The 115,876-nt window shown below is 36.2% G+C and overlaps 3 protein-coding genes and 1 long non-coding RNA gene across 7 annotated transcripts; 2 read left to right on the plus strand and 2 right to left on the minus strand.

The window, feature by feature from the left end:
* Positions 1 to 3,134: 3,134 nt before the first annotated feature.
* LOC128856960 (moesin/ezrin/radixin homolog 1) lies at positions 3,135 to 100,209 on the minus strand. 4 transcript variants are annotated; one of them, XM_054092439.1, is made up of 9 exons: positions 99,792 to 100,209; positions 34,193 to 34,274; positions 11,855 to 12,034; positions 7,046 to 7,174; positions 6,622 to 6,648; positions 5,753 to 6,519; positions 5,298 to 5,685; positions 3,847 to 4,059; positions 3,135 to 3,770 (listed from the first exon to the last, which is right to left on the minus strand). In XM_054092439.1, exons 2-9 carry the CDS (start codon positions 34,205 to 34,207, stop codon positions 3,606 to 3,608), a joined length of 1,884 nt encoding a protein of 627 aa, XP_053948414.1. In that variant the 5' UTR covers positions 34,208 to 34,274; positions 99,792 to 100,209; the 3' UTR covers positions 3,135 to 3,605. The 4 variants fall into 4 exon arrangements, with proteins under 4 accessions (XP_053948414.1, XP_053948411.1, XP_053948412.1 ...); XM_054092436.1 differs by lacking the exons at positions 6,622 to 6,648; positions 7,046 to 7,174 and having other exon boundaries at positions 99,792 to 100,200; XM_054092437.1 differs by lacking the exons at positions 6,622 to 6,648; positions 7,046 to 7,174; positions 99,792 to 100,209 and adding an exon at positions 90,083 to 90,376.
* A 34-nt stretch (positions 100,210 to 100,243) lies between these two features.
* Positions 100,244 to 101,417, plus strand: LOC128856962 (uncharacterized). Its single transcript, XR_008453881.1, has 4 exons — positions 100,244 to 100,359; positions 100,455 to 100,528; positions 100,633 to 100,712; positions 100,774 to 101,417. It is a non-coding gene; the product is annotated as an uncharacterized LOC128856962 (long non-coding RNA).
* Positions 101,418 to 105,386: 3,969 nt separating this feature from the next.
* Positions 105,387 to 107,773, minus strand: LOC128856963 (SWI/SNF-related matrix-associated actin-dependent regulator of chromatin subfamily E member 1). Its single transcript, XM_054092440.1, has 2 exons — positions 106,562 to 107,773; positions 105,387 to 106,506 (listed from the first exon to the last, which is right to left on the minus strand). Exons 1-2 carry the CDS (start codon positions 107,670 to 107,672, stop codon positions 105,509 to 105,511), a joined length of 2,109 nt encoding a protein of 702 aa, XP_053948415.1. The 5' UTR covers positions 107,673 to 107,773; the 3' UTR covers positions 105,387 to 105,508.
* A 53-nt stretch (positions 107,774 to 107,826) lies between these two features.
* LOC128856964 (frataxin homolog, mitochondrial) lies at positions 107,827 to 108,636 on the plus strand. The gene is made up of 2 exons (XM_054092441.1): positions 107,827 to 108,189; positions 108,253 to 108,636. The coding sequence occupies exons 1-2, from the start codon at positions 107,869 to 107,871 to the stop codon at positions 108,508 to 108,510; spliced, it is 579 nt and encodes a 192-aa protein (XP_053948416.1). The 5' UTR covers positions 107,827 to 107,868; the 3' UTR covers positions 108,511 to 108,636.
* Positions 108,637 to 115,876: the final 7,240 nt, after the last annotated feature.

The following is a 115,876-nucleotide window of genomic DNA, read 5'->3' on the forward strand; positions in this document are numbered from 1 at the left end:
AGCCATGCGAATGAAAATGGTGAAAGTAATTTTGGCTGCTACGTCTTAGGAGACTTGAACATCAGAATTGTTTCCGCTCATTTTACACGTCGATGTTCTGACGGCAACAAAGTAATATGGGCAGCGGCTGCGTTGATTTTTTCGTATATCACTAACATCACCTTGCAGAAAATATTGTCGTTTTTTATATGAAACGAAGCGAATGCGAAAAATGATAAGCGTCACAATTTAACGCAACGCAAGCTTTGACAACCGTACTATTAAATATAGGTAACTAATAATGCATATAAATTAAATATTACCTAGGATTTTCATATCAAAATAACTTTTCTGTTTTATTTCTAAGTCGAACTTTTCTATTTCTGTTTTTGTTTTTATTTCATTTAAAACCATCAATAATTTTTACATACAAGCATTTTCCGCCATTCTTCACACGTGCATATAAGATCCCGCTCTACATCGCATGCGTAACCAAACCAATGGTATTTTCAATCATTTCATTTCATTATAGGTTTAATGAAGTACTCATAAAAAAATTGTGGAAGTGGGAAATATTGTAAAGGGTTTCCCAAAAAATTTGCGCTATCGATAGATGATTAATGATTTTTTATGGCGGGAATTGGATGGTATTGACCTGGGCAACGTTTATTTTCAACAAGACGACGCCACGTGCCACACAAGCAACGAAACCATTGATCTTTTACGGGAAAAGTTTCCAGACCGTGTTATCTCTCGAAGAGGTGATCACAATTGGCCACCAAGATCTTGTGATTTAACACCTTGTGACTTTTTTCTTTGAGGCCACGTGAAAGAGAAGGTCTACGCCAACAGCCCAGGGTCGATTCAAGATCTCAAAGATGGAGTTCGTCAGACTATCGAGGACATAGGGCAGCCACTTTGCAATTCGGTTATGGAAAATTTCATGAAAAGGAAATTGTCCTGTAAGGGGGTCGTGGTGGTCATTTGCCTGATGTTATTTTCCACTATTAACGGCATACTTTCCTCTTTATAATGAAATAAACATCCGATCATTTATATTAAAAAATATCATTTTTCTTTGAATATCAATATAACACCTCTTATTGGAAAACCCTTTACATATCGTTTACTTTACAACAGAAGGATAAATGAGAAAATTTTCAAATTTCGGGATAGTGAATTGTCTTGATTAACTTTCAGATGTTCTATGATACAAAACCCAGTCCTGCGTACAAATAAGTAATAAATATTTTTTTAATATGAGAAACCAAACCATCTCATTTTTGTAAAGCAATAAACTTTCAAACTTGATTTCTCAACATTTTCATTTTTTCACATTCATGTTTCTGGTATAATAGTCCGCGAGCCAGGGGCCATTTTGACCTCATCATTTCATGCCGATTGATTTTAATACTACAGGCAGACGCCATCCAATGGATGACGAAACCAACCGTCAGCTGGTCCAGTAGCGGTGGATACGTGCGTGGGATGCTACGAAACGTGTCAAAAAATTTTTTTAAGAACTCATTTAATATCGGCTGAAATTTTTATTTTGTGTATTGTTGACATTTAGTAGAATAAAAAAATAGTCAGCTGCGCCGTAGAGGGGGGAAAATACGTCAGCTGAACAGTCGAACTTGTAAAATAAATTAAAAAGTCAGCCGACTCAAGAATGTATCATTGCGTTCATACATCTCGGCGGCGCGCGGAATTTTCAATGCTTCGGCTGACGGTCTTCCCACCGCTATAAACGCCGCTGACCATCATTATCATATTTTCATATGTGTCCAAAACTATGTAAAAAAATTTCAATCGGCATAAAGTAGTTTTACTTTTCAATTTTTTTTTTAAAAGTTCGCCTGTTCAGCTGACGTATTGTCCCCCCTCTACCGCGCAGCTGACTATTTTTTTTTTATTCTACTAAATGTCCACAATACATGAAAAAAATTTCAGCCGGTATAAAATGAGTTGGTATACATTTTTTTTCGACACGTTTCGTACCCTCCCACAATCACACCCACCGCGGGTGTGCCAGCTGACGTTCGCTTTCGTTATTCATGAAAGCGAAATCACAAGTATAGTCAAGAATTTAACGGTATAAAAAACGCAGTCCAAAATCTACTCCTGGCTCCCGGACTATAAAGGGGACGCTATGGCTCCTTGATGCTGCAACGCGCACCTGCATTCTCTTCGCCGGCATAAGCCAATTATAAACTATGTTTTTGTTGTAGTTGTTGTAGTAGCATTAATATTCCCCACGCATATGCGGGGAATGCTGCTGACGACCGACTGTTGTGAGAACGAATTATAAACTATCCTGTGATTGGCTAGTGACTTAGAACGGTTTACAGGTTGACTCAATTTCACTCACCACATCACTTGGTAGGCAAATAAAAAAGTGAGAGAGCACGTTCTGCTGTAAACACCGGCGCTATTTAACTGTGTGTGTGATTATTTCTTGCTTGTGGTGATTTTCAACACCCCCAATTTGTTTCCCGCTACGCAAAACCTTCGGTTGTCTTTTGTTGGGTTTTTTGTTTTTTCTCTAATAATACAATAGTTTATTTTTATTTTATTATATTATGTATAATATAATTATTCTGCCAAGTAATATTAACAATTTTTTAATGCAAATGGATTCCCGTTGCTCTATTTCTCTTGTTTGAATGATTAGCTTTCCATTTATCCTTTCAAATTAATAGTACTGTTATTTAATAATAATGTGTAATAATTATATAATAGAACAACTATACCTTAAAGTATTTATATCATTTAAAAGTTTTTTTTCGTTTTTTTTTTGTTGTTTTCAAAAAAATACAATTTATATATAACTGTATGTATATATAAAGTTGGTACTCAATAATAAAATAATTAAGAAGACGGAACGATTCAAGAAAAATTTGTTGATTGGCGGCGTTTTTCACACTTGCAATTTGGTGTTGAAAATTGTAATAAAAAAAAAAAAAAACAATTGACATTTTAGTATCGCGTGGGAACAATGCTTTAATACAAATTCAAAACTACTTTTTTTTGTTTTGCTTTTCGCACACTTTCATTTTTTATTCTTCTCTTCTAACCATGTTTCGAATTTTTATGCCAAAAGAACAAAGATTAATACGCAAATTAAGAAAGAATAAATAAATCAAAAACAAAAGAATTGTAAACGATTTTACAATCAAATCGTCAAAACACATTTAGGAGGAACAACAATCCTTCGATTTATTTTGTTTTATTCTTTATCCAAAAAGGTAAGAAAATGCATTTGATTGTTTTTATGAATTTGATTTGTAAGCGTTTATGTTTTTTGTTTTGTTTTTAGGGGTTCATCTACTTTGCGACATCTTATCAAAATTGTATCAAATATTATGCTTATTTTTTCATATATTTTTGTTGTTGTTTGTATGTTTTGTAAACAGTAAATTTTGCTTCTAAATAACGATGCAACTTAGATGCAGCTGATCGAATGTAGGAGTGTTTTCAGTTAGTTGGTTGATTGGATGCTGTATATTGTATTTGTTGTGTTAAAGTAGTCGCTTCTGTTATAATCCTGCTGTTCTATACAAAAGACTGGCATCCTAGTCTTACCAGTCATCCTTGAACACTGTGCACCCAACTCCACTTCCAATTTACATATTTTCGAATTGATCCACACGACGCTTTGTGTTGCCTTTTCGTATTTCGCGCAATGTCTTGTACTTGTCACGACCTTGGCGCACATTCTCCCGATGAATCTTATCGTTTTGCGTCTCTTTCGTTTCATCTCGTGATTGTGCCAAGTCTTGCTTCAAGGCCTAAATGCATAAGGGGATTATTTTTTTTAGTAGAGATCTCAAAGCAACATGCAAAGTTTATTATGTCTAAACCCACCTTCAACTGATCATGCAGGCGCTCGTTGCGTTCGGCCAGTGTGCGTCTGTCCTCTATGGGGTCCTTGATATGTTCATCTGTGTCTAGATCGCGCGACACATCGCCGCCGCCATCACCATTCATGAGCTCTTCCTCATTCTCGTTTTCATCCTCTGCCACGTGATGATGCTGGGGTGTCGACGAAGCAGCCAAAAGCGCTGCGGCAGCTTCCGCCTAAACGGTCAAGTATAATTTTTTTTTTTAAATAAAAATAACAAAAACAAAAAAATCATATTGTTTGCTGGAAGAATGCTTTATTCGCAAAACGCAAATCGAGCTGACTGGCTTTAAAGTTTTCAATTTACTATTTTCCCTAAGAAAGTGCTAAGTACAGAGTACTTTTAAGCCGACACCTACTAAGGGACTGAAAAATTTGTGAGTTTCCGGGAGGTTTCCGCTCATGAGAAAAGTGTAAAAAAGTGAATAATAAGAATTTATGGTAATTGATAAAAAAAAGTGTTGATTTATGACGCGTGTCTGTTTTTTTTATTATTATTTTTTTTTGTCGGGACAACCTATAGACCTGCATTGTACTGCGCTCGGGTTCCCTTTTTAATTTTCTTTAAATCTACCCGACCTCCGAAGGAATTTGAGTAGATCTTGTGGTGCCAAGGAGCCAAGGTGATCGCTTCTTAACACATCAGCGCCAAAGACCTTAAGCCTTAAGCCTGATTCGAGCGAAGGCCGGGCAGACGGACAGAGAGTGGTCCGCCGTCTCATCCTCCTTTTCACAAGCTGGGCAGAGTACACTGTCTGAGATGCCTACCTTTTCCATGGGATTCGTCTATTTGAAAGTGGCTCGCCATCATTCCAACCAGCTGCCTACAGTCCCTTCGGCTTTATGACAGAAGGATCTGTGACAGTCGGTCGGACATGGCAGGTAACATCAGTTTGCCCTTCTGCAGGCTCGCTGAGCCTGCCACGCTCGCTTGTGGGTTGAAGTAACCCGTTTGATAACCGTGGCTTTGATGGCTGCAGAAGCGAGTGGCAGAACGGGCTCCGTGCCAAAGAAGTTGGCCTCAAAGCCCAATCTAGTTAAAGAGTAAGAGGAATCGTTACTCTTGATACCCACGTGTCCCGGAACCCATGTTAGCATCAGGATATTATGTCTACCGACATAGTTCAGCCTGGATTTACAGGACCCAAGTACCCCTGAAGTAGTTGGAGGGCTGTCTAAGGCCATGAGCGCAGTTTTGCTGTCGCTGCAGACACACTACAGATCTGCTTCTCCACCTGTTCTCCACAACAAAGTTCATTTCTTCTTGAACAGTGCACACCGAACAAGAGAGGTGTCCGTTAGGTGAGAGTAGACTGTACTAGAAGCGCTCTGCTTTTTCCGCAGCATATCGGAAGGGCTTCACACTTATTTAAAATGTTTTTCCTTTTTGATTATTGTTCACATGTTCACATACCTGTTTGCGTCTGGCTTCCTCCACTTCGTCTTGTAGACGTTTCGTCTCTTCATCCTTGGCGTTCACCTCGTCTTGAATGCGTTGTACTTCCATTTGTTTGGCCATGATCTCCTCTTCCAGCTTGGCCTTCTCGACTGCCTCCATATTCTTGGCCTCTTCAAGGCGCTGCAACATAGCTTGCAGTTCCTTCTGGCGCAGCTCCAATTCGTCCTTAGCTGCTTGCAATTGACGCAATTGCTCTTCCAGGCGACGTATCATCTCCTGTGCTTCCATCAGATCCTTCTGGGAACGTTCCATTTCCTCTTGCATTTGCTTCAGACGATCCTCATACTCTTGCTGCTTCTTCTCGGCACGTTCGCGTGCAGCCAGCGCCAACTGCAGTTTCTCGCTGAAATTGAAAATATACAAATTATTAATATAAAACCGCCAGTTCTGGTATTGCAACACCAACTCACCGCTCCTGCTGCTTGGCATTCTTCTCCTCACGCGCTTGCGCCTTCATCTGCTGTACATCGATTGTATCGGGTTTGCGGCGTCTCATGTACAGTTCGTGATTGCCCATGCACAATGCGAGAATTCGTTTGTTGATGCGAACACGTGGCGCAAAGAAGACAAAGTCGGGCGCCTTCTTGTCGATTGGCTTGATTATGAACTTTTTGTCCGAAAATGAAATGTTACGAATTTCCGACCAAGGGAAACCAATCTTCGGCGTCAGCTTGTCATCCTGTTCGTAGATGTTGAGGCCGAGCGCGTCCACGCCTAACCACAGATCGGTGCCCTTCTTGTTGCGGATTTCAAAGTAATTCACACCGTACATCTCCAGATCTTGCGCGATCTTCAAATATTCCATCATGGCGTCCTCGCGCAACATGCCGCGATGCTCCTTCCACCAGTTCATTATCGATTGCTCCCACTCGTCCTTGGACATTTTGTGTTGATCGATGACACGTTGTGGCAATAGGCGGTCATTGGCCAAAAAGCCGGTTGTATGCAGACCCTTGTTGTAGTCGCCGTGACGCGCTTGAACCGCATACGATGCTAACAGTACGGATGTTTCTGGTGGACAGTAAATTTCATCGGATAGTATGGCATTCTTCACTTGCAAATAGAATAGACGCAATGTAATGTCCTGAATGAGCTCCTCAGCTACATCTTCCGGATAAAATTTGGCGCGGAATCTGAACTGCAGGGGGTTCTCCTTCTTCACATCCTGGTTCAACACCTGCCGAAGGAAAGATGGTAACAAATATTAATTATTTATGCATACGAAGGCACATTTGGTTGGAAAATTAGTGAGAGTCCAGTAGATTAGTAAAACATTTACCCATGTTGAGAATGGCATTGATCCAGTCTATCGACACGCGATGCGATTTAAGGGTGCATTAGGCAGAATGAGAACAAGGTGACAAATAATTGTTTAATATTGCAAAAACACAATTTCAGTGAAGTTAAAAACAAAAAAAATATTGAAAATATTAAAAGGTATGAAAGGAGCAAATAAATAGGAAAACCGACACTAAGCACTACGATAAATTGGAGAATTCTATCGTACAATAAATTGGAAAAGGCATTTCAAATCATGTAATCACATAAAAAAAGAACAACACTTGGGGTCACATAAATTACTTTCATTTAGCTCGTTGTCTACATCCCAATTCAGTTCTAAAGCGGATTTCGAAAACTAGAGAGATCTGTATTTGCTTGCTACTGAAGATATGACGCATCGGTCTCAAATACGACAGGCTCACCATATCATCGGCATCATCGTCTTCGTCGCTAATGTCATTGCTGTGTTGGTGGCCATCCGTTGTTTTCTTATCCACATACTTCTTAACTCGCTTCAAATACTTTATGGTCTTTATGGCTGGCGACTCTGGCTGTGCGAAAGCCATTCGTGCATAGAAATATTGATTATTGTGCATTGTGGGAATATATTTTTAAATATGTAATAAAATTCAATATTATAACAAGAAATGTGTTGAATAAAATGGATTTCACTGTTGACTGATCATGCACGACAAAAATGGTACAATACGAGAAGCGAAATATATAGCGAATACTAAATTATCGAACTAAGGCAATGTCGGATGACTGTTGTGTCAAGTACGAAAGAAAAGTGCAGAAATGTGGTGCCGAATCATGGTGAAAAGATTTTTATAGGTGTGACCAAGATCTGACCATTAACCCAAGGATGATAGTTTACCAGGTTTGCTATTTTAGACCGTTATTCGGCTCTGAGCGAATTTGTGTTTACTAAGCTAAAGCTAAATTTTGTCAAACACAATACGAATGACGAAATTTTTTTTTGCACCACACCCAAAACGTAGAATCCAAAGTTCCCCTCAAACCCTTTTTTTCACCATACCCAACGAGCAAACCTGGTATCTATCATCCTTGGCTATTTAGCTATGGTGAAAAAGAAAATTTTGAGGGGAACTTTGGCTGCCACATCACTTGGGGACTCAGCAGCGGAATTCACCACGATCATTTCACATACATACATTCGCACACCCCTCCTCCAATCAGCCGTTGTTCAGACGGCAGCAAAATGTTATTGGTTGATTTTTTTCGTATATCACCAACCCAATCTCATTTTGTTTGTAAACACACCTCAAGTGAAACCAGCCCATCAACTGATTCTGTCAAATTTGCTCAGAGCCTAATAACGGTATGCTAAAGAGCTCAGTTTTGAAATCTTTTCACCAATGGCATTTTTTGTTGTCGTCTGAACATCATTGATTGGACGAGTGTGTGAATGAGTGGTAAATCTATCATCCTTGGAGCTGACTACATTTCCAGAATGAAGAAATTTGGAGCCTAATAACCGAACATTGAAGGTAATGAAAAAGTAGATGAACTGGCAAGAGGGGGATCTGCCAGGGATAACGTTCTTGCAGAATCGGTATTCATACCGCTGGGTGCAATCAAGAATACAATTTTCCGCAAAATACCTCCGAATCGTGGATTGTAGATGGAAAGACTTGACAGACATGCAAAATTAGCAAAACGTTATGGCCCAGCTACAGCCTCAAACACACGTCAACATTTAAAAACATGAAATGACGGGACGCCTGGAGACTCGCGGTAGTAATAACGGGCTTTTGGTCTGTCGGGGAACAAGCAGGTAAACTGGGCATCCTCACAGCCACTGCAAGAGTTGTAAACAACTAGAGAAAAAGGAAACGATTTTCCATTTCCTTTGTAAATGCCCTGCTTTATGGAAGGAGAGAATGTCAACCCTGGGTAAACCATTGTTCGAGAGTCTCGAACAACTGTCAGGTCTGTTAGTTGTCAACAACTTAATAAGGTTCTTAAACCGCACAGATTGGATATAGGCATGTTGTAAATAACCGTTAAACAATTTGTAGCGAGAATGTGGCAACAAAATGGTGTGGAAGCGCTAGTTGGATTCTGCATGAATCGCCACTTTAACTAACCTACGACCAACTATGACCGAAAGACTGGGAGTGCTGCATTCTGTTCGTAGCCCGAACTTCAACAGTCATACAGCCTTTCAGACCCCTGGAATGTTTTCAGGGAAGAGATTTACGCTGCAGCTAAAGAGCGAGAGAGTTGACACCCATCCAGCAGACAAGAACGGAATGCGCATTACATTTAGAACAATGTAATTATATAATAAATTTGGAACTAAAAAATAGTGATTCCCTTCGTACCGAGGAGGTAATGTAACAAAACTATAATTTTATCTATGATGTACCGCATAAATTACAATTTCCGTAAAGGTTGAATGTAATTTCAAATAATTGTACATTTCTCTTAAGGTACCGTTATATGTTGACGCTTTTATATCGCCTTCAAAACATTCGTGCTGCAAAATTACAGTGAAAAGCGTCACGTATTCACGCTGAAACTTGAAGCGGTGACAACGGTTTTCTAAACGACAATGAGCCCCGGATCGGAATTGCAGCGAGACTGGGGGTAACGGGTTGACGAGTGGTGATCAGCTGATCCAATTCCGTCGGAAAATTCGGTCCGTTAAACATAATTGCAATGAGCCTGTTTCGAACTGAGATTTTGTGGTTACAATAAAATTAATTTTGTGGAGAAATCTTTTTGTTTGCTATATTTGTAAAGCAACTCGTTGAAGCTCATTGTTACACAAAACAAACAACTTCTTTCTAAGTTATTGATAATTTGCAGGGTTTCTTGCGCAAATCAAATAGTATTTGTTTCTTATTTGCCTGCTGTTGCTTGTAAACAAATAAGTCACCCTTTATATTTTTTAGTAATTAAATAAGATTTTTTCTCACCAATAAAGATTTTTTCCTAAATAATTATTTTGCTTATTTCTTCGATTAATTCCTAGATTTAACATTACTTTAACGAAATCTGTTTGGTTTTTTAATTTCAGAGAACCCAGTTCAGAGAAATAGTGGTCACCACAAAACGTCTCTTTTGAGGAGCTCCCGGAGCTCAGCTATAGCTCCTTTCCAAATAAATATTTTTACTAATACTAAGCCTTAAAATACAGTTATTGTAAAAGATAACATAAAACGTGGACAAATTTTTAGATCAATAAATTTAAAAGTTTTCTCAGAAAAAATTCTGGAAAATTCGCTTTTTTCGGCCATCTAACTGTATATAACCCCTTAAAAAAATATTGGTTCCAAGTCTTGCAAATATTTATTTAACCGTTAAAAACTTTACGACTTAAGACAAACGACACTTCCTACACCTTGTGAATCACCTAACAATTCAAACAGTAAAATATTATTTTTCAATTAGAGAATCAATCAGAAAATGAAATATTAGTGAATGAATCACATAACACATTGAAATTGTTCAGTTGAATATTCATTCGTTGAATATTTTTAAATAATGACGTTTAATTGATTTGCCATATAATTCATTCTTTGGACACAGAATAATGCATTATTTTTCTAGGGCATGTCGCGTCATAGCAATAATTGTTTTTATTTTTTTGCTTTTAATTACCTACTCGCTTCTCATGCATGCGCTTTTCGGCTGGGCAGTTCAACTAACTAGAACTCACACGAGAGTCGAAACTACGTCATCGGAATCTACGTCAACACTGATTTTATCTGGCCCTAGGCCTATCAATTCAGCAGCGTTTCCCAGCAGCTAATATTTTCAATGCTAGCGATAGGTAATGATTAAAGAAACTTTGCGGAACCGGAACGACCGAATTTGAGTTCAACAAAGAAATGTCACTTCAGCAACATTACCCAAAACTGTATTGGGGAATATTTTATGGTATTACAACAACAAAGAACTTTGCTCTCAAAGATGAATCACTGTCTACTGGTTTCCGAAAAAAAAAAAAAAAAAAAAAAAAAAAAACAGAAAAATGAATATTCCTTTTGGGCGAATAGTTGAATACGTCGATCTCGGTGTTCTGCTGATAATCATATAATAAGGATTTGGCCAATTTGTTAGAAATAGCATCCAGTAAAAACCGATTCACATCTGGCCACCAGAAGGACCTCGTAAACTTTCAACCGTTTTTAAGAAAAATATAAAAACTCGCTCGATTGCCTGCATATTGCAATCTAAGTTCAGCGCTAAAAAATACTAGCTTATGTGGTCCGACAGGTCATTTATTTAACCGTTAACATGATAAATGAAGCAAGACTACTCGGTTATACATTCGGGCAGCGTACCTTCGATTAAAATTTAATTTCTAATTAAAAACATTACAACATTAAAATAATTTTAATATTGAAACGGGGCCACCTTTGGTGTTACGATATGCTGCATATGGGGGGCGGTGTAATTCAACGGAGAGTCTCTCAACAAATGCCAATTTGAGCTAAGTAGGCAATCGAGAAGTAAAGTCATATTTTAACCAACAAAGGAACACTATACCAATCTCTGATCATGGCCGTCCTATTGAATGGCGGAGAAGCATGGACAACGAAAACATCCGATGAGGCGGTCCCGGCAGTCTTCGGAGAAATGGATCTTTGCAAGTACGCGGCTGCATGGTAATGCATACGACACAATACAACGAATAAAGTTCCAGCAGCTCTGGCATCCCCCAGTGTGGGTTAGAAACACTGGTTGGAATATTCCAGGGAAAAACAGTGCCAGCAGCTTTGCTGACTAGGTCATGTCTCTTTAGGACCACTCTGTGTTGGTGAAGGACTTGGCATCACTTGGTGTTTCTAACCGAACTGGGTCTGGATGAGGTACTGTGATGAGTAGAGGGCACAAAATACCATGCGGTCGAAGTGCAAAACTCAAAGTAATCTATTTATCTAACCACCACTGGTTAGCACAAGGAGAAAACAACAGGCGGTCTTTGTGTAAACCAGTAAAAATCGCTCAGGCAATTATTGTATCAACAAAAAAAAGTCACGGGGACGTTTCTGATAACAAACCAACGGTGACCGCCTTAGTGGCCTTTGAAGCGGTCATCTACAAGAACGTTTTTTTTTATTATTCTAGGACCTAACATTTTTTTGCGAGTTATTTCAATGGCTCGTTTCATTAGACGAGTTTGTATAAAAAATAAAAAAAAGAAACATCAAATAAAAATCTTTAAGAATTTTAACAACAAAATTTCCATTTCTTACCTTTTTGTAAAGTTTAATCCATGTGGAATCACCCTTTGAGTCGGTGTATTGTAGGCCAAAGAACCAGACCTCACGCAGGCCAATTGTCTTGACGACCTGATCGAAGAGCTGTTTGCCGGTGGTCGTGTGTTGTATGGCAAACTCCAGCTCGGCGTCCATGGTGGTGACGCGTACATTTAGCTGCAAAAGAACGAAAAAACAGGAATAACAGTTAAGAAAAAAATTCATTTCATAATCGAAAATCAGCAGAATAAATTAAAAAAGAAATGGAAAACACCTTACATTGCGTGAAAATTTAAGAGGTGGGGTAAAATTGAGAAAGCGAGGATGGCCTGCACTGATTGGCAGCTTGGCGGAAAGGAATTCACAAATATCATTAAATGCTTGAAAATAGCTGCCATAAACAGCGGTGGGCGGAATAAGCGGATGGGCGGGTTAGCGATAAATTGGCAATTGGGGTTTTATTTTTATTTTGCTATTGTTGTTGCGATTATGCAACGGCATTTAATTTGCGTGTTGTACATGCATCGATTGATCAGTGTTGATTTTATTTTATTTCTTTTTTTATATCTATTTTACAATCCGCTATCGATTGTTTTGTCACTGCTACGGGTAAGTATTTACGAACAGCTCATCAAATTAAAGTCAAAGAGCCAACGATAAATATAGGAATCTTCGTATGGTACGATTGCGGCATAGTGGGGTTCGCGAAACAGGTGCCACTTTTATACCTGCATGCATGCACAAAGTTGCATATGTGCATAGGTATATATTTAGTAGGTAAATGAGCGCCTGCAAAGACAGAGAGGCATTAGAAAGTTGCGAGCGTCGGGCGAGTGTCACGCTTACTTGCACGTGATGTCACACTCACACAAGCGCACATGCATGCGACCCATACACGACAATCGAATGTAAACACACTGAAAAAAACGCAAAAAAAATACAGCTAACATGCAATCGCTGGGGAAGAGGGGGGGCAATTGGCAAAAGTAGACAGTGCCCACTGCCTTACGCTCTTTATTAGCAATCGGACGGCAGTCAACAAAAATGTTTGCACTCAGGTCGATTTGCATGTTTGTATGCGCATACACAACTACAAAGGTACCTAAGCAGGTTCAAATAGCAAATCAACGCACGCGTTACAGGCGTTTATCAGCTGCTAGCGTTGTAGCATGTGACGAACGCTTTGGGATTTCACGGTGCTTACATGACCGCTTTACGGGTACTTTTTTCTTTTAGGTATGCAAAGTTTGCATAACCCAGCGAAAACAGGTTCCAGCATCAATGAAAAAAATGGAGAAGTGCGTTAAAATTAATTTATAGCCCTCGATGAGTGGCATGGGGTAGTGCAGTGCAGTGCAGTGCTAGTGCATTAACGTTGAGGGGGGTTTTCGAAATGGAATTAAGGTATCTAAGAACTATCGTCCTTTTTTGTATAATAATTTAAAACAAATTCGAGATTTTTATTCTACTATATAAATATTTCAAAGCCGCTCTGCATTTCTCTCTCCCTCTCTATCTCTCCTCTCACTCAAATATCGTTCATCCCATCCCCCATTTCGCCACTGCCCCATTTCGAGATCATATGTCAGTCAACACGGTTCACATTTCTCAACCAATGTAAAATATTTGCATATTAGCCTATGTCCGTCACCTCTCCGCTAGTTAGACAAAGAAAAAGTACTGGCTCTCACATTGTTCGTTATTTATTTCTCTGCGAGCGTCTAATTTTCAGTTGGACGTGCAACAAACGTGCGAATGTTCAATCCAATTAACGTTTCTGGGTTAATGCATTCAGCGTCCAACGCATAGAAATGTGTGCAAAACACATAAGTTGGATAGGTAAGTATGAGACATATTTGCATGTACATATTTATGTGACTGTTAATTGTGATATGCACCCTGCAGAAAATTAAATAAATTTACTCAAAGCTACGTGGAGTGATAACTGAAGCAATACATGTACATATGTATCTACATAAGGGAGCATCACTCTCCATACAAACAAAAAAATCGGTACTGTTTTTTCATCAAAATTATTAAATTTTTTATATTATATTTTCAGATTTCCGCCAAAATATTTCCAAAAAATATTAAGATTTCCGCGAGTTGGACCGACATGAAAATACCTCCAAAAATCTAGTTTTTATAATTAAATTAGTTTTCAAAAATATATTTTCGAAGAAGAATTAAAGACTAAAAGGTTTTAATAAAATATTTAAAAAGATTTGTCAACGTAATCAAAATGAGATTTTTGATGCTATTTTTGACTTTTTTCGGATGGTAGGTTTAAGGAAAACTTGAATACCTTATCCAAATCTCGACCGATTTTGATTTCTTAAGTATTATTGAAAAGGCTCTTCTATCGTCTGAAGTGAGTTTTTTGAATAAAAAAAAAAACTATTGTATATTTTTGTAAATAAAAAAAAACAATATTTTTTTAAATAAAAACAAACCATACTTTTTAAATAAAATAAAACAATATTTTTTTAAATAATTTTATTTATAAAACAAAATATTTTTTGAGATATTTTCACAACGGCCCATAGGGAACAACAGCATTATTAGGCACCCCAATGTCTTTCAAAAACGCACGTAAATGTTGTTTTTAAAATAAAAGATGTAAAAATTTAGTTTCTATCAAGTTTCACTATTTTTTTTTTTTTTCAAAATACGGTTCTTATCAATTATATGCGAAAAATGTTCACCCTAAGCACATCTATAGCTAAGACCCGCCAAACAATCGATTCATGAATGCCTAACGTTGAAAACGTTGAGCTTCGATGTGGAAGTTTGTTCAGCAACACTTTGCGCTGCTTCTTAACAGAACGTCCAGTTTTTGGTCGTCCAACCTAGAAAATCCTCGACAGAACCAGTTTCTTGAAATTTGTTCACCAAAGTTTGAAGTGTCAACTGATTCCACCAAAAACAATCACAAATTTTGCGATATGTTGTTCTTAAAGATCGACCTTTTTCATAATAAGTGGCAATAATTTTATTGAATTGCTCTATCGGGTAAAATCTTACATTTGCCTACTTGACAAAAGTCCAAGATGCCAAAAAAATCACCGTCTGAATGTTTTCTACTACCGCTCAAATTTTTCTCCACTATCACAGAGTTACAGGTGCTACTTCCTTCTTTCACCAATTGCTTTCTGTTATAAATCAGCTTTAAATTTTCATATTTACTAAAAGAATTTTTAAGATATTAGGTAATAAAAATATAAGTTGGTGGTAACAAAAAGGTAACCAAAGTAACAGTAAAGTTCATACTAGATTTTGTTCAAATAAGTGGCTATTTCGGTTACGCCCCTTTTGTTGGATATTGATGTCATAGTAAAAGCAAATCGCAACATGTTAAGTGTTTTCGACATCACTTGCATTTCATCAAACTAATCAACACTCCTTGCAAGTATCTTAAAAACTATTGGTCATTCTTTCCTATTGGGTACTAAGAAAGCTTTAAAAGAGTGGAGGTGATGAAGCACTTTGAATATAAGTATTGCATACATTGTGAATATACGCCGGACGGGTCGTTTTTGGCAGTCAAATGGCAGAATGCCATGGATATCTGTCAGCAGAGAAATTCAATAAATCACAGGATTAAAAATGAAAGAAGAAAAAAAAAACACGTATAGTATACAAACAATGTCTTCAAATATTAAATTATTTTTCGACAACAAAAAAGATGTTACCGGTCATATCTTTATTTGTTTGTCTCATATAAAACATATGGTAATGTATTTTATGATTGTGCAATTGCAATTATAGGTATATGCCCGAAAGTATACAAAATTATAAAAGCAAATATTGACTATTTTCTTTTGAATTTTTTTTTTAATTATTTTTTTATAAAAATATAGTTCATTCTATAGCAAAAGCCGTACAGATCCAAGCTTTGTGCAAAATTTATAAAAATTCAAAAAATTTGTATCAAAATTTCAAAATTTTTAATTAAATTATGGAAAAAAATCTTAGATAGATATAGATATCTCAAATACAAAAATATACAAAAATCTTAAACGCAGTTTCAAAGCCCATTCAATTTTTGTACAGAAACGTACCAGTTTTAAGTGACTTAAAGTTCTTGTTGATTTTTTATATTTTTTTTCCTGGCGATATCTCTCATTTCTCCATACGAGTAAAACGAATGCACGACATTTGTCAACCATTCACCATTCATTTACAAAGTAATTTTCTATATAGAAGCTTAGGAAGAAAAAATCAAAAAGGAAGGGATTTTTGGAACACTTAAAACTTAAATTTTATTAGACTAAAATTTTATATATTTACTATAAAACTGCATGCGAAAAATTTTTCAGAAATTCTAGCTAAAAACCCTGGAGCTGTGATACGAAGTTTGTGAAATTTTTCAAATTTTATCTATATGGTTTTTGTTAGATAATGACCTATACTTTTATAAAAATAAAAAAATAAAGGGCATTCCACAAAAAAAAAAACATATATAAATTAAATTGTCAAATCTGGCCTGGGTTGCACAACTTAAATGTGAAATATTTTTTTTTTTTTATTTTGAAACTTTAGAATATACAATTTCTTCTTTCACACCAAAGAATATAAAGAGTTTGCTTGGTATAAGTATGCCACTAATAAACCTCCGTTGGACACCTTCTATAAAAACCTTCGGTTGAGCACGCGGGTCTCGCCTCTTTTTTTCGTCCTGTTCGAGAATCTTTTTTAAAAGGTTACATCCACAAATCGATTGCAAATTTAATTTTAGGAAGCTACCTGGCGGCTTAAGTTGTTAGCTATAATAGAAATACGTTAACGTCACGTCCAAAGTCGAAAAAGCCAGTCTGGCCAGACTCGGGAGCTTAACGAAGGCTTATACTTGCCCTAACTCCAATCAATTGGACCCCTATAATTTTTTCCTCAATACACCACGTTGTAAAATTATAAACACACCCACCATTTTTCTATAAAAATATAGCTCATACTACAAAAAACCCATATAACGCAAAATTTCAAACTTTGTAGAAAATGTTTCGAAATTTCATCAAAACTTTCCACTTTCTTACCTGCAGTTTTAGATTTTTTATGGGTATGCAGCTTATAGCAAGTTTCAAGTAATTAAAAAATACAATTTTTTTGGTAATTTTTTTTGCTGAAGGCCCTACACTTTCTTTTCCCATATACGAAAAATTCGAGTAAACATCTGAACGAAAAAAATTGTTAAAAATTAACGGTATTGCGATGTCATTTGTCACTTACACTTTATCATAGTAAAATTCAATGGACTACAAAACTGCCATACACAGAAAGTTATAAAAAATCTTGCTAAAAATTTTTTAGAAATTTGAAAAATTAAGTCACATTTTTATCATTGGTTTATGCCGACAAACCAGCAACTCTGGAAGCATTGGAAAGTATTCAAGCCACCATTGACGGCATACGGCCAGATTTATTGGAAAAAGTAGTAAAAAAATTGGATTGCTGGAATGTACTATGTAACTTGTAGCCGTGACAGACATATAGCGAATATCATATTCAAAAAATAAATGCCATGAAATTATCAATCAAATTATTTATAAAAAAAATCAACAATATTTCTCTTTTGTATTATCATTCATTTTAAGTTCTCAAGCTCATAAAAAAACACCCGTTAATATAAAATATTAAAAGTGTGCACATAAGTATGTGAGCAACTGTAAAAGCAGACGGACTTTGTCGCAGCAGTACACACAATCCCACCTTCACACTCCCACATATAAGTGCAAGGGTGTCCGCCTGCCAGATTCGTTTACTTGGTCAAGATACTGTCGTTCCACGAAAGCACTACTCCATAATGCATTCAAGTGAAGCCATATTATTCAAAATAAATCGAATTATAATACAAAAGCATCAAAAGTTGCGCCATATGAAGTGGCAGTAACAAGGCGGAAAGTAGCGATAATTCTGCGAAATTCTTTTTGCGGTGTTTCCTTGTATATAAAAAAAACATGAATAAAAATGGTCTCACGAGCTCAACAATAGGGTGGATAATATGAGTATAATAGCTGGAATATTTAATTTATTGATCAAAAGGCAAAGCAATTCGCTTTCACAAGATTTATTGTGCAGTGCAAATTAGTACAGCTACATTCTGCTAAAAAAAAGAAAAAATGGGCGGTCCATTTAATGCTTCAATAGAGGCACTTAATCAGATTCATTCGATAAGCATAATTTTCTTTTCAAATTTAAGGCATACAATTTCCGCCCAATCTTATTCTCCAATTGTTATTCGTTCAATGTCTTGATTTTCCCTTGCCATTGAAAGCCTTAATTAAGCAGCCTCTGAAGGTAAGCTGATGATTATAAGTCAATAAGACCTAAAAATGAGACTGAACTGCACTATAAAACGTTACAATGATACTGGTAGCATTGCAAAACGCTATGGAGGTGGACCAAAAAAAAACCGCAACAACGCCAGAAACGGTTCGGAAAGTGAAGGCTCGACTTGAACGAAATCCACGTCGAAGTGGAAGAAAAATGGCCAAAGAACTGAAAATTCGACACATATTGAAAAATGAACTCAAGGTCAAGGCTAACAAGTTCCAAAAAGCACACGATCTTTCACCCCAGCAAACAAAAGTTCGGTGCGAAAGAGCAAAGGAGTTCTTGCGCTTACACGAACGTGGCGAATTTCCTAACATTGTCTTTCCTGCAAAGATTTCGGTCGTAGACCATGGGCGTTCCAACAGGACTCGGCACCGTCTCGAAGCTCGTGTGAACCAAGAATGGTTAAAAAATCATGTTCCACACTTCATTTCGTCCACACAATGGCTTTCGAATTCGGCAGACGCAAATCCGATGGACTATTCCATATGGTCCATTTTGGAGAGCAAGGTGAGGACTAAAAAATATGGCAGTTTAGATGCGCTGAAAAAAGCGATTATACGAGAATTGGCCAAAATACCTCAAGATCACATTCGTGCAGCATTCAACTCATTTTTTGACCGTTTGAAGGCTATAGTCAAGGTAAAAGGTGGTCATATCGAGCTATAGTGAATATATGTTAAAATTGTACTCATTTTTAACAATTTTGTTTTTGAAATCAATAAAAACTAATTTCACACAAAAAAGTTATGGCGTTTTGAATATCGTTCACCCTGAAAATTGTTCACCATATCGTTCACCCTGTAAATTGTTATCCATAGTTTTGGAACTATCCACCACTAGGCTACTCAATTTCTGAGTGATCGTAGTACCAGCACAATAGACGTCGCCCGTTTTGGTTGTCCAATACGGAACACCAAATCAGAAATGGTAGATAAAATCTGCGGCATGATTTTGGATGTGGGAACTTGAAGATGCTACAGGCTTATCGATGTATTAGAGATTTCAGTCTTGCAGAAGTGTCTGGTCTCTCAACGGACGCGTCCCCAGGCGTCGGATCGGGAAAGGCATGGCATCATGCAGGATAAGTGGGAAATAAAATACCACTCGCGGACTACAACAGAAAAACAACGACTTGGAGGTGCGGATAGTTCAACTTACACCAAGTTAGGGTAGGAAGACCAAAAACCTACTTACCTAAAACACAATAAGCTAACGAGTCGTCAAACAATCAGCCTCGAATAACAAACCAATTCAATCGTCGACGAAATTTGGCTACCGTACATGGACTAAGATCGCTCTATGCTCTAAATAGGAGTAAGAGGATCTTATATATACATACACATATATAGCCGTGCACGAAGACAAAACGAAGGGCCACCTCCTAGGCGAGTAAGGAGGCTTCTCTTTGACTATATCCACGAGAATCAGGACGAAGCACGATTGCAACTACTGGGTCGGTTAGTACAGAGACAGGCTGTTATCGGAGACCAACTACTCATGGCAGAAGAAGAGCTCCAGCTGCTTCGTGAGACCCGCGTAACTTTGGCTCAACTACGGTCTGGATATTGTAGTAGGTTAAATTTCTACTTATCTAGAATTTATACTGCACATATGGAGTATATATATGTTCGGAAAGTGAAGGCACCCCACACGATTCTAACCACCTGCTCAAATGTCCTCTCAAACCCACTCACCTAACACCCCTCTCCCTCTGGACCCAACCCGTGGAAGCAGTACGTTTCCTGGGCCTACCGTTAGATGAGTTAGACGATGGCGATCGGTGACTAACACGCACTGCCTGGGCCTAGTGAACTGCTACAACAACAACGAACCGAAAAACGAACGTTCCCACGACAGTCGGTTTTACGTTACCGGAACGACTTGGATTTACATTCAGCCAAGGACTGCCACTTCAGTAGCATTCCTCGTACAACTTATCTCCTACCAGGACTTAGGATACAAATTGTTCCCTCATCGAGCTTCTTCTTTAAATTTAGCTCTTTGCAACTTGGTGGTGGGCGGTAAAATATTGTGGTCGATTGAAGAGGCCAATGAAAAAATCACTTATTTTTAAAGTCGTTCCAAAGATTCGATTATTTAGAGGGCATCAAAAAAATGTAGTAACGTTGAATGAAGTATAGCGCATGTGGCGCTATGGCGCGAAGAAGGTTGGGGCATCTCGGCCAATTGCAGTCAGAAGGAAGGTACCTCCGCTCAGCCCAATCCAGCTCTATCTTGGGTGGGTATTGAAGTATTGTGATGAGTAGAAGGCACAAACAACCATAAGGTCGAAGTGCAAACCTCAAATTTATTCTATTCTTTTCTAAGAATAGCGAACTTAGATTAGATTCTTTATGAGGTTTGGTCTTTTGTGCGAGCTAAAGAAACTATATTTAAATATAAATCCGTCTTTGCCGAAAATACTGTTCTCAATTCCATGTTTAGGGGCGTATTAGCCATCATTGTATGCCCGAGAAGTTAGAATCAAATGATATCGCTGCACAAGCAAATCGGACACAGCACAGACGCCACTTATTTCCATATCTTCATTTAGTCCATTTCCTATATTGTTTTTAATCAAAAATTATTTACTAACCGTTTTTTGTTTCCAACTGCCCACATAGCGCGGCAGTCGCACTCGACTATCGGACACGACCATTGGGCCTAATTTGAATTTGTTTAATTTATAAATTGCTAAAACGATTAACACACTTGGATGCAAATATTTCACAATAATTTGTTTGAATGTTAACAACAGTGAATGATTTGATTGCACTTTTCTTTAGCAGATTCACACTTCTTTTATTTTTTTTTTAGTACCGAACACAAAGACCTTAGTTTTAGGCGGTTATGCAAAGACTGAAATGCCTCCGAACAATACCCGTCATTATAAATCAATTTCAAAACGCTAACAAACTCAACAACCCCCAAAGTAGATGGCCTCAAAGGCATAGGGTGGGTCACTGGGGCCATCACTGGAAAGTACATATCGATGCAGATCGATGAGGTTTGTTGACGAGACAAATTGTACAGTACAACGGCATGTTTAACACACCCTGCCTACACAATTGACAACAACAACACTAACGACAAGAACATCGTCAACGTGGAGGAGTAAGTAGCAACACGCGAGCCCCGTACCAAAACGGAAATACATTTTTAGTGCGGAAACAACGTACACCTCGCGCTAGTAAGAGTGAGTGTGTGTGTGTGTTTGTATGAGTATCGATGAAACTAACATCTAGCATTTGCTGGAAATGAAAAGTTGTCAGGTTTATATATGAAGATAAAAATATTTAGTTAGTACATAATTGAATACAGATTCTAGTAAATGGAAGTCAAGTAAAAAAAAGGTTAAACTAGAGGTGGGGATCAGAGAGTTCTAGAGCAACCATAGAAATTCTATCCCTGTGCTTTACACATGAAAATATTTAGTAGGTACGTGGATAGGTACAGTGAGCGAAATTTGCTTAACCGCGATGAGAGAACGAGAAAAAAAATAACTGTTTATGTGTTCACTCTTAAAATTGTTGTTAATTTTATAAAGCAGGTTAGTAAATAATCAGCAGGGAGTACAAATATTAGCCAAACAAGATCATAACTGTATAGGAATACTAAAAGTTGCATAATACAGTCTGTGTCCGAAGAAAATAACCGTTTTTTTACTTGTAACTTCAAGATATATTTCCAACTGCTTTTTGCTGCGTAATAGTCCCATTCAAGGGCTGCGACGCCAGTGCTAACTTAGGTTAGTGTCGTTCGAAGCTTTCCCGTAAACCAAACAAAAATGAGTGGGAAGTACGAGAAGCGTTTTGAGGCGGTATTTTTATGCACGCATTCGAAAGGGCCGAAATTATCATATGCCACGGCTGCAAAAGTGATTAAAAAATCAAAAAAGTTTGTTGTGATGTGGAATCAGCGGTATAAAGTGTACAAATATGTTGATGACTTTTCCGAGCACGGCTTGAAGCGAGTGATGACAAAAAAGCAGGATAAAGTGATTGCCCAACTTTTTAAGCGGGACCCTCCTTTGCGACTACGCCAAGCACAATCAGTTCTTGCTAAAAAGGGAATAGATGTGAGTATCAGCATCATCGAACGTCGACTGAAGGAAGCGAACATATCATACCGTCCTTCATCATCAAAGCCACTGATCTCAGAAAAACACATTGAGAAAAAACAAAACAAGAAAATGGCGTCGCAGTATTGGACTGGCCTTCTCAGTCCCCAGACGCTATCCGCATTGAAAATGTGTGGGGAACTATGAAAACGCATCTTGCCGGAGGCCAGTCCATGAGTTAAAGCAACTTGTGCGTCAAAAGCTCGCACAATCTAGTCCTGTTTGTCGACGAGCTACCAGAAAAGCTAGTTCAAAGCATGAAGAAGATGCCAGGCTATACTCGAAAACGATGAAGACTACGCGTCTCAATTGTGAGTCGTAGTTTTGTACATACTTTCATGTAAAAAAAATTTAAATATATATCTTTTATCCTTCATAAATAATCGCGGATCGTTTTTTCTGACAAAGACTGTACGTTGATAATTATTTTATGTGATTATTTTCAGGTCTCACTTAATAATGGGAATAAACAAGTTTTTAAATGATGTTGAAAAGGGCCAAATTAAAATTTTGAAGGAAAATGGTTTTCCGAATAGAGAAATTGGCCTTTAATCAATCGATGGGAAAAAGTTGTAAGAAATTTTTTTAATTAGGTAAGCAATATGGAATTTCTTCCAAAGAAATGTAAGAGGAATACAAAAATATCCCGACGCAATGTCATTAAAGAAAAAGCCACTAGAAATCGACTTAGGCATCCCAAATAGTGAAAACATTACAATTTCCAATAGGGAAACGAAGAGTTCAACAAGTTTTATCTGTAGACAAATATAAGTGGAAGAAAGCTTTAAAAATACCCCGACTTACGCAATTACATAGAGGCCAGACTGAAATTTTCAAAAGAGCAAATAGGTTGAACTGAAAGCTGGCGCAATATTATTTTAAAAGTGTTTATTATAAACAAAGTTTAATTTTGATGACCCTGATGGTTTGAGCTATTTACTTGCGTGATCTTCGTCAAAATAACCCGCCAAAAATTGGTCGGAATTTCAGGGGCATTACCATAACTATATGGGGAGCAATTTCTTACCACGACAAGCTGAAATTATACAAACCATGAACTGGACCAACTTACAAAGACTAAGATGACTAGGCCATTACCATGAGAATGGACCCCACGAGAGTTCAACGAAAAATAATTTACGCTAAAACATTTGCAACGAAAGCAAGAGACAGACCAAGATAAAGATGAATTGAAGAACTACAAGACGACAAGAGGAGACTCAACGTCAACAACTGGAAGTAATCAACCAAGGATCGAGGCGAATGGAGACATTTTGTGCAGCAGGCCAAAGCTCACACAGAAGTGTGCAATGAACTCTAAAAAATATATTGAGATGTTAGGTGATGTGCTCATTGACTATTTGGAAGCGAATGCAGATACTGAGTTAATATTTCAACAGGAGGTCAGTATTCATGTTTCCACGAAGTCAAAGGAGATCTATTCTTTCCGATCGATCAAGCAGGAAGCCCAGACATAAATCCCAACGAAAATGTTTGGGGCATAATTGCAAGAGCTGTATATCTAAATGTTCGCCATAATTCAACGGTACAACAACTAAAACCATCAATTACGCAGGCGGGCTGGATCTGGATACTGCGGAAATTATTGGGTTGGCAACTAAGTAATTGCGGATTTCATTCATAGATGGCTTCAGTTGAATTTTTAGGTTTGCAGACGTAGTACAAATGTAAAACACATTTTGTTATTTGATAGTTAGCAATTCAGCTGTCAATCAGTAAAAAAAGTTTTTTGATCGGTTGCGTAGTTTTCGTTTGGCGTTCGTTGAAAAGTGGAAATTCAAAAGGAACACTTTCGTCATATTTTGGTTTTTTATTTCCGCAAAGGGAAAACCGCATCGCCAGCTTATAAAAAGTTATGTGCTGTTTACGGTGACGAAACCTTAAAAGAACGGCAGTGTCAAAATTGGTTTGCCAAATTTCGTTCTGGTGATTTTTCACTCAAAGTTGAAAAACGCTCTGGTCGTCCAGTTGAAGTTGATGACGCCTTAATCAAAGCAATAAGCGATTCGGATCGTCACAGTACAACACGTGAGATTGCAGAAAAGCTTCATTGCCATTCATCACTTAAAACAACTTGGCTATGTTCAAAAAATCTATAAATGGGTTCCTCACGAACTGAAAGAAACGCATTTAACGCAACGCATTAACAGATGCGATTTGCTAAAGAAACGTAATGAAAATTATCCATTTTTAAAACGACTGATAACTGGCGATGAAAAATGGGTTGTTTACAACAATATTAAAGGGGAAAAGATCGTGGAGCAGGCCAGGTGAACCAACTCAAACAACATCAAAAGCTGATATTTATCAAAAGAAGGTTTTGTTATCAGTTTGGTGGGATTACAAAGGAATTGTCTACTTTGAACTCTTACCACCCAACCGAACGATCAATTCTGATGTCTACATTGAACAACTAACGAAATTAAACAATGCAGTTGAAGAAAAGCGGCTCGTATTGACAAATCGAAAAAGTATTGTATTCCATCATGACAATGCAAAGCCACACACATCTCTGGCAAAAATTATTGGAGCTTGGTTGGGATGTTTTGCCACATCCACCATATAGTCCTGACCTTGCACCATCTGATTACCTTTTGTTTCGATCTTTACAAAATTCCTTGAATGGTAAAAATTTCAATAATGATGATGATGTCAAATCGTACCTGATTCAGTTTTTTGCTAATAAAAACCAGAAGTTTTATGAACGTGGGATTATGACGCTGCCTGAAAGATGGCAAAAGGTCTTTGACCAAAATGGGCAATACATTACAGAATAAAGTTATTTAGCCCCATGAAAAAATTGCCTCTGATTTTTTAAAAAAATCCGCAATTATGATACTTAGTTGCCAACCCAATAATTGACTGGATAGAATTTTCCATACTATAAATAAGAATGGAGGTTCAACAACATATTAAAGGTACAATAAACGCATTTTTTTTTTTTCATCTAAATTTGCATCTTTCAATTTAATTTTTTTAATTAATAATTTTTAATTTTAATATTTTTAGTTATTTCTGTTTTAAATAAATATACATTGGCGAAATTTATATCGCAGTTACTTCTATTACTATTAAATTATTTCAGAATGATATGAAGCAATGTGTGGCTAAGCAAATTCCGCTCACTGTATGCACTCTTAATGTATGAATGCCTGAAGGAATTAACTACGCAAAAACGCGTAAATGGTACACCTACCACTCGGATCCACTTACTGATGGAAAAGTGCTGTTGAGCAAATAAACAACTCGCAGTCATCTACGCGTACACACACACACATATGTACGTATGTACATAATTATTGCAGTGTAATGAGGCGAAAGAAGCAGTGATGTATGTACGATTCTCTACTATTTACTATCTTTTTAGCGCAGTAGGTCACTCAACGGCCCAAGCACAAAGTAATCTACGCACAACTAACTGGTGGCGTTTCTTGCCAAGTATTTATTTATTGTATTGAATGATTTTGCGCATCAGAAAATGTTTCGCGACAGTTAATTTGATACTCATAGATACACCTGCACCCACCCATGCCGCATTGAGGCCGGCGGCGGCGCTTCATACAATTGAGCAGTGCGTATTTTGCCTTGGACCAAGCCCATTCAATTTTTTTTTGTAGTTTTCTGGCTAGATTTCGACAACAAATATAAAAATGTGTAATAACAAAAAAAAAAAAAATAAAAAAAGAATAAAATACATACACGCCATGGAAGGTTATGTGGGACACTGACTAATGCTAAGAATCAAAACAAACAGAAAATCTTGCACGGCATCAACAATGCCCGAATTGAACGGAAACATCAATAAAATACTATTTTCAAACTTTTCGCCCACATGCCGTGTGAGGTGGAACGGGAGAAAGAAAGCATGTGTAAGCTGTCTGGTGGTCATGTATGGCTTATTTTTGGACAATTACCCAAGTATACGAATTCGATATTTTTAAGCGTAATTGCTGTGCGTGGCACCACTTTTTCCTATTCATAAATAGCTCCTTTGCTGCAAGTGGCATAAAAAAAAAGTTTTTAAACAATGTACGCAAAAATAACAACAAGCTCTTGTTTATGCTGTTTGAAAAATTCATGACGATGCCTATTAACAGAATTTCATTACATGAAAACGTGGCTTTACTTTGGGGGGCATAGAGCCTCGAAAGGACTCTTCTATCGTATATGGTTCTGAGCTGTTGTTTTTGCACCGTCCCATGAGGTGTCGCATAGCATCAACCTTCTCCAAGTGTTTTTTGGACCTCCGTGCCATTCTTTGGAGTTCGCAACTCTCCAAGAAATCATTGTAGGCTTAAATTGAAAACTTTGTGCAGTTTTACTTACTTGGATAGTAGGGGAGGGGGCCCAGTTGTGACGCGGGTTTTGAAAAAAATTAAAATTTTTTCCTCAGTTCCGCAAATTGAAAAATGAAGAAGTTTAACATTTAACTATTAACCAAACGCAACTTTTCTCCAAAGAAAGTATGTTTATTTGAGCTACTCAAAAAATTTTGGAACAAATTTTTTCAGGATAACTTTTTTTAGGACAAAAAAAAAGTGGCCCAGTTGTGACGCACCTCAAGAAATTTACTGGAAATGAGAAAATATGAAAGGAATGTCACACCAATTGTTGTGATTTAATGATTTATTTATTTTGAAGGCTTTCAATGGCAAAAATAATGAAAAATACAAAAGAAAATGTCCTTCAATGGCCATAAATGACAACGATTTTTATTCATCATCGTCATCTAAATATTCCTAGTCGTCGTCCACGTCACTTTCGCAGTGTTTGCAAGTGAAATAACTTGCCTGCATGTTGGCGCACTTCAAATGAACTGGACGCTTGCATACGTTGCAATTGATCGAATTGGCAGTTGGTTTTTTTTAAACAACAACAAAAATGTAGGAATTCGGCAGTTCTATATGATCGTAGTGCAAAAAGAAGGTGCGTCATAACTGGGCCACCCGCTGAGTCACAACCGGGTCACGATGCTATTTTGTGTATGACAAGCAAGTTTTTTATAGACACCACATAATCACATAAATCCATATAGAATCACAAAATATACGGCAAATACAATATTTTGATGCATTACACTCGCCTTTTCACTGTTAATTTCACAAAATTTTGGTACTTTGAAAAAAATCAAAATAACTTTTTCGCACGATTTTCAACACGATGTTTGGTGCGTGTATACACAATGCGACTACTAACGTTGGTGTCTGCACAAAAACTGCTGAACGTCAAACGAACATGATTGGCAGGGCTCAAACTGTCATTTTCATACCGCATATCAAAAATATTTAGCTGCGTCACAACTGGGCCTGCGTCACAACTGGGCCCCCTCCCCTATCATTGCCGCTGAAGATAGTGCGAAACTAGATGTTATCGCCAGAATAAATAGCGAACGACGCGCGTATCCACAGCTTCGATCTGTTTGTTCGTCGAGCATCCTCAGAGTGCATACAAAATTACAGATTTTTAAGTCAAATATACTATCAGTACTCTTGTATGGATCGGAAACCTGGCTCACAAACAATGGGATTGAAAACAAAATTCAAGACTGTGTGAACAGATGTTTACGTAGGATATTGAAGATTTGGTGGCCAAATATCATAAGTATACGAGAGATGCAAAATTCAGTCGGTAGCTAACATGATAAAAAAGCGAAAGTGGAGGTGGAATGGGCATACGCTTCGCAAGGACGCAAATGAAATCAGTCGTCAAGCACTGGATTGGAATCTACAAGGTGTTCGCAAGGTTGGACGTCTAAAAATATCTTGGAGAAGAACTGTCTAGAAGGAAGTTGAAACGTCAGGAAAAACTTGGAACGAAATCAAGCTTCTTGCAAAAAACAGAACCAGATGGAGGTGTTTTTCTGAGACCCTATGCTATTGTGGAAGAAACAGGAACCGATGACGATTTTCTACCAACTGAAATACTACTTAAGATCAATAATCCTTTGGGGGAAAAGCCTGCATTTATTCGACAAGTCTGCGTTGATTTCACAAGCCTTCAAGTTTCTGAGAATAAAGCCATCAAACCCTTTATCTAACCGGATTCTATGAGTACATTAAATTATAGGGAAAGTGATGCTCTTGAATGCATTGAATATCTGATTAAAATGTTTTAAGTCGGCAATAAGGGCTGTTATCCGCCTTATGTTGCCAAATTTCATCACTATTCTTACACTTACTCGTATTCAAGTATATTTTCAACTATAGTGGTCAGGTAAGTCGGTAGGTAGGTGAAATGGTTGAAGTGCCGGTCTGGCACTTCTCAAGTAGCACTAAAATGCAAAGCGCCGTTTTGATACCATTATGAGACCTCCAACAGGCAGATATCTACAACCAGCCAGAGCTGTTGATATAATGAAGAAAGTTGATGGAATTTAGGCTGGCGCACTGCCCCAGGCCGTCGAAGAAACGAACGCTCAGTGACCTTAGTCGTCTAGCTGCTAAACCCCGACATTTACAGAGAAAATGCTCAACATCCTCCTTCTCTCAAAGGTCCTCACAGCTTCTGCAATGGGGGTTTTCCGTGTATTATTGAAATTGATATTGCGCTTTTCCTGCTTTCCTGAGAAATAATTTGTGCAGTTCTCCTTTAACAACTGTCAGGGGGATGCCGATGACCGGGTAGGAGGTCTCTGAGACCAACTCTGTCCCTTTCATGGCAAGCTCATCAGCAATTTTATTTTCCTCTATGTTCTTGGAACCCAGATCAGAGAAATGTTTCCTGCATACCCAAGATATTTGATCTCCTCCTTACAGGAGTTTAGTGGTCAGGACTCTGACTAAATTTGTCAACATTCTGGCTAATCTTACAGCAACTCTCAACTGAACTCTACTACTTATGGGTAATAGTATTCAGAAAGTTACTCTCTGACGGGTTTCTATAATACCCAAGGGCGTGTCAAATATCAAATATTAATGAAACTGGTATTGACTGTATTTAAAATCGAACCAAAGGAGGAGGGATGTTAGGTGAGCTTGCTTAAGGGCGGATATGAATAGGTAGTCGTAAAGGTGATCCTTCACATGCCAAACATATGTTGAGTATGTCCGAGTCGATTATAAATAGGTAGAAGTTTCGTTTTTTTCTTAATTGGCGCGATAACCGCTTACGCGATTTTGGCCGAGTTTAACAAAGCGCGCCAGTGGTTTCTTTCTCGTGCTAACCGGCGCCAGTTGAACACACCAAGTGAAGCCAAGTCCTTCTTCACCTGATCTTTCAACGCAAAGGAGGCCTTCCTCTTCCTCTGCTACCACCAGTGTGTTCTGGAATGCCAGTCACCAGATCGTCGTCCTTGTTCTTACAGGAAAATGCCACGGTCTTAAAACCTTCTGTAAGCCGCCAAACTTTCTGGTAGAATTTTCGGGCGTTGTTCCTATTGGCATCTCAAGCTCCTCGCACTCACGTATTTCAGGCACTCAATTCTTCTTTCGGATAATACGTCTCTCTTCATTTCTTAGCTTTCGGTGGCGATCCCACATGGCTCGCGTTGCGCCCGATCGCAGCGCGGCCCTATAGGCAGCATCTATCCTTTCTGCGGCAGCATGACATTCCTCGCCGTACCAATTTTTTTTTTCGGGATCGCCGGAATCCGATTTCTTCTTTGGGGGGGCGGTACATAGGGAACGAGAAATGTTGCTCCATTAGGTAGAAGTGTAACCCAGTACAATATCAGGAAAGTAATTGTGCCAAAATGCGGGTCTCACGGGGAAGTTGGAGCTCTTCATCTGCTGTAGGTGATGGTTGAACTTCGATAATGGCATTCGGGGTGGGGGGTTTAGGAAGGTAGTAAGGGACTTCCGGTGAATAGATTCAAAAATAAGAATGATTTATGGGAAAAATCAGAGAACTATGGGTTTATCAATTCTATGCCAAATCCAATGCAAATAGTCATTGGCAACCATGGTGGGCTAAGTGGCAATCAATGAAAATAGGACAATAACCGAATTCAACGTTAAATATAACGGAACTTTTAAAACATGCAACTGCAACCTTTTCCTTCACTATATCTATTAAATTTAACGGGAGAACGACACGGAGATGAAGACGGTTGCGGAAAACCATTTTGAAATCTAAAGCATATTTTTCAGTGGCATACAGACATTATATTCGCAATGTGAAAAACATATTTCAAGGGTCTCCATTGAAAAATAACAAAATATTTATCAATTATTATTTTTATTTTTCAATCATTAAGTACTTCAGGCCGCGTACTTATCAGCCGTCCCACGTATTTGATGCATTCCATAAATAACAGATATTAAAATTAGAAAGCAAGCAATGACGTCAGAATATGTGACGTTGCACAAATAAGCCAGCATAGAAAATGACATTTTAAAAATATTTATTACGACTGCGGAGAACACCTAATCAATATGAAAAACCTCAGCTATAAATATAAAAATGGACTATAAATTTAGCCACTACCACCTCTGTGCAGCCTTCTCCCCAAATAATTATTATGTGAATTATTGTAATAAATCTACTAATTTGACAGTGTGACTACCACCGCAACCAAACCTAATCTATGTTTTAAATTATTCGTCCAAATTATATAAAATCTAAAACTAAAGGAGACACACTCAAAAGCCAACTGAAAAAGCCAATCGAAAATAACTAACTAATTTTACAAATTTGTGGTACAGACAATGGACAACGAGCAAACAAAACTGTTGAGCAAATGTTGAGTGCGTATAGTTAATACCCACTTCAGCCCCTTCTCGCTATGCTAAACATACGATACGAGAGTTACTCACTCATACAGTGGGTGGACGTGGGTTATTATTTGACTCATTACAATTGCTTAAGTATTGACTTTAGGATTATAAGTACAAAAAAAGCTTAAATGAGACTGGGTTGTTGACAGTGGAATTTGAATGTTCGTTAGGCACTTAAAAGCCGTCAATTACTTCAACAAAATAAAGGTTTTGAATAATATTTCCATGAACATTGAATATGTGGCGATTTGTGTTAATTTGTAATCATATTTTTCAATAAATAATTATTTTACCATTTTTACTAGTCAATCTGTGCATGCCTACCTGACCTGTGGGTACAGGAATGTACACATTCGGTTTTTATTGTTAATTTCTGCCAAACGAGTTTTTTCAGTTGTTTAGTTTCTGACAAACAAAAAACGTTGATTTGTTGAGTATTTTAAAAGCGCTACTACAGAGTATTAAACTACAGCCTTTGTTGGTAGTTTTGAGCGAGCTCTTCTTCTAAATTTGTGGTTTCCGTCTTAACGCTTTTCCACAAAGGAAGGGACCTACAGTTTTGTGCCAACTCCGAACGGAAGATTGTTTTCTATGAGGAGCTTCTTCATGGCGGAAATACATTCCGAGTCTTGCCATTGGCTACCGAGCGGCGACAGCCTATCACCGATGATGATAGATTACTAGGTTTGGCCTTCAGCTATGGTCAAAAATGAAATTGAGCAAGTAAACTCTGCAGAATTCTGCCCGCTCATTTCGCATGTATTCACACAGTCGGTCTCAATTAGTCGTTGTTCAGATGGCAACGAAGTAACATAAACGAAAGTACATAATCAACACAATCTCATTTTTTTTTCGTAAAAAACCGCTGTCAAGACCTCGGTTATGTCAGCCAATCAGCCGATTCTTTCAAATTCGCTGAGAGCCAGTTAACGATCTGACGGGGCTGACGTAACTGGCCTCACGGAGTGGTTTGTTTACGAAAAAATAAGATTTTGTTAGTGATATAAGAAAAAACTAACCAAAGAAAGCACTTCGCTGCCATCTGAACAACAACTGATTAAGGGAGGAGCCTGCTTTAGAGGCTTCAAAAAACTATCCAAATATGTGTCCTCAAAATTTCAGAAGCAAATTCAAAATATTTTCGGAGTTACAGAAGAAATTGTGAGCAAGCGTCAAGCAGGTATGAGCGGCCGGTATATATACAAAGCTTTGACGCGCGATTCCTCGGTTTTTAATTTTTATTATTTTTCCTAACTGGCGGGAAAGATAGGGAAAAAGTTAAACGTCCTATCGAAACGAGATAAAATTGATTGTATTTGGAATTAAATTCTCTTCTAGTTGAACCTAAAAAACCTTAAGAAAGTTATGATTAACCCACTTTTTAAACAATCTAAAGTGAATTTGTTTTTCCAAAAAAAAAAATTATTTTTTTTTAATTAGCGAAAAATTGTTGAATTTCTCACTTTTTGTTTAATTTTCTTGGTTTAACTAGAAGCCATACTATACTAAAATAAATTTTTTTTTGGGTTTTTGGTTTGAAATGAAAATTGCGACCTGCATCTTTCCCGCCGCACGACACATGCACACTCGAGGCGCCTCGGCAATATGCTTGTACCAGGCATAATATGACATATATTTTAATACAAAAATTTGAGAAGACTGTTGAAATATATAACAATAAAACCTGAAAGTTTCGTTTCAATCGAATATTTCTTTCCTTCCCAAAAAAATTCTCGAAAAAATCGATTTTGTGAACCCTCTAAAGCAGGCTCCCCCCTTAAACGAGTGTGTGAATATTAGTGAAATGATCATGCAGAATTGGGCTGTCGAATCCTCTTTCACGTAGCAGCCGAAGTTGTTCGCATAATTGTGTTTTTCACCATAGTTATTGGCCAAACCTGGTAAATCTATCATCCTTGACACCTTCTGAATTTTTTCACCATGGTAGTCATGCACCATTCGGCTACGGCGGCCTGCCAATATTAGGTTGTCAAAATGAAAGGATTTTTGATGCCATTTTTTCCTTTTTTTAAGATATATTTAGGGAAATCTTTAATAACTCAGCGAAGTTTTAAACTAATTAGAGCTCTAAGGTATCCAGTTTTTAAAATTCACTCATTCACGTTCCAATTTTTTCAGAAAATATTATTAGTTTGTTTCTGTTGAAAGAATTTTTAAAAGAATTGTATGTAGACCACTTAAGTTTAAACTCTTCTATCATCAGAGGTGATTTTTTTGGGAAAATTTATTTAAAACCTCCTTTTATTTACAAAAAAAAAGCACCAATTTATGTAGGTACTTTGAAATCGGTCCAGCTAACGTAAATCTTAATATTTGTTGGAAATATTTTGGCGAATAATTAATTCTTTTGATATTTAGGAGCAGTTTGGGAAAAGGCAAATTTTCAATCAATAAATATTTCTCCAAACCAGCAGTTCACCAATCCGCCTAACAACCGTCTGTCACACTACAATTTTAATCAGATTTAACTGCGCCGGTAATCCTGATTAACGCCGTCGTCTGTCTGAGCTAAAACATTTAAAATATTGCCATTGCGTTCAGTCAAATTTTGCAGTTGTTATAAAATGAACAATTAGATGCCCGGAATGTTGAGTAATGTAATGATAACATCAATTCAGGGTTGCTAAGTCTCCTAAGTTCACCGCATTTTTGTTGATTTTTTATATTTCGAACATCGGTTTACATTATCGAACCCACGCGTTTAAAAGTAAATGGTATGTTGAAATAAAATTCGTTCTTTAATAACTCGTTTACGAAGAGTACTAACGTACGATTGAGATCGCTGAAAAAATGTCTAGAGCAATAGAAAGCTGCCTGTAGTTTGTTGCTTATGTGGCTGCCAGAAAACCTATTTGTATGACTAAAACTTTAAATTTAGCTTGCAATAATCTAAAGTGCGCATTAGGGTATCTGGAGAACTTCGGACGCCTTTTGCAGATCATGCAAAGAAATCTTTAGTAATTTTTTAATGGTGTAATTTTGGTACAATTATGTCTGATATGGAACAAACATAAAATTTCATTTACTTCAAATCCATCTGTCGTTTGACTTGTAAGCAAATCACGATAATATTTTCACGCTTTGCATTTAAAACAATACTAATGAAAATCATTTAATACATACCGATTTGCGCGACATTTTGATATGTGGCTCCTCCGCTCTAGTCAGCACAAATCAACTCAGTTCAGTTCAGTAGAGAAATAATCTGCAATTAAATTAAATTAAACATTTTTTTAGTAAGAATTCATAAGGTAATGAACTGTTCAAGTGCTGCATATAACAATTAAATTAATAATTTGTGATTTCATGTTTTAAATGCTTAGGATTTGAATTGGGATTTAAATTGGCAGACATGTGAATCATACAGCCTCTGTTGCCGAATTCCTACTCTCACATTCCCGTGGTAAAATCTGTTGGCAAGATATCTTAATTTCATGGAAGCCCAAAGAAAGCAAATAAATAAGGTCTACTGCACTCTCTACTCAACCATACCCAAGTTGCCTAAGTAAACCGAATACGGTATTGGGTTGGGCTGAGTGTAGGTCCCTTTCTTCTGGCTATACCAGGCCGAGATATAAGAAAACTTATAAAATTCAGTTATATCATAAATTCGACATAAATTGTAAGTAAACTGTAAATGGTAAGAAATTCCAAAATTTTATGTTAAATTTGTTTTTTTTTTTTATTTTGGAATGACTTCTTCACATGGAATTCACGATAAGGCCGAACTGTGCTTGTATGTTCTCTATAGACCACCAAGTGGGGAAAAACTTTAACTTTGTTTTTATGTACATTAAACTTCATATTTTAAGAAATTCACGAAAAGCCTGAATTTGTTGATGAAATGGCACAAGCAAGCTCATAAATCTTCCCCGGTGTGAACTCAACAATTCACCAAAATTTCTTCGCAATCGGATGAAAGAGAATAGGAATAAGAATATTGCTTGAGGTATACTTAAATAAATAATACAATATTAAAACAGTCATTATGCAACTAAAGTAAAGCAAATAAATTATATACGAAAGCAACTGATTTTGATGCACAGCCCATTTCATGGGGGCGCAAGAGAAGTACGTTGAATGCTGTAATGAGTCATTAAGTTTACAACAAACTTCTAATCACTAGCTTCTGTTTCGTTTTGTTGTAATGATGCCGCTTTTTTATTTACTCTACTCAAACGAGTTTGTTTACTGAGCGTAATTGAAATTCAAAATGGTTTCAAACGGAATAGTGACTCATGGGCAAAAAATATAATATTTGCTCAGTATGGAGATTTAAGCTTATATGGCAGTTAATTGGAAAAATTACGTATGCATGCTGTATAAAAATATTTAATTGAATTGAATAAAACATAAGGAGTTTTTTATATTACAATCTTTATATTACAAGGTGGCGCAAAAATTAATCATCAAGCTTAGTTTTTGAATAATTGTTTTGTACTAAATAATAAAAAAAAAATCTAGTGATGGATATCTTTATTTTGACCTCTACGCGCTCCATTGCTTTACTCGCACACGATGCACAGAATGAAGAGGTGTGGCCAACAGCGGCCCGTTAAATGTCTCTGCAACAATTTTGAAGGAATCAGTTGATTTGTTGCCGTAACCGGGGTTAAGGTTGGTTTACGAAAAAACTGAGATCGTGTTGGTGATATACGAAAAAAAAGCCGCAACTCATCTTACACCTCGTTGTCGTCTAAACATCACTGATTGTACGAGTGTGTAAATACGTGTGAAATGAGTGCGCAAAATTCTGCTGCCGAATCCCCGATCTCACAATTTGGTTTTGGATGGCCAACCCTGTTAATCTATCATCCTTGTGTCTGTGAATGGATGGAGGGAATTGAGAGAGATGGATAGAATAAGGTGGCGCTGATCGTTGTACCGCTACTTTGCTCTCAGTGAATTTAACAGAATCGCCGTATGTTTGACGTCGCACTTGTGCAATTTATTCGTGTGCTGTTTGTGTAATTTCTTCTTTTTACATTCTTGCTCGCATTTTCACTTCTCTCATACAACTGCACAGATGTGACGTCACACACACAGAGGTCCCCGCTCCTTAGGGATCGGACTGCTAAGCTGGGCTCTAAGCTACCGTGGGGGTCGGCAGGTTGCGGATAGCCGGAAAGCCTGTAGTAGCAGGCCAGTTGCGAAATAAGTTTAAACGAATAAGCAACCCCCGACAATTGAGCGATCAGGAGCGGAGGATGCGGTATAAAAGCCAGCATAAATCTGATGAAATTCTTGTGACAGTGGCGAGAAGACACCGCCGCTTAGATATAGGTGTCTCCCTCATCATGTGTAGACATGATGAGTAATACAAAAAACCAGGCGCGACACCTTTCCCTAATAGACGGCTTCCTGATTACCGTCTGTTCACCATGTTAGGTGCGGCTGGTAAACCATCAACAACGAAATTAAGGTCCTAATTATGGTATACTGGAAAATGTTTGGACATACTACCTCAAGCTGACGACTGCGCTATTCTATTTTCTTAGTATGCGGAGTGGTATCCAGCAGAAACGGCATTCAAGCTAATGGTGCAGTTGCCCCCGCCTCATTAAAATGATGGCAAATCTCGCTCCATATTCCATCGCCATTAAGTGTCGGTCTACATCTAGATGTAATATTCCTAGTTAACACTGATTCCTCTCTGAACTTAAGCTCCCATAAGGAGCCCAACCCTAGCATGGCCTCCCTGCATGCAAAGATATTCATGGAGACGTCGATGGTGACTACGCATCGGAATATGGATAACGACTTAGAAGTTGGGGCCCATACAACATGAATACTAATACAAACAAAACAAAACTACAAGCTACGGAAGAGGCTGAAGTAACAGCAACAATAGCACCACAGGTGCACGAAGTAATACTTCCAACAGCTATTGCAGATGGCAGCAGTGAACTCAAAGAGGGCAATTGTTAACGCCGCTGCAAGTTCAGCCAAAAGAAGCAAAACGAACCGCGTTGAAGTCTTGAGGAATACGCCGATTACAACGAACGAGCAAGCAAGAACAACGCAGAATACTCTCAAACGAGACGAAAATAAAGCGGAAAATAGCGGCGCCAAAAGCAATCCAAGACGGAGATCACGGAATGACGCTTTCGTAGTCAAAAGCGCTGGTAGCATCTCATATACCGAAATTGTGAAGCGCGTTAAGGGGTAGTAAGTAATTAATCATTCCTTTTGTAAATCTGATACTTATTTTCCATTTTATAATCAATTTACGGCCAAATTTTAATGTAAAAATCGAAATCATTTCTTTTAAAAGCTGCCATTTTGTGAAAATTCACTATTTTGATTAGCCGAACGATTAATTACTAGATAATCTAATATATTAACAAAATTTGTTTGGTTTTTTGATTTCAGATAATCCAATCCTGAGTTACGATATACACCGTAAATCGTCTTTTTTTAAAGGAGGTTCCAGAAATCGCCTGCAGCGCGCTCTATAATCAACATTTTCATAAATAAAAAATTTTGTTACGTTCTTGAAGGATGCTTTTATAACCGCCAAAAATTTTCAAATTAAAATATTCTGAAGTTTCTTCAGGATAAATCCTTGACAACCCGTCTTTTATTTGCTTCATAACTGCGTATAACCCCTTAAGACAGCGCCAAGTCTTAATGAGCCTAGGAATAACATACAAAGAGTAAAAAAAAAACTGCCAAAGGAGAGTCACTGCTGCTGCTGGAAAAATCATCCGACTCAAATACCTCGAAGGATCATGAAGCTGTAAAGGCGCGGCCCTGTAGATTTCAGGGCACTTACGGAGCTGAGGCAAGTGGAAATTCGTGACCTTAATGAAATCATCATACTTGCTATACTTAGTGAATCCTATAAATACAAAAAAGTCAACGGCTGGGCGTCTGTCGAAAATGTCAATAAAATCACAAAAATAATCGAAGTTAACGGAAGATGCTAGTAGCCGGAGCAACGCCCAGGATCTAAGATATACAGACCATACATCAGTTTTAAACCATTTGTGAAAAAATTTATTTAAATCGTGCATAAAATTCACGTAATCGGCAAAAAGTTTATATAATTTATGATTAATGTTGTTGTAGTTTGTATCATAACTTGTAGAATTTGCCAATCGAAATGTTTAAAGAAGAATAAGCTCAAGTGAAACAGTATAATTTTTTTAAATTCACTTCAATTCGTTTGATCTGCCAAGCACTTGGACATCGAAAAATATACATTTTCATATTTACTAATATAATTGGCGCAAATCAGATCACCTAATAAACATACAAAATCGCAGGTGGCATTACACTGTGTCCAAAAAGTGTGGAATGGCGCAGCAGCAGGGAAAGGTAAACGAACGCTGCTGCGACAAGTGAAATCTCAAGAAATAAGAAACAGACAAGTTTTCGTTTTCTTTACGTTCGAGCTATTATATTTACACAAGCGCGCATACATGGCCCCACCAGTACAGCTGCTGGACTGGCCATGCAAGTTAAGTGAATTTCACCTAAACCAAGCAAGCAGGACGGACGTTTTCATTTTATTTATACGCAACTATTATTAAGAAATCGTAGGCATATTAAAGATATTGACCGCATTGTAATGATGACGATGCCGATGCCGATGATGATGCTGATGGTTATGATGATGACGTTGTTGGTGGCGATGGTAACGACGGCAGTACACTTCCAAATCAAGTTGCTAAGGGGTAAACGTAACCAATGAAGAGGAAATGGAAATGCACGGTATGCTGCTGAATGCTGACGAGTTAAAACCAGCTTTTTGGATAGCGGAATATGAACGAGTTCATATATTCGTGTGTATGTTCACATATTTGGTCATTACTTGGTCACTTTTATATGGTTGAATGATGATGGCATAAATGAATTATTGTGCGGAATGTCGGAAGTACATTTACGTTGGTGACATGGCACAGACATAAGCGTCAAACCACAAATTTCTACAATACTATAAACACGAAATGCGGCTGTCACATGGCTATTATTGACTACGCTGCAGTTGCTGTTTTGTTTATTTTTTTACTCTTAGGTCTCTTGCGTCAGTGGACTCGCTAAATAACATGACTGCGACAGCCAGCCACCGTAGCTGAAGAAAATTGAAAGCTGTTTTGTTTGTACGAATGTGAATTTCGGCATTCATTTGCACTTACCAAACGGCCAACCAGCTAACAGATTACCGAAGCAATAATTTTATGAAAATTGAGAATTGGCTGCAAAAGGTGGCAGGCATTAAAATAAACTAAATCAAAAGGAACAGACTCTTCGCTTAGACAAGTATTGCTCATAAACTTGAACTGCAGGTAGCGTTGCAATGGTTGAGTAGAGGAAATGAAACACCCACGGGCTGCGAAAAAGCGCAAATTGATAAATGATCGAAAAATATGCAACTCATTTCCCCATTTAACCCAAACATTTACATTTTTATTTTACACTATGATGCATTTCCATCTGCTTGAGCTCTTAAATACACAAACTCACGCATACACGAATAATCTTAAGTTACGCGTTTTTCTAAACAAAACAAAAAAAATTCATTATAAACATAAATTTTCAAAGCGCAAAATTCACCTTGAACTTGATTATATTTGTGTACACATTTTCACATTTCGAGGGTATTTCAGCGAAACTCGCCATTATATCACGCGTTTTGCAAGCTGCTTTGTGGCTTGCGACAATTTTAACATGACTTTTGTGTGCAAACTGTGAGCGGTTGGGTATTATACACTTTTCTGAAGCATAATTAAGTTTTTGTGTTTGTAATGAATGAATGCCTGTGCGTTATGATGGCATTAAAAAAGTATAAGTTTACACTAAAAAAAATGTGATTGCAGCAAAATGATGAAAGATTATATGAATTTCAATAATAAATGCGCGGGCCATGAACGAAAGCACTTTTAGCTATCAGCGAAATGACGGATCTTGTTTACATTGCACACAGCCTGCCTGTGTTGACACACAAATGTTGTCCAAACTCTGCTAAAGTGAAGATAAAACCAGCAAAAAAAAAAGTTAATAGAGACAAATAAAAAAGCCGTAAAACAAAATATTTTTTCACTGCAAACCTAAATATTTTACCTAAACCTTAATTTACTTAGACACACAAAGCATATTCTGCATCGGGGCAGCGCTGATTTTGACTTTTAGTGATTTAGCATCCTGTCGAGCCATGTCGGGGACGGTTCTGGATAAGTAGGATATTTAAGCTGCTACAATATGCAGACCGTAATTGCGCTAAAGTTACGCGGGTCTTACGAGGCAGCTCGAAGTTTTGCGTCTGCCATGGGTGGTGGTTGGACTCCGAAGGTCGGCAGTATATGAAGGTGGTTAGAGTCTCCCGATTAAGCTCGTAATTGCTTTAAATGTCGCCAGCAATATTTCTTTTTCTCTGTCCAGAAAGCTACCGACGAACGATTTGTGACCTAGTTGCGGTTGTATACGCCGAGACAGAGAGCAAACAGGCGAAGGTGACAACCAAAATTTTGGCGGTATTCTTGTGTCATCGACTCTCACCTTTAGCAGTAGTTTGACCTCCTTCGTCCAGGCGGTAAGAAGGTCGCCATGGATTTATTATGGGAAAGCTGAAGATTTCTTGCAGTGAGAAAACGAAAACACAAATCATCGATGCCCTTGCCGAAAGCCATTATCGAACAATCGTCAGCATAGGAGATCAATGAAACTCCTTCTGGTAGTTGGGGGAGCTTCGAGATATAGAAGTTGAAAAGCAGTGGTGAAAGGACACCACATAATTGCACTCTTTGCTTTATCTTCTCCCATTTTGAGCTGTAGTCTCGAGATGGCAGAAAATTGTCGTCCACACAGATAGTGCGCGGACCACCTCTTAAGTGCCGGCGGGAGCGTCGACAACCATCGGTCGTCCTCGTCTATATCATCTCACGTTATGCCCAGGAAACACAATGTTTGGTAGGTGGGACCATAGGTAAAATAGTGTTAGGTGAATGGGTTTATGGGGGCACGTGAAGTGATAAATTGTGTTGTAATGTCGTTTCAACCCATCCAAAGGCATTTTGATATCCATGGGTAATATTTTCAAAAACAATAAGCCCATTCTTTGATCTTTAAGGGGTTATATACCTTGTGTTTTTCAAAAAAATCAAAATAAATTTTATTTCTTTATCGTAAAGTACAATCCCTTGAGAACATTTTCCAAAAATTTCATAGAGATCTGAGCAATAGATCGAAAGTTACAGCGTTTTAAATTGTGCGTCGTCACGTCCTGAGCGTACGGCCTCATGCGGCGCTTGAAACTTTAAACGCGATTATCTCAAAAACGTGTTTTTCCAAAAATGCTTTTGCGGTGGACGCGATTGCAAAAAAAGTATTCAACCGATTTTTATAATTTTTTTTTAAATTGTTCGTAATTGATGTCGCCTCTTAGTGAACGATCAACTTTTTATGTATAAATTTTTATTTTGCAGATATGAATTTTTTAATGCCAATTTTAGGACTGTAGAAGTGCAGTTTTTTAAAAACATGTTCCTATTTTCACAAAAATCAAAATATTTAATATATTGATCGTTCACTAAGAAGATATAACCCTATACTAATGAAATCTTTTCGATTTTTTGATTTCAGTTGACTTGGTGGACTTGAATCGCGTCCACCGCAAGCCTCTTCCAAAAAAAGGGTCTTGGGGGAAAACGCCATAACTCCGCGATTTTTAAATATTTTTACACAAACAAAGCCTTTTTTTTTCTTTAAACATTGTAATATCCAATAATAAAAACTTTTATACAATAAAATTATTGCTACATATCTTTAAAAAAAACCCAACTTTCGCTAATTTCACCGGACCACAAGGTATATAACCCCTTAATATCTATTTTTACTAGCCTATCTAGCCAACATGAAAGATTTATAATTTTTGTAAATGGCGTCGTATAAGTCATCATATTTGACACTTGTGAACTACTAGAGAGCTTCGGTATACAAACAGACAAGCAATAGAGCGCGCAAAGGTCACTACAAATATTTCCATCACTCAACATCATTTTTTTATTTACTAAAAAAATTATTCCAAAACAAAATCGGATGATTAATTTTGCGCCATTTTGTACACATTCCTAAGTTTTACAAAATATATAGAGTATAGCCGTATAAGACTTTTTATCGCAGAATTCGCCACTTCTCTTAAAGTGTCTTTACACTGAAATACAGCTTTTCAAGTCTACACTTAAGACTCTCCCGTCAAACGTTTTATTTCAAACCGTTTTTATAAAATATTTGTCATGCCTTCCTTATGCGCATAATGACTTGAAGTCACAACGACACCATTTAACAAGCCTCGCATTCAGCATTCAAACAAGTCTGCTCATAAATCTACTCACAACAGAAATATTCAATGGACGAGCTTCCGTTATAGCTCTAACCTAAGCGGCACGATCACACGCAAAAAAGGAAACAGAGAAATACCAACAAAATTTTTTCCGATTAAATTTGCAAAATCCAAACATAAAAAGAAAACTTAAAAGAGCTTTGATTAGCTGAGTAATATAACGTAAAAGGCTTGAAATCATTTGACCTACCCAGAGGCAAACAGGAAATGACGCATTCGCGCCCCCATCGCTAACAAACTATTAGACGGATTAAAATGTGTGTAAATAAACAGCGAACTCTTTTCGGTATGAAATAATAAAATACTGAGTGTGTTTAAACTATTTATATACGGCCAAAATACTCGAATTTTAACCCTTTCTGTTGGGTGGCTAATTTTTGAGTTTGTGTTCGCTTGATGCTCAATATATCTAAACGAAAAAATAAACATCTGCGGGACGGTTTTCCTTTCCTACTAAATTTATGTATATTGAAGATGTGAGTCAATGATTCATTGACTGCTTATTGAGGTTTTTGCTTTGAACGATTCAAAAGTGGTGTTAAAGACCTGGAATGTCCTGGGTAAACCCACAAAGATGCTGAACCTAAACCTTGAAGATGCTGAACTGGAGGAGTAAGCGATTGGAGGTTTGTCATTGCCTGCCGAGGAGCGGCCGCTATTAGAAACAACTTTTTCTTTATTTTAGTGTTTCACAGTAATTAAAGAAAAACTCAAGGAAACCGATACGACACATGATAAAGTGATATTCCTAGATGAAAACGCTCGGCCGCATGTTGCAAACATATGCTGTCAGCATCAAAAGTTGACTACTTCAGCATACATAAATATATTGGCGAGTTTTTACTATTTAGTTTTAATTTTTATTATAAAAATGTTTTTTTTTCTTATTTTTATTGTTTTTCATTTTTAATTTTATTTTTTATCTTTTTCTTAATTTTATTTTTTTATTTTTTTTTTATTTGTTTAGATCTTTTTATTTTTATTTTTTTTTTAATTTGTTTATTTTTTTTTTTTAATTTTTTTTAATTTGTTTAGTTCTTTTTTTTTTTTAATTTGTTTAGTTCTTTTTTTTTTTTAATTTGTTTAGTTCTTTTTATTTATTTATTTTTAATTTGTTTAGTTCTTTTTATTTTTAATTTTTAATTTATTCTATATTCTATCATATTTTTTTTATTTATTCTATTTTTTTTAATTGTTTTATATTTTATTTTAATTCTTTTATATTTTCTAAATTTTTTTTTTATTTTTAGTTCTATTTTTTGTTTGTATTTATTTTATATTTTTTAACCCTCCGTTGGGCACCCTATTTTTTTATATATGTATACATATATATTTTTTTGTTTATTTTTTAATTTAATTTTTTTTTTATTTTACTTTATTAAAAACACATCTTTATTTCTTTATATTCTAATTTATATTTTAATTTGAGGGTTAGTTGGGCACCCGGGTCCGGCAAGCCTTTTTATTTTTTTATATTTTTTTTTAATTTAATTTTTTAGATCTCTTTTTTATTTGTTTTTTTTTTTATTTTGTATTTTTATTTTTTTTTATTTTATATCTTTTAATTTTTGTTATATTTTTTGTTTATTTAATTTTTTAATTTTTTTTTTTGTATTTCTTAGTTGTGTTTTTTTTTAATAAATATATAGCTTACTTTATATTATATTATAAGTTTCAGACTTTGCACAAAATTAAAAAAAATTAAAAAATATTCATCAAAATTCCAAAACTGTTGGAAAATATTTGTTTATTCAGTTTTGTAGGCCATTCAAGTTTAGTACTGCAAAATGCAAGTTTTCAGCGGCTTAAAACCGCGTTGATTTTTTTAAATTTTCAAATACTCTTTATGGTCGCGAAATGGCGTTCACCACCACATTTTTTCAAAACGATAAAATATTAATACAGTTGCTGTGATGCATCGCTTGTAGCTGACAAGGCAATCAGCTTCACATGTTTGTACGCAATCAATTCGCAAATTTTATACCACTTATACATATGAATGCGTGCATGTATGTACACCTGTGCTCACAATAATAGCAGCGCGTCATATTGCAAAAATTTTACATGCAATACATTTTTTTATTTTTTTTTTTTATAAAAATATAATTTACACTACAACAAAAACCATGTAACTGAAGTTTTCAAACTTTGCACAAAATAAAAAAAAAAACAATAAATTTCCTTCAAAATTTTCAACTTTAAGGCAGAATTTTCAGAAAATTCTCTGGTAGGCAATTTTATAGCCTAGTGAATTTTGGTACAATAAAGTTGATTTTTGACAATTTTTTTGTAACTGCTACAACAAGAACATCAACAAAGCTTTTTGCGGGCGGTTTTGTGCATAATTCTACATGTAAGAACAAATTTCGAGGATGCGTTATATGGACGAAAAGTCCCCACTCTTAAAAAACAAAAAATTATAAAAAACCAACACGAACTTCGAACCACTTCAAACCGGCGCGCTATTATACCAAAATTGAATGGGTTACAATACTATGTACCCAGAAATTTTCGCAAGATTCTGACTAAATAATGTGAAATGTTCCTGAAGATTTGTGAAATTTTTTTTATTTGTACAGAGTTTGAAAAATTTTAATTTTATGGATTTCATTGTAGTATGAACCATATTTTAATAAAAAAAATTAAATAAACAAAAATATATAGTTAAAATTTTGCCTATATGGCGCGCTGCTGTTATTGTGCGCAAAGCTGTGTGCCAAACAGCCTGGAAATACAATTTAAATGGAAGATGTTCGCAAGTGGGTGGGAGCAGTTGCAAACAACAAAACCGGTAACCGCACGTAAATGTGTCAAGTTCAAACAATTACGGCACGTGTAAATCACAGAGGTACTCTTGAAATGCTGTTAAGAACTTGCAAAAATACTCGTGGAAATGCAATAAATAATATCGTAAAACAATAAATATAAATGAATAATTTAAAAATAACATGTTTTTCATGCATTCATTGATGTAAAGAGAAATTCACTGAGCAAACTAAAAATAAAGCTGTTTTTGTTGTTTGTGTTTTGAATGACACCACATGATCTCATTATGATCAAGCTGTACAAGCATCAGAGAACGTTAATGAATAGAGAAGTCTTAATGACTGGAAAGTGTTCATTTTCGAGGGGTACTCGTCTCGCGAAGACAATTTCACCACAGACACATTTTTCAACAAAAATTAACAGTAAGGGGCTGAATTATGTAAATTTAGCAGCAGTCGATAAGAATTTGTTGGTGATTAGAAGCAAAGAATGCTAGGTAGCTTTTTAATATGACCTATATATTTGAATTTCTCCAAATCATCCAAATTATGTACATATGTTATGTCTGTCTGTCTGGTGTCTGTAAAACTTTGTTGAATTCCCTTCAACTGAATCAAAATCCTCTATAGCAAACGCTTCATTACCAGGCGCACAGGAAGATGGCATATGCAAATGTAAATTTGTGAATTTATATACATTTGTGGATTTATATACATTTGCGCATATGTATATGCTGTGTGTATGTGTGCTCACCAGCCACAGCTCAAGATAAAACGGTAAAACTTCGCAAGAAATCCAGCGCGCATTCAAAGGCGCAGCGCACTTTCATAGGCACAGCATTGTATGTACAGTAACCTTGACATGTTTACAGGCACCTACAAATGCTCTGATTTCAGAGTAAGTTTCTAACTGCAGATATATGCATATGTTTTGTGCACTTTTTATCAATTGAAAAACTACATACGTAAAGTAATCTACTAATTAACTATTTGCCTACTATCAGTTAACATAAAATAATTGTTTCCAAATTTTATCTTAGTATTAAAATGTCCGAATCAGACCTTTTTTTTAAGCTACTTGTTTTCTTCTGCAACTTACTGTATGCTCATGCGCGCACTTGACGCACAGCAGCTGCGGCTGTCGAGCATTTAGAAAGACATATTTACATACATATATTTTTGCATACATATGTACGATGCCGCGGGCACTCGACTTGACAAAAATTGAAGATTTATCAAATATTGGCAAATAATTCTACGCGAAATATTCAAATATTGACTATTTTCGAATTGTCGAGAAAATTGGCATATGGGCGGCTCGTTTTATGAATGAAAGTTCTTGCTCTTAGAACTATGAGCTCGAATTTATCAATGAATTTTTTGATGATGAGTTTTTGTTGCACAGTACAATAGTTGAAACTGTTCGGCGCCGCCGCGACTGTTCAGCGCTATGGCAACTAGAATGATGGCCGCTACGCCTGCGTCTATGACTGCATTTTGTTCTTGTAGTCGCTAGGCATAGAATTTTAGCTTTGAACGACATACGCATTTTGAGGAATAAAGCGAATGCCCTGTGTGTGCGGTTGTATGTACATGCATATGTGTATATTAATAAGCATTGTTTTGCTTGAATTCAATATTTATATTTGCATATGCCATCTTCCTGTGTGCCTGGTAATGAAAATGTAATGAAGCGTTTTGTATACAGAATTTTTTGATTTGATCGATTGATTGATATATAGATATAGTTAGGGATCAGGTGTGCATATACATACGCACATGCACATGCGTCGATGCATATGCAGAAGAAGTTGTTTTAGCATTTGCAGGAATTCGTTCATTCGAATATTTACATCCTAATTATTGCATGAAATATGATAAGGCGATGCTCGTGAGGTAGGTCATGTTGCTTCAGTGCATACATATGCGTGCAACACTATATTAAAGATGCAATAGAACTTAGTTGTCCCATATATGTATGCAAATACGTTTCTTTGAAGTTTTCTTTTATTTATTTTAAATTTTAAAGTTTTGTACTATCTATAAAATGCATACATATATGAATTATTCCCTGTAATATACATAGGTAAATTTAAAAAATTTTCGTTTGGCACAGGACCAAAAAATGCATATTCAAATGCACATAAATATGATAAGGCAATGCGTCGTGAGGTAGGTCATTGTTGCTGCAGTGCATGTGCACATACATACATTTCTAACACTATAAGAATTGAAGATGCAATTGAACTTTTGCACAAATATAACTAACAAAATATATGTATGTATATATACATATATTGATATACATACATATATTCAATGCTCTTTGAATTTTTGTCTAAAATTAATTTCGACTCGAAAAATTAGTAAAAATTTTCATCAAATTTACTAAAACGCACACAACAAAATGTGTGCATTAAAGTTACTTTGATTTTAAATCTTGGATTTTAAATCTTTATTTGGTTGTATTTGTTTGAAAATACAAATTGAATAAATTTTCGTTTACCAAGGGAACATAAAAATGCACAAGCAAATGCCTTGCAAAATGCCGTCGGCATTTGTCAATTTGATTTCACAGAAACCAAAAACTGAGCAGAGCCAATGTACTTGTACATAATTCACTGTAATCAGGTCTGTTAAGAACTTCCCCGCCTTCGAGTTAAGCGAGGTGAAATAGTGTTCGCGGTTTCACTTCATTTTTGACAATTCACACTATTCGTAGCTCGTGAGAATTCTCTATATTTAACGTTCTCTGCAAGCATTGCTAACGAATGGCAAACAACAATTTGCCGAAGCATGGAGAAATATGACAAATCTGTGAGAATGGCGAAGTGGAGAGGGCTATAATTTATCGATGAGCCCCTGTTAATTCTAGCAAACAAGCAACAGCAGTTTGTATGTGTGTATTGCTCGCCGTCGCCGTTGACAGGAGTCGAGGCTCACTGCTCACATGCACATGTGCAAACACGACAAAAAACATACAAGCAAACAAATATAAATGGGTATTGTAAAATTAAAACGTGTGAATGTGAAATGAAAACGAAATTAAAAAATTACAATAAAACTACTTAAAAAGCTGGCTGAATTGATTGTGTTCAGTGTGCATACATTCATACAAAAGCATACATACACATACATATGCATGTAATGTCAATGTTGAACGCGATGATATCATAACTACGGAGTGCAAAAGAGAGTAAAAGAAAAAGAAATCAACCCAAACTGTTAACAACCAACCAGCTAGCGACAAAATGATCGTTCGGTAGGGGCGATGAGTGCAGAAGTCATAAACGGATAAATAATTCGAAAACAAAGCAGCCAAAATGAAGACGAACAATTCGCGCTCAAGTGTTAAATGGTGTTGAGTGTTACTGAGCATGCACTCGTATATGTATGTATGTATGTAAGAGCATACTTATGGATTGCTTCTAAGCGTTGGGCGTTAAATTGAATTTACTGCGAAAAAAATAAAGTCTGGCTGTAATAAAGCCAAGCAAATATACTAACACAACTGGACGACCGCAGGTTTGGCGATAAAAAAACTCATTCAGCTGAAGATATTACTCACTGTATGACAATTAAAATAAATAAAATAAAAGCTGAGCTGAGCTGCACCAAAAATTTAAAATGTACTTAACTTTTTGACGCGCCGCCTCGGCAGCGTAAGCGACAAACCTCGCAATAAATTCAAATGTCGTATTGGGTGTTAAGCTTAGTGAGACACTTTTTTGCTTAAAATTTATTTCTACTGACGCATATACATACATACATATGTATGTATGTAATGTGTTATACAGAGTACCAATAGAAGCAAGGAATAGAATCGATGGATAAATAAAAAAGTTCTGAATCATCAACTGGAAATTCGTTTCATTTAAAATTTGTCCCTTGTTAATATTTGAATTTTTTTGATTAAAAAAAACAAAAAAAATGTATCTGAAATGATTAATCGATTTCTCAGAAACAATATTTTAGTTATTTATTAGGCCTACCGAAAAGTGGTGCATATACTGTTTACGAAGAATTTTATTTGCTAAATAAATTATATAAATGTGTATATACGCGAATAACGGACAATTGCAAATATCTCAAAACCTTGCGCATAAAAAACAAAATTAACTCGATTTGCGCAATCAGCGAGCAAATCTACTGCAATTATATAGTGGCCACGCGGGTGCGTTAGGAAAGTCAAAATTTGTTAACCAGTGTTATTGTTGATTTATTTGCGCGAAACTTTACATTTTTAATTGAATGTAAAAAGTATTTGCTTACACTTAAACTCAATGTCATGCACTATGTTTTGAAGCTGAGTGGCAAGTGCTTGAAATTTATGTAACCATCGTCTAACCAATTGGAAGAAACTGCTTATAACTTTTATAATCTATATTTCTCTAAATCTATTTCATAAAAAAAAACCAATTGGCCCGTACAACCTTTTTGGGTGTTTGGCTGAGCTCCTGCTCCTATTTGTGGTGTGCGTCTTGATTCTCCATTACACAAATGGAGGGACCTACAGTTTCAAGCCGACTCCGAACAGCAGATATTTTTTATGAGGAGCTTTTTCATGGCAGCAATTCACTCGGCGGTTGGCCATTGCTTGCCGAGGGGCGACCGCTAATAGAAAAACAATTTTTCTATTATTTTGCTGTTTCATACACGGAGATTCGAACCTACGCACTTCCGAATGGCAGTCACGCACCAGCCCATTCAGCTACGGTGGCCTATTTCAACAACTTCGTATCCACACAAGATTTCCACAAAATTTATTGTTTACATTCGCAAAAACAGATGTAAGGGAATTTAGTGATTAGTGGTTTAAGGTTGAATTAGTGGTGCCATAACCATAACCACATAAATCTGCCAACCTATAAGCAACACTGTAATCGATTGAGGCGACATACAATAACGTCGTAATCATAACCGTAACCGTAGAGAGCAATTGAATTTTGGTTTTTCGGCATAACCATAACCAGCTGATTGTTGATTCGCTGAATTATGGTATATAATCGCATTATATTAATGATAAAATTACTAATTTCCTCGTCACTGGCCCTGCTCATGTTACCTTTTCTTCAGTTTTTGCAGTTTCGAAATGAACAAATATGTAAATATCAACTGTTTATGGCAATGGCGCCAATAATAGATAACAATAAATATCGTTATGATTAGGACTACGTTTAAGGTTATGGCGTTGTTGTATGGCACCTCTAATTTAATTATTAGTATCGCTTGCATTCGATTCGTACTGTACTCGCACTAATGAGTGAATGTATCATACCTATACATGGCTACATATTTCATTTTAGAGAATTACTTACACAATTCTTTTATTTACTTTCCAAGTTCATTAACATCCAAAATGAAAAGGAAAACTGTTTTTTGAAAAGTGAAAGGAAAACAAGCAATTAAAAAAGTGTATATTAAAAGATTAGCAAAAATAATAGCAAACAACTGAGCCAAGCATAATTTTAATTGTTATTGACTAAAGCAACTCAGTGTTGTTTTAGTGTGCACGTCATGGCCTACACTTCCTCCTCACACAAAAGCAAGAACACACGCACACACCGAAACATATTTCAAGATCTACATAAGCTCTCGACCACCGGCGCGTTCATCAGAACGAAAACCAAAGAAATATTGTACAATAAAAAATTACATAGTGGATTATGCCAGTAGGAACGGTTGAAAATTACAACAGAAAGATGAAACAAAAACGTAGAGCACATGAATTGTTGCATCGTCAGAGAGAAGAATACTGAATTTTAGTTGTTGTGTTGCTCGTGCTCGTACACTCGGCCGTTTAGTTTATCAGATGGCTGAATGGATGGACACTGGTCACGGTCAATGATAATTTGTGGTCGCTGGCTGTTCGTTTGCCTGTTGTTGCTTGTCGTGGCGTATAGGGAAGATGTAAAAGCTGCTATAAATTGATATTTCAAATATGAGCAACAACATACATCATCGGTTATATACACATACAAATCTACATTTACATATGCAGATACAAGACATAATAGCTGTAATGGGATTAACTAAAAGTGAATTACAGCAACTCACAAATTTATTTAATGATTTATGAAGGTATGAATGTATGTACCATACGAGTATGTGTAGAACGAGACCAACTGAATTATTGAAAAATTAAAAAGAAGGCAAAGGCATATGAAATGTATAGTGCATATATAGTGCATGCTCGATAATGTGAACTAATTAAAATTAAGTAGGTGCACATTTGCGAATTTGTTCACAATTCACGAGAATATCAAAACTTAAGGTAAAAATTATCCCATTTTTATATTAATTCATTATGCGTTTTAAAGGGAAATTTACATTTTGAAAAAAAAAAAAATATTAATTTATTACAAAAGGAACCGAGTACAGAAATACACTTATAAAAATGTTAATTAATTTTAAACTCAAATTCTTTAAATAAATTTCATCTTACATTCACAAGCATTAAACGCGTTATGCCTATACTCAAATCCAAATCAGCAATTTTGTCTGCTTCTTCTTCCTTTCCTGAAACATCTCCTTTAAGCAACTAGCTATGCTTATGTCGCTTTGAGCGGCACTTTCTCTCTCAGTCCACTCTTAATCGCAAGCACTTTGGAGCTCATAGCAAATATTTAAACCGTCCCACAGTGCGGCCGATTCCCAAAAAGCTGGCCAAAAGTCGAAAAAAAAAGTTTCTAGATAGAGTTTTTTTGTCTTTGGGTTGGCTACAGTAATGACTTGAGTAGTGAAAACCGTTCATAGCAACGTCCTGTACCCTAAGTATCCTCTGTATTCTCAGTCGCAACGTGGCCTTCGTTTGAGCATCGTATTACTGTCGATGAATAGTGAAAGTTGTACACATTTGAAAGATTTTGCAATGGAGTAAATTGAACAAAACCAAATGGAATCATCTTCGGAAGGTTAGTAAAATACGAGAAATCTTTAGTACATATCAATACCTCGACACAAAATTTTTAGCTACAGCAATACGTAGATACATTTTTTGCAATTTTTTTTATAAAATTTGAGTTTTCAAACTGTATAGTAATACAACGCCGTCATATGCTGCTTTGAAACCTATTAAAGGTTACTCAAAAAAGTAATGGTTACTGAATAAAACACGATTCAGCTGCTACCACTTGCTACCTTGCGACCCCGAAAACATATAAATTTACATGCATCTTGATTATGTTCTTGAATATACGCTATTTCACGTGGAGGGTGGCCAATAGGGGTGGAAGGGGGTGGATTTTCAAAATTTTAAGATCAAAATTCGTAATCAGCGACCCCGACAACCCCCGAGTAAGAAATTTTTAATCAATTACTTAATTTTTTGAGTTTTGGCCAGCTTTTCGGGAATCGGCCGCACTGTGCGTCCTGTGCCCGAAGAACCAAAGTTGTATGGATTTGGATATTTATGAACTTAAACTTTGTAAGCCAAATACGCACATCGCCCGAGCATAGAAACTAGAAAACTTCTTGTATTTATGCATTTTTAATATTCAGAAATTGTAGAAATTAATCAAGCCATGCCATGCCGATGCATTGTAGTCACCGATCGCCATCGTCTAACTCATCTAGGCCCGGAAACATGCTGTTTCGATGGCTTAAATCCAGAGGGAGAGGGGTGTTAGGTAAGTGGGTATAAGCGGCCATGTGCATAGGTGGTTAGTACCGTGCGGGCGGTCCAGTGCGCTGAACCTAATTAAAAAGTGTTCATATTTTGGAGTGTTCACTTCACTGCGAATTCACTGTATTCGTATTTTTAGACAACACATGAATATCAATGATGAATTTTAAAGATAGGCATGACCTAATTTTGCCATTTTTGTTTATAATTACATATGATGGGACCCCGTTCAACTTTTCGCTGACTTTTTCAATATACTAGGTTGTTCAATAAGCGTTACAGTTCGATAAAAAAAGCACAATTTTAGGGTTTGAAATGCACTTTATTAGTCAGTGTCGTCTCCCTGAATGTCAACACCCTCCTCTCTACCAGATTCCAATTAATGAATTCCATCCCTGAAGTGAGAATCTGGAAGTGATGCAAAATAAGCTTGCACAGCTGTTATGACCTAATCATTTGATGAAAAACGCTTTCCACGTATGAATTTTTTTAGTTCTGGTAACAGATGGAAGTCGCTAGGGGCCAAATCTGGTGAATACGGTGGATGCTTTAACCATTCGAACTTAAATTCATGGATTTTAGCCAATGTCAATATGCTCTTGTGACACGACGCATTGTCCTGATGAAAACGATTTTGTTTTCTTTTGCAAGCTGGGTATTTTTTCACCAATTTTTTCCTCCAGCCGCTCTAAAAAGCTACAATAATAATCAGAATTTGTGGTTTTCTTTCGCATCCCAAAAAACAGATGTACACTACTAACGACTTTTCAGCATATTTCTGGACACGAACTCGTTTTGGAGCCGAAGAACCAGGTTCACACCACTATTTAGCATCTTGGTTTGATTTGGGATCATGGTGATAGACCCAAGCCTCATTCGTAGTGATGAATCGATGCACAAAATCAATTTTATACTTTCGGAAACACTCTATTTGTTGCTGAAAAAGTCGCATTCGAATGTTAGCGCATGCGGCATCGATTAAGCACACAGCTTTCTGAAATCCTCTTCAGTCAAAATATTACTTACACTGCCCAATAAGATGCCTAGGGCACCTATGTATTTTTAATATATCTAAAAGTTTGTGCGTGAACTTCACCATGATACAAATAAGCATTGAATGAAGCTTCGCCAGATTATAAAAAATCTATACAATGTATGACCCTTTAAAAAGTACTGTACGTATACATTTTGAGCATTCGTATTCAGAGAGTCTTGTAATTGTAGCAACAATAATCAATAAAATGATAAAACACGAAATTAGTGAGTAACAACAAATACTATAGGAGTACATTCGCACCTATACGCATGCATATGTATATATGTATGTATTTCTAAGCATGCTTTAGAAAAATGCTCTTTCATATGAAGAGTACTTAAAAGATTCACCAATTGAGTATAAGGAGTAGGAGAAGTATGAGAAGTAGGGGAAGTATAAGGAGACATACATACAAATAAAAATAAGTAACAAACAATAAATAACTTAAATATGCGGGCACACGCTTGCGCACTCATCCCAGCATAACTGCTCTGACAAGTTGCCAATAAAATTGTGAAAAAAATTGCCAATAAAATTATGACAAAGAAAATCAACAAATAAACGAACAATGAAACACAATCGAAATGAATTATTTTATCTTACACATAGAGTACACACATTACAAAAAAAAAAAAACAGAAAAAAAAAAAACAGAAAAAAAAAATACTAAACAAAAATAACGATTTTAAACGCAACTAATTAAAACCTCGTTTATAATAAATGACGGCAATAACACGCTTGATGAGCCGGCAAGACACGCAATTCCACAAATACAGTCGGAAGAGTGGAAAACTGAAGGAAATGAGTATGAGAATAGTATTTCGCCAGGCACATGATTTTTGGTAAGAAGTTTTTAGTTCAATTTTGTTGTTTTTGTTACTGTCCACATTTGACCGGTACAAAAAAAAAACAAAAAAAAAAAAAAAAATAGAAAAGACGTGACTTAATGCTCAACCGGAATTGTTCGCATTTTCTTTACTAATGGGGTTTTGACATGTTTCTGTCATTACTCCACTAATTGTTTACATAAATCGGATTTAAAAAGTGAGAAGCTATTAATTTGCAGTGGTTGCTAACCGTTTTATGTACGTAGCTACGTGTGACTGTGAAAAAACATTAAAACATTGACTGTTTTTAACTACACAAATTGTCTAAAGAATTTTTATTTTATTTGGAAGCAAGTACTTTGTTGATTACTAAATTATTGTATGTAGCAACAACTAAACTATTTTTCGTACTTTCAGAAAAGAGCGACTTGTGAATTAAGGTAAAACCTTCACCCCTTGAAAAACTTCAACAAGTGAGTAACACAAGAAATACGCTTTGAATACCCCTTGAATTTTTTTTTTTTTTTGTGTTTGTTGCTTTTTTGGTTGAGCTGGGGTTTGTTTAAGGCCGGTGGGCCAATTAAAAGGTCAAAAAAATCGATTTTTTTTTTCCTGAAATCAATAGCTTAGATATTCAAGAACTTGAGACACAAATTTTCAGAGTTAAATTCCAAGTATTTGCAGAGCTACAGAGCCGAGCGTAGTGCGGCGTCGAGCAACCGTGCGCTTATTGTTGTAGTTTGAAGCGCGTTTTCTCGGCTTTTCATTTTCACGATTTTACCTAATTTATGTACACGATTGCAAAAAAACTAAACGAGCTATCCATTTCATTCAAAATGCGTTATCTTCAGTATTGTTTTCTCTTCTATGTGAACTAAAAAAACATCCAAAAACTTTTTTTAAGCGACTTTTTTACCCAGTTGAAGAGTTTTTTTTTTCCTTGAAAAACCACTTTTTTTTTCTAATATACCTTCCCCAAAAATTCGAATTTTACGTGTTTCTCCCAATTTTCTTAGTTCACATCGAAGATAATTGCATCAAAATTAATAATCTTTTTTTTTTTTTTGTTTTCAGATGAAAATTGCAAGTTGTATCTTGTACAGAAGTTGGATACTTCAGTGGCAAGGCGCTCTGGGAATCTATTGATAACTCGGCTTACAATATATTGTTGGAGATTGTACACATTTTTTTTTTTAGTTCAAATATATATTAAACTATCCCCAAAACTTCATTTGGCTAATTGTTTTTTTTCTCATCCTACAACGCTTCGCGAAAACTACTGAATTTAGGACATCTAATTGGCCCGCCGGCCTTAAGTGGGAGTTCGCAGAGGAAAGGAGAGATTTTCTTACATAAATCTACTTGGTGACACTGTGAAATGGGAAACCAAACATGACATCAGCTATAGAGAAAAGCAAGGGAAGTCCCCATTGAACATTTTGAAAGAGATATCTGTTTACAGGGATTTTTGCACAGCAAAAGCAATTACTTTTAAGTGGCATCTATACAGAGTCGATTGAAGACGATCAGAGCTAAGCTTGGCTGATTGAGGTGATGTACTCAGACATTGCTAATAAAGTAAAAACAAAATTGTTCTTGAAACTACACGTTGAGAAACAAAAAACAAACAAAAAAACGCAGATATGATCAGAGAACCATTTACTATTTTTTTGAGCATCATCCACGATCTTCTTGGCATGTCCAAGAGCAGTGAAAGATGGGTGTTAAAAATGCTCACGTCACTTTCGAAGCAAAGATGAGTTGAGTGCTCAAGTGAATGGTTAAATCTGTGTAGCAAGTAAAGGATACAATTTATAAACCAGTTTGCTACTAGAAACGTGGTCTCATCACTATGAAACCAAGCCAGGAACGGGAGTTTAATCAGCAGCACAAAACAGCTGCAGCACCACTTAACACATTCCGGCCCGGTAATATTTTGCTGAAGTTTACTAGAAGACCGGTGATTTTAGGCCTGAAAATTAATTCGGGAGATATGTAATAAAACTTCGAGTACTTTTTGAAATCAAATATAAATTTGAAGAAATATTTTTTTTTTTTAGTCAGAGTAAGTCTAAGACGAGATTTCTCGTTCACGGTCACCTACAAATGTTTAATTAAAACGAGAAATTTCATTCCCGGGCGTCAATGTGTTAAGAAGTTTAAGGTGTCACAATTGACTGAAAAGACGATGGCTACCGGTTTTTGGAATTCAGAAGCCTTAACCCAATAGACGATTATTACGAAAAATATGCGAATATTACAATAGCTTTTAGGAAAACAAAGCTGCCGTTAAGGAAAAAAAAGCAGGAAAAATAGTTTCGTGGTGCACAACAACCTAATCGAACTCCATATAGTCCGTATCGAATAAAAATAAAATAAATAAGGAATCGGCACGTACACTTCTGCTAGGTGCTTGACCGAGCTCCTCCTCCGAAAGGCAGACACTTTTTATGAGGAGCTTTTTCATGCCCGAAATACACGCGGATGTTTGCATTGCCTGCTGAGGGGCGACTGCTTTTAGAAACAACTTTTTCTGTATTTTAGTGTTTTCTGCACGGAAAATCGAACATACGTACTCAGAATGGGAGTCACGCACCAACCCATTCGGCTACGGCAGCCATCCATATTTTGCTCCTTTAAAAGTGAAAAATAGATCTTCGTAGAAGAAAACCAATAATGACGAATTGAAGCCGGCGAAAGATCTAATTATACTGTAGTTAAAATATCGAGTTTTGAAACGACAAAAAAATTTTAATTAATTATATTTAATTTTGGGTTGTTGTTCTTGTATCATCGTAAGCATATATGCACGGTGGATGCTGCTGGAGTGACAGCCCTTGGCCGGATATACCTAAATCCGCATTCGGAAACGGATCTGTGTTCCGTTTTTTAGAATCAGGACATTTTCTCAAAATATTTCGATTTTATGTTTGCATTATCTCTCATTGCCATCCATTGCCTTGTAAGCTTAGAACAGTTGTGGCGTCAACTGGACGATGACACAAAAACTAAGTTACCTGTCTATGCTGACGACGTTGTTTTTGTTAGTAATATTTTCATCGAAATGCAGAGAGGTTGTCAAATGTGACAAGCGACTGCATAAACCTTGACTTAAAACTCAACACAAAGAAGACCAAATCTGTGCGAATAAAAGTAAGCAACAAAACACAGTTCAAAACAATTGGAAAAATAGTGGGGGATGTAATTTGAGTATCTCGGCAGCATCTTGATCCCAGATGCTGGTACAGTATCTGACATTTAGCGAAGGAAATCCAAAGCAGCGAGTATATTTGCTGTGCTGTCTCGAGTGTGGTCTAACAAAGCGATTAAGAGAGTAACAAAATTAACGATTTTCGATGCTTGTGTAAAATCAGTTCCTACTCTATGGGAACGAAACGTGGCACGTAAAGCAAGAATCGGCAATTGTTACTTGAAGTTTGCGTCGTATTACCGGCATTTAGTGTTGACGAACCATTTGTAACCAACGTCTGTGGCAATTAACCAAACCGAAATCAATTGAAAAGTTAATTATTCGCTGAAAGTACAAATAGATCGGAGATACGTTTCGTAAAAAACCCGGGCAAAATAGCTCATTCAGCTTTGCAGTGGAATTCACAAGACGCTAGAAATAGAGGCTGGCCTAAATTGACTTGGAGCAGATGTATTAATAAGGCGACCAGCAAATCCTTCAACGAGTTTAAATGTATAGCAGGAAACCGTGATTTGTGGAAATCTTTTATAGACAGACTAAGTTCGTAATTACGATATGGTTTGTAATATTGGAATATGTCAATAATAAAAATAATAATTGTCTCTCAAGCGATTTGCCGATTATTTTTGAAGACAAAAATCTCGCAATCGCTGGGGAGAGAATTGAGTGACAGCCACAGATACATTCAAACAAATATTAATATGCATGATGGAAAGAATAATTAAATGGCGCCTATCGTGGTACCGTTACTTTGCTCTCAGCGAATTTGACAACTTGATTTCGCTTTTTTTTTATTTAGTCTCGGAATTTGAGTTCTATCTTCATGACACTTTTCTAGCCTGTTCTAATTAAAATGTAATGTTTATAAGTTTGTAAAATATACAATTTTTTTTTAAATTAGTTCAATAATTCACACAGTTTTATTTAGCTTTACTTCTTTTAACATCTGGTCAGATATTCTTCTCCTTCCAGCAGTCAATTCTCTCTCTCGCTACTGCAGTGTTGCCTAGCTTTGGATATAAAAACGCCCTAAAATGCCCATTTAAAAAAAAAACAAATTTTTGTTGAATTACTTAAAGAACTTTGTATGCGCGACAAATTGTCTTTAAAATGTGCGTTTTTTTAAATAAATGTGTTATGGTTATGTACAATTTAATTTATGAATTTTTAGTTAGGAGAAACTCTTTTGTTAAGAGAACGACTTTTTTCCTATATTTGAGGTTATGTAACAAGATAAGGTACTCTTTTTTGTAAAAATGTCGTTATGGTTTATTCAGCATTTTCTGGTATTTTTTGTTTATTTTTGCTATGAATACACCTCTTGATACCCTATGTCCCACTAAGGATTGACGACCGGTATCGTATTCAGGAAATTCAAAAATGTGTTAAAAGGTTTTTAAAATGTGTTAAAAGGTTTTTAATGTTGAAAACAATTGAGAGAAGATTTAATGTTCTTATATATATAATTGGCGCGTACACCCTTTTTGGGTGTTTGGCCGAGCTCCTCCACCTATTTGTGGTGTGCGTCTTGATGTTGTTCCACAAATGGAGGGACCTACAGTTTCAAGCCGACTCCGAACGGCACATATTTGTATGAGGAACTTTTTCATGGCAGAAATACACTCGGAGGTTTGCCATTGACTGCCGAGGTGCGAGCGCTATTAGAAAAATGTGTTTCTTAATTTTGGTGTTTCACCGAGATTCGAACCTACGTTCTCTCTGCGAATTCGGAATGGTAGTCATGCACCAACCCATTCGGCTACGGCGGCCGCCTTAAAGGGAGCCAAAAATTAAACTTGCACTTTCAAAACAAATTTTCATTAGCACTAAAATATTCTCAGAGTGACCTTTTTAACTTGTTTTTGTTTAATAATATAGTTTTTCTTTAACTTAGAGATTTCGTAGCTTTAAATTAAAAAAAGAAACAAACACCAAACTTAAAAATTTTCGCATTTTGGGTATAATAAATCACTAAATTTATTACAGAGAGCCAAATGATTGGCAACACTGCACAACTCAACTAATGTGACGTCACGCACTATCTGATGGGCGCACTCTTTCTGTTTCTATCATTCTTAACTAATATGCATGTACTCGTGTACACAAAAATGTGCGTATGGCCCAAAAGCATGCAATGGAATTCAAACGCTAAATGCATTGGCATTTAATGTCGAAACTCTGCTAAGAAAAAAAAACAATATACTCTGTACACAAATACCTGCAAAGCGATATATGAGCATGTATTACTATCGCCTTGTTTCGTCGCTTGCATTTGGCAGTTGGTAGCCGGCAGCTGGCCGCCGACCGGCAACAGCGAACAGCCACAAGGTAACACCATATAACCACAATAGGCGATAGCCAACATTGCACATACATACATACGCATACATACTTACATAATCATTAATTGCTCGTAGAATTTCTTAGATACGAAAGTATTATTCCGAAATGCAAGAACAAACCAAGCAAATTGTTGCTAACCACTAATTGTGTGTTAACTTTATTACCTTAATCTCCGAGAATTATTAAAAATTTTTTGCTTCAACAAATGCAATAATAATATTTCTATAAGTACAAGGGGCATTTATTTGAATGTATAGCAAAATTCCTACAAACGCGCAAAGTGTCAAATTAAACCAACTTTGGTAAATCTGCAGTACTTAAACCGCGCCAATATATCACCATTCCAAACCACTTTGGCGTAATTAACCCATAATACCCTTTACTAATAGCCGAATCAATTAGTTAAGGTCTTAGTAACCTAAGCAGCCACCACAATTTTTAGATTTTACACCAATGCTGGCTTAATGCGAAAATAAATCCCATAAACAGGTGACAGCTTTTGGGGAGCTCATAGCCATTACGGCCAAACTCTTGGCTAGCGAATGGTAAATGACAAAAATAGTAAATAACCCAATTGTTTATCGAATATTTGTGTGCCTCTGCATTAGTCGACAAAGTTCAGACGACAAATTATCTTATCATATAAGTCTACCCAAAATAGAACAAATGCGATTTACATATACGAGGTATGTTCAGAAGTATATGAATACATATATATACGAGGTGACTTCAAATTCCAAATTTTTTTTATTGTTACCATAAAAGTATTTTTGCGTTTAGTTTTTAATTTTAATAAATATACCTATAAAAACCTATTTCCACTGAGCTACACCGGCACTTTAAGATAAAAATCGCCTTAATATGCCCATGCATAGCAGACTGAGCTTTTCTGGTCTAACAGAAATTATTCTGGTAAGTCACGACAGTATGAGAAATGTTAAAGTGTTTTACAAGAATCTTTTATGCTCATCTAATGTAACTACAACGAACAAAAGAGGCATAATTAGTTGAATTTTCGCACAGAACATTACTGTCCTTTATTTTTAGCAGAAACATATATTTTCTGTAGTATCACGAGTAAATACTTCCAGCAAACCAATAACATAGAACTTACAGATGACTCTCTGGTAGCCATCTGTTATCAGTCAAATGTTATGAAACCACCGCTGTTCAAGTTAACAGTTCGCTATGCAAATGCTTGATATTTCTGAAACTTAACAGCGCTCTTAACAGCAATTCAGTTCTTTCTGCAAATATCTAGATAAATGAGTGCCCCTACAAATTAATTTATAGTGTGAAAAAGATGATCTTACATAATTCAGTTAAATAATTTCGTCTGGTGATGTCAGATGTCGTTTTATCAGCTAACGTCTTACACGACGATAAACAACTTTTCGTTCTCTGTTAATTTTTCGCGCCGATGCATTTTCGGTTGCATTCGGTTTAGAAATTTTGTAGTAAAACGTAGAGTGAAGGAGAAGTGAAATTAATTAAAGCTATGTAAATAAAATACAGCTGGTTTTGCTCACCGACCACACATAAATGATTTTTACTACATTTTTGTCGTAGTAAATTACACTGCAGACTTAGGTTTAATGGGCACATATATTTGAAACATTTCTAGGGAAACACCAAAAAATGGTGATTTTATAGCTTATCACGAAAAATTGCGAAACCAAAAAACAAGTGTGTCATGCCATGCGTAAGTCGACTACCATTTGAACTCCTCCTCATTTATCCTAGACAATTCCAATATGTCACTTCTTTATGTTCCAAACACATGTACCTACATAAATGCATAGTGAGTTTCATATTTCAAAAAACCCAAACCGTTATCAGGGGCTAGCTTTAGGACCATTAAAATGCTTTGCAGATTTTAATATCTCAAATGAATCCCATAAGCAAAAGAATGCGTAAACAACAAACAATTTTTTGTGTGCGAAAACTTTTTTCACGATTCAAGTTTTTTACGCAATTGATTTCGCTTCACTGACAACAAACAGCGTACAGACATATGCCTATATACGGCATAATGGGCGTGGTGCGTACACCTGCATGCAATAAAATGTTGTTCTATTGTAATGAAAATAAACCTCGATAGGCTCGGGGAAGAGGCCAAGCGATCATACTTGAATTTTGGCAAATTGTAGTGCATTCACCTAATTCCAATTGAAAAAAAATGGGTGAGCCACAGAGTAGTTAATTGACGCATAGGACAATAACTATACACCTCACACAAGGGGTATATATGTATAGAGGGAAGCGGTGCTATTGGCAAGGTCAGTCGAGACAATTTTTGTACGTAATTCGTTTAACTCACTCCCACAAGCACATGAACAGCCATATTTTCAGAAATGCTGAATGCTGAATTGTTGTTGTCTAATAAATATCTGTGGGCATATGTAAGTGATTAATTTGTTTATCGAAGTGTAAAAATAACCATATTTTGAGTAAGCAATCAATAAATATATGCGTATATAATACCGTTAAAAGATATGTCTAACAGGATATGTATACAGTGGCTCACTAAAGTATTAAGTAGTCCCTTGTTTGTGCAATTTCAAATTTCTTATGTATTATAAAGGGTTTTCCAATAAGAGGTGTTATTTTTATAAAACATCAATGGTTTCGTTGCTTGTGTGGCACGTGGCGTCGTCTTGTTGAAAATAAACGTTGCCCAGATAAGTACCATCCAATTCCGGCCATAAAATATCGTTAATCATCTCTCGATCGCGCAATTCATTCACCGTAACTGTTGCTCCAGCTTCATTTTCGAAAAAGTAAGGCCCAATAACTTCGCCGGACCATAAACCGCCCCAAAGAGTCACACGTTGAGGATAGAGAGGCTTTTCCACAAAAACTCTTGGATTTTCTGAGCCTCAGATCCGACAATTTTGCTTGTTGACGAAGCAACCGAGGTGGAAATGGGCCTCATCACTCAAGATGATTTTTCGATGGAATTCCGGATCATTTTCATGCATTTCAACGACCAAATCTGCAAAGAAACGATGTTGTTGATGAGGCTTGAGTTATTGTGTTAACTGGACTTTATAAGCCTTAAGACCCAATTCCTTATGCAAAATACGGTGTAATGACGTTTGTGGAATGCCTAATTCCAAAGAGCGACGAGGAATGCACAAACCTGGGTTTTCTTCAACACTTTCGGCTACAACAGCAATATTTTTGGTTGTTCTTGAGCGATGTGCACGGGTTTTATTCTTCACATCCCTACCTTGTCCCAACAGCTCGAATTTTTTCACCAATTTCTGTAGAGCGGCCCGACAAGGTGCTTCCCGATGACCCAGAAATGTTCGGGTTATACAAACCGTCTCCGCCAAATTTTCACCATTTTTATAGTGAATTTTAATATATTCTATGCGTTGTTTAAGCGTGCATCGTTCCATTTTTATTAATGGCGTAGTTTCTACTTGTCAAACATTAAAAAATTACAGCTTCAAAAGTGACATCTACCGAAATAGCGGGCTATTCAAAATAACACCCCCCTCCGCCTACTGCGCAAAAGCAAAATATTTTGGGGAGCTTTGATTTCTAATTTCTTTTTTAAATATTTTAAATTTTATATAACTATTTATGTAGTGTTAACCTTTAATTTTAATAACGTACGAAATAATTTATAAAAAAAATTTAAATCCCAAAAATTCAAAGATTTAATTTAACGTCTTTACATGCAAAATACTTATGTGAACCACTGTGGAACACATGGACAGAAAAGTCCCGGACCTAACACATAAATGGCACTAGTTTTATTATGTTCACCTCTCTTTCAGTTAGTACCACCTCAAAAAGACAGCTGTTAAAATTTAATGATATTCTATTCATTAATTCGTGAGTTATTGTGTTAAGAGTGACGCTACTTTCGTTATTTTCAAAACAATGGATCAAAAAAAGAATTTCGTGTTTTAATTTTACACTGCTGTTTGATGGGAAAAAATACCGTTCAAGCAAAGCAATGGCTTGAAAAGTGTTATGGGGACTCCGCTCCAACAGAAACAACAATAAAACGATGGTTTGCCGACTTCAAACGAGGTCGTGGATACAACGATGATGCACAAGGCAGTGGGCGCCCAAAAAAAATTCACTAAATCATTCTGAATGATCGAAAAGTAAAGATGCGTGAGTTAGATCATGGGAAGATGAAGATACATGCGTAACAGCCAGATTACTATGGCCGCAAATAAACAAGAAAAGGACAAAGGAATTGCTTAGCCTCTCCAGAGAAAATATTTTGAAGGTCCTGGCTTATGTCACCAGCCACTGGCTATTTGGAAGGCATTCCTTGAGACTGGAAATATTCCCCCATGAATATTTTAGAAGATGTAGAGACGAGGAGGAGGAAGAAACAGTAGAGCACTTCCTTTGCAATTGTCCAGCCTTAGCTAAAATCAGAGCAGGATGTCTAAGTAAACACTTTTTCAATGCTCTTACAGAACTATCTGGCGCGGGGATTAGACCAATCCTGCGCTTCATAAGAGCCTCAAAATGGTTTCATGAAAGTAAATAAACAAGGTTCCCGTGTCGCACAGTGGTATCACAACGGACCTGTGAGGTCTAAGTGAGTTGGTCATACGGTCCGACTACCACCATAACCTCACCTAACCTAGCGGACATCGTAAAGATATCAAAAGAACAAAAAAGCTCTTGTTGTTGTTGTGGCAGCATAAACATTCCCCATACATATATGGGGAACGCTGCTAAAGTGACAGTCCTTGGCCGGATATAAATCCGGGTCGTTCGAGTTACTTAAAACCGACCGTCGTGGGAAAAAAGCTCGGTTCAAAGTGGGTGCCCCGTTTGCTTAATTGCAATACAACGCTCCGTGTTACAAGTCAATCAAAACAATGGCAAAACTACATGAATTGAACTTGGAATTGCTTCCACATGCACTGTTTGGCTCCCAGCGACTACTGGCTGTTTGCAGACCTAAAAAAATGCTCACCAGACCGGTAAGAAATTTCGCTCGAACGAAGAGGTTAACGCAGAAACTGAGGCCTATTTTGAGGCAACAAAAGTGGTATTGAAATGTTAGAGCGGCGCTGGAGTGATTGCGTTTTTCCTATTGGAAATTACGTTGATGAATGAAGCTAATTTTGAACAAAAAGAAACGTGTTTTCTTTGTTAGGCCCAGGACTTTTCAACCCATGTGTTATGTACGTAAAAAAAGCATAAATTAAGCCACGTCAGCTGCAAAGGTATATTTGCACTAGCAGTATACCCCTGGCCCATTTACTTTAGCCTTAAAATATTGGTGATTTCATCAATTTGGTAAATGCGGCAAAAAGTTTTCCGAATCCTTATCTTAATTAACTGATATTTTGTTACGTTTGGAATGAGACGCACATACATACATACATACATACATAGATATGGGCAAGTACATAAAACATTTTCATACACAAAATTGGCATAATTTCAGTGCGACATTATTTCATAGGTTTCGCGGCAATAAAAACGATTGCAGGTGGCGGCGATGGATAAGCGGAGTCACAAACGAAATAAAGAGTCAAAGCAAAGGCAGGAAAATAAAGATAAAGAAAATGAACGAAGTCACAGAAAAGAAAATATGTATGTAAACTGGAAGCACAGCCAGAGAAATAAAAATGAAAAGTGCGTCAAAGCCAGATACTACAGACAATGCAGTACATGAGCACACACATACATGCATACATGAGCATATACATATAAGTACATAATCATATCTAAAGCCAAGTTAAACAATTTCAAGATACTGATGCGATATAGATTTTTGAGTTTTTTCTTAGCAAGATAAACTGAATTTTATTTATTTTTGCACGCAATGTTGCGTACAAAGCTCACGATCACGCTAATGGTATTGAGACTGATAAAAAATATCAAAATTACATACAGACATACCGACATAGTTTATGCCTATTTAACAGTCTCAAACTGCGGGCATGGGGGGTTAGTAAAAAGTGAAGGTGGAAGACAGACAGACAGATATTAATATATGTATAGATTATATTTGAAAACAAAAAGAAAAAAAATGAAACAAAAACAAATAAAATGAAATAAAAGTGAAAGTCCGTCCCAATGCTCGGCGCATTTAGCGTAGTGATCCATATTTTAAGTGACTCAAAGCAAATGCCAGAACAAAAAAGCGCAAGACAGATGAAGATCTGTCTCATCGTGTGCTATTTCAAAAATACTATAGAAACAGAACGCTTAAGGTGATGGGAATCCCCCGCCATTCAATTTCCAAACTCATTGCGGTGATCACTGGTCACTGGGTGATCGGCACTCATGCGGAGAAGCTTGGAATTCCGTACAACCCCTATTGCAGAAGCTGTGGGGATCCTGCAGAGAAAGAGGCTGTGGAACACTTTCTCTGCAAATTTCCGGTTCTGGCGCCTAGGCGCTTGAGATTCCTTAGCGTGCCCTTTAGGGATGACTTGAAGAAATTCTCCAGCCTAGATCTCTTTTCTCTTCTCCGCTACATCAACAGCACTGGCTGAGGAGCTTTTTCAGGGCAGAAATACACTCGGACTATTCGAAAAAGATTTAGGTCAAACGGACAATGAAGTCTGATTCCGCAACCTCAACCACATACATTAATATTTTTTTAATTTTCCCGTGAATATTCCGAGTTTGGCGGCCACGGTAGTCTAAGTGCACTAGGCTGCCATCCCGGAGGTTGTGGGTTCAAATCACACGTACCACACGGTCCTCGCACTTTTCCCTGCTTCAAAAATCAAAAAAAAAATCTCATTCCTCAACCCCAAAAACTCATATTTCCATCCTTATTCCCGCACAATAGTCAGCGCATTATTTGCATTGTGACTGCTAAAACAAGCAAAATCAGTAGAGCATTGCATGAGCGGCGCCAGCAAAGGGAAGCGAGTGATCGCGGCCATAGCGCAGACACACGAAATTTGGCGAAGTCCTCAACCATCTGTGCGATCCTTCTGCCAGAAATTTGCGCAACACAGATGGCGCTCCAAGCAGTAAAAAGGCGTTGTTCCTAAGCAACGACAGGTGGGCATTTTCACTACTTAGAAGTGATAGCGGCAGGCTAATCAACTACCCCGTCAGAAATTAAAATGGATTAACGAAGCCAATGCAAGGCTGAGTCTTGTCGAAGCCCTTTGCTCCCGAGAGGAGTGAAAAAGAAAAGAAGTCAGAGTTCGACCTTGAACTGACCTTCAATTTGACCCCGTAAGAACAAATGGATAACGAATTCGGATTCAGCAACCCCAATAACGTATATAACTATTTTTTGAAATTTTCCTGGTGAAAATTCTAGGTTTATCCTAGAAAAATTTACATTTTAAGCTTTTAGGTAATTAGGGAGGGGATGATTTCACCTCTTAAGGGGGTTGGAAATTTGCGTACTTGTCGAGATGTATTCCCATTGATTAGAACTGCAATAAAAAGATGCCAAATCCAATTTGAATGCATGCAATTTTTTATTTTTATTCTGAATTTTTCTTAAAGATGCCCCTGTTCAAGGGTGTGTTTTGATATAATAAAAAAAGTCAATCATTTACGACTGTCGACAACTACGGCGGTCGGTTCTAGGTAACTGGAATGACCCAGATTTACATCCGGCTAAGGTCTGTCACTTAAGCAGCATTCCCGGTATATGTATAGGGAATGTTTACGCTGCTGTAACAACAAGTATTTGAAGAGAAAAATATTATTAAAATTGGTTAAAAAACAGATTCTGTAGCCTTTTTTGCACAAAATGTGTCAAAAAATCCCCACTGCGCGGCGGCCGTTCAAACTAAATTCAGAAATACATAAAGCCTATTGAGCCATTAGATTTACAAGTTCACCAAATGCGTAAAAGTGATAAAGTCAAGACACAAGATAAGATTAATTTTTTTTGCAATTTTGGTTTTTTCGCATTTTTTAACTTTTCACTTTCAAATGATTGGATATTCCAGGTTGATCATAATTAAATTAACTTTCGCATATTTTAGTACACGCTTCGAGATAAAAGCTTGTATTTTAAGTACATACTAGATATTAAATATGTAAATGCAACAAATTTTAGTTTTATGATCTTTCGCCAACTTACGAAATCCCAAATATTTCATAAGCAACTAAATAGTATTCACTTGTTGCAGATGTCCAACGCTTTTACATGCTTGGGGGTTTTAGCTGCTGCTACGCATATTTTATTATTTCCGCCACCCACGTTGGACAAAAACAGAAAACGGCAAATCCACAATAAGATCTTGTGCGTGCGCTTTGCGGAATTTTTTTAAATTGTTTTGTTTTGTTTGTGTTATGTGGCATATAACAGCAAATATACGCACATGCAAGGGGTGTCCATCAGGAGATCGATACAAGTTTTTGGTAGTTTTTCTATCCAGAAAGCGTTTCCATTCCAACGGCAAATGCACATTTGGAAAAAGTGAACGGCATATGGTGAATAATCGGAGAATACGATGTGGTGTGAGAGGCTGACAATTTTAAGGCGAGTTTTCGTCACCAAATCGATTGTTAATGTTGTTGTTACTGTAGCAGCATAAACATTCCTCATACATGTAGGGGAATGCTACTGAAGTGACTGTCCTTAGCCAGATATGAAATCGGATCGTTCGTGGACCGATTGTCGGGTAGAACCGATTGTCGTTGGAGCGCTCGTTTGATGAGATGGCATATTAGGGCGGAACAAAGCTAACTTCTTTTTATGCATTTTTCCTAATTAAGAGATGTTCAAATTCCATGATTTTTAGCTCAATTTTGTTCATTACAAATTTCGAGTGGCTAAAATGTTAACCAAATAATCGTTTTGTTGTAGTTGATAATATCCCACAATTTATAGGTTGTAAATTTTATATCGCCGACTAACTCAGTTGTTTGCTTTATGAGAAACGTAAACGTTGTACCAAGTTGGAGGCAAAACTAAACAAAAGCTCTGTTTTTGTGATCTCATTTCTGTAGAAATAGCACTAACATAACATAGGATGAGTTCGAACGGGGAAGCCCGCTGTTAAACTACATGGTTTAGCAGATAGCCCTGGTAGCTAGTTCTGTAAACATATTAATTTAAAATTTTACTTATAATTTAATAAATGAACGATAATAATAGAAGGAGGATATCAGTGAAGGATATTCTTTTTTTGATTTTTTTTTTTTGTTTTGTTTCAAGATTTCAAGAAGTTCTCATTTGTTCACAATGTCCCCTTTCAAAACGAGCTCATTAAATTTTAATACTATATAATAAAGTGCAAGTTTGAAATGGCTCACAATTTTCATTGCGTTTTGGTAATTCTTTTTCTTTTCTACAAACTGAAATTCATCATAGGCTAGGGGTCACTTTACACTGACTTTCCAACTCAAATAAGCACGCGCGGGAAATTCCAAATTTATTGAGGGCAGTCGTTAAATTCATCAATGGCTTTTGTGTTAATAAAAATACATAATGAACTTTTTGCGATGCCCTAATATATATATATTATACAAAAACACATACATAAATATGTATGTATGTATATAATAATTCTGTGTGACCATACAAATGATTGCTGTATTTGAAATTACGTGAAATCAACAAAATCTCGTGAAATCAACAATAATTACATCGTGCGGAGCTCAGTACGTGAGTAAATAATGAGGTAAAAATTAAATTAATAAAAACAAAACTAAACAAAAAAAGTTTTAGTTAAACATAAAATTCCAAATAATAAAAATTGTAGGCTTTTTTAGACAAAAAAAAACAGAAAACAACTCGTTTGCATAAAGCGCGGCACACAATCATGGCAACTTGTCAGCAGACAAAAACGGCTTGCAAAATTTTGTTTGTATTACGTCTTTCTGCTTGAATGACTGACATTGGATTGAGCTAGTTACAATACACATCGCATATATACTTGTACATACAAATATATATTACATACACAGTTTTTATGCGTGTGCTCCAAAAAATTGTCCGTTATTTGAATTATGTAATGCTATTTTATAGATCGGTGAATGAGAGAGTTAATGTACAGCACTGTTGGCGCTTTTAGAACTAAATTTCAACATATTTACGAAATTCAAAAATAATTCAAATTGGTGACATTAATATTTCCTCTTAAATGTGAAAACAATTCCTTAATATTAGTTTAATAAACAAAATAAAGACAGCACTAGTTATTTGCAATTAAAAAATATGGATATTATGGAAAAAATATGTTATTTTCACTTTTTGAATGACGTCATTAAGTTATATGTTTGAGAAATTCCATTTATTCTGAGTTGGGCGTTATTCGCGGAACGGCAGAAACTATCACCGGTATTGGCTTTTTTGTTTATTTTTGCGGTTTTTTCGCAATTAATTAAAGTTTGTTTTGGCGACCTGAATAAATGGCAAAAACAATTGCAAATTACACAACGATTCGCATACCTCGCCATTGACTCGTTCGTTCGTGAGCCGCCGCCACTTGCAAACGGTGCCGGCAGCAGTAGGAAAATAACAACAAAATCTCCGGCAAAGGCATGTGACACGAACTAACTAACGATTTTGCGCGACTAGAAGTGGCAACAGGTTGTTGTTAACAGAAGCATAGCGCAAAGACATACATAGCAGCAATGTTGTGTGCACGCAACAGTAAAAAGAAGAAAAGAAAAGACAATTTGAACAGAAGCATCGGTAGTTGTACCAGAACCAGCTTTGCTTGCTGTAGTATAATAATCAATGTCAATTGGTGGTTACTGCCAGCAGCAGTCATTGTGGCTTATCAGCATTATTTTGCGGCACAACTTTGTAAAAAAATATAAATTAAAAATATTAACATTCCTTTAACCAACCTCCACCTCCGACTGTTGACAACAAGCGACGCATTGACGTTAAGTCAGCCGGCGTTCACTGGTCTTCGTACATTCCATCACTTAACTGTCTTAAAACAACAATGTTTATCGGTATTAAAGAATATTTGAAAAGTAGCAATGATTTCACTTTTGGAAGACGTCATTGGCAATATCGACCGACCGACTTAAGTTCTGTTGCTTTGTAATAAAGCACAAAACCCTATAAAAATATGATGACTAAAAGCACAAGAATTTATTGCAATGTAACGCAAACGCTGAGTTGACTTTAATGTGATTAGACAATGATGGCAAAGCGTTGGTGAATGGTGAATGCTACTCCTTATCACTTCCATGTATGCAAGCAGACAATACCATAAATGGAAAGGACAGAAGAGCATTTAATATCTAATGAATATTTAATGAATCATTCCACTACAAAAAATATTGCTCAATTGCAGAATTATATGATAAAAGTGAACCTGATGATTCGCACGAATGACTCCAGCAAATACAATAGTTTTCCTCGTTTAAAGAACCATGCAAAATTTGTATTTATTTATTTAGTCTAACAGAACAACCACAGGTTATGTTTCAGTGTTAGGATACCAATGGTATTACAATATAAAGCATAAAAAATTAAAAATTTAGAAATTTAACTAGAATAGGAGCTTGACATCTAAAATCTATTAAATTAAAAAATTAAAATTATTAAAAAACAAAAATTATTATTATTATATTTTTTATTTATTGAATCCCAAAATAGGAGTATAATAATATAATATTTTATAACAGGCTCAAAATATTACAATTAAATATATATAAATATTATACAAAATAGTTAAAAATTTTACAAACAAGTAAGGAATTGAGTAAAGCTGCTTTTTGCACGTCGAAAATTAGAGATTCTTATATTTTTATTATTTTTTTATTGTTATTATATTTTTATTATTATATTTTTATTATTATTATATTTTTATTATTATTATATTTTTATTATTATTACATTTTCATTATAATTATATTTTTATTATTATTACATTTTCACTATAATTATATTTTTATTATTATTATATTTTTTTTATTATTATATTTTTTTATTATTATATTTTTATTATTATTACATTTTTGTTATCATTATGTTTTTTTTATTATTATTTTATTTTTATTATTATTATTTTTTTATTATTATTTTATTTTTATTATTATTATATCTTTTATTATTATTATTTTATTTTTATTATTATTTTATTTTTGTTATTATTATTTTTTTTTATTATTATTTTATTTTTGTTATTATTATTTTTTTTTATTATTATTACATTTTTTTTATTGTAGTTTATTATTTTCATAACCGAAAATCTTTTCTATTTAATGTTTTAAGCCCCAAGCATGGAACAAGCCGTCAGGTACGATATCTAACCAGATAATTGAAAAAAATTCCCCACAGCCGAGATCGCCCGATTTCAAAAATAGAGCGCCGCATTCGTCGCGCTCAATACTGAGCAAAGGTTGCAAAGTTAACAAAAATACAACAGCAACTCTTAAAAATTAATAAGAAAAAATAAAATATCTTGAAATGAAAATATGTGCAAAAATTATTGTTGCTATTAAATAAAATAGTTTTGACACTTTTACCCCATCTATTCACTTTATCGAACATTTTCAAATTCTCACATTCTCATGCCATGCATTATACGCTGTTAAAAATTTTAAGTAGAGCACTAGTACCGAAGGCCCGAAGTAGAGATCGGCCCACGTAAGCACACTCGGCAGGCAGCATCGGCCAGGCCACTCAATTCAAACAAATAGGCAAACTCTTGGCAACAACTTCACTAGAGCAAAAGTGCCCCAAGTACAAGTGCGACAGTCGAACTTTATGCCTTGAACTTTAGACATACAAAGTTAAAAAATTTGCCTCATAAGCATAAATGTATGTATACATACTTTTCATATTATTTTATGCGCATAAATATACTCATTTCACATGCATACATTTATATACAATATCTACATACATGCACGTGTAAGTGTTATGCGTATGTTTGCCTCGTCTATAAAGAGAGCCGATTGCGGTATCAAAGCAAAATAACAATAGCAATTAAAAATGCCATGTCGATGCACGCAAGGTAATGAAGTTAGTACATACTTATATATATATAAATACATATGTATGCTCATGCATTTACTTCATTAAGGCGAATTTAGAGCGTCTGATGCCACTGCGCTGCAAAGCTTCATAAATTAGAAATAAAAGGATACTATTTTAGTGAAGCTGTGATGTTATTTGTGTACAAAAATGTTAGCTAAAGGACATTTTTTATTTATACATATATTTCATGTGTTGTGCCAAAACACATGTCGGTGAACCGTCTCACTCAATTTTCTGCCAAAAACATTCCAAAGGGAACCTTAAAAATTAGATTACATGCTCGTTTATTTGCTTGCATGTTGAATGTCACAGACATTTTCAAACTCAATTAAAATGCGGCACACTTTTAAATAATAAATTGCTGAATTACTATAGGGGCATTGTTATTGTTATGCGCAGTAGATGCAGCATTCGCAAAAGATACATTGAATGTAAAGATGTGAAGGAGTTCCAAATTCATTTTATGAATTACTGAACATATTTAGCACTCTTTCATGCCAACACACGTATTCGTTAAGATGATCGTGAATTTGTGATAAATTATTAAAAATATTAAGTGAGTAGTAAAAATCGCTCCTTTGGAGCTTTATTTCGAAGATGAAATGCTTTGCGATGTTATAAGTATGCTTATGCAAAGGGTTCCACAAACAGTTTCCTGACTAACCTTCAGTTTCTGGGCTATGGTATTGCGATTTCCATGATTTTATGTAATGTAATGTAAATCCATTGGAAACACTACTTTACTACTTCACTCAAAAATTTATTGGGTCCATGAACAACACAACTTTCAAAAAACTTTTTGAAGCATAATTCCATAATCTATTTTAAATTAGGTGTGTGCTGTAAAAATTATCCGATAACTTGCCAGTAACTTAATTTCCGAGAATTCGCTCTCAAAGAGAAAAAAACAGTAACAATTTGCAGGCTTTATGAACAGCTATGAACAACATATAACATAGCAGCTAACAGCATATATTTAGTTACATTCTCCAATTCCATCACCAGTTTTATTTAAATTTAGAACTTTGACTGAATTCGCAAATTTTAATTCGTGTTTATTTCTATTTTGCGATCAGTTGTTTTTCTCACTTGCAAAGTTTTACAAGAAAAAATGTATTCAATAAAAGTAGCAACTTCCCCTCAAAATGAAATGACATTTTGCTCTCTCATTTCCCCTACTTTGTAAGTTTTTTGGGTATATGAACACCAAAACTGGATAACAGAACAGAATTTATTTGCATCATGGACAGATAGATCTGTTGTCGTATAGTATAACCCGACGCAATCGTGTGATATGACTCACTAACATAATAGCGGAAAGCACTGGGAAGTTTTTACACCATCACAACTAATACTACGTTGTTTCGCTATAATATTTTTTGTTCAATATTTTTAGAACAACTTCATAAGTTTGTTTTGACAGCTGAATTTTACATATTTACTTTAAATTATAAAAAACAGTAATCAATTTTTAATTATGTTTTGCCCAAAGCTTGCGACATTTCTTAGCCGCAGTTGTTCATTAACTGGTTTTTGTGTGCATGTATTTTTACGTACAAATTTAAATGACAGATGCTTACAAAAATTCAGTAAATTAATTACCGTAAACAAATAATTACACACAGAGAAATAAAATCTGCGGGATGAATCCTCTTTAGTATTGTACAATAAAGTATTTACTTTATATAAGAAAGTAAGGAGCCTTTACACAGGTCGACAAAAATTTTTTTTTCTGGTTGCTGTTGTTGTCGTAGCAGCATAAACATTCCCCATAAATGTACGGGGAATGCTGCTGGAGTGACAGTCCTTGGCCGAATATACATAAATCCGGGTCATTCCGGTAACGTAGAACTGACTGGTTCTCAGTGTTAATGTTCTGCTGCCAGACAACGAGCAGCGTCAAATGAGCCATTCTTAGCCTCAAAAAATTGCTTTTGCAGGTTAAAAATATTCACTTTTGAACTTGATTTTGCATTAGCAATTTTTCTTAAAAATTCGATAAATTACAAATTCAAAAAAAAAAATTAAAAATTCTAAAAAAATTTTAAATTCTAAAAAAATTAAAATTTTTAGTTTTCTTAAAAATTCAAACAATTACGCTGATTTCCACAAAAGCAAACTTTGAGCAAAAAGAATATGTTTCCCTCTATTAGTAAGCCAGCAAAATTTGATGCCCAAAAATAATGTCGTTTGGGTTTTTTCATGAAAGATAAACATATCGTAGAAAATTCTTAAATGCAGAAGCTTTTAAATATAAATCAGTTGATCAAATATTTTCTTAGTAGCTTTTTATAGGCCGTACGCATAGCTGTCAGAGGTTAATTAGAAGTACTCAGAAGAGCTTGACAATAAAAATAAATGTCTATGTTAAAAATGCCGCCGCTGTCAACAATATACATGGAGCATCTGCTCACATCTTACTTGAAGCTGTGCGCATGAAGGCCTTAGTATATATGTATGTGCTCCATAAGCATATATACATGCATACATACATACAAGAATTCATAGCATAGTTGTTAAGCCCATGCACGTGTCGGTTTCTAGAGAAATAAATGCTATTTGTGTCAAAGTTCAATGCTTCCGCCATGCGCTCACTTTCCTCAAACGCCACACGAGTTCACTGAATTCCACATTATTTAAATTTTACGCCATTTTTTATTCACTTCAATTTCCCAACCTACTTCACGCGAACGCGCTGCATATCCGCACACACACACACACATACTCACTTTACACTCGCCTACAGACGCATAAAAATCCGAAAATAGGCAGTTGTGATTGCAAATTTATTGTGAAGTGCAATTTCAATGGCATTTTCTAAATTACATGGCCACTGCGCAGCCTAGCAGACATTGCTCCAATTCAAAGTTGGACGGACGTTGCCAGAAAATGCAGTGTTTGGGCGCACACTGAAAAGATGGTGCCGCAGAAGCATTCATCGTAGTGTGCAAATCAGTTCCTCCAGCGCTGGGGTATTACAATTCATATTTCGACATACTCGTACGTACCAAATGGATGTCTGGTCATGTGGATCTGCCAAATGGTATTAAGTTCGCGTTTAAATTAAAATGGAGTGTGTCGAGTGTCGCGCGTTTACAACCTTGGCAGCGCAGAAGTGCTCTTGATTAAATGTAAAATACAGCATTTGTTTGTTCCCAGAAACAGAGGAAGTAAATTTCCGTAAGTAATAAATTTTAATTGCGTACTTTGATACGGCAACGCCAATTTGATACAGCAATTCTCAGGCGAACCTGTTATTGGCGATTCTATCTCCGTAAGTGTTGTCGACAATTAAGTGTGTAAATTTTCAAATTAATTCGAAAATCAAGTTTAAGAAATTTACATCTTTACCTCAGAACAACAAAAACATCCATTTTGTGTCGTAATACAGTCCAAGGTATTGCGTCAATTTCATTTTTAGTTTTTTTGTTCAGAAAGCTCCGAGAAAAAGCACATTTTTTAAATTCTATTAAACGAAAGCGGCAAAAAAGCGTAGTTCCCCCATTTCTTCAACACCATCAGAGCACGCACCTTGAATTTTGCGCCTCTAACAAATTGCGAGGTAACGAAAAACGAGAAGTTTATTTCTAAAATCAATATTCAATTAAAAATGTTCACCCACCAAATCTGGCTGGACAGGTGCTTATACACTGATTCTGCTTGGAAGTTGGTTCCATATGTAGAAGTCCACGCAAATGGGAGTGACAAGGACTATTCTTCTGCATATGGTCCACGCAGCTCACAACTTCCGGGCTGCCGGCCCAAGTGTCCTCTGAGTAGCTTCCGAGCATTCATTCGAGAGCGAGCTGATGTGAGAAGGCGAAGCAATCCAGAATATCTGGATGTGCCTTGGGTTTGGGACTCGCCACGAAAACATCCTCCCTAATGAAAAACAATCTCTACACTGGACTCTTGGGAATCCATTACATGTCGAAAATATCATGGACTGGCGTAGTTTGCACGCCGGAAGCCTTACTGGTCCATACCTTTGCAAAGCTAAATATTATAGTTCCAGCAAGACAGCCGGTTTTACGTACTGGAATGACTCGAGTTTTTCCCGGCCAAGGGCTGGCACCCTTGTAATCCAGCCCTGTTTAGTGCGACGAATCTCACACCTCGTTTATCGTCACTGGAGCAGCTCCATGCAGCAAGACTGCTGCTAATACTTCCCCAGGGCTGGTATTAAGCCTAACACTGGACCCGAAGTCTATTTCTGCTGCGTTTGCCAAAGACGGCTCCACCCAAACTCAAAATCGGTTAGAGGCAACCAGTGCAACGGATGGTGCCACTTTAAGACCTGCTAGGTCTTAAGACACATAGGGAGTGGTTGCTGTTGTTGTAGTTGTAGCATCTTACTAAATCCTGTCAGTGCGGTATAGTCACCGGTCGTCTTCGTCTAACTCATTCACTTGTAGGGCCACGAAACGTGCTGTTTCCAGAGGGAGAGGACCCAACCATTGCCATGGCAGCCGGTTTTACGTTACAAGAACGTCTTGGGGTTTTCCCTCCGCAATAGCCTAGCCCTGTCTAGAACACCGTACCTCAAGGAAAATCGTTCACGTGTCTTAGCCCCACGACTTCTACCTCGCGCAATGCGTTGGTGCAACAATCCAGCACCACAAATAGAATATCTACGGTTCCTCGAAGCTCACACAAGCAACATTACTCCCTCACACCCTGCATCGCGACTCTGATGCCGAGGAATTTCAAACTCCTCCAACTGAACTGCAACGGACGCTCGAGTAAGATCGAAGAGACATTCGATTAGATAAAAACGATAGTTGCTTCTATGTTCCCCCCCGGCAGGCGATTCTGCATTACCGAAACAAGCCGGACATATATTCAACCAAAGATTGCCACTTTACTAAACATTTATGGGCAGAATTTACACTTTTAGAACAACAATAACACCACTCTATTGAAGCGAATTTTCGGCGGCTGAGTCATGGCAACAACTGATTTGACTCCTTCAGACAACTTTTTGTACAGGTGAATTATAAACCGGCAACAACCTGCGCAGTATTAACGACATAATCCGATAACTAGAAAGTGGCATAAAATGTATCTACCAAAGGTGGCCATTCACCAGTAAATATTTCAAAATATTTTAGTGCACACATTTTTCGAGCTGATAATCAGTATATTGGCTATTTCATACACTTCTTTCGCGTTTCATTATTCTAATACCAAAATAATTTTGTTCTTTATAAATAAAATATATATGTATAAAAATAATGCCTACCACTTCGATGCTAAACTCCGTTCTTCACTCGCTAACGACAATTACACGCGAGTGAACAGGTATCGGTAAAAAGCAGTAAAACATGTCCAGTGAAATTAGTAGGTCAAAATAACTGAAGGAAGTTCAAGTGAAAGGCGAATGCATTGCATAAAACCAGTTGTCAACCAAACAATTATTGCAAAAAATGCCAAGCTCTTCTGCAAACGTTAATAAAAGAGCCGACTGGCTCCTGGATGCACACACCTCTGAACGTTGTCAACAATGAAAACAAGTTTATAACGAAGTGGTTGAGGTGTTTATAAACTATTGAACTAAACCTTGTAACACTGCAAAAGTAAACAATAACTTTTGGAGACGGAAACTTGTTTTGAGAAGAATAGCAAAAGTTGAAAAATTTATTGATCGATTATTTCGAGTGTGAAAAATTATGAAAAGGAGCGCACTTGTCATATTCCGCATTGTTTTTAATGCACACAATAAATGTATGATTCACACGGGCCTTTTCACAAAGATCTAGCTTGTAAACTCGACATCTCGCGTTGTGCCACTTATTCCTTAATAATTTTCCCACTCGGAATCAGCCAAGCGACGCGTTTAAAAATCGAATAAGTGTTAGAAAAAAGTGAAAGAATTTGATTGCTAGCATAAATAAGAAAAAACAATTTTTAGATAGGTATGTATAAATAACAGCCAGTTGTCGTAGACCAAGCTCTGCTAAGCGCGGGGAAGTCTTCGGTCGGCATCGTAAATCTCATCTAACGGCAGACCCATGAAAGATGCCGTTTCGACAGGATGAGTCTACAAGAAAAAAAGGTGTTAGGTGAGTGGGTTAGAGAGGGCATGTGAATAGGTGCTCAATATCGTGCGGCATACCTTCACATACCCAGCCTTCCATTATACTATTTAAAAAATTCCCAACTATAGCTATTAAATAATTCCCTTTCAAAGAACATTTGTATTTACATACATTTATTAAAAATAATAATAATAATAGGGGCGGACACTTAGGTACACTCTTTGGTTTTTTGCCGAGCTCTTCTTCCTGCTTGCGGAGTACGTCTTAATATTACACAAATGGAGTGACCTACAGTTGTAAGCCGACCCCAAACGGCGAGTGGTTTTTATGCTTTTTCATGGCAGAAATACACTCGGAGGTTTGCCATTGCCTGCGGAGGGGCGACGGGTATTACAAACAACTTTTTTTTATTATTTGATGTTCATGCACGGAGATTCGAACCTATGCACTTTCGAAAGGTAGTCACGGGTAGTCTTTATTTACTTTGCCCACAACATCGATTATCTTAACACATTGTGGTCGGGCGTTTTGTGCCAGTGCATTACGGCTGGAGCGGGTAATTTATTGAAAAATGTGCGCGAATTTTATTGTTATTAAAAATTAGTATAAATTTAAAAAGGCTCTGATTTCTTTTTTTAACTTTTATTTTCTTATCTTAGAATGTATTCTCTATCGTTATTATAATAAATAAAGCTACTTTCTGTATACTGTGAAGATGCGGTCGTTTACTCGAAAAAAAGAAAATTTTAACCAACAAATAATTAATAACCCGTATATCTTTATTTCCCTTATTCTACCACCCATCTATAAAAACGTATAACTACGTAACCCGCGCTCTACCCACAGTTTGCGAAAAACGTATTTTTACGTGTCCCGCACACAATGTGTTAATGATACTGACATATCGAGAAGAGTGCTTGGGGAAACTTACAACATCTTGCAACTGATTTATTTAGTACAACTACTAAATTTAGTAGTACTATACGGGTTTTACGCAACAAATTTAGTACTCCTACTAAATTTAGCACTCCATTATTGACTGAATTGCTTTTAAAGAGCAAAGTCCAAAACAAATTGTATCTATTTTTGGTGTTTCGATTTATTATGTTGATACAAACTGGATATGCGGCGTCATGAAAACCGCGCCATCCATGGCTTTGGATATCTTATTACATCTACCACCCCTAGATCTCTTCTGCAAATACTCAGCGGCCTGTTCCGCTTTAAGGCTCAGAGCGAGCTCATAATGGAAGACTGTCACATGAACATTCAGCCATCCTAGACTCCTATATGGATACACTCCTCCCATTCTCTGCTTCGAAAGGAATTTCTTAATGAAAATTCCTTCAAGACTGGAATGGCTTGAAGAAAATCCATCACCCAACGCACCCGCTAAGATCTACACGGACGGATCTAAAATAGACACCGGTGTAGTGTAGGATCAGGGTTATATTGCGAAGAGCTTTCTCTCAGTGAATCCTTTAAACTAACGGATCACTGTAGTGTTTTTCAAGCAGAAAGAAACGCTATTCATGAAGCCTTAAATGGTTAGAGATAAACAGAATATCAACAGATATCTGCATTCTATCAGACAGCCAAGCTGCCCTACGGGCCCTGGACACATTCCAAATAACATGAAGGAGTGTCTTACATTGTCGCCGATCTCTTAATATATATTATATAATACTAGGGAACTGTTGGGTTGAGCAACATGCAAGAGATGGTATCTGTATGCCAAACATAAGTAATTTTATGGGGTACCGCTCGCAACTTGTACACTTCTCATTAAGGAGACGCACCAATCAGTTCTGTAAATCAAAGATGGATTAGTGTCAATACCTGTGAAATTGCTAGGCAAACATGGCCAAGGCTAAATCTACGTCTGTCCAAGAATATTATAAAATTGATTGGGACCTTAGTAGGGGCCCTCACAGGACATTGTCTCATAGGAAACCATGCAAGGAGATTAGGCGTTTACATGCATGATTTCTGTCGTAGCTCCAGGAATGAGGAGGAGTTGGAAACAATTCAACACCTTTTTATCACATGTCCGGCTCTAGCCAGAAGCAGGAACCGATATCTAAGATCCTACTTCTTAATTAATATGGATAATCTACTTTAGGTATCAACAACTTTTACGCTTTGTCAAAAGCTCAGGATGGCTCAATATGGAAAGGGAAATGTAGCCCAACCCCTGCAGCTCACAACGGACCCATTTCGTGGTCTAAGTGGCATCGCTGTCTCTATGTTCGATGCGGCTGCTAAACCTAGCCTAACCTAATCTAACTGGATAATCTGTATATTGGAGTTGTTAACTGGCTTTTTCTCGAATTGAGAAACACACTTTTTGCCAAGCCCTTTTTATCGAGAATGCTATGAAAAATGAGAAATACTTTAGTTATCAACCTAAATATTATTATATCGAACCAGCACTTATTAGATTAAGGCTTCGTTCCCCTGGTTCTGTGGATCCCGAATCTACGTAAGCGGAACGACTCTGCCTTTTAACCGGAGAAAGTTTGGTGCTACTACAACAACATTAACACTTGCCAAAAATCGGAATTCATCGCTAGATACTATTTTATCAATTTAGATGAGTAGAGGGCACAAAAGACCATGAGGTCGAAGTGCAAACTTCCAATAAATCTAAATCGAATTGAATGAATTTATTATTTGAGCTCTTACAACCAAAGAGAAACTTAGAATTAATTTATAAAATATATTTTTGAGGCTAAGTTGCTGGAATATTTTTATTATTAAAATTGAATCAAATAATTTTAACCAAGCTGAATACCCCCAATGTTCCAATTCTAGTCATTTACGGTTAGGGCAAACTGTTACTACTCGCATCGACTCTATTCTGTTGAGTTCACATCTAAGCAGTTTGGTGGCAATGTAGTTGGCGCAAGGCGAACGAAAAGCCGGCCGTTTACGCAGCGAATTAGGAACTTATACGTCTTGTATGTATGTATGTGTGTATGTGCACATGTAGAACAAGTAAAGAAGACATAATACCAATGGAAATAAGAAAGAGTGAAAACCAGTAGGCCCAAGATTTTGTGAAGTTGTTGCTAAAGTTGCAACTCGTAAGACGTGAAAAATTTTTTTGACAGCGGCCTCTGACATGCGCAGGCACATGAATGTTAATACATATGTATGCATTTACTCACATGTGGGAAGCTCTGCAGGGACTACTGTAGTTCAATGCAGTAAATGCTAACTTTGTGGAGTTTCAGCTGAAAAACTTCTATTATATTCTTATTTTAAGCTGTCATTGTTGTCGTCAGACTTTTTGTTGTTGATTACAAAGGTGGTTTTTCTTGCTCGTCTAGATTTCTTGAAAGTAGGCTATTTCAGAACCAACAGTGTTGAGCAAAAAATTAAGAACAAGTTTATAAAATGTACGACGGTCGTTTGAAAAGCTAGAGAGATGGCACTACTGGTGCGTATCGAGGTTGTGTTTAGTTAGTAGCATCTCTTGGAAGAACACACACCAAGTTTCAGCCAGATCGGTGTATTTCTCTGTGTTTGGCTATCGTTTGAATCAAGGAAGTCAAGTGATATTCCTTTTCCATGGCGACAACGCACCACCTCACACCTCAGCAGCTGTGGTCGCAAAATTAATTCCAATAATAGGGTTCCAACTCGTTGCACATACCCGTATGCTCCAGACTTGGCTCTCTCAGACAACTGTTTGTTCTCCAATTTTGAAGAAAAAGCTATGTAAAAAGATTTTATTCAAACAAGGAGGTGCATGCAGAAACGAATGGCTATGTTTCCGAATTATACAAATCTTATTATTCGGAAGCGATCAACAAACTAGAGTGGTGTTGGAGAAATTTATAAGCCTAAACGAGACTATGTATAGTATAAAAAAGGTTAAACGACTGATATGCATGAGAGCAGCTTTTTCTTGGCAGAAATACACTCGGAGGTTTGGCATTGCTTGGCGAGCAGCAAACACTTCAAAAAATGACATTTGTAAAATTATTTATAATAATTTTTTATGATATTTAACCGAAAAGGATACATCACTATAGGGCACCGCCCTTGCGCCCTTACATCGTCTATTTCAAATAAAATTCTCTAACGTTCTTTGAAGATTAATACAATAAACATGATTTTTTATTCCCCGAGCTCATTAATCTGCTTGCGAATTTTCTCCACAGACAAGACGAAAAATTTAATCAATCAATAGTTTTTCCAGTTTTCGCGTTTTTCAATGAATATTCCGCTAAATATAGAAATAATGATGGATTGCGAAGTTGGCATTCGATAGGACCACAATGTGATATAGAAAGAACATTAGGGCCCATCAGAATGTGACCATTAAAGTTTAAAACCAAAGCCAATTAAAATATAACTTCTAGAACAATTTTGTTATGAGTTCATTTGGAATTTATTGCAACTTGAGATCTCAATGGACCTCCTCACTGCAATAGTTATGCGCATAAGCATGCACATATGTACGTGTAAACGTATGTGTGCACAAAGTGATACAAAGAAAACACTACAACTTTTGTATTTCGTTAACATTGTAGCTTCATTTCCACAGACGATGGTGACACTCTTCTTGCAAAGCAAAAGATTTATATAATAAAAGTGTATTAATTTTATGAGCTTTGAATCACATAAGCACAATTGTGTGCACTATGAAAATGACTTAATTATTATTTGTTGTTTTTTAAGTTCTACCAACCACAAAAGGGTTCGAGAATTTGTTCTCGATCCGTGTGTTTACAGTTTTAAGCCGTTGTAAGCCGAGGAAAGGTGAAATTTACAAGCACCACAAAACCGAAAAATAACCAAGCGAAAAAAAACCACTTCGACCAAACAATGAGCGACTAAGCGAGTTAAGCGATCGAGCAAGCGTCTATCATACACGTAAGCAAGTTTTCCGCTGACTGAATGATAAAATTTTATATACTAAATTCAGAGACGTCGGGCTTGCGCCGATTCCAAGTCTCCATGTGTTGCTTTTTTGCTGTATTGGTAGTGGTAGCAGTCATTTTAATGGTAGCGCTGTTGACGTTATAAATAAAGGCAGTTATAATGTAGCAACAAAGCAACATCAGCAACAACAACAGCAACGAGTAAAGCCATTGCGACGATAACAATGAATTTAAGATAGCAGGAAATAGCGGCGCTGCCAGAGATACGCGATATGTGAGCATATCAATGGCACTGTCCGCGCGATTGTGGTGGGTGCATATCTCAACAAATTCATATACTTATAACCATTCGCGAGTTTGCACTCGTGAGACATATGTGCATATGTATGTATGTATACATGGGTGTATGGTTTAAAGTCAAAGTCAGAAATATAAGACGCCGCATTAGGAAATCTTACTTCATACACTCACGCATGCACACGCAAGTGCTTGGGTGGGAAAAGCTGGACTCGAGAACAAATTTCTAGTACAGAGCACTTATGCAAGTGCGAACTTTTTATTAAGCATTTTTTTAAATAGAACTGCAATTTTTTACCTAAACGAGTAAGACAAGCAGCCTCATTTGTTAAAGCATATTTCGGTAAATTTTGCGATAAATGCATGATTTTACTTATCGGAAAAGATGTGGTATAATTTCCATTTTTAAGGGCGGCCTTAGATTAATGGTGACGACCAACAGTGGCTAATTACAATTCGTGTTAACCGCTTCAAGCTACTGATGAAATTCACCCGCAATATCCCCAAGTGTAGCGAAAAAGTGAAATCCCAGATGTCTAAATCTTTGCCCGACGAGAGCAGAGCAGCTGAGAGAAGGTGCTGAGATGATTCCACCACGTCCTCCAGACAACTTCTGCAAAAAGGACTTGCAGCAATACCCAGTCTCCCCGCATGGGCGCCTAGCGGACAATGTCAGGTAAGCATACCTAGCAAATTCGAAGCCGCGGTTTTGTTAGCTTTAGAAATTCCTTCGAGCACTCCCGATCTACCCGTGGCAAGAAAGATCTCGCGACTTTGCACGTTTACGCACTCACCCAGCATTCGCTAAGTTGACGCGAGGCCTATCTTTCCAGGAATAGACCACAAGTTCTCAAGGGATCGCCAATTCTCTCGTTTTGTGATGAAACCATCTCCAGAATCTCCTGTCTAGCCAACTCACCAGCAGCCCGGGAACCCAAATGAGCCTAATATCGAAGTGTTCGGGTGCACAAGCAACAATCCCAATTTCCGCTTGGCTGTCGGAGTAGATATTTACGTCCTTTACGACAAGTACAGAAGTAAACAACCCACCCACTGCTTCTTTAATTGCGGCTACCTCCGTTTAGAAAACACTACAGTGGTCAGGAAGCCTACATTTGAGCTTGAAGGGAAGCTCCTCGCAGAATACTCGCCCATCAACTCTTCCATCCAGCTTCGAGCCATCCCTAAACAGGTTTGCCATTGCCTGTCTCCAAATGTTGTACCCCGCCCATTCCTCGCTTGGGGGAATATGAGTGGAAAAAGTGATGAAAATAATTCTCAATATATATTAAATTTCATTATAATAAATTTTTTAATTTTGTAAAGCATTGAAATTTGATATTTAGCGCAAATTTGGCCCTTGCCTTAGTGATAACAAACGCCGTTTCACTGCAAACGTAACATTTCTGTAGCAGAGATTTCCCTACAGGGTAATTGTATATGAATATGTAAATGAATACATTACTCGTAGTATGCACGGCAAATGAAATAATAAACATTTGCGGTAGGATTAAGGTCATAAATAGAAGCAATCGACGATAAAGCATAAATAGAAAATGAGCGTTTTTTGTAAGAACTCGGCAGATATTCTAGTCTACAGCAGTCAACTGAAGCAAAACCAACATTTCCAAGATATAAATAGTTATCTAAGAGAAAGTAAAATTCATTATTTATAAACACTGGGTTTACCAAGGTGGAACTTTTCCTTAATTGTCTTTAACTCTGAAACTTTTCGTTAATTGTCTTCAAGGAAAATCTTGCTGATTTAATTGGCGTTTGAACTGAAGTGATTGAACATTCTAATTGAATTCATTTTATTGAGGTCTATTTTCTCCGCTCAATCGTTCTAAATAAATAGAATAAATAAATAAGTAAAACAAAGAAACCTAAGTTCAATAAAATTAATTTTGACCTTTCATATTTGGAACAATAACCATGAGGGCACTTGTCAATTAAGTGGGGTTTCAATACAGCTGTTTTTGTTGTTGTTGCTGTAGCAGCATAAACATTTCCCATACTTGCAAGGAGTGAGAGTTCGTGGACGCTTATAAAACAGGATGGTTCCGATAAGGTAAAAGCGACTACCGTGAAAACGACAGTTGTCCTATCATTGAACTGTCACGTTGATTTTTCTTCCAGAAATATTTGACAAATCAGAAAAATTCGTAACAGAGGTTAACGTATTTACATCGTTCGTATTCATTAAGTAAATGAAAAATAAGAAAGTCAAACTTCCTGAATTTCTGAATTTTACGTGTATCTCTTATGGATGCGAACGACCAGTGAACAATAAATTAAAAAAAATAATAATAATACAATTAACAAAAAAAATAAATTAAAAAAAAAACTTACGTAATAAATACAAATATTATTAAAAAAAATAATAATAATAATAAAATTTAAAAAATAATAATAAAATAAGAAACAAAAATAATAATAAAATTAAAAAAAAAAATAATAAAATAAAAAAATAATAATAAACTTAAAAAAAAAATAATAATAAAACTAAAAAAAAAAAAACAAAAAAGTAAAAAAACAATATTAATAAAATAAAAAATTAAAATAATAATAAAATAAAAAAAAACTAATATTAAAATTAACAAAAATAGTACAATTAAAAAAACAATAATAAAATTAAAAAAAAAATAATTAAATAAATAAGAAAAATAATAAAATTAAAAAAATAATAATAAAATAAATAAGAAAAATAATAAAATTAAAAAAATAATAAAAAATAAAAAAAAATAATATATTAAATTAAAAAAATAATAATAAAATAAGAAACAAAAATAATAATAATAAAATTAAAAAAAAAACTAATATTAAAATTTAAAAAATAGTACAATTACAAAAACAATAATATAATAAAATAAATAAGAAAAATAATAAAATTAAAAAAAATTAAAAAAAAAAATAATTAATTAAAAAAAATAATGATAAATTAAAAAAAAATAATGAAATTAAAAACAAAAATAATGAAATTAAAAAAAAATAACAATAAAATTAAAAAAAAAACATTAAAATTAAAAAAAAAATTATATTTTTTATTTAATTTTTTTTTTTGTCGTGAACTCAACTCTCAACTCTCAAGCAATATACAAATTAACACATCTTAGTACCTTGGTCAGTCAAGGGAAAAGGTCTCTATGTTAGTTGCTTTGATCACAGGCCACTGTCTCGTTGGTCGACATGCTCAAAGATTGTACGTACCTAATTCCGATTATTGCAAAAGAGGCAAGAATGAAGATGAGGAGGAAGAGTCTGTCAGACATCATCTTCTTTGCTACTGTCTTGCGTGGCATTTCACTAGGTTTAGATAATTTGACTCATTAGACTTAGATTTAGATGTATTGGAGATTTGCACTTCCACCTCGTGGTCTTTTATGCCCTCTACTCATCACAATACCTCATCCAGACACAGTTCCCTTATTCAACTTAAGATAGCGAATAACAAAGGACCGAGATGTCTCAACCTTTTCCGCGCTATATCGCTGCGTTCAAGAAGGTGCATGAGAGTATCCTGGGATTGGTCGCAGAAACGACGAGAGTCAGTAGATCAAATCCCGAATATGATTGTGCAGTCTGTGAGGCCTGTGAGAATGCCCTGAGCATTCTCAGTTTATCGAGGTGAGATTTCTAAACCTATTATGGCTCACAGTTGTTAATTACCTTAGTGATGTAAGCCTCAGCCAGATCAATGGGGTTGCGCTTAAAACAAACTAGTTTAACGAGAAGCGGCGGGTAAGCTTCTACTGTGGATCGGCAACGGTCTAAGTGATTTGGTTTAAAGACCGACTGCCATTTCCCCCTGCCTACGTACCTATCTAGTACCTTGGTGCTTTTATTTCAGTTTAAGGATGGATTATTTCAGTTTATTAAAAAGTCCTCCACAATAAATTACATAATACACTTTGCGGACACACGGATTAGATTTTGTTATTTACTTCACAAATCAAAGTATATCTTAAATGGAACTCTTACCTTCAAGTAGAATACTTGAAAACGTTCATTGGCCAGTCAGTTTAAAATGAAAAAAATTGCACATTTCTGAGACATTTTTTTATTTTCTCTACATTTCTCGCTAGACCGGTCATATTCAAAACCTAGTAAATTTTCAATTAAGCTGAAACACAATACGTGACTTCTTCGTTAAATGCTCCGTGTGCGCAATCAAACATAAATAAGTCATTATCATATCGTAAAGGGAAGTTACTGCTGGCGTGTCGCAATCAAAATACTTTTCGGAAAAAAATTAAAAAACACAGTCGACACGCAAAACATATACATACACACATATGTACATACCTACATAGATACGTTGAGATGTATAGATGTTTTGCCTAAGCACAGAAGCCGAAAAGTAAACTTATATACAATAAAGCTGCGGTGATATTTTTTCTGTAAAAAAAATAAAGCTACCCAACGGATTCGTCACAAAGCTGAGAAAATTTATTATATTTATTAAACTACTCCAGAGCGCCGACGACGGTTAAATGGTTGCCATAAGTATTATGCCATAAGCTATTTTTCGATTTTTGCGACATCGCTAAGATAGCTACATACCAACGCCGCCCCTTCTTGTTGGCTCCGCAAGCATTATGAACACCAAGATAAGATATTGGGCACGACGCGGCGTAACAATGGGAACCTTGGCGTCGGCGCTTTCAAATTCTCGCCTTGGGTTACTTAAATTGTAGTTTTTTTAAAATGTGAAGTTTTTTTGTTCTGATAAAGCGATTTTAATACAGAGAAAGTAAAATTAGTTTAAGTTGTTTATTAATTAAATCAAAACCAAAGATGTGGCATGGACTATTTATGAACTTCTTGAAAGAAAACTTACAGCTCAAATGGCCTGTGACTGCAAGTTTGCTGATTTTTTTCTCTTTTGTTTTTCTTTTTTATCACAGAAATGTTTTTAACGTTATTTTTGTACAACTTTTATGTCAGTTATGTGCTACGATTTTAAAAACTATAAATAATAATTAATTATAGCACTACTTTTAGTTTTCAGGCTTTCTCAAACTTTCTTGGCACATTGCTGCAATATTTTTTCCAATAAGGTTTTGTTGTTTTTTAGTAACGCAAAAGCCACCCAACCACCCCCACTATTCATTGCGCTCAACCGAACCGCACCGCATCGAATCGCATTGCGTCGTGTTTTTCAATTCAACAACGCGCTAACTCGCTCTCTCCTGCGCTGCGTAGAAATGCCAGTTCCGGTTGAGCATGGCAATTGGCGATTGGCGATTTTCGATGCGCATTGAAGTGCATATTTACAACTAATTAGCGCATTGTGACCACTACGAATTATCTGCTTACAAACAAGGCAGACATACAAACTAACACTGACACTAAAGCGACACTATGTAATAATCCGACGAAATCCGGTTCGAAAAAAAAATAGATAAATAAAAATCAGCCAGAGTGAGGCGTGCTGCCGTTATCCCGCTAGCATGTGGTTAAGCACACAACGCGCGTATTGGACGAAAAATGTGATTTTTACAAACTAGTAAATTCGCAAATAAGCGCCATTCAAATAGGAGTAAAGAAAAATATTATGAAAAAATATAAATGTGTAAAAATTAAAAATGAGTTCAAAGACCCAAGCATCGCGCGCGCTATTCCCCGGAGTATATGCCACGTGACGTAGCGTTGCTGTCTCTACTCACGACGCCGCACCACAAGGCGCTTTTGCTCAGCAGCCAACTTACCTGGCAGTCAGTCAGTCAACCGCACCGGCCCCTTCTCGCTGTTTCCGGTCTTCTTTCACTTTCTCAACAAGTGATTACAACGACACGACACGACAACTTTCGACGAAAGAATCGCACAAAGCAAAGTGCAAAAATTCAAAATAACGACATAAAAAATATTCAAATTTTTACAATTGCCAAATAAGCCGCGACATACAAGGAAGCTATAACCACATTTCGTGCAAATATCTTGGACCACAGTTAATGCCTTAAACTAGTGTTGGAATTATAGAAACACAAAACCAAACATAAAACACTCACACAAATTTAAAAACAAAAAAATAAACGCACAAGCCACACCAATGTAAGAAAATTGTTGCACTGTGTGGATAAACGGCGACGAACGCTAATAACGTGGACGTGAACACGAATTCAATGCACAATAAACTGCTCGATTCGAAAGTCAAATGCAAAATGATGATGATTCGGAAAACTAATAGAAGCGAGGGCTCCCAACAGAGAGCAACAATTCAACAAGCAACTCAATACTCTCCTGTACACATTCGTTGACAAAAACACAAAAACAAAACAAAAACGGTACAAAAGATGGCCATGGGGAAGTTAATACCGTATCGACGGAGGAGCTGCTGCCGCCGCCAACGCTTTAATGAGCGCCAACTACTCGATAAACTGAGTAAACAATGAGCCACCATACAGTGGAGCGGCAATGTTCGCTTCCCCCACAGCAATGTGCAGTTGCTCAGCTACTTTTGAGTCGTACTCGCAGCTTACAAACTCACAAGTGGCTACTTGTGTGTGTGTTTATTGGCAACCCAACCCATCCAAGATTCAAGCTGTTAAATGAGAGCGTGAGTCCGTGAGCTGGCTATCGGACTGTTGGTTGTTAGCATTTTTTTTGTAGTATGACGGTTCGTTCATCTGTCCTTAACCGAAATGCTAAAGCAGCGAAAAGCAAGCTTTAAACACCCTGCAGGGAAATAAACCAGTACAGGGGAAGGTGCGCTTCTAGCGAATTTACACTGCCAAGGGGCGACCGCTATTAGAAAAAAAACTTTTTCTATCTTTTGGTATTTTATGAACATAGATTTGAACCTACGTACTTTCAAATGGTAGTCACACACGAAGCCATTCCGCTAAGGCGGCCGCGGTTTTGGACTTACGGTATACAATTTTGGAGATGCGCTAGCCAAAAGTGCATTCAATCTCTGCAAAACAAAAGTCTGCGGAGCATAGTAAGTCCGTAAAACTTTGGCACCGCTATATTAAGACAAGTGTCACTATTCGCATACGAGGCAGCGAATTGGTTTGAAGTTGGCAAAAACATGCTAGTCCAACACCCGAAAAAGTTTCATCAGTTAAAATTTTCCCTGCAGGGTACCTACAGGTATGCAAGTATAGGTAATAGCACTAACACACATACATTTTTTGTCTGTGGTGGAAAGTTTTTAGTAGTACAAAAGATGTTGAGAACAGCACTGACGTGCTCAGGTGATCGCGTCGATGTTAATAAATGTACGGCACTAACACCAACCTTAACGCACACTTTTAGCTATTTTTCGACATTAAAGCGATTAGTTGCAGAGCGGCTCGAACAGTTCTATAATAAGTCCAACTGAGCGTCATTTTAGTTTAATATAAAAATTACTGTCAGACTCCATTCTAGGAACGAATAAAGCACGGATATTTCGAAGCAGTCTTTTAGATGAATCTTTTTTTTTCTAAGTGTGTATGTTGAGCTGAAATAAATATGGGAGAATGCAACAGGCCGCTAGACAGAGTATTTATTCTCTTATTTTCCTTTTAAAACGCAAAGTTGTTTTCTTTGCGATATTAACTATGCAATGAGTTGTTTGACCTTGACCCCACTTGCATTGCACTAATAACATAGGAATCGTATTTTGTCTCTTTTTTTTGTTTCATAATTCAGAAACCTTAGTGTTTCATTGGTTATTTATGTATATTAAGCAATTCGTCTCTCTTTCCCAAATATCGCATGTAAGCGAATGAATGTATGCATGAGAAGAGAACAAAAGAGCAGTTATAAAGGGTGTTTAAGCAAGATAATTCATTTCTGTGTGTCGCAAGTCACACTCTTTTATTTACATAAGTAATGAAATTTATACGCTAAATTACATTTAGAGGCCACTAAAACTAATCAAAAAATTTTACGAATACAGTACGTAAGCTTTATATTTCATTTATAAAAATGTTAATTAATTACGAAAATTTAATGTCCCGCACATTTGAGGAAATAAAGTACTAGTTTAGCCAAATATTGTGAGGAGATGGGAGGTGCGAAGCTTTTCACAACAATGTGGTTAATCAATGATCTTAACATAGAAGGAGTGACACAAAACTTAGGGCGTTTATTTTTTGGTTTTCGGTAATACATCAGCACTATTTTTGTAAAGAATTTTCTTCTAAGTTAGTAGATCACATCATATCAAGACATAAAGCGGAAAACATAAAAAAAAACATTATGGTGATCTTCCATTTGATAAATATGGACTTACGTTATGAAAGGGTGGATATTCACAATCATTAATAATAGACAATATTAAAGTCTTTCGAAAGATCCACCTAGAAGTTGTTTTAACTAAAATTTATAAGAATTTAGATTCTTCAGGTCTTACTATTTTTATTCAAAATAGGGCTCTTACCAATTATTTGGGAAAAATTACATTATTTAAATGTTCTCCATGAGCACATCTACAGGTAAAAATTTGCCAAAAAGTCAATTCATGAGTGCCTAATTGTTGAGAACGTCAAAATATAGTTGATGGAGCTTGTTGACCAACACTTTATACTACAGCAGCAATATTCTCAATAGAATTTCCAGTTTTTGGTCTGCTAGTACTTTTTCTATCCTCGACAGCGTCAGTTCTTGAAATTATTTCACCAACTTTTGAATTGTCGACTCATACGGACCATTATTTCTATCAAAAAAATCACGATTTGTAATGTTGTTCTTAATGACCGACCTTTTTTATAAATTTTAATAATTATAACGCGTTGTTCTAACGCGTAAAATAGTACATCTGCCTACTTGACAAATGTCGAATTTGACATAACAAAAACAGTTAGAAACCGTCTAGGGATTTTTCACTAATGATCTTGGCGTCACTTTTGAAAGACCTTTTATTTAGGCATTTGCAAAACGACATCAAGATGCGCGCCAAAAAGTAGAGTAACCGACGATTTTCTGTGGTGTTCTACGAAAAATACCCACAAGTTAAAAAATGTAGTTGACTTTTTTCATTAATATGAAAGCTCCTTTTGGGACACCCTTTATTAAAATGAAAAGAAAATGCTTAAGGTTTAACAGGTGGGCTCGAATACACTTCTAGCCGGCTCGTAATGAACTTCAATCATTTCTTCACACACACACATGACAAGTATTTGTATGCATGATTTGCACATTTGCATGTGTGTATGTGAAATTGTGTGACTGAAAATGCAGTGAGTAATTGCAAAACACAAAAAAAAAAACAACAACATAAGTCATACATGCATACATGTCGCATGATGTCATATGCTGGAGAAAAAATTATTTTGTCAAATATCTAACAGCTATTAATTGAAGTTTTCTGAGAAAACATATTTCGGTATGTAAGTGTTGAAGATGTGAATTGCGTTTGTGTTAGTTTTGAATTCAGCAAATATCAATAATCGAAATTAGTTTCTACCTGCATTTGCAAATACCAACCGACGCACACAAGCATAAAGGCACAATTCAAAAGGTAAAAACAACAACACAACAAATCATGAGTGGAGCCACCCAAAAAGCTCTAAAGATACATACCCAGCAAAATAGCAGCATCAGACGACCGAAATAGAACAACAAAAATGAATTCGTGTAAAACAGGTTTTTAAAATTTTTGGTACGGAGAATAGGAGGAATGGGAGTAGAAGAAATATGCGCATCACACTGACCAAAGCCGGTCAGAACTTTGGTACAACAATCAATAAATGTGTTAATTGACCAAAGCACTAAAAGTAGCAAAACTATATACACCGGTGGACGACAGTAGTAAGGATGGAATATTGCACAAATAAAATAAGCAAAAAGTAAAAAAAAAATATTAAAAATGTATATTAATAAAAAATAGTGTTGCACTTCTCTTGGCCAAATTTCCACAAGCAACAGTAACAACAATAAATATATTACTAAGCTGCTACAACAACAACAACAATATATAAAAGCTGCAAAACAATAGTTTTCATTTATTTCATCACAGATTTTATCTCAGAAACGTAAACACAGTGGAAAATCAGTTTTGGGCTCCTCCACCGAAAGTCACCAAACAGCAATTCATTTGTTTGACTCGCCAATAGGCCAAAAGTAAATAGGAAACAAATCTTATTACATTTATGTATGTGTGTGTATATGTGAGAAAAACAAATAATCCAAGTAGAAGCGACGGAATCGAGAAAATTAAAAAATGGTGAACAGCAGAGCAGCCAAATGAATGGTAAGCCAACTAACGTCAACGAGACATCTCCGTCCTACAGGTGGGCAACTTACGCTCGAACCAAAATGTACGTATTTACATATTTCTATACATACATACCTATGTACATTGTATACCGGTATTCGAGAATATTTTGAATGAATTTTTTAGTTGTTATTATTACATGTATATTTTTTTCATTGTAGAACTTACAAATACATATGCAGAGAAAATAAGCTGCTCGCCTGGTGAAGTAAACAATTCTGAGCATTTTCCGCTAGATGTTTTCAGTGAGCCTATACCACGTAAAAAATCTTCTGTATAAAACTGTAGGAAAACATCAAGAACAAATAAGAGCAACTGCTCGGCCAAACCCAAAAAGGGTGTAAGGGATAACTACATCGGGGGTTTTTTAAACAGCATCATAACTATGATTTGACAGCTGAGAAAGGAAATTCGTTCCCACGACAGTCGGTTCTACGCAACCAAAACAACCCGGATTTATATCCGGCCAAGGACTGTCACTTCAGCAGCATTCCCCGTACATGTATGGGGAATGTTTATGCTGCTACAATAACAACAAGCTGAGAATGGCAAACTGTGTTGGCATTTCTGTTCAGGAAAATTTGACAAGTCATCATGAATCGTTTAACGGCAGAACAAGCGCTTCCAAATAGCGGAAATTTACTTTGAAAAAAAAATCTGTTCGCGAAGTGTTGAAGCAGACGCCGAAATGTCGATTCGCTGCCGTTCTCAACAGGACTTGACGGCTGCATGGAAAATTTTGCGTAAGGATTTTGGCTTACGTTTCCATAAAATACAGTTCGTGCAAGAATTGAATCCAAATCCGAATTATTGGCGAAAGTAGTGAAAATTTGACCAATCGAATGGACCACGTAACTGGTAACCGCAATCGACATAAAAAAATAAATGCCAAGAAACTACCTACCAGATTATAGTAAGAAAAAAATCCATTGCAACAAATTTTCTGTTTTGTAATATCATTTGAGGCGGCCGAATGGGTTGGTGCGTGTCTACCTTTCGGCCAAAAATAATAGAAACCGTGTTTTCTAATAGTGGTCGCCCATCGACAGGAAATGGCAAACCTCCGAGTGTATTTCTGCCATGAAAAACCGCCTCATAAAAAAATATATCTCGTAATATAGAATTGGATCGGGCATCATATTCATTAGCGAATTGAAAGTTTACTCTACGATTAAAATCATTTTTTGTTTTTGACATTTTTGAATTTGGCGAAGTCAGCTGTGTTGTACAATGTTCCAAGAAAAACGTAGAAAACATACAAAATTCAATATATTCCTCAGTGCTACTAACTAAGACGAAGAGTTGGACCAGGTGACCAAAAAATTTGTTTATAGACGCCATAATCGCAGAATTGCATACCAGAAACTAAATATTATCCACAACAACAACTGAGTCGGTATAAAAAATCCCACCATCGAAATAGCACGAAAAAACGTAGAGAACTTTTTACCGCACCCAAAATTTACTTATTCAACTATCTTATGTTCTCACACACTACAAATAGCTAAGTTGCTGTCTTTTCTAAAATTAATTACCTGTATTCTTTCATTACTTTTCGTTTTTTGGCTTGACTTGGATTCCAAGTATAAACGCATTGAAAACCTACACAGCAACATTCAGCCCTTAACAAGAACTTAAATTTACATTGAAGGGGATGCTTTAAAGAAAACGAAAGTACACCCCGTAGCAAAATCATAAACACACCACTACAAAAATATGTGTAGTTCGTACTACGAAAAAAAAACCTCAAACGCAAAGTTGGAAATTTTGCACAAAAGTTTTCAAAATTTCACCAAAAGGGAACCATTTTAAGAAATATCATACTTTATTTTAATGTTCATTTCTTCTTTAAAGGAAATATATTGTTTATGTAGATAGCCACGAAGTCAAGGAGACCAGCTAGTTTTTATCATAAAATTAAAAGCGATTGCTCCATAATGGGCAACCCTAAGATCTAATATCCTAACCGAAATTTGTTCAAAGTGTAAATTTTTTGGCTCGTAATTTTAGACAAGTTAGAGACAGGGTTTAGCATTTAAAACTGTATTTTTCGATAAACATTATTGCAAATCCGTTATAGTCAACTTAAAAGAAGTTTTTTCTTTAAAAAAAGGCGTTCCAAGTTTAAAATGGCGTTAACGTGATTTAAAACATGTTCTAAGTTGATCTTCGAAATCAATAATTGGCACATACCCTTATTCGAATATAAATGGCCAAATACCCTGTTTCGAATATAAATGGCCAATATATATCATATAAAACCATTCAATGAAAAAAAAAAAAAAAATTTCGTATATCCATCTCACATCAGCATAATTACATATAAAGTAGGTGATGTTGCAGTGATAACAAAGAAAAAAGAAGCTCGTCGAATTGACGATGATGCAGCGAGATTTCATTGGCACCCCTATAAAACTAGAACTAAAAAGGATGCAAGGTCATCGCATTAGCTGGAAACTTGGTTAAGTGCCAAACTCTCAACCTCAGTCCAGCTGCACAATAGCGTCGCTTCAGCACAAGTGAGGTTGATGCTCAAATATATTAAAACAAAAATCTATTGTCACTGAGTGAACTTGTTAAAATAAAACCGAGATTTTCGCAATATGTTGTATGCAAATCCCTTTACATCTTTCAGGACGTAGGTCTTCGTTTTTTTGATTTCCACTAACTCGATAGAAAATATTTTCTCACATTGGAATGAGAAATTACAGCCGCCTAATGAAGAAACTGTGACCGAAGAAGAGTTCAACACCAAGCAACAGTAAAATCAGTCAATATAAAACGACTTGAATAAAAACTTCAGACCGTTGCGATTCGCTACAAGAGCAGAACTGAGCCTCGCGTAAATTGAAGACCACAACATAATAAAAAAGTGGTGCAATATATGGGAGAAAAGGGAAAAAATTAAGTAACAAAGTGGGCATGTAAACGCAAAAAACAAGATTTTAACGTTGCATGAATACATACATATACCTACATACATTTGATGTATGTGCCTAAGGACGTAAATACTTAGCACAAGTGTGTGTGCAATAAAATAAGCAATGATGAAAAAGAAAATAGCGGAAAAGAACCGCGTATAAAAGCCAGAAAACTTATATCTGAAAAACTGGTTAGAAGTAAAAAAGGGAATTAGTCGGTTAACACAAGAACAAAATTAAGAACTCTACCAAAACGAAGCTCTCTCAATGATTCTAATACAATAGGGAGCGGAAAAATTAACCATGAGAATATTTTTCTCCATCATTAAGGGGGAAGTCTACTGTGAATTTTTCAAAAAATCGATTTTTTTTTTATTAGCTTAAAAAATACTTTGAACCCTCTTAAATAAGGTACAATATGTGTTACAGCTGGCTAAATTTTTCTTCGTTGAAATTTCGACCTTTTCCCGAAGCGCTCCAAAGCGCGTACCTGCTATACTGAAACTTTAAACGCATTTTTCTCGAAACTAAGTTTTTGTATACGGTGTACACGATATCTCGAGTTCTGATAAATGAATCAGCTTAAAAATTTAATTATATATTCTCTGTAATAGTGTCTCTCGTCTGACATAGGATTTTTTTGATATCGTTATTTGTTAAATTGTTATAAACAATAGTAACATCAATTTTAGGCAAAAAAAAAGAAAAAAAATTCAAGAATTTTTTTTTCAACGCCAAAATTTTTTATCGACATAATCCTACGTCAGACGAGAGTCAATACTATGTATATGATAACAATATTTTGTTTTTTTGTTTTAGATCACCGAAACGTAAGATTTCATGTACACCGTTTAGGCACCTAAGAAAAGCGGACCTGCGCTTGCAGAAGTGCCACAGCGGCCATTTTGAATATTTTGACTTAAAATTTTTTTTTCAAAAACTTAAATATATAATAAAGATAAGAGTTTAAATAGATTTTATGTACGAGCAATATTTTGTTAGAAATAAAATCCGGAAAATAAGCCTGTTTTTTCCCTTGTCACAGTAGACTTCCCCCTTAATATTTGCGGTAGTAATTTGATACATTCAAATTTTATAGCTGCTGATTGAGCTCTTATCCGCGTTTCGAATAGCCGTTACTCATGTTGTGAATGTACATGGATTTTAAGCACGAATAGGAAGACTCGGACTAACAGAACAAACCATTGATTCACTATTCATCAGTATATAACTTCTATTTCCTATAAATAAAACAATCTGAATTGTAATTTCGCATGCCACTTTAATCAACTATGAAAGTGTGAGGGATGCAAGGTTAGAATTATTTGATTCATATTTTAGAACTCTAAGATTATGTTATCCAAGTGAAAGAATGATAATCGGTTATCGATAATTCTATTGAAATCGAGCTGATATTGTTGCTGGAACAGGATACGACTGCAATTCAACTAGAAACTATATGGACTAACATTGAAACTTATTCGTAAGTATTAAAAAGCACAAATACATTCTAGTTTGTTGCTTAAGTCTTTTGTTTTTACTCAGCTTTATTCATAAAAAAGTACAGCTTTATATATCTATGCATAATGCAACGCGATATTTTGACAACAGAAAGTTTGGTTTGCCCCCTGTATTTACTGTCGAGTGTTTAGTGTTCGAAAAGAGCGAAATTATTTGTGTTGTTGTTAATAACTTTTGAACGGAGGACAAAACTGTTTCGCTCCTTCAAAATTTTAATTCTGGGGCAATAAGCATCGATCAATCCATACCATGTGCCTCATAAGCTCTATAATCACCCTAATAACAAATCCTTGGCGCACATAATTGTGAAAATTACTTAGAAAATTACCTACAATTTATATGTATACGAATAACAATAACACTTCAGGACGTCCCTAATACTAAGTAAAACACAGAAAACTAAGTGAGGTTAGGTTATCGAGCCGGTTTGGGACGACAACGGTCTTAATAACATTGCACAATTATTTAGCTAACGTCGAACTAATCAAATATACAACTTGTTCAGCGTGCCCCAAACTGTTAACTTGCATTCAAAGACCGCAAACCCTCTACATATTTGCACTTTTCTTGCCTTCCGCGTCCAGCCCAATGACTCATGCAGCTTGTGAGGCTGCTACAGTAGGGAATTCAGCTTCAAAAGCACAATGACGATTCAATTTACCGGCTACTGTCGCCACTACAAACTTCACAAGCACATCTGCCTCTCGAACTTGAATACATATCAACTTATTCTATTTACTTTTTTCAAATTGCATTACACAATAAACTTACCTGCTTTGGGAAGCACTTAAGTTTCACAATTAAATCCGTTGATAAACTAATTTATTTAGATAAAAAGTTGACAATCCAAGAAATTCCGATAGTCTCCGTACAGCGTAAATGAACGAGCGGCGAACAACACTTTAAAGAGAAAGATAAAAACGCACAAAAAGACGTTGGATGACGAGTCGCTTCAATTGCAGCAACGAGCGAATGACGTAGAGTAGGTAAAGGCGGGTACTTTTCACTTTTCGAGTTTTGCGTTCGTATTTTTTATACAAATACGTTTTTCACTTCCCTTTATTCCGCTATTATATTGTCTGCTTCACTTCAAATACAGATTAAAACTGTTTAATATTCTCAAACTTTTTAACAATCGCTAAAATAAATTAAATCAAAAAAACGTTTGAAATGAAAACTCAACAACAATTGGGAAAAATTAATATAGGTGTATCGTTCGCGTTATGGTCGTAGATTTGGCAAAAAGTGAAATGACGTTGAAGAAAAGAGAAACAAAAGGACCGGGAAAATATGGTTGCCGAGCAACATTTTCAGCTTATTTGAAATTGAAAGTACTCGGGTTAGTAAAAATCCCAATATAGGCTAGGTTAAACAAAAAATTATTTATTAGAAAAACAACTGAAACAATATTAGAATTTATTGGTATATTTAAAGGAAGGACACGGCTTGGTTAATGTCGCAATATATCGGGTTATTGTGCCTAAATGGATGACACGAACAAAAAAAATGTAACTCACTTATAGTCAATATTTATTATCAGACTTAAATTTTTTTTATTGCTTCCAAAAAATATTACACCTGTCTGTACCACAATAATTAATTTATTTTACAGATATTAAGGCCATTGCTCTTCAGGATCCCTAAGAAATATGTAATTCATTTCTTAAATATTTACTGTGCTAAGCTATATAAGTACATACATATATTTCTTATTATTACAGTACAAAAGGTCAATTGGTGTTTTTCATTTTAGTCTCATCTTATTGAATTTTTCTTCGGCAGGAAGCTCCCTCATTGTCGGATTTGTGTGCGTTAGAAGTCTGCTTATGTGCCTTCGACTCGCGGCTTGGATTGCTTGGGCAACTGTATCGATGTTTAAGTCACGGTGAATGTAATTTAAAACCAAATTTCTGCGCACTAGTTTATTAAAAATGACGACTAGAAATACGCATTTTTTTGTCAAATGCTCAAGTAGGCATACATTAATCGCTTTTATTATGACTTTAGGCAGCCAGTAAATCAATTAATTTTTATGTTCACATCCACTTCACCATCCCAGCACCACCTCTCCCTGCATCCCATCGGTCTTTCTCTTTCACCTCTCCTCCTTTATAATGGTATCACAAAGGCCAATCCATTTTTCGTCGTGTGTGCTCACTCCTTGGATAACCATACCAACCTAACATAACCTAACCCACTTCACCCATTATCCTATTGGTTATTACTTTTTTTTATCGATTTAGCGTAAACTAATTGAACGCAATTTAATTAATTCGCTTTTATCATTAAATAACAGACGATCTCTTCTGAATTTTTAATTTCTTCTCGGCATCATTTCGGTTAAAACCGACTGCTCGTTCCTTATTGAGTTAATTGACTTTAATGTGCCAGATTCGATACTCTTGGGCTTATATAATAGATATATAAATATAAATAAAAATATATAAATATAACAAGCTTTATATATATATATATAATTGGCGCGTACACTTCTGTTAGGTGTTTGGCCGAGCTCCTCCTCCTATTTGTGGTGTGCGTCTTGATGTTGTTCCACAAATGGAGGGACCTACAGTTTCAAGCCGACTCCGAACGGCAGATATTTTTATGAGGAGCTTTTTCATGGCAGAAATACACTCGGAGGTTTGCCATTGCCTGCCAAGCTTTACAATGCTATATATTACATATATTGAAGTACATATATCGTTTGCTTTTTGAACCACCTATTTTTTTGAGAATGGTAATACAAATGGCATGTCAAATGTGTTCGTAATTTACTTAAAGGTTTGACATTTACGAAATGGGACGATATACGTTAGAACAAAATTGGGAAATATTGAAAACCTATTTCCAAAGTGGTGAGTCTTCTACTCAAACTGTGAGAAATTTGGAAAAAAAACATTCCAAAAAAAAGATTTGCCAACAAGACAGTTTGTGGATCAATTTGTTAAACGTGTTCGTGAAAGTGGATCGTTAATGGATAAAACAACACATGAACGTGCTCCTATAGTGCGTACACCCGAAAACATTGCTGCTGTAGCCGAAAATGTGCGTGAACATCCAACAACCGCAACTCGTCATCGTTCTCAAGAATTGAACATCTCACGCACTTTGAGGAGAATTTTGCATAAAGACCTCGGTATGAAGGCTTACAAAGATCAATTGGTGCAAGAACTGAAGCCTAATGACTATCCAATGCGTTTTCGGTTCGCTCAATGGGCAGAAAATCGTTTGACCGAAGATGAGCATTTTTACCGAAAAATCATCTTTTCTGATGAAGCTCATTTTCACATTGGCGGCTACGTCAATAAGCAAAATTGTCGGATTTGGGGTTCAGAAAATCCACACGTTACTGTAGAGAAGCAAATGCATCCACAACGAGTCACTGTTTGGTGCGGTTTTTGGTCTGGCGGCATCATCGGGCCATTTTTTTTCGAAAATGAGCGAGGAGCCGCGGTTACAGTAAATGACGAGCGTTACCATGACATGCTCAACGAGTTTTTGTTTTCAAAAATTGAAGAGGATGACATGGACGAAATTTGGTTTCAACGGTACGGTGCAACTTGTCACACTGCCAAAGTTACACTCGAACTTTTGGCTACCATTTTTGATAACCGAATAATCAGCCGAAATTCCGATATCAATTGGCCGCCTCGGAGCTGTGATTTAAGCCCGTTGGACCATTTTTTGTGGGGAGCCGTTAAGGACAAATGCTATGCGAACCATCCAGAGACGATTGATGCTTTAAAGCACGAAATCGAAGTTGCCATTCATGAAATTGGAGCCCAAACAATCGAAAATGTGCTTAAAAATTGGGTTGATCGAATGGCCTACTGTAAAGCCAGACGTGGCAGTCATTTGAACGATATTATTTTTCATTCATAAATGACAAAATAAAAAAAGTTTGAAAAAATAATGATTAGTTTTTTTTTTATAGCCGATTCAAAAAGCAAATTTTACATGGCCCACCCTATGTTATTTATTGTGTAATAATTTAGCATAATGCTATTAGCCATAAGCGCATTATACCAAACAAAATTTGTGTTTTGTAATTTTTCCTCAGGCGGCTGCCGTGGCCGAATGGGTTGGTGCCTGACTACCAGTCGTAAGAAAAAGATAGATAAAAGATAGAAAAAGTTTTTTCAAATATAAAATTTTTTTTTAATTTTTCCTAATGTCTATTATTTACCTCTTTCTATTTAAATAGTATATATAGTATATATATATATTATAAAATATACATATATAAATTTTGGAAAATTTTCCCAAACAAATTTGGAATAAAAAATTGGAAACATTTCTCCGACAATTGAAGTATGCAGATATACACAAATGGTCATAATTCTTTCCACCGCGTATTTTTAAAACTATGTATATATCAATGAAGTTCTAACGGTAAGTTAAGAACAAATTTAAAATCTTCGTTGTTTGCTATCTTCGTAGTCGTTCCCACGACAGTCGGTTCTTCGTAACCGGAACGACCCGCATTTATAACCAGCGAAGTACTGTCACTTCAGCAGCATTCCCCGTATATGTATGGGGAATGTTTATGCTGCTACGACAACACCAACAACTATCTTCGTAGTCATGCCGGTGACACCGATTTTAACGATTTCGGCAATACGTATTATGGCGAATGTCATTTCCGGCTTCGCTTTCTGTGCTGTTAGGGCGTTTTTTTGGTGAGATAAAATATTATTTTTATTTTATAAGCTTTTAGTTTCTCAGTTTTCAATAGAATTCTGTGCGGAGCCTTACATTGGAAGCAACCAGAAAAGCAGTTGATATTGGCGAAAGGAAAATCATAGTAAAATTGTGGAAAGAAGTTTCATGTAGCCTACTAGAAGGCTATTAAAACATAGGAATAACAACAGGCACATCATCGGCATAGATAGTGATTCAAAACTACGAAAATACCGGAATTATAACTTTCAGGCCCTTGTAAATTAACAGAAAGTGAAAAGCTCAGTACTGTAGTGCTTGTGAAGAAATATGCAAAGATAACAGCTTCCGAGTGAAAGATGAAATATGAAATAAGTTTCCAAAATGTGTGAGTGCTTCAACTGCCAGAAGAGACTTAAGAAAAGTAGGCTATCATCGAAAAGTTGCTAGGAGGAGGCCATCTATTTCCCTAATAAATAGAGCAAAAGCGCATTACCCTTCGCAAATGAGCATATACACATACCTTCAGAATCTTGGGAAAATTCTATTTTCTGGGATGAAAGCAAATTTCGTATTTTTAGGCTTAAAGCAAGAAAAGTTGGTGGAGGAAACCTGGTACTACGCTGAGTAAAAAAAATTGATTACCAACGATTGTTGTTGTTGTAGCAGCATAAACATTCCCTATACATATACGGGGAATGCTGCTGAAGTGATAGCCCTTGGCCGGTCATTCCAGTTACGAAGTACCGACTATCGTGGGAACGTATTACCAATAGGTGTTGTTGTTGTAGCAGCTTATTTTTTCAAGTATGGATAAGTTTGCTTATTTGGATATTTTAAAACAAAATTTAAAGCAAAACGCTGACACGCTAGGGTTCTCAAATGAATGCTGCAAATTATAAGCAAAGATGTCTGGAAAGATATGCCATCTTGGGAGGAGCTGAAGAAGAGAACTCTCTAACAGACTACCAAATTGGTAAACTGGTAAACTCTACGCCAGATGTACTCAGGGAATGTTGAAACATAGTGCTACCAAAAGCGTTTTTTGAGAGTTGTTTGTATATTTAAAATTTATAAAATAATAAATAAATGGGGTTTATTATTTTGGAGTTTCCAATAAAATCAATTATTTTTTTGTTAAATTGTATGATCTAAAATGAATTATGTATTCTATTTAATAAGTTAAATGCCGTCATATAGTTAAAAAAAAAATTATTTCGAAAATTCTAAAACTTTTTTCGCGTTACTTTTGCAACCACCAGCAAAAGAGCGTAGGCTTATGGCATTCAGTAGATTGATAAAATTCAATGGATTTTGTTTGTTAAATTTTTGGTCTAATTAACCCAAGGCGAATCTATTATTGGATGCGCCTTGAAATAACCTCACTTTTTTTACAAAATGGTGTTTTTACACCAACTCCCCAGCGGTCTGTAGATGGGTTGGTTGGGAGAGTGGGAACTTAACTTAAAGTGGAGGGGGTTTAGATACCACCCTCTTCACCTCTCCCAGCAGCTAAAAGCAGTAAGTAATTAACTAATAAACATTACCGAAGTTGGCATTTCGTGCTTTTTAGAAAACTAAATATAATCGTAACATTCAGCTAAAAATCGTAAAAAACAGCATCATTATACATATGTGCATATAATGTAAGAGCATACTTATTACAACGTCACTGCCCACTTTTTCCACATTTTCTCAATCAATGGCTTTTGTTTCAGCAAGTTTATTGCCTTTTACATGAATACATTTAATTGGTTTTTCAAAATCCATTACGCACTTACAATTTAAAAAGCATGTACAAACGATATATATTTCAATTGTGCTGCCGTTTATTCAGTACCTCCATCTTTCTTCTCACCCTCGGCTTTGGATCCTTCCGAAACATTGGCAACAGCGGCTGCCGATGCTACTCCAACAGTATTGCTTGAAACTGCGGCGGATAACGACGGCGGTGCAGAGCTTGTCACCGGCTGCTGTTGTACTAAAACCTGGTTGTGTGACGGTGGCTGACCGTAAGCCTCATGCGGTTGTTGTGGTTGTCCTGACACTGGAGTACCATGTTCTGGATAGTGAACCGGCGATCCATTATGCTGAGGTGGCGGACGGGCATTCATGTAATGGGAGCCTGGCGGGGGCCCATACGGCTGTTGGTAATGAGGATAAGGAGCATACTGGCCGTAAGGTTGTGATGGATGTGCTCCATATTGTGGCTGATAATACGGAGAGCGCGTTGGACCAGTTGGACCGTAACTACCGTAACCGCTATGAGGTGGCATAGCCGACATGGGTTGATGTGGCGACAAGTGTGGGGGTAAATGTGATGGAGGTTGTGGATGATGTGGGTGCATTGGCATTGTAGGAGGGACTTGTTGTTGTGGTGGCGGTGGTTGTTGGCCGGGCAGTGGTTGCGACGGTTGCTGATTTGGTTGCGTTGCAGTTTGTGGTGGGGGTGTTTGAGTTGGTGGCACACTCATTTGAGATGTGGGATTTGCGCCTCCTAAAGTTGCCGATTGTTGATTGGATGCAGTGTGGTCTACAGGAGCTATGGATGGTGGAGGAGTTGGAGTCGGGGTGGGTACTTTGCCAGGTTGCATAGTTTTTACAATTGGTGCTATTTGCGGTTTATTATTAACGTCTTTAATTGGTTCACTACCAGATTTAGAAGCAGCTTTTTGTGTCTCTAGTCTAGATGGCAGTGGGACTGATGGCTTCGGCGTAGGCTCAATATCCATCGGTTCCGGATCAGTTTTGCTTGCAGATTCAATAGGATCTCTAGTCGCAGGAATCGATTGCGAAGTTGCTGTGGTTATTAGAGCATCCTTCTTACCTGAAACAGAAATTTGAAACATAACCGGATACAAAATAACTTGTATGACCTTTACCTGCCGATATCGCAACACCAGACAAGGCAGAATTTGTTGTTTGGCCCGAGGAAGCAGCTGATTTTTCATCGTTGCGAGTGCTCACTGCTTGTGTTGCTACAGCTCCTGGAATAGAAGAGCCAACTCCCGTTGGGTGCTCGTCCACCCGTTGCCGCTCTCGTTTCATTTCATCGTACATTCGAACTACCATTTTCTGGAATGTCTCATCGTCCACCGCTGGCTTACAGTGGCGCTTTAACTCCTCTTGAAATGCCTCGCTAGACTCTACCATTCGTTGTTTCTTTGCCTCGAATTTTTCTTCCATCTGTTGTAGCTCAGCCTCCAGTTTAGTTTGGTGCATAGTAAGAGAACTTACTTGTCTTTTGAGTACCTGCATACGCTGTGTTGTTACAACAGAACGAACATCGGGCACTACCGCATCCGAAAAAATCTCATTGATAAGACGATGGTTACGCAAATAACGTGCATACGCCACATGCTTGAAAGAATACCCTTCATCCTGATCGTCCTCATCTTCTGCTGGTTGTATATCAATGCGCCTTTCTTGTTGGCTTTTACCACTCGAACGTGTCGGTGTTTCGTGTACATCGGAATCTGTTTTCACCTTGCTCTTAGCAGACAGAAAAGTCAAATATGCTGGCGAATTGTGGTATGTTTTTAACGCCTTTTCATACTCAGCTTTATCGGCTTCGTATTCATCAATAAATTCCTGCTTCTCAGACTCAGTCAACTGTTTCCACATAGCCCCAATTTTTTTGCCCAATTCCCAGAGCTTTAAGTCAGGGTACTGTGCCTTTACACTATCCCAAATTCGTTTCGAATAGCGCATGTAAGGTAGAACTGGTTTCTCTGGAGGTTTTGGTGGCTTCGGTGTACGGGACTCAGCTTGATTCTTAGAACTGGACGATTTTCCTGCCTTTTGCGGCGTGAATGCTGGATTGCCATAGTTACTGTGAGTAAAAATTGGTGTAGTATCTTTGTTGCGGTCTGAACCACCGCCGGTGCCGGAAGAACGAGATCGACTGCTACCTGAGCCGCTACTAGGTGCAGGAGTTGCTGGTCCTGTTGGCGCTCCAACAGCAATTTGTTTATAATTGCTTGGTAACGACATTACTTCCACAATTTTCTTCTTTCCGTATTAGATGATTTTTTATAAAATCGATTTGGCCGATTTGGCGTCCACCCCGAAATGTACAAACAAAATGGACTGTCAAACTGTCAGTGTCAATTTTTACCACGCCTGTGCTTCCAATTTCATTGTACAAATTTGACAGTTATTGGCAGTACTGATTTTTGAACAGCTGAGGATGTCGGGGTTAGCTACATTTCGGGCACTGAGAAGGATTAGGATAAATCGAAGTGCACGAGATTTTCTAAAAAGTGCGAGGGAGGAGCGTGTAATTTTAACAAATGCAGCATCAAAGTCTCTTCTCCTGCATTGTCAGAAACCACCATCTTTTCGGAATTTTGCTACTACAAATAACAACAAAGATGGCTTAGATGAATCTAATTTAGACAGCAGTACGTACGAACGAGTTTGCTCCGAGACATTGGACGCCTTATGTGACTACTTTGAAGAGCTCATCGAGAATTCCAAAACGTTGTCAACCAGTGATGTAACTTATGGGGTATGTGTTGTTAAAATTTCGACACAATAGAAGTCTAATTTACTTTTTTATATTACCCAACAGGACGGAGTACTCACCGTCAATCTCGGCAATGAGAACGGTACTTATGTAATAAATCGTCAGACACCTAATAAACAGATTTGGCTCAGTTCACCGACCAGCGGTCCAAAGCGATATGATTTCGTCACAACCAATACCAAAGTTGGACGTTGGGTATACAAGCATAACGGGGAAACACTGCATGAGCTTCTGCAGAGGGAACTACCAGAAATATTTAGAGGACAACAGATTGACTTTTCCCAACTACCTTATGGAAGCTAGAAATAAAACACACTAAATGCGCTTAAAGACGTGCATTGTAAATAAATATTTACATAAAAAATACCTTACAAAGATATGTAATATTAACTAAACCTTCTTAAATCCGATTAATAATTTTTTCCAAAAGTTTACTTTGAATTTCTATGACACGCTCTTGCAACAACAGTGTTTGGCGGAACAAGTTCATTTTTTCTTCATGCCGTAGTTGTTGTGCTTCATTGTAAGCAGCAAGTGTCATATCACTTTTCTCATCGTTACTAACTTCTGATTGCACCTTCGTTTCCGATAATTCTGACGGCTCTGGATAATCAAGTTTAGTAGAACGAAATATTGTAGCATTGTTAGCTTTTAATTGCTTTGACGTATGCGCATTTGATATATCCACTTCATTCAAGTCCTGTTTACGCTTAGTGCAACTTTTATTCGGTGCCGGTTCAGTTTTGTATTTCAACTTGCTGTTGTCATCGTCCATAGCGCGCAGTTCTCGTTCTACTAAGTCCATGAATTCGTGTTCCTTGTGCGCAATCTCATCAATATGCTTTTGTTTATCTGCAACCACATCAATTTCAGGCTCCCAAGATAAAGAAAAAAGGTCATCGTCGCGATAGACGTTTAGAGTGTTTGTTTTTCGTGTGTTAAATACTGCTGTGCTTTCAGCATTCAGAAAACTTGCAACTATTTTATCGTTGTACATTTCGTGAAACTGGTGCAAATATTCAAATTTCTCAGCATCTACTTTAGATGACACACCAAAGTACTGGCGACGTAGTTGCGTAAATTTCTGTTGCACCTGATCAGCATCGAAGTCAAAGTAGCTCTCGCGCATATCTCTCGAAATGTCTTCCCATATACTTTTACGCATATTTCGTATTTCTAGTTGATCATTCATTTGCTGGTCGTACTTGAGGCGGTAAAGTGCGATGAGACACTGCACCGCATTTGGATAAAAAGTATCTTCAAATGTCGCATCTGCCTCAGCGGAATGATGTGGCGTTGTTGCTTCATTAACCTCTTCCACGTCGGCTTGAAAACAGTCATCTAAATATTCTACATTCTCAACTTCCTCTTTAACAGTTGGTGAAGGAGTTGCAGTACTTTCACGTTTTTCTTTAAACAGTTTCCTGTTGCTGCATTTCATTCTTCTTTTTTGGATGTGATATTAAAAGTTAAACGCCATAAAGGAAAATTTAATTGAAAACTTTAGAATGCCTTATAATAATAATAATAAATAAAGTTGTACTAGTTCTATTTACAACACAATTGAAAGTTTTTTCGTCTTCTTAATGCCGGTCATTGAACAGATGATGCCGGTGAAATGCAAAATGTTATCTATAGCACAGTGATGCCATAACGAAATGACTAAAAAAGGTCTTTCGTACTTTGTTTGCAGGTTGGTTATGTTCAATGCCTAAGCTCAAAAACTTTTGCCATTGAGAAAATAAAATTATGTTTTTAATTAAGTTATACACTTAAATACATATGATAATTTCAGACGGTTCTAATATTTACAATACAAATTACAATTATACAAAATTGTACGCCTTTTTTATTGTATATACACAATTATTTTATAAAACCTAAGCCAAGGCGAATCTATTAAAGTTGGTGTTGGTAAATCAGCTGAGAATGAAACAAGGCGAATTCATTATTTGTTCTCTAGTTTCTCTATACTTTGCGTTGACAATCAAACGTACAAAACATTGTTGCTTGTCTAGTGCCATCACCTTTAATGAATGCGCCTTGACATAAACACAGCTGCAAAATAGGCAATACAGCTGTCATATTAAAATATCTCCATGTGTTTTTGACAGTAGATGCAGAGAACGTTAGTGGTATAACATTATTATGATGGTAGGTGACACAATGTATACCCAATAATGATAGAATAATAGAGTACAAAAATTCGCCCTGACGTCAGTGTTGCGAATAAATATACAAAAGAAGGAGATGTAAGCAAAAGCAATGGTAACTGCTAAACACGAAAAATTATACACACACACTATCTTGCAACGGCGTCTTCGGCAAAGAAATTGCATTGGAAAGTATTATCATTAATGCGCTCTCACAATTTAACATGTGGCACTTCGTTTTTATTAGTATGTTTGCGAAATACAATACTTAGTATAATGCAACATGCTTTGAAAACAAAAGGATGTAAAGGGGAGATACAGGAGTGTATCCCCATCTTAAAACTGAAAACCGCACCCTCCGAAGGCTTATAGTTTTTAAGTAATTTATTGTTTATAGTTGTATAATTTAGCAAAAAATTGGTGCTGTCAGACAACTCAATTAAGAAAGAAGTTCGTATGAAGAAACGTTCACTGGAAGGATGTTTGTAAATTTGCAGTATTTTTTGCTTTAGTTTTGAATGGAAAAACATTTTTGAAAATGCAAACGTAATTTTTTATGGAAAAAGACCGTCGCAGGAGCACATTCAGAATAAAACCCGCGCGATGGTCTAGATTATGTTTTATGTTTAAGCCATCTACAGCATTTTTACAGAGAACTCCTTCCCACAGTAAAATCATTAAACCCAAAATGAAAACGTCATATGCGCGTGTGTAGTGAGACGGAACAAAAACCCACATCCTAATCATCAACCCTGAGGTAAAATATTTCATTTTTGTTTAAATTTTTACTTTCATTTGTAAGCATCCGGCAACACAATACTGTTGTCAATTCCAGTAAATTGTTATTCTCGTTTAAAAATGGAAAGTGATGGTTTTGCTAAATGCATTTATATTTAATTTTCATAGAAATGTTTCGAATACAAGTATAAAACCAAGTAAACACACACGTGTCACTTTATATTTTATAAATTTAAGTGAAGAGAAAAATACATTATAATGTACCAAACAATAGTGAAGTTTCCGAATGGCAAATAATTTGGAAGACAAATAATTGCAAAACTATTATTTCCGGAATATTGGGAGTTATAAAGCAAGTTTTTATTTAATAAATACTACTTTGGAGTTGAATATTGTTCATTTATTGGTTTTAGCGTAAAATTAAGTTTAAATGAACGGAAGTTATTGGTCCATATGTATTTCCATATTTTCAAACAATTGGTTTGGCGCGAAAAAAACTTCTGTAATATTGCGACAACTAATCAGCTGAATCTCTGTAACAGCCCATCAACAAAGTAACAGGGTCGCAATATTGCTATAATTATTGAGTGCGGCGTATTTAAAGTACGTTCACATATGTAGTAATTAGCAATAAATCCACAAAATTAATCTACCCGCTCACATATGGCATATTATCTCCAAAATTGACAATCAGTTGTCAATACTGTTGTGAAAAGTTTTTCTTCATAGAAATTAGTTCGGTGTTTTTGGGTTGTTTAATTATTTTTAACAATATGCAGAAAAGAGAAGGAATAGCTAATTTAATTGCGCAATTGGCTACGAATAATAAACAGTTGGAGGAAATCCGTAAACAACCTTTAGTGAGGTTTCAAAAAATTATGGCAACAATACTTATGGGAAATTCTATATTTAATTTTATAATAAGAGGGCAAAACGTTTATAGACACACGCTTTTTTCTGTAAAATCAATTCATAATTAATAATATTTAACACACATTTTTTTAGAATTATGCTTACAGACCTGTTTTTTTTTTTGCTGGCGTCCATTTCATTTAGTTTTTATTTTGACGTTTACCTTTACATTCTTAAAAATAATTATCTATAACAAAGAAAACACAGTGTGGTATGTAAAAAAGTATGGTAATAATCTAGGATTATTTTATAATCTCAAATTTCGGAAGAGAAATTTTGTATGGGTAATCTCGCTTTCTAATTACGGATTGGGAATTAAGCACGAGAAAGTAGATAATCTATGTGAACGTATTATTAGCTACAAAATTGATAATCAGCTGTAAATTGTGGGTTTTCATGATATATTTTGTTTAATTATTATTAAGGATGTGGAGAGAGACTCAGTAGGTAACATAGATGACTAGATGTGAAACTCTTTTTCTCGTGAGAGCGCTGAAAAATGTGCATTTTTTATAACATTTTCCAATATTGCCACACCGGTAGAAACATGAATTGGGTATTTTTGAACCAAAGGTCTGGAATTTTTAGTTTCCATACCACCATTGAGGTTAGTATTTAGTGTGCGGTTGCCCAATAGCCTTATATCACTCGTAACCCCCAACATATACTAAAAATAAGCACAATCCGTATGAAATATGTACATAAATAAGCAAAAAATTTAAAAATTTATATGTAAATGAAATTATTTAAAACTGATATTCATAAGTAATTCAATAATAAAGTTATGAACCCGAAAAACATAAGTTATAATTAAAAACATGACTTATTGCGATTTTTTAATATAACACAGAAAGTGGGTAACAAAAAACAAAAATTCTCAAACAACGAACAGAATAAGTTAAAGCAGATTACTTTTAATCTTCGTAAAATATCTCAAACTCAAATTAAATTCCCTTACCTACGCTTTTCACTCATAGAATATTTACGTATATACCAATTTACAGACATAAACCAACATACAGATTTCAATAAAAGTACATGTATGTACGAGTAAAATGTATTCATATGCATATGTGCATAAGACTAATTAAAGTAGAAGTTGAAAAGGATATAAAAGGCTTTGAAAAATTCTGAAACTCCCTTCAATTTAAATTATTACGTTTCAATTGAATTAATTTTAAGACAAATAATTATAAACATTTCAACACGTCATTTCTCCATTAAGCAAAAACGAACTGTTTTCGTCAGTTATTTTCGGCGCGTTTCTTCTGGCAGTCTGCCATTTCGCCTATCAGCTGTTCAAAATCCCATAATGTGTGAGTGCTGCCAAGTTTTGAAACGTCCTCATGGGCGCGCTCTCTCTCAAAATGAATAAGTTTCACATCAAGGCAAGGCGAATTTATTACAGGTGACAGCAAACACATATAAGTAAAACCCTACATGTATTTGTTGTTGCGTTTGGTGCAAGCATCATGTCAAAATCAGCAAGCAAATGTAAACATACGAATGTAAACATACCAATACATACAAACAAAGCATATCATTTTGACGTAAGCCATACCTACGGCGAAAAATTCAGCTGGGTGAATGCTGTCACCTTATTAAATCCACCTTGCATCAAGGCGAATTTATTACAGGTGACAGCAAACGCATATAAGTAAAACCAAGGCGAATTTATTACAGGTGACAGCAAACACATATAAGTAAAACCCTACATGTATTTGTTGTTGCGTTTGGTGCAAGCATCATGTCAAAATCAGCAAGCAAATGTAAACATACGAATGTAAACATACCAATACATACAAACAAAGCATATCATTTTGACGTAAGCCATACCTACGGCGAAAAATTCAGCTGGGTGAATGCTGTCACCTTATTAAATCCACCTTGAGTAAAACCCTACATGTATTTGTTGTTGTGTTTGGTGCAAGCATCATGTCAAAATCAGCAAGCAAATGTAAACATACGAATGTAAACATACCAATACATACAAACAAAGCATATCATTTTGACGTAAGCCATACCTACGGCGAAAAATTCAGCTGGGTGAATGCTGTCACCTTATTAAATCCACCTTGTTTCACATCTAGTCATCTATGGTAGGTAATTTAATTGCGCAAGTAATAGGTAGTTGGAGGGAATCCACAAACGACATCTACTATGGTTCGCAAACGTTTATGGTAATACGCAAACGAAATTCGATATTACATTTTATAATAAGTAATAAGAGACAAAAACGTTTATGTACACAAGTAAAGACTTGAGAGTATATCAGTTTTTTTTTTTATAAAAATAAATAAAATAATAAATATATGGCGCGCACACTTCTGCAAGGTGTTTGGCCGGGCACCTCTCCAACTTGTGGCGTGCGTCACAAACGGAGGGGCTTACTCGGCTTAAGTCCGAACGGCATATGCTTTTTTATGAGGAGCTTTTTCATGGTAGAAATACACTCGGAGGTTTGACATTGCCTGACGAGGGCGGTCACTATTAGAAAACTCGGTTTCTATTATTTTTGCCCGAAAGGTAGTCACGCACCAACCCAAATGGCTACGGCGGCAGTCCATCCGTCTTTTTTTAAATAATGAATATAATAATTAACGCGCATCCATGGCAAGTTCTTGGAGCTAGACTTTCCTTTTAGCTCTTTTCTTTGCCAGTGTCCATTTTATGTAGTTTTTACTTTGATCGATACCACAGGGAACAGGGTTTTACGGAAAAAAGTATGGTTATAATATAAAATTATTTTACAATCTCGGATTTCGGAAGAGAAGTTATGTACGAGTAATTTCATTATTTAATTACGGATTATAAAAAGTAAATAATCTAGTTATATGAGAACTTATTATTAATATATTAAACGAACGAACACCTTGCCTTGATGGCTCAAATAGATTCATACATTTTAATAATTCATATCCTGTTCGTATTCGACAACGTAACGCGAAAATTTTGTGCAAATATCATATATCTGAAAAGTGATTTCTTTGCTTCGTTAACTGCGATCAAAAGAGTCAAGTTGCACTTATCGTGGTACCGCTACTCGACTCTCAATGACTTTAGCAGAACAAATTGCTGAGCTGGCGTAATTCTAGTTTTGTTACATCGAATGTTAACTTTTTTTTTAAAGATAACTATTTTGAAACTCGCTGCTTTGGGGAAGTCATAAATAACGTAAAGTTACGCTTCGGTTTGAACACAAGATTACAAAGATTGACGCGAAAATCTGGGAGTAATTTTACTGTAAACGTCACTTCACAAATGCTGCGAGAACAAACTGCATGAAAGCAGAAATGTGCAAAGAATTTTATTACATAGTTCGTTAAAATAATTTTATTAAATACCATTATTTTCACTTTAGTAAGTGTTTTAACGATTGCCAAGTTTATAACAAAAACGAAAATCTTAAGTTACATCATCAAATCCGATGTTTCTTGTATATCATCCTTTGGTTAAATGCCATATATAATTCTCGCTTTGAATTCGCTCTGACATCAACGCCAGTAGCTAATCGAGAGCAGGTCGTACAATCAATTTAATTTAGTATAATATTCCAACTTCATAAATTTATAAATACTTACTCAAAATCCACGCCCGCTAAAAACAGATTTTCTTATGCATCTCAGCTGTCAAACATAAATGCTGCATCCCTCTATATATGTAGTGTAGACCTTAAGACAGGGATACTCCGACATTTCCACGACAGTCGGTTCTACGTTACCGAAACGACCCGGATTTATATCCGGCGAAGGACTGTCACTCCAGCAGCATTCTGTATGTGGGTTTTGTGAAGCGAAAGGATCGTTGACTTAGGCTATAATAAGATATCTCTCTTGTTCTTTATGATTATAAATATTTTTAAACTT

The sequence above is a fragment of the Anastrepha ludens genome, chromosome 3 (assembly GCF_028408465.1).
Source record: "Anastrepha ludens isolate Willacy chromosome 3, idAnaLude1.1, whole genome shotgun sequence".
In the NCBI taxonomy this organism is placed as follows: Eukaryota; Metazoa; Arthropoda; class Insecta; order Diptera; family Tephritidae; genus Anastrepha; species Anastrepha ludens.

What these genes read in the sequence shown, in the direction of transcription:
- LOC128856960 (XM_054092439.1), bottom strand. An exon ending in AGGAAGCCAGACGCAAACAG is followed by an intron (nt 4,060 to 5,297) that starts GTATGTGAACAT and finishes TTGACCGTTTAG; the next exon opens with GCGGAAGCTGCCGCAGCGCT. An exon ending in GCCTGCATGATCAGTTGAAG is followed by an intron (nt 3,771 to 3,846) that starts GTGGGTTTAGAC and finishes TTATGCATTTAG; the next exon opens with GCCTTGAAGCAAGACTTGGC.
- LOC128856963 (XM_054092440.1), bottom strand. Translation starts at nt 107,672, where the DNA reads ATGTCGTTACCAAGCAATTATAAACAAATTGCTGTTGGAGCGCCAACA. An exon ending in TGGTGTTGCGATATCGGCAG is followed by an intron (nt 106,507 to 106,561) that starts GTAAAGGTCATA and finishes TTTCTGTTTCAG; the next exon opens with GTAAGAAGGATGCTCTAATA.
- LOC128856964 (XM_054092441.1), top strand. Translation starts at nt 107,869, where the DNA reads ATGTCGGGGTTAGCTACATTTCGGGCACTGAGAAGGATTAGGATAAAT. An exon ending in CCAGTGATGTAACTTATGGG is followed by an intron (nt 108,190 to 108,252) that starts GTATGTGTTGTT and finishes ATTACCCAACAG; the next exon opens with GACGGAGTACTCACCGTCAA.